The 144,179-nt window shown below is 42.7% G+C and overlaps 1 protein-coding gene and 1 long non-coding RNA gene across 2 annotated transcripts; both read right to left on the minus strand.

Annotated features, from left to right (window-relative positions):
- Positions 1–15,163: 15,163 nt before the first annotated feature.
- On the minus strand, positions 15,164–93,225 carry EFEMP1 (EGF containing fibulin extracellular matrix protein 1). Its single transcript, XM_054986771.1, has 12 exons — positions 93,042–93,225; positions 85,053–85,141; positions 84,007–84,097; positions 81,036–81,084; positions 80,416–80,667; positions 43,276–43,398; positions 40,346–40,465; positions 30,643–30,762; positions 29,603–29,722; positions 28,807–28,930; positions 28,498–28,693; positions 15,164–17,695 (listed from the first exon to the last, which is right to left on the minus strand). Exons 3-12 carry the CDS (start codon positions 84,091–84,093, stop codon positions 17,537–17,539), a joined length of 1,350 nt encoding a protein of 449 aa, XP_054842746.1. The 5' UTR covers positions 84,094–84,097; positions 85,053–85,141; positions 93,042–93,225; the 3' UTR covers positions 15,164–17,536.
- Positions 93,226–114,979: 21,754 nt separating this feature from the next.
- On the minus strand, positions 114,980–118,572 carry LOC129338360 (uncharacterized). The gene is made up of 3 exons (XR_008597941.1): positions 118,370–118,572; positions 116,632–117,113; positions 114,980–115,301 (listed from the first exon to the last, which is right to left on the minus strand). It is a non-coding gene; the product is annotated as an uncharacterized LOC129338360 (long non-coding RNA).
- Between the last annotated feature and the right edge of the window lie 25,607 nt (positions 118,573–144,179).

Consider the following 144,179-nt stretch of genomic DNA (forward strand, 5'->3'; position numbering starts at 1 on the left):
ACGTTTAACTATAACAAAATGATGTCAGTCTCAAATGAGGTCTTCAAGGGGCGTCCACTCCCTTTGTCTGACTAGGATCTGGGAAACCCAAGTTCAGATCCCTATTGTACCGCTGAAGCTTAACAGATGACCTTGGGCCAGTCACATGTTCTCAGCCTAACCAACTTCACAGGGTTGTTGTGGGGTAGAAGGGAGGTATGGAGAACAATTGAAGACCCTTTGGGTCCCCACTGGGGAGAAAGGGTAAATGAAGCAAATAAAGATCTATCCAAGATGGGCAATGATTATTCCAAATTCCTGGACCATATCCTGTTTCCATGGCGTTTGCCATTTAACCAAGCAAAAATGAGACAGCAGTTCAAAATGTACAGGGCTTGAGGCTTTGTGGGCGCTGCTCTTGCTTGTGAAGGTGAGTAGGTAGCTGAACCAGATTTTATGGCATTGTGGTGTCTGTTGAGCCATTCGCTAGACAATGTTGCCAGCCAGATGAGGACGCTTTCACTACGACCAGGGCTTCCAGGAACTGAGGAAGTGGCACGGATTCCTCTCACAACCACACAAAGGGAGAAAATTGCCCTTCCCTATAGTCTGTGATAAGCAAGGAGGCAGAAGGGAGAGACTTTGCTTTCCATGGTATACACAGACATTTCCTTTGTCCCACTACAGCCTCTGGTAAAACAAATTTTGCACATTTTTGAGACAGCAGAAAAAACTGCAAAACCTGTTTGCTAGTGATTAAAGTGGGGTGAATATATGCCCAATGCCAAGTAGCGTCTCTTTCAAACTTCCTTCCCCTCTGAAAAACAACTACCTGTCTTCAGCCCAAAGCATATGCATTGAGTTCAGTTCAATCCACATATCTAGACCAGATGGAGAATTACTTAATGTAATATTATTACTGTTATTAACATAATATAATAGAACTTTAATGTAATGTTAAAATCATTTCCTCTTCTGCAGCAGGGCAGGTTTCTGAATCCTTAACGGGATTTGAAATAAATTATTTTAATGAAGCAGGTTTGAAAAGGAAGATTGTGAATGTGTTTTTCAATAGTATTGTGCAAAATCTAAGATCAGAGTCCTCAACCTTTTTGAGGCTGTGAGCATCAAAAGATGTGTGAGCCAGTTTGGTGTAGTGGTTAAGAGCGTGGGACTCTAATCTGGAGAACTGGGTTTGATTCCCCACTCCTCCACTTGAAGCCAGCTGGGTGATCTTGGGTCAGTCACAGCTTCTAGGAACTCTTTCAGTCCCACCCACCTCACAGGGTGTTTGTTGTGGGGATAATAATAACATTGTAAACTGCTCTGAGTGAGCATTAAGTTGTCCTGAAGGGTGGCATATAAATCGAATGCTATTATCATCATCATCATCATCAATCATCATCATCTTTTGAGTTTTGAGAAGAGGTGGTGAGCACCACCTCAAAGCGGCTGCCATGGAAGGCGGAGCCAAACACAATACCCCTTCCCCTGCTCACTTTGGAAAAGCAAAGGGTTAAAGTAAGAGATTATGGATTCTTAGAGAGGCTTTTAGGTCTGTTACAGATTGGCATGCTCCTCCCTCCCTCTCTCTCTAAAGTGGGGAGAGGATTGGGATGTGGGGCCTGCAGCGACTCTTTGCAGTCCAGAAGGTGGCACACTCCCAAGCAGACAGCCAGTTGTGGAGGCTGCTGTTAGACCAGAGGTCCCCAACCTTTTGGAGCCTGTGGGCATTTTTGCAATTTTGAGAGGAGGTGTTTAGTGTCATCCCAAAATGGTTGTCCCAGAAGGTGGAGGAAACCCCAAACGGCTGCCTCAGGAGACAGAGCCAAACAAAATACCTCCCTCCTCACTTTGAAAAGGATCTCAGGAGGGAAATAAAAGAAACTAAGGAAAGCCCAGGGGAAGGCAGGAAGAAGGTGAAGGGGGAATAAAAAGAAGGAAAGTCTGAAGGAGAACTAGAACGACAAGCCTGAATGCCTACTAGTCCTCATGATCTGCCACTGCCTGCTGCTGCTAATGCACCCATGGAAACCCTTTCATTTGAATGAGGGCAGCCAATAACAGGCTCTGTATTTAAAAGGTCCCATCCACTTTTGAAAGAGTTCTGCAGGCACGGGTGGGGTGGGGGGCCTGCCCAAGATCTTGGATACAAGGCTTTGTCTATAGTGATGCTAAAGATGGCCTGCAGTATTTTTTAAAAAATGGAAGTCCCCCCCTGAAAAACTTTTATCTGTAATAAACTATGGTGACATTTAGTGCATCCTAAGCGTACATGCTCAGAAATAAGCCCTGTTGAGTTCAATAGGACTTACTCCCTGTAACTCTGCTCAGGGTTGCAGCCTTAATTTACTAATTTAGTAGTCCATGCAGCAACACCAGTTTTATATCAACAGAAAATACAACCTCCGAAGATGGAATTTTCACACAATATGATGACAGAGTCTAGCACGTAGTTTTCTATGTTCTTATATAGTGAGTGTATACCTTAGCTGAAACTGAAATGGCATTTATTGTTACGCTTTTTCAAGAGTTAGGAGGTGTGCTAAATGGGACTCCAGCCTGCAAAATGGAACCAGCTCAAAGATTCGAATGATGACATATATGAATTTTGGGGTATGTTGAGGCAGTAGTGAACTGTGATGTAAATCAATGCAAAACCCAGTTCGCAAATTGGCTGTTTGCTGTCTAAAATGATCTTGCCATTTAATTAATTCAGTTTGCCCTTGGCTAAATCAAATATCACTTTTAGATCAGATAACCTCCAGATTAAAGTCTTTTTGTGAGTGCCAAATTCCTGATACAGAAATTCTCTAAATTGTCATGTAGAAGTATTTTGTCCTCTTTTGTAATCAGAACAGTTACTAATAATTTAATCTCTTAAATAACAAACAGTTGCAAAATCTGCTCAGATGCTTTTTTTTTTTTAAACATTTCTTGTTTAACTCTGTCAACAGTTGAAACAGTTTCAAGACTGTGGGTAGAATCCAGCAAAATGTGAGTAATTTCCTGTTAATTTCAATGGAAGAGTTCAGCATGTGCTGAACATTTTTCCCATTGAAGTCATGGGGATTTAAATGTGCTTAGCTTTGGTGGGATTATATCCTGTATTATTAAATATCCACTTTGCCTTTCTTTCTTTTTTACTATTAAATTATCCTGTAAGATACCTATTCAGCATTTTATTTGTTTATAGATGATCCAGAACTGGGGGCGAACACTATAGTGGCCAAGTTTGCAGATGTTACTAAACTATTCATGATGGTAAAAAGCAAGACTGAAGGATCTCCACCAGGGGTCATTTCGTAGAAAAAGAGCTGGAGGAACTCATTAGCATAACTCATTAGCATATGCCATGCCTCTTGCCATCACCGGAAGTGTGTCATTGGTATAATTGATTTCCATATGCCACACCCCCTGACATCACCTATTCTGGCTGTTTTGGACCCAATTCTGGCCATGGCAAAAAGGGACTGAAAATGGCTGAAAAGGGGCCCAAAATGGTCAGGATCGGGCTGGTGACGAGCGTGAGAGTGATCCACCACCCGTCAGAGGCCCGATCCAGGCTGTTTCATCCCCAATCCAGGCCAAAACGGGCCCAAAATGGCCAAGAGTCAGGTGGGCAGGGCCACCTGCCACATGACCTCTTTGGGGAACTGTGGAACTGCGTTCCTGTACGTTCCTCCTCGAAATGAGCCCTTATCTCCACAAACTGGACGAGTAGGCAACAATGTGGCAAATGAAGTTCAATGTATGCAAGTATAGATAAGGTGATACCCATTGGAACAAAGGAGACCAAACTTGCTGAGACGGAGAGGGAAAGGGACCTTGGGGTTCTAGTGGATAGCTCACTGAAAGTATCTATTAAGTACTGGGGTAGGCCCCGCAAGTGATTCAGCCAGGCAGTGACTTCAGCTCATAGTATAGTTTATTGTACAAGAGAAGAACAACTGGCCCCGAGGGGGCCACAATATATACACTCCCAACTCCACCCCATATCCATAACAACCCAATAAGAACGTGGGCTTTAGGATCCTTCATTTGCATGCACTAAACAAAAGGCATCCTGTTTACTTGATTGCAATTGGCTCCTGTCCAAGGAATAATGATTGGTTGCTGACATCCCAATTCCTGATAGGATTGGTTACCTTAGGAGCCTAGTTCTCCCCGAAGCTAGCTCAATACATAACAGTATCAACCCAGTGTGTCACAGCCATGAGAAAGGCAAACTCTATGCTCGGGATTATTAGGAAAGGGTGTTGAGAATAAAATGACCAGTATTGTAATGCCCCTGTATAAAACTATTGTGCAGCTTCATTTGGAATGCTGTGTGCAGTTCTGGTCACCGTATCCCTAAAAGGACGTTACAGAGCTGGAAAAGGTACAGAAGAAGGCAACCAAGATGAATAGGGGTTTGAAACACTTTTGTTATCAGGAAAGGCTGAAGAGTCTGGGACTTTTCAGTTCAGAAAAGATACGACTAGGGGGGCGGCGTGATAAATGTTTATAAAATTATGCATGGCATAGAGAGTGGACAGAGATGATTTTTTCTCCCTCTTCCAAAATACTAGAACTTAAAGGCATCCAATGAAATTGATGGATGGTAGATTTAGGACAGAGAAAAGGTAATACTTCTTTACACAATTGATTAAGGTATGGAATTCACTGCCAGAGGATATAATCATGGCCACAGACATAGACAGCTTTAAAAGGGGGTTAGACAGAGTCATGGAGGATAGGTCTATCAGCGGCTACTAGCCATGGGAACTAAAGGGAACCTCCATATTAAGGGACCATACATCTCTGAATACCAGTGCCAGGAGGCAACTATGCTCTTTTGAGTGTGTGTCCTGTTGAATAGACTGGGGTTAGTGCTGAATAATCATGAAAAGGATCACTCCAGTTGCACAAGATGGAGCTAGGCAAGTCAAATATCACCTCTGCCATGAACTCTCGACCTTACCTATCCATCTCCAATACAGGGACAATGAATAACCTATTTCTCAGAATTCTTATAGGAATTGTTCTTTTAAGAATTGTTACAAACATATATATGTTATGTCTTTACACCTTCAACTGATGACAGTTTCCAGAATTTTTGGGGAGAAGTTGTGAGATATAAATGAGTATAAAACGGTAACAAGTTTGTAGTGCAGATACAGTCACATGGATATATATGCATGTTTCCCTGTTCTTTTTTTTTTGTCCCCAGAAGTAGCCCAAGAAGCCCATTCATCTGAGCACCACTTGCTACTGACTGCCCCTTTTAAAAAGTAACTTGACCTCCATACTTGCTTCTGTGCCTTGAAGCAGGATTTTAGCTATGGGTCTGGAGACTAATTTATATAAAATCAATATTAGTGAAATGCTGTGCCATATGCTAAGCCCACAAGTAATTAAAACTGCTTCCATTTAAACTTCCTCAAACTGTATATGCGTTGATGTGTTATTACAGATAGAAAATCTCTATTAAGTACAGTTGAGCCTGCAATCTTGTTTCCCCTCCTTTCCCCATACCATTTACAATGTCCTCCTTGACTATTTCCCAATGAAACAGTATGATTATATAAGAAACAAACTTCTGAACATGTACAGACAGCTTTCTCCTGAGCAACTCTTGAGCAATTACAGCCTTTCTCCACACAAGTAGAATTAAGCGACGGGCCTTCCTTTCCAGTGGTACCCTTAAATCCATGCACCTTCCTTGTAAAATGTCAACAACTCCATGGCCCCCATTCCTCTAATGTGTGGGTATTCCATGTTACTCTGTTTTGAAAGACCTGTATCCCACCCTCTTCATCAAGTTTGGTACCTGCTGCAGCTTACAGGTTTACAGCTTTTAAAACATTCAATGGAATGTGTCTCAGCTCAGCAGTAGATCAACTGTTTTGCAAGCAAAAGATCCCAAGTTCATTTGTGTGCCTCTTTGGGAAAGATTGCAGTAAAGCTTGGATGGCTGCCATGTGGGAGGGAAACTTTGGATTCTCCCAGTCCCACCTACAAAGCAGCCATTTCCCTTCCCCCTGTCCCCTTGGCACCATTTCCTCCCTCTGACACCATGTGGGGGCTTTAAAAATATAATGGTAGTTGAATATCATTATACCATTATGTGACAGACCCCTAAGATTCAATATGGCTGAAGAGTGACACCTAGAGCATCTGGGTCTCAGGCCGCTGGGGTTTACGTGAGAATAAGGTTTTATACTCCATTCCACTTTGGGGCTACTTGGTCAAGTTAATCCTTTTTTGACAAAGAGCAACAGGTTTGGATCATGTTCCTTTTTTGTCATGTCAGTGCAGAGCCATTAAAATGGTGGAACCATCCTGTAATAATACTCTGATTGGTTGAAATAGTCTCTGACATCAGAGATGGAACTTTGCTCGGGATTGGTTAGATCTGCTGATCAGTCTCACTAAAGAGGCTGGCTTAGGTCAGTCTTCATTGCCCATAAACACCTGGAAGCTCAGGATTTTTCTTTGTATATGCTCTGGGGAGCCTGCTACAACTTAGGTAAAGTGTGCTTAGCTGGGTTAGGGTATCATTATTGCTTTATTTGAGAAACAGCGCTAAGTGATAGTGTGCTTTTCCCTGCATTTTGCATTTTGTCCTCCTTCCTGTCCCTTTTGGATCCACTCACCATTCTCTTCCTTTTTTTTCTTCTATAATAATCCTTTATATAAAGGCATTTTTGGCTCCCTTAGTACAATACAGTTCTCTGGGATATTTCACTGAATCTCTTCCCTAGGGGACAGAACCCCTTTGGGCACTACCTAGTTTGCTATTAGGTAGTTTTTCAGAGTTTTCACCCTTTTGCTTTGTTATTTTGCTAGGTCTGTGCCGGAAGGGCAGCTTCCCAGCAGATCAGTCTAGATTTCTCAGGGCAGGAGGTGCCTGAGTGGTGGCGAGCGACTACCAGAGTGCTTTCCAGGGAAACCTTGGTCTAAAATCATTCCCAGCAAGGAAAGCCACTTCCCTCCTTTTCCTAATCGTAACACATTATAACAGTTTGTCTATCAGGTTCTCTGAATTCCCAACTTCCATTTTTTTCTTTTGTAAAAAAGCAGGCTTGTAGTCTGTTTTGTTGCGGAAATATAAGTGGAAAGGAAAGGGGCTACAGACTTACTTAAAAAAATGAAATCTGGAAATTCAGAGAACCTGATACATGGGTTGTTGTAATAATGCATAATAGTTGATTTAAAAAAAAAACCACACAGGTGTGGGGACACTATTCTGCTCATTCTGTCACCACTTGCTCCTGCTGCTGTCTGGGGCTGTGTTAGATTTTTGCACCCTCTCATGTAGATTCAGCCAAAATGACAACAAAATATATAATCCAAGAATGTTTTTAACGGGTGTAGAAGTAGTCAGCCAAATATCAGAGAAAACAAATATTGGTGAAAACTCAAGAAGCTAGGCACCAGATGAGTTGATATGAGAAGGCATTCCAGAATCAAGGTGCCACAACGAAGAAAGCCCTGTCTCTGGTTGCCCATGTTGGAGAATATGGAGGAGGACTTCCGAAAGTGACTTCTGACAGCAGGCAAGCTAATATGCTCAAAGATATTCTCTTCCTCATGAGGAGCTTTTGTGTCCTGGCTCAACACCAGCCCTTTCCAAAGTAGTACAGGGCTTAATTACAGGCAATGCAGATCTGATCCCGAAACAAACAACAAAAAGGTGCACCCCCACCTCCATTTAGCTTAATGGGAATTTTGCTATTGACCTTTAATTGGACCTGGACAGCACTGCTGTTGTTGGGGCTAAATTCTGGTTCCATTGCTAGCAACAAGTGAAGAAACAATGGTCAGAGATCCCATGCAGAGGCAGAGCTGTCCCAAATTTTTATTCTGCACACACCAAATCCCTCACCTAGAGCTGATTACAAGTTGAGCAGCATTACCATAGCACATGAAAGGATCCAGATATTCCTGGATGCTATTTTCTCATTTTCCTCTTTTAATGTCACTTCATTTCTTCCTCCTCTTTGCAACTGCGTTTGTGTTTTGGCCAGAGGGTGGCAAGCAGAACCCTTATCATTATCCATGTATAAAAGCTCCTCAAATATACCAGACCCTGGTGCAGAAATGAAATCAGTCTGGCAATCTTTAAAAAAACAACAACACCAGACCAATGGAGAGGAGGCTTGGAAGAGGAAAGATCAGAAGATTCTCACTCCATTAATCCCATCCCCTGGAATGAAGGGATTGCCGTTCAGCCAACAAGCTGCTTAAATGCCTCTGTGTGCCTCCTCCTCCTCTCAAAGTGCAGGGAGTGGCTCTCACAATGGCATTGGCATAGCTGAGCCTGGCTCCTGTGGAATTTTGGCAAACAAAACAGTTGCCAGGTTTGCCTCTACCGTCAAACTGCATTTAGGCTGTCAGAACAGTACAAACCTTGCTGTAGTTCAATTCAAAGGGAAACACAAGGACCTTTGTGGGTGGCATTATAAAATAACCGCAGTCCCAGCAGGGGCGGGGGTGCCTCCACCTCTGCGATACACTTTCCTGAATTGCATGAAATGTTAGTGTTTGATGAAAGAATTCAAAGGTATAATTTAGGGTTTACCCCTTTTTAAGACTACCAGGGCAAAGTCAGAAGTCTTCCTTTCTCATTAAGGTTTCAAGTTACTATTTTTTGATCCTCATGGCTTCGTTTTTCAGTATAAAACATCCTGCACCTCCCAGCGAGTACTTAGCATGTTGCTTCATGTTTTCCCGCTCACGTTGTCTCTTTGCCAGATTTTTAATATATTTTTAAAAAGGTCTCAGGAGACACAATAGCCTCATTAAACGTCAGGATTATAAAGATAAGGGTCCTGAGACACAAAACGTAGCTTTGGATTTGGAAGGAGGGAATTGCTTGGTTGTAGTTGTTTATAGAAACCATTTGGAAGTCATCTCAAAGGCAGAAAAAGTGGGTGCTGAATTTTGGTTGATTAAAAACCAAACAAAAACCATTTGCAATTACCTTGGGCCAGGGAAGCCAGGTCCAGGCAAGCCCGAACTCTGTGCAAATTGTTCCTGGCTTTATTGCAAATGAAATGATTGGGGGGGCTTCCTGAAAGGTTTAATTAGAGCATGTAGGCCTTGGCTGTTGATGTTTGCCCTTGGGATTTCCACAGGCTGCTGCTGCGAGCTTGCAGTGCAAGCCAGCATGCCTTTCTGTTGTCCAGCATGTACCACTAGGTGATAATCACATCTATAAAATAAATTAAATCTGTACCCAGATGCGACAGCTATCTTTTGGGGGAGAGCTTTGTTTATTTAGGTATTTGGTTATCTCACTTTTCTCCCCAATGGGGTCCTAAAGTGGTTTGTAAAACCACCTAAATTTAATTTAAATAATGTTCAGCTCTCTTGTGTAGATAGAAACAGGGGTACTGTCTGTTGTCTTCTTTCCTCATATCTATGAGGAAACCTAGACTTATACCGAACATACAAAGCTGCAATACTGAGTCTAGCTCAGTACTTTCAGTGGCACTAGGGTTGCCAGCTCCTTGGGAGATGAAACCTGGAGAGTGCAGGGTTTGAGGAGGCAAGGGACGTCAACACCATATACGTGGTGTTTGTCTTCCATATAAACCTCCCCAGCCTGGGACTGTTTTTAGCCTTTTGTTTCAAGTGCATTTGCAAAGTATAGTGGCTTATGGTTCATCTCTCTACTACCTAACGCATCCTCCACTTTTCAATGTGCTTATTATGAATCATGAATATGAGTCCATTTTCTTATGTAGTGTATTGTTGAAATACTGTCTTCCAATAAACTGTTTAATTTGTATTTGTAACTGCAGATGTGCACCTTAAAAATTGGTATTTTTTGGATTTCAAGAAGGGCCTAAATAACAGTGTTCTTGTCCCCCAATATTAGTTTGTATTCAGGCTGTCTTATTCCCTATGGAGACCTACTTTCAAGGGGTTGGAATGACTATTTTTTTAACGTCACCAGTGTGATAGAACCTGTAGTAAGGCAACTTACTTAATAAAAGCAACTTAATTAATAACATTAACTGCTTAAGGCAACTTAATTAACAAAAGTGAAAAGCAGTTGGGAAATGTGGAAGTCTCCTAAGGGAACCATCCCTAAACCTCCTGTGGCTTCCTCCAGCCTAGGGAACAAAGGACTACCTAAAATAGAATATGGTGGCAGTAAATATGGTTTCCAGGTCCCCATACCCTCATGCCAGGACCTGGCACTCAACAGCAAGAGGTTCTTTGTGTGCACACTTTGTGACCGTGCTCCCAGCACTGATGCAATGACATCACTTCCAGAAGTGATGTCATCATGATGGCCACAGAAACACTCCCACTGTCATGTGATGTTGTCACTTCTGGAAGTGATGTTGTTGTGCACTCTGGGATTACACATGCTGCAATTGTGCTCAGGGTGCCTGCCAGTAGCTGGCGATCGCTGGGCAGCCTGCAACCTCCCACTGGTTGCTGGTGACTGGTGGGCAAGAGGGCAAACCACTGGGAGGTTGCTCACCACTGGCAGGCACCTGGGATCCCTAGCGGTAAATCATAATTGCAATGTGATTGTATGGGATTTGTTTAAATGGATTTAAAAGGAAACTGGATAAATCCATGGGTAGGTCTAGCACTAGACCTATCTAATTTCCAAGGGAATGAGAAGTGTTTCCAGGTTGCAATCTGGGGAATTGTTTTAACCTCAGTTATACCACTGCAGGACCAGAGATGTAAAATTTATGGCAACAGAGAGATACTTTTTTTCAGAAAAACCAAGCTGCAACGAAAACCAAAGGCTTTCAGGTTGCCAACATGCCAGGAAAAAAAGTCCTGTCCATTTGCAGAAACCTGTAACTGAAGCTTCTCATGGTATGCATCTAAATAATATCACCTGATTATTAGTGCAGATCAAAAGGGGTAGCTAGAGAAACTAGTTTAAAAGTTGGCAATCCTACTTAGGTTCAGTTCCAAAGCCTGTGTGCAAGAGAGGATGTATGTATCCAGGGGTAAAAATGCAGCATTCCTTTCCTCTGCACCTACTGTAGTAAAAAATTATTTTTTTAAAAAAACTGAGTCAAAAGACCAACCACCTGGGTTGAATATGTTGACTTAAAATATGGGGACATTGTGAAAAAAGGAGATTAAGAGTAAGAATGAAATCAAGCTAATTTTTTTTAAAAAAACAGCTTTATTAATGGTTGTCGTTTTTCTCCAAGAAATAAAATGTGCTAATTGAAAGAGAACTGAAGATGAAATCCTAGATCCTATTGATGAGAACCCAGGAACTAGCTTATTCCTCCAATCTCAGATCTTTAAGGTAGAGTTCCTCATGGTGTGGTCCTTAGTTTTCAGTCTGTCTTTATGAATAATAAAAACAGGACATCAAAATATATATGGCCTACTGCATTCTCTTTAATTTGTATCCACTGGCAGCAGTCATTGGGTCGTATCATGCTAACCATGACTTTAACAGAGCAGCCACATAATACCATTTTAAGCTGGGGATAGTTCAAACTTTCATTTTATTACAAGGCTCTGTCTCTTGGTAATGTATACATAAAATACATACAAGATAAACAGCCCATTTAACATCTGTTTTTGGCTAAATATAAAAAACAGTTGACTTTTTACCCTCTCTTTCTCTTCAGTAATTTATTCTGCTGACCAGAAGAAATAAGATTGGTTCTCCCCCCTTCTCCCCAACCCCTGGACCAGATGTAGTGTGCTTTAGTTTTGTGTCATGCAGGTGTTCCCCCAGCTGGGAAGTATGGAAATTTGCCATCCAGCAGAGATGATGGTTTGTGATAGAAATGCGAGGGCGTTAAAAATAATTCAACTAAGAGTAGGTTTTTGTCCCTGGTGAGCCCCCCATATGCACAGCATATGATCAGAGGAGCAGCTGTTCTGCATTTTAGCTGAAGAGTTATAAAGTTAGAAACGTGGTTGGCCTTTTCAAAACATAAGCAACTGCTTGCTGTCAAGGAAACCAATTTCAACAGTAAACTCCTGTTTTTAAAGACTTCCAAACATAATAATCCCATTGGACTCATGTTCAGGTGGTCTTGAAGAAGTGAATGAACTTGGTTACTATGTTCACGAGAGTCTTGTTTACTCAAGAGTTCTATATTTACTGACAGTGTCCACGTTTCTGGGAAGATACTGCGTTCTACAGTTGGTTCTATTTTAAGCCTGCAAATTTGAAGATGGGACAATTGAATAAGGACAGTTTAAAGTACTCTGGACCTTGGGTTGACCAATATCTATTTTTTTAATGTACTAGGGCCCCAAAGGCAGTTCACAACCTAACATAAATTCAGTATTAAAATGAAACACCAACAATAAACACATAAATACCCTAAAAATAGGATACTTGCCTTCCAAACTGGTTTTAAAAATGCTCCCTCCTGCAGTATTTTATGTAAAGGGTCATCTGTATTGCTCACATATATATGCTGCCTTTTCTACATATTTCAATGTGCACAGGGTAGCTGGGGCAGCTTGGGAAAGAATACCCCTTAATTGTTTTGGTGGTGGGAAAACAGCCAGTGCTGGCTGATAAGAGGATTCTGCAAGCTGAAAATCTCTCTCCTCTCCCAGATTGTCCTCTCCTCCACCAAGTTCAAGATGCACATTTACAAGATGGTGAACAGCCTGGACAGGTTAGAAACAGTACAGGTTGCCTCTAGCTTACTTGGAGCAAATTTTTAAAAATGGTAGCTGTAGCTTTAAGTGGGCCTCTTAAAGGGTGTGGCTCTGGTGACTATCTAACTCTGCTAACTGTTGGTCATGTATCTCCAGCTCTCAGAGCCAAGCTACAAGTGACACCTGACACAGGTTGGACACTTGTCAGCTTCCCTCAGGTTTTGATGGGAAATGCAGGCATCCTGGTCTTGCAGCTGTAATAGAGAGCCAAGCTGTAAAACCAGGACGCCTACATTTCCCATCAAAACTTGAGGGAAGCTGACAAGTGACAAGTGTGTAAGGCGTCACTTGTAGCTTGGCTCTCAGATGCTAGGGATTAGCAACATTTGATGGCCACCAGTATCAAGTCCTGATAGCGATTTTTGTTATGGCCACTGACTAGCTGTTGGTGGTAGATTGAACATTGAACTAAAATGAGATATGCCACCCGCTGCCTACATGCTGAACAGTGGCACTCTAGACCATGTTGTTTGGCAGGTAGGGATGATTCTCCAGCAAAGCAACTGAGGTGAGCCTCTGGGCCATTGGCAACACCATTGAAGCTGGCAATGTACCAGAAGGTGGTGGACATGGCTTATACCTGTCATCTACCATTTTCTAATGAGCCCCTGTGGTGCTGGCAGCACCACTGGGAATTGGCCTCTTCTAGGGTGTCTGGCCATCATCTACCTGCTCCCTCTTTTTTATCAGCACACCAGCATCTTTGCCAGAATAAAAGCATGTGTGTGCATGGGGTGTTGACAAAATTGCCTGCTCCTGGATATGCCATTGGCCTAAACAAGAATGGTGTTTCTTAAGTTGAAGCCCACAAAAAATATCACACACACACCCGCCCCAGCTGGAGAATTCCTTCTTCCCTATCCTTTGCTGCCCCTTAGTTTACAAGCATGGCTACTGTTAGAGTCACTATGGGCAAAGTGTTGCCCTCCTAAACCCAGGGCTCATTTTGAGGGGGAAGGCGCAGGAACGCAGTTCTGGCAGTTCCCCAAAGAGGTCACATGTCAGGTGTCCCCACCCACCTGACTTTCGGCCATGTTGGGCCCGTTTCGGCCTAGATTGGGGCCGAAACTGCCAGGATCGGGTCTCTGACAGGTGGTGGATCACTCTCCTGCTCATCAGTGGCCCGATCCTGACCATTTTGGGCCCCTTTTCAGCCATTTTTAGCCCCTTTTTGCCATTTTGGGCCCAATTTCAGCCCTGAATGGCCAGGATTGGGTCCAAAACAGCCAGAATAGGTGATGTCAGGGGTGTGTGGCATATGCAAATCAGTTATACTAATGACACACTTCTGGTGATGGCAAGAGGCATGGCATATGCTAATGAGTTATGCTAATGAGTTCCTCCAGCTCTTTTTCTACGAAATGACCCCTGCCTAAACCCTCTAGTACATGCTCACTGAGATATTTATATTACTGTTCATGCCACACATGATGATTACTGGCTTCACAGTATCAATGCAGAGTTAAGAAAATGTAATTTTTAAAACAAAAAGGAATGCTCTGAAGAAAGACCTACATGCTACAAAGAAGTTGTCACTGAACATAGCACTCTTTGTGTCAAATTCCTTTCTTCCTTTGCTAATGTCTTATTTAACTTACCCAATATCCTGATGTCATTATGCTACATCTCTGTCAGTTGATTATGTGAAGCAGGGCTAGGGAAGAACATACTGTGATGTTATCAGACATCAACTACTAGATGTCATCAGAGTCAAGAGGGGAAACTTGAAACAGATTCTGGATTTCCCTCATTCTCAAGATGCTGAATTCTACATCCATGATAAAATTCTATGCTCATGAACGTTTATGGAATTGAGAAATATATCATAGCAGACTGATAATTCATTAATCTTGGGTATACTTAGGCTGACTGGTAGCAGTTTTTTTTCTAGCTATGCCTGTTTAATCCTTTTTCTGGATTACACATGGGCATAAACGGTGCAAACTGGTGTGGTCTTTTCTTCCGAAACTAACAGCCTATTAACATGCAGTGGCAGCCAATCAGACTTTTTTCAAGTACTCTTAAACATATATGAACCTGAGATTTGCTAGTGAGGCCCTGCTCAGAATTCCAGCGTAGGTTAATGCAAGATATTCAACAACAACAGGGGCTTCTCAGTAGTTGTACTTGAACTCTGGAAACCAGAAGCTCCTTCTTGTCTTCTTTCAGGGTTGGATCTTATGGGCCTTTCTTGCTAACACAAGAGGTTGCTCCACTGGTACGAGCCTTCTTAGACTGCAGAAAAACGGCAATTAGTGAGAAAAGTCAATAGCACTCACCAAATTGTTATTCTGCCATGGTAGCTCCCTGGCCTGCTTAGTTTGATTTTAAGCTGATATTGACTCTGGTGCTATTCAACAATTTTTATACTGGTGCTATAAATATATTTAAGTTTGTATTTTACAGATTTTATGGGATATTGTTTTCAACATTAAACTTTTTTGAGAGCTTTGCCTCAAAAGCAGTACAGAAATTCTGCAAACAAAAAGAAACACAACAACTTTTAATATTAAGCTAGTTCATTAAAAGATAGGTCTATTTATTTAAAAATTTGTACATCGAAGAGTTCTATATTATGTCTTACACAAGAAACGAGAAGGCTTTACATATTACAAAAGGATGTCATTAGGTCCAAGTTCTACTGTGAATTTTATGAACACTGTACATTAGAATGGCAAATCTGAGTTATAAAACATATATAGGATGAATAAGTAACTGCTGTGTTGTAGAAAGCTTAAAAAATGGAAGCCAGCACTTGGATTCCAAGTTCTGAAAATACTCAAACTCAAAGCCAAATTATGTTTTTAAAAAGAACAACTTACAAGCAGCTGTTTTTTAGATTGTGGCATCCTAGTATACAAACATATATTATTTTTCCTCTGCTCAGGAACGAGGAAGATTGTTCTCTTAAACAAGCAACAATACTCATACAGAAATATTTCTTAGAATGATGTTTTCTTTTCCACTGGGAGCTTCACTCATTGTTGGCAAAGCTTTCTCCTTATGTCCCATTTTTCTCGGAAAAGATAAAATGTTAATGAGTAGTATGTTTAAATAGAAAAGATCTGCCCAGTATCTAGAGCTCAGGAAACACCCAGTACAAACCATTTTCTCTTTATGGTGCTCATTAATCCTAAATCACCATTAAAAAAAAAAACCAATACAAGAGGAAATAGGTGTCTAAGGAACTGTTTTTTTTTTAACAGACTGCCATCCTTCCTTATAGTGCAGTTAAAAAAGAGAAATACACACACAAATGTATTACATACTGGCACAATGCTCCTCACCGAGACAAGAGAGAGGAGTGGGCAGATATGTAGGGAGGGCTTATATATTGCAGGGGTTTCTGGAGTGGTGCACTGCCATATAAGTTCTCCTTTCCTCTGCTGCCAGGAGTAGATTTTTGCCTTCTCCATGTCCTCATGTGCAGTGTTTTGGCTTCCCTCCACCCTCACTTACAAATGAATGGTCAGCGTTCTTGTCCATGTGAAAAAGTACAACTTACCTCACATAGGAACATATTAAGTTGCCGTACTGAATCAGACCACATCCACCTATCTCAAAATCTTGGAAGGGTTCTTCCCAATCCTGCTTCCTGAGATCCCCTTGAAACTGAACCTGGGATCTTGTGCTTATGAGGTATGCCTCTGAGCTATGGGGCTGTCTTGGAAAGAACACTGGGGTACAGGCAAACTTGCTTTGGGTGACTCCCAGGGACATCAGTCACTAAAAATCACCCTGAGTCCATATAGAGAAAGGGATGGAGGAAGGAAATCTTCAAATCTCATGCAGCTAGGGTTGCCAGTCTCCAGGTAGTGACTGGAGATCTCCTGGAATTACAACTGATCTCCAGGCCATAGAGATCTATTCCCCTGGAGAAAATGGCTGCATTGGAGGGAGGACTCTATGGAATTATCTTATGATGAGGTCCTTTCCTTCCCAAAGCCTGCCTTTTCCAGGCTTTATCCCTCAAATCTCCAGGAATTTCCCAACCTGGAGCTGGCAACCCTACACGCAGCCAGTAATAAAGCACATTGAAATCCCTTTGATTTCAGTTTCAGCAGGACTTACTCATGCCCCTCAATCCTGAAGCCATTTCAGTAGACATAGTACAGTCTTGTATGCATTGTATACATAGGTCACATGGTGCGGGGGAAGAATGGACACATGGACTGGGTTGCCAGCCTCCAGCTGGGGCTGGAGATCTCCCGGAATTACAACTGATCTCCAGACAACAGAGATCAGTTCCCCTGGAGAAAATGGCTGCTTTGGAAGGTGGACTCCATGGCACCATGCCTTGCTGAGGTTCCTCCCCTCAGCAAACTCCAGATTTCCCACACTGTACCACACAAATCTCTAGGAATTTCCTTCCCTGGAGTTAGCAACTCTATGCCACCCTTACAGGAAGGGGAACATGCTTGATAGCAGGCTCTTGTGTTCATTAGAAAGACAGTGCTATATTTAAAACCAACCTAAACACCATAAATCTTACAATGGAAAAGTAATAGATTTTAAGTTTTTTTAAAAATCATAGAAGCTCTTCTTTGACAGTAACATCCTATTAAAAGGATCACATATTATAAAATCATTTAAGCAAAGACATTTTGTTATAGGGAGGTGCCTGACAGGGGTATTGTTATACAGGGAGGGGGAATACAACCTTTATACAAAAAAGTGGCAATGCCCAGGTTATATTATGAAACATGAATACTACTTTGAACTATATGAGCAAAAAGCATGATTACAAGTACTGATTTCCTTAATAAAGCTTTTTTCCCTTAAAAAGAACCAAAAACAAATGTAAAATCTATAAATAAAGTTGTAAGTGCTTCATTTAAGAGGATATTTCTTTGGCTGCTTTGGGAGTTGACAAAGGACATAGTTGTAGTGCCTAAAATGAATATGGTCCTACAATTAGCATTAACCTCAGGACTGAACTCGACCGATAATTCATATTATTGACTGTCAGCATCTCCAGGTCAATTATATGTTCTCGAGGTCCTGATAATGGCTTGACCAATACAAGCATTGCACTCACTGGGCTTGTTTGCTGAAAGAGAAAAAAAAATAAAGTTTTCAGCTAGATATATGTAACATTTCTTTTCTAAGCAGTTTTCAAAGTTTAGTAGTATGCCTGAGTTCTGATGTAGTTGATTATTTATTACAAAGATGAATTCTGAAGATTTTTGTCAAATCTACTAGCATACTGGCTATTTCCATGAATCAGAAACTCCCCACCTGTGGAAAGGAGAACAGCTCTAACACGCCTTTCCTAACATACTCATTACCTAAACAGTAAAGAGTCCAGTAGCATCTTTAAGACTAACCAACTTATTGTAGCATAGTTGATTAGTCTTAAAAGGTGCTACTGGACTGGACTATTTTGCAACTACAGACTAACACGGCTAACTCCTCTGGACTGATTACCTAAATGCAGGGAGTTCTTAAAAGGGAAGAAGGATTCGTGATCTTCCTCCAGCATTCTAAAACAGTACAACCTCAGAAGGGATATAGTATGTTTTGAACTTGTAGATCAAGTCTAAAAAAAAGTGTGGAGATGTGAAAAGAACTACGATCAGAATGGAAGAGAATTATGTGATTAACAGTAAGGAGGATGACCTGGAATATTAGGTGCAGACAGCAGCCCATTCAATAGGGACGTGTAATCAGATAATAACCATCTGACTTGAATCACATCCATTCTTTAATATAGTTAATATAACTAGACTAATCCAACTGCAGTCATTTTTGACATTCAATAGTACTCAGAAATGTTTGGATCTAATAGGCATTCTGACACTTTGTTCTCTGGTTTCAGAACCTGGTTCAGCAGCAGAGGCAGTGAGAGAGTAACTCAGCAGGTATGTGCCGGACATGGATGTCATCCAATCAATATGCCACGAAATGGGTCTTTACAACTGGCTTTTACACACACAGTATTTTTATTTTCTGCCAGTCACGGCAATGTCAATGGAAAGGCTTTCTGATCTTATGCAAGCATGCCTCCTGCTTACATAGAAACTATTTCACTGTTTAGGGATGCACCTGCTAGGCAAGCCAAAGCTTTGCTTGTATCTGCTGGTAGACAGAGCTGAGCAGAGTGGGGTGGGGGGGATATAGACAGCAAAGGCCCAACCTTTGCTTTCTTCATCCCCAGCAATAAACAATGCACCTTCCCTGCAGAGAACAAACCAAAGACTTTACTTGCACTAGCCAGCAGTGCAGCAAAAGCTAGGGATAGGTGTAGAATGGACCACCTCTTCCTCTGATAGGCAGCTTGCCTACATTACAGGTTGGGAGGGGAATAAAGACATAACTCAGACTCAGAGGAGTTAGCCGTGTTAGTCTGTAGTAGCAAAATCAAAAAGAGTCCAGTAGCACCTTTAAGACTAACCAATTTTATTATAGCATAAGCTTTCGAGAATCAAGTTCTCTTCGTCAGATGCCTGATCAAAACTGGGCAGATACAGAAGAGGAGGGGGAAAGAGAGAGAAAAAAGGGAGGGGGCATAAATCACAAGAAGGCAGAATGCAATTAGCATGGAGGCTATCAAAACATTCCTTTGCTTGGAAATGTAAACATTTCCTTTTGGTGTGCAGTCAGTTTGTAGCAGTGAAGGTATCCAATTCCTATGTAGTATAAGCCTTCGATGACCACAGCTCTCCCTGCCAGCTGCATCTGACAAAGAGAACTGTGGTCCCCGAAAGCCCACACCAGGCGTCACTGGGCTCCCCCAGATCACGCCTCTGTAAAGAGAATCTGTTACCTGTGGTAATGTGATAACCATTCATAGTCTCTATTCAGTCCCCGCTTGACAGAGTCAAATTTGCATATGAATTCCAATTCAGCAGCCTCCCGTTGGATTTTGTTTTTGAAAGGTTTCTGTTGAACCACAGCGACCTTTAAGTCTTTGGTGGAATGTCCTGGTAGATTGAAGTGTTCTCCCACTGGTTTCTGGATGTTTCCATTTCTAATGTCAGATTTGTGTCCATTTATTCTTTTGCGTAGAGGTTGGCTGGTTTGTCCAATGTACAGAGCAGAGGGACATTGTTGGCACATGAGGGCATATATCAGGTTGGAGGATGAGCAGCTGTAAGAGCCAGAGACAGTGTAGTTGATGCCATTGGGTCCTGTAATTGTATTCCCTGGGTAGATATAGGGGCAGAGCTGGCATCTGGGTCTGTTGCAGGGCTTGGTACCTGTGCTGGTGACTCTGCTGGCCGATTCATGATTGTAAGTGAGAAGTCGTTTAAGATTGGGGGGCTGTCTGTAGGCAAGGAGAGGTCTTCCACCCAGGGCTTCTGAGAGAGAGGTATCATTTTCCAGGATGGGTTGTAGCTCACTGATGATACGTTGGATGGGTTTGAGCTGGGAGCTATAGGTGACAACCAGTGGTGTTCTGTTGTTAGTTCCTTTAGGTTTGTCCTGGAGCAGACTGTTCCTGGGTACTAGTCTGGCCCTGTTAATTTGTTTCTTCACTTCATTTGGTGGGTACTGTAGTCCCAAAAATGCTTGTTGTAAATCTCTTAAGTGTGAGTCTCGGTCGAGAGCATTGGAGCAGATACGGTTGTAACGTAAGGCTTGGCTGTAGACAATAGACCGAGTGGTATGTTTAGGGTGGAAGCTGGAGGCATGTAGATATGAGTATCGGTCTGTTGGTTTCCGGTATAAGGTGGTATTTATTCGTCCATTATGTAGTTGTACAGTGGTGTCCAGGAAGTGTACCTGTTGTGTAGAGTGGTCCAGGCTTAAGTTGATAGTAGGGTGAAAGTTATTGAAGTCCTGATGAAATCTCTCAAGGGCTTCCTTCCCATGGGTCCAAATGATGAAGATGTCATCCAGGAATCTTAAGTATAGTAGTGGTTCCAGTGGATGTGAGCTGAGGAAGCGTTGCTCTAAGTCCGCCATGAATATGTTAGCATATTGTGGTGCCATGCGTGTGCCCATGGCTGTGCCATTAACCTGTAGATATAAGTTGTCACCAAATTCGAAGTAATTGTGAGTGAGCACGAAGTGACAAAGTTCAGTGGCGAGGTTTGCTGTGGTTTTGTCCGGGATAATATTCCGTATGGCTTGCAATCCATCTGCATGTGGGATATTGGTGTACAAGGCCTCCACATCCATGGTTGCTAGGATGGTGTCATCTGGTAGGTTGTCAATGGATTGTATTTTCCTGAGGAAGTCAGTGGTGTCCCGTAAATAGCTGGGTGTGCTGGTGGCATAGGGCCTGAGGATAGAGTCCATGTATCCCGAGACTCCTACTGTGATGGTGCATTTTCCTGCAACAATTGGGCGTCCTGGGTTACCCGCTTTGTGGATTTTGGGTAGTAGGTAGAATCTTCCTGGTCGTGGTTCCTGGGGTGTGTCTGTATGGATGCATTCTTGTATGTCCATGGGGAGTGTTTTTAATATTTTATTGAGTTCCCTTTTGTATTGTTCAGTGGGGTCAGAAGGTAGTATTTTATAGAATGTTGTGTTGGAGAGTTGTCTTTCTGCTTCTTGTATATAATTTTGTTTATCCATGATGACAACTGCTCCGCCTTTGTCAGCTTCCTTGATTACGATGCCAGAATTATTTTGGAGGCTGTTTATGGCCTCTCTTTCTCCACGGCTGAGGTTCTGCTTTAGGTGTTGTTGTTTGTCAATTATCTCAGCCTGAGCCCGTCTACGGAAGCATTCAATGTAAAAGTCCAATGAGGAGTTACGGCCCTCAGGTGGTGTCCATGTGGAATTCTTTTTCCTGGAGTTTTGTAACGATGGTTGTGTATTGCTGGGTTGGGGGGGTGGGGGCTGCTGAGGCTGCTGTGATGGTGTCTGTTCAGTGCTTTGTTCGTCATTTTGTCCAGCAGAGTAGTTGAAGAATTCTTTCAGTCTTAGGCGTCTAAAATAGGCCTCCAGGTCTCCACAAAGTTGTATGGTTTGTGTGGGTCTGGCTGGGCAAAAGGATAGTCCACGTGAGAGGACTGATTCCTCTGCTGGGCTCAGCTTGTAACTGGAAAGATTGATGATGTTGCTTGGATCCCAAGTGTTTTTGCTCTCTGTTGCAGGCAGGAGTTTTGAGAATTTCTTCTCCTTCTTGTCCACAAAGCGGGTAACCCAGGACGCCCAATTGTTGCAGGAAAATGCACCATCACAGTAGGAGTCTCGGGATACATGGACTCTATCCTCAGGCCCTATGCCACCAGCACACCCAGCTATTTACGGGACACCACTGACTTCCTCAGGAAAATACAATCCATTGACAACCTACCAGATGACACCATCCTAGCAACCATGGATGTGGAGGCCTTGTACACCAATATCCCACATGCAGATGGATTGCAAGCCATACGGAATATTATCCCGGACAAAACCACAGCAAACCTCGCCACTGAACTTTGTCACTTCGTGCTCACTCACAATTACTTCGAATTTGGTGACAACTTATATCTACAGGTTAATGGCACAGCCATGGGCACACGCATGGCACCACAATATGCTAACATATTCATGGCGGACTTAGAGCAACGCTTCCTCAGCTCACATCCACTGGAACCACTACTATACTTAAGATTCCTGGATGACATCTTCATCATTTGGACCCATGGGAAGGAAGCCCTTGAGAGATTTCATCAGGACTTCAATAACTTTCACCCTACTATCAACTTAAGCCTGGACCACTCTACACAACAGGTACACTTCCTGGACACCACTGTACAACTACATAATGGACGAATAAATACCACCTTATACCGGAAACCAACAGACCGATACTCATATCTACATGCCTCCAGCTTCCACCCTAAACATACCACTCGGTCTATTGTCTACAGCCAAGCCTTACGTTACAACCGTATCTGCTCCAATGCTCTCGACCGAGACTCACACTTAAGAGATTTACAACAAGCATTTTTGGGACTACAGTACCCACCAAATGAAGTGAAGAAACAAATTAACAGGGCCAGACTAGTACCCAGGAACAGTCTGCTCCAGGACAAACCTAAAGGAACTAACAACAGAACACCACTGGTTGTCACCTATAGCTCCCAGCTCAAACCCATCCAACGTATCATCAGTGAGCTACAACCCATCCTGGAAAATGATACCTCTCTCTCAGAAGCCCTGGGTGGAAGACCTTTCCTTGCCTACAGACAGCCCCCCAATCTTAAACGACTTCTCACTTACAATCATGAATCGGCCAGCAGAGTCACCAGCACAGGTACCAAGCCCTGCAACAGACCCAGATGCCAGCTCTGCCCCTATATCTACCCAGGGAATACAATTACAGGACCCAATGGCATCAACTACACTGTCTCTGGCTCTTACAGCTGCTCATCCTCCAACCTGATATATGCCCTCATGTGCCAACAATGTCCCTCTGCTCTGTACATTGGACAAACCAGCCAACCTCTACGCAAAAGAATAAATGGACACAAATCTGACATTAGAAATGGAAACATCCAGAAACCAGTGGGAGAACACTTCAATCTACCAGGACATTCCACCAAAGACTTAAAGGTCGCTGTGGTTCAACAGAAACCTTTCAAAAACAAAATCCAACGGGAGGCTGCTGAATTGGAATTCATATGCAAATTTGACTCTGTCAAGCGGGGACTGAATAGAGACTATGAATGGTTATCACATTACCACAGGTAACAGATTCTCTTTACAGAGGCGTGATCTGGGGGAGCCCAGTGACGCCTGGTGTGGGCTTTCGGGGACCACAGTTCTCTTTGTCAGATGCAGCTGGCAGGGAGAGCTGTGGTCATCGAAGGCTTATACTACATAGGAATTGGATACCTTCACTGCTACAAACTGACTGCACACCAAAAGGAAATGTTTACATTTCCAAGCAAAGGAATGTTTTGATAGCCTCCATGCTAATTGCATTCTGCCTTCTTGTGATTTATGCCCCCTCCCTTTTTTCTCTCTCTTTCCCCCTCCTCTTCTGTATCTGCCCAGTTTTGATCAGGCATCTGACGAAGAGAACTTGATTCTCGAAAGCTTATGCTATAATAAAATTGGTTAGTCTTAAAGGTGCTACTGGACTCTTTTTGATTTTGCTACTACAGACTAACACGGCTAACTCCTCTGGATCTATGACCTTGGAAAGCACCGCATTCAGCCGAATGGAGAGGAAATCCATCAACCTCATGAAGAAACTGGCACAGATACAAACAGACATCATCTTTCTTTCTAAATGCAAAAGACTGGACATTCTACCCAAGGGACTTCGTGTGAGGAATCCATTGAAATCCACTTACCACACAGACTACAGTGAGAAACTATGCAACACCTTATCCAGGAAACTCTTAATTCACCTCATTGGACTGATGTACAGCAAGCAACAATGGATCAAGCAAGAGGTCTCTGAACTAGACTCTTCCATGAAGTGCACCCCCTCTGCACAGACCGGTAACTGGGAGATGTTTGCCACAACCAGAGAAACTATTTATTGTAATCTATTCACTGAATTACAGAACAAGAAGGAGAAGAAATTCTCAAAACTCCTGCCTGCAACAGAGAGCAAAAACACTTGGGATCCAAGCAACATCATCAATCTTTCCAGTTACAAGCTGAGCCCAGCAGAGGAATCAGTCCTCTCACGTGGACTATCCTTTTGCCCAGCCAGACCCACACAAACCATACAACTTTGTGGAGACCTGGAGGCCTATTTTAGACGCCTAAGACTGAAAGAATTCTTCAACTACTCTGCTGGACAAAATGACGAACAAAGCACTGAACAGACACCATCACAGCAGCCTCAGCAGCCCCCACCCCCCCAACCCAGCAATACACAACCATCGTTACAAAACTCCAGGAAAAAGAATTCCACATGGACACCACCTGAGGGCCGTAACTCCTCATTGGACTTTTACATTGAATGCTTCCGTAGACGGGCTCAGGCTGAGATAATTGACAAACAACAACACCTAAAGCAGAACCTCAGCCGTGGAGAAAGAGAGGCCATAAACAGCCTCCAAAATAATTCTGGCATCGTAATCAAGGAAGCTGACAAAGGCGGAGCAGTTGTCATCATGGATAAACAAAATTATATACAAGAAGCAGAAAGACAACTCTCCAACACAACATTCTATAAAATACTACCTTCTGACCCCACTGAACAATACAAAAGGGAACTCAATAAAATATTAAAAACACTCCCCATGGACATACAAGAATGCATCCATACAGACACACCCCAGGAACCACGACCAGGAAGATTCTACCTACTACCCAAAATCCACAAAGCGGGTAACCCAGGACGCCCAATTGTTGCAGGAAAATGCACCATCACAGTAGGAGTCTCGGGATACATGGACTCTATCCTCAGGCCCTATGCCACCAGCACACCCAGCTATTTACGGGACACCACTGACTTCCTCAGGAAAATACAATCCATTGACAACCTACCAGATGACACCATCCTAGCAACCATGGATGTGGAGGCCTTGTACACCAATATCCCACATGCAGATGGATTGCAAGCCATACGGAATATTATCCCGGACAAAACCACAGCAAACCTCGCCACTGAACTTTGTCACTTCGTGCTCACTCACAATTACTTCGAATTTGGTGACAACTTATATCTACAGGTTAATGGCACAGCCATGGGCACACGCATGGCACCACAATATGCTAACATATTCATGGCGGACTTAGAGCAACGCTTCCTCAGCTCACATCCACTGGAACCACTACTATACTTAAGATTCCTGGATGACATCTTCATCATTTGGACCCATGGGAAGGAAGCCCTTGAGAGATTTCATCAGGACTTCAATAACTTTCACCCTACTATCAACTTAAGCCTGGACCACTCTACACAACAGGTACACTTCCTGGACACCACTGTACAACTACATAATGGACGAATAAATACCACCTTATACCGGAAACCAACAGACCGATACTCATATCTACATGCCTCCAGCTTCCACCCTAAACATACCACTCGGTCTATTGTCTACAGCCAAGCCTTACGTTACAACCGTATCTGCTCCAATGCTCTCGACCGAGACTCACACTTAAGAGATTTACAACAAGCATTTTTGGGACTACAGTACCCACCAAATGAAGTGAAGAAACAAATTAACAGGGCCAGACTAGTACCCAGGAACAGTCTGCTCCAGGACAAACCTAAAGGAACTAACAACAGAACACCACTGGTTGTCACCTATAGCTCCCAGCTCAAACCCATCCAACGTATCATCAGTGAGCTACAACCCATCCTGGAAAATGATACCTCTCTCTCAGAAGCCCTGGGTGGAAGACCTTTCCTTGCCTACAGACAGCCCCCCAATCTTAAACGACTTCTCACTTACAATCATGAATCGGCCAGCAGAGTCACCAGCACAGGTACCAAGCCCTGCAACAGACCCAGATGCCAGCTCTGCCCCTATATCTACCCAGGGAATACAATTACAGGACCCAATGGCATCAACTACACTGTCTCTGGCTCTTACAGCTGCTCATCCTCCAACCTGATATATGCCCTCATGTGCCAACAACGTGTAATCAGATAATAACCATCTGACTTGAATCACATCCATTCTTTAATATAGTTAATATAACTAGACTAATCCAACTGCAGTCATTTTTGACATTCAATAGTACTCAGAAATGTTTGGATCTAATAGGCATTCTGACACTTTGTTCTCTGGTTTCAGAACCTGGTTCAGCAGCAGAGGCAGTGAGAGAGTAACTCAGCAGGTATGTGCCGGACATGGATGTCATCCAATCAATATGCCACGAAATGGGTCTTTACAACTGGCTTTTACACACACAGTATTTTTATTTTCTGCCAGTCACGGCAATGTCAATGGAAAGGCTTTCTGATCTTATGCAAGCATGCCTCCTGCTTACATAGAAACTATTTCACTGTTTAGGGATGCACCTGCTAGGCAAGCCAAAGCTTTGCTTGTATCTGCTGGTAGACAGAGCTGAGCAGAGTGGGGTGGGGGGGATATAGACAGCAAAGGCCCAACCTTTGCTTTCTTCATCCCCAGCAATAAACAATGCACCTTCCCTGCAGAGAACAAACCAAAGACTTTACTTGCACTAGCCAGCAGTGCAGCAAAAGCTAGGGATAGGTGTAGAATGGACCACCTCTTCCTCTGATAGGCAGCTTGCCTACATTACAGGTTGGGAGGGGAATAAAGACATAACTCAGACTGTGAGTCACAGAAGCTAAGCCTCCTCCTCTCACCCAATAAACATACACATGTCAAACCAGATGAAATGTCAGAGATCAGAAATGAAGGCTTTCTGAGGATCTGAGCATTTAAAATGGCCATGGCTTGAGAAAGTGGTGTGTGTGCGCATGCACGTGCGGATGGGCCAATCCATTCATGTGTGGTGGGTAGGGGTGGATCTGTTTTAAACAACTAAAGTGCATGAAAGAGGAAAGCTATATCCTGCCCCTTCCTCTGTGCCTTAGGGCCAAGCTAAACATGACAGTGTTCCTAGGTCCAACCCATGGAAGTGGCCACCATTTTAAAGCCTGATGAAGTGATTTTAAAAACTGCAGCTGGATAAGGCACTCTTGTGCCTCCCCCACGTCCCTTTTCAAGTGCCAAAATGACTGCCCTCCCCAGGTTTTTTCGCATTTGAAAACGCATGGGGTGGGGGATGGGATGACAAGAGTGCCTCATATAGTTGCACTGCAAGCTTGATCAGGATCCGGCCATTGTGGATTTTTAAAAATCACCTAATTGAGCTTTAAAATGGTATTGTTATCCATGGCTCAAACCCAGGTGTGCCATCACATCTAGTTTGGCTTGGTGCTTGAGGCATTTTTCTTTGGGCCTAGTTTCAATACTAGAAATCAGTCAGGAGAAAAAAATGTTTTATGCATCAGTGAATAGAGAAGTAAAGCATGGGAAGAAGCAGGGTCTGGTTCCCCTTGCTTTTGTACTTTATTAAAGTTTAATACTTTATTAAAGTTTAAAATAAATATATCCTCCCCACCGCCGCTGCTTGAAGAAAGGAGAAAAAACTCCCACACAAATTCCTGCTATATAAACAAGGATTTTAATTGTCCCTAAAATATGAATGTTTTCTGTTATGTGCCTGAAATTGGGATCATCCCTTGAATGAGGGATATCATGAAAAAAATTTCAGAAATATGTTTTCCAATGAAACCAATCTAAATGACTAAAGAACAGGGGAAGGTCCAAAAAATGTGTAATGGATGGAGTGTGTGACTAGGCCCTTGGAGATGGAGGTACAAATTCCTACAATGCCATGGATGAGCCTGGGCCAGTCACCCACTCTCAGCCTAACTTACCTCACACAGTTCTTATGAGGATAAAATGGAAAAGAAGAGAATATTGTAAGCCACTTTGGTTCCCCATTGGTAAGAAAAGTGTGGTATAAATGAATTAGTAATAAATAAATTTTAAAGAAAAATGATCTAAAAACAACACACTTAAAAATGTACAAATCTTTATCCTGAAAAGTAGGACTCAGAGAATGGCATATGATACAAATCTAGTGTTGAGGCTTAGTTGCTGTGGGCCTGTAAGCTGCCTAGACTAAAAACCACTTGGAAACCTAAAGTAAGAACTTGGGTGCCTCGCTATCTGCATCACTGGGGCAGACTGCCAGATGTGGGAACCAGTCTGATCTCCACTGTGCCACCATTGCTGATATCTAGAAGGTGGTATTGTCGTTGCCAGTTTAGCAGGAATCAGATGACACAAGGAGCCCCTAGAATTTTACCTAAACCCATGAAGCTGCTGACACTGGCCTAGCATTTCACTGTTAGCAACCTGTCATTCAGGAACAGCCTACGTGACTGCCCCCTTGCCTCCAGAGGCCCAAGCCTGAACTGAAAAGTAACTGTAGGAGCACACTCAAAATACTCACTCTCAGAAAGAAGTCTCCATTCTCATTTCCAGACTTGATCCGGAATGTGTTAATAGTATTGGGGAAAATGGTGGTTGCCTGGATTTGGAAAATATCAGATGGCACAGATCTATCTGAGCGGATACTCATATATTTGTGTACAATGGAATATGGCAGGTCTCGACAAAGGGGATTGGACACTGGACAGACACAGCGACTGTAAAAGAAACCACAATGACTGAAAAACGAACTCCATCCATGTGCGAACTGTTCAGTTTTTAACTTTGAAATCAATGTTTGTTAAGGACTTATTAGACTAGTTTCCCTTACTTTTCTGACGCCAGGATGTAAGGCTCTTGACAAGGATTCCTGGGATAACAGCGATACCCACCATGGTAATTCCAACACATTTCATCCTCCCGGCATTCATTACCCACCTCACATTCATTTATATCTAAATTAGGGGGGAAAGGAAACAAAGGTAAGTTTCCAAACACAGTAAGTGAAGATGAGATGATAAGATGTTTGATATAATAATTTAATGGTCCATTAAATGAACCATTAAAGTGCACACTAAGGACTACTTTGCATGTGCATATTCCCCTCTGAGGGACTGGTATGTTTGAATGGACCATCTCAACTCTAACTCTGCAGACAGGTCCACATGTCACCTGTAATCACAGTAATATTCAATGTAGTCAGTTTACATATTCAGGGAAGAACAAGACTTCCTCACCCTGGTTTGCCCAATAACCCTAACAGAGGGGTTGGATACTTGCAGAAACAATTGGCAGGCAGGAATAGAGTGCTTAATCCTTTCCCCAGCTGCTAATTATCACTTGCAACCTTTATCCAGCCTTTTCAGTCCAGCTGTCTCTGAGACTGGTAATAAGTCAAGCTAGCTGGGGTTGGAGAGCTGGTGAGCAGGAGAAAGGTTAAATCAGCCCCTTCCCACCTGCCAATTCTCCCCGAATTAAACCCACTGAATTCTTTTTACATCAATAAGATTTGAACCATATGGAGATGCCCTTGTGACAATTAAGCACTTTCATTATTTATGTTTTTAGTGGTTTAAATATTGCTGTTAATCCAGCAGGCATAAAAACCTTAAGACAAGTATGCCCACCTTGACAATTTATCCCTCTGACCAACTGATATCCATCTGGACACACACAGGAGAACCTCCCCGGCTCATTGATGCACTGATATTGACACCTGAAGCTGGAAGTTCTGCATTCATCAACATCTGCAAAAGAGTTACAGTTTGAACCAATGGCAAAACCAAAACAAAACAGCAGTTCAAAGCTATAACAAATTACATGCAGACTCAGGGCCTACAGCAAATGTCTTTCCTAACCTTGACACTAGAACTTCTTTCAAGTGGAGGTACTGTGGATCGAAATATGTGTAAAACATACTCTGTTACTTTACTATGCATCCCATAGTGACCTCAATTAACTGCAAAGTGAAGGATTTTTAGATCCAATTGGTTTTAAATGGGAGTAATGTTAGTTATTTATCTATTCAAGCATTTTTACTCCGTACTCTCAGCTAAAAACTAATGGGGCAGCTTAGAAAAATTAAAATGATAGTATAAAACAGCCCTAAAATAGGAAAAACAAACAAACAAAAAACTCACAAAAGCACCATAAATCAGGAAATAAAAAGCAACATAAAACTGGTAATAGAAGCCAAGAATAAACTCACAGCATGTAGCAAACAATACAGAAACCAACATCATATCACCACTATAAAAACAAATATAAGTCAACATCAGAGTGGCAACACAAATAATAAAACCCAGCCAATTATAACCACCACACTGCTATCAACTCTTTTCAAATCAGTCTGAATAACTGTGAGAGGTTGGTGCCAAACTGACAGCTGAGAAGAGGGGAGCATGTGCTTAATTCTTCCAATAAAATCAATAGGACTTCAAAGTGTTTCACTTTGGCTGGATCAGAAGGCAGTGAATATAGCTGCTAGGGAACTTGCTAATAAAGGCTCCTTTTAAAACCTTGGCTTTGGATGAAAGATCAAGGACAACTTAGAATGTCTTTGGCCTCACATCACCAACACTGTGCAAGCTCAACCGAAAAGACTCCCTGCTCCCCTACCCAGCCCCATATCCTTTGAGAATTACCGATTTAGAAAACAGAAGCTCACCATCACAGTTGATTCTGTCAGGGCTTAGCTCAAAGCCCTGATTGCACTGGCAAAGGAAGGAGCCGACAATATTGTAGCACAGTTGTGCACATGGGTTGCTGGTGTCGCATTCATTTATGTCTAAAAAGGAAATGTAACAAAAATCTTTACACACAGCTGGATCTTCTCTTGTGTGGTACTTAGGCTCATTCGCCAGATGGTTCTATACATTTGAAAAACTGCCTTATACTCCATCAGGGCAATTTCTGTAACTGAAGACTAGAATCCAGCCCTTGGTCGTTTCCCCAGCCCTGCTTCCATGGATCCTTAAAACTGAAAATTGTTTTTGATAGTATATGCATCTAAATTGTGAGCTTTATGAATGTATTTAAAACATTTATATGTCACCTCTTCAGAGACTCACTTGAGGTGGCTCATAAAATAAAACAAGATAAAAAACATAAATATTAAAATTAACAACTATTAAAAGTCAGTCAATAAAACCACTTAAAAATCAAGAAGCATAAAACACATAAAATCCCAGAACATTTACAACTTTACAATTAGTAGAGATATGTGAGAAACTAACAGGAGTCTGAATCCAGAAATGCAGAGGTGTATGTAGATTTTTAGCAGGATTTGCCCACCATGCCTGATTTTTCATGAAGCTGTGATTTTGGGGGAGGGGCAGATTTGGAGTGCTGAGCTCACTTAGGCTTTGTAAAGAGGCTGCTAGAGCCTGATTTATACCAGTGAAAATATCAGTGTCCACTAGGGCCTAAAGGCCTCTGTGAATACTGCAGCTGGGAGCAGACCTTCCCAGACAAGGGCAATACAATGGGCAAATCTGATCCCATGCAAGAAGATCACAGCTCATCCAGTAGCCCTCTCTACTTCTGATTATACGAGGTGTGGTAACTACAATTCCCATGGTGCAGTGAGGATGCTGGTGCATAGTGTGGATGAACTGGCAGATATGCTCAGCAGGCCCTCCTTCAAGGGCCTGCTGATCCCTTGGCACAACTAATCACTGACAAAATTATATATTATGGAGTACACAAGAGTTCCTCCTCATGCTGCCAAGCCTGGCAACCAGCAGGAGGGTTGGGGAGGGGAAATATGGTGGGGGGGGGGGGGGGAGAGAAGCACTGGCTACGTCACAACGTCACCTCCAGGGAAAGCCCAAAAGGTAGCTCTAGGAATCACCTACCCTATGGCATTTCTCAGTTTCCCCCAGAAGTGATGTTGCAATGCAGCTGACGTTGTCATTAATTTTTTTCTCTCACTGCCACTTTGAGCAGCAGCAGGCAAATAAAGCTGCTGGCAGAAGTTTCCTACCATGGCTGCCATAGTGAGAGGCCCAGCAGCCCACCCTGTGTCTGTGTAACAATCACATATGAATTGTACATTCCCCTCAGTTCTTGAGTGTAGTGTCCAATTTGGATTATAACAGCAGCAAACATGGAGAAGGGGCTTCACTCCCCCTCTATTTGGCCTGTTTGGGAACCTGTGAGTATATAAAGGGCAAACATGTAAGAAACTTGAGGCAGCCTAGGAATGGTCTTGTCAGGGGGTGGTTGTTTTGTACCTTGGAAGGTTAAGCAAGCCTACTGTATACAGCTGTTAAGCAGGGCTCTCTTTTGTTACGCTCAGCCTCCTATGGGAGAGGAGTATAACCATCAGGTGTTACTGATCCTTGGGCCTGGCAAATCATTAGGTCTGGTAAACTCAGCAGGCTAAGTCAGTATAAAAGGTGGGTGGTAGAAAGCTTAAGAGCTTCATAGAAGATCAGGATAGAGATTTGTTCTGGAACAAGGTCATGGGCTGTGTGGGTTGCTGTGTAAGGAGCTTCCAGTAACAGAAAGTCCAGTCTGTGTAATTGTATTATCTTTGGTTGCTTTTATTATATTTGACAGCTCTTATAGTTGACAATATCTTCCCTTCCAAGTGCCTAAAACAACCCCCTACCTCTTGCAGAAAGTGTGTATTTGTTGAATGTCTTTGATGTCCTTAATTTAGACTGAAATGTACCAGACAATTATATACAACATGGATTACATTAAGAACTATTCAAGTATATATATGGAAAAAACTAGATATTTTATGTATATGCACTGCATATCTGCATTGTCTGTTCTGCATAGCCTGCACTGAATCTTGAGGAGAAAGGCAGGCTATAAATGAGGTAAACAAATTCTTGCAAATATCAGTGTAGTAGGTATAGAAGAGGCATTTGTGAAGACCAGAAGGGGGCATGTTATCAAACAAGGTACTCAAGATGGTTTCTTGAACACTACACTGTTTGCAGATCCTACATTTCTTGAATATGCCTCTGCAATCGTGTTAGCAACTTGCTTTTTAAATAATTGGAATCCACAATGTTCTGCACCTATCCTTTCTAACATACATGAAGTCCAAGTCCAAACCTGAAGATTTAGAAGCTATACAAAGCATTTTACTTAGTTTTTCAGTGATCTTTTATAAGAAACAGAGGTAAATTATGTTGCTCAGTCAATTTTTGTTCAAAATATTATTTTTTAATTTTTGTATATTATAATACTGATGACCAATTTGTAGAAACTGTTGGTTTACATGTGATGGTTTTAGGTTTATAGCAGTAGAAAACAGTAAGAGTCCAGTAGCATCTTTAAGACTAACAAAATTTGTGATAGAGTATGAGATTTGTGAGTCACAGCTCACTTCTTCAGATACAGAGAGGCTAACATGGCTACCCATCTTAGTTTTATAGTTACAAGCTGTGTTGCCTTCAACATTTTCTTAATTAACTCAGAAGAAATTTAATAAAAAATAAACACGTATTGGCAGATTGGTCTGACAAATTCTGTACGGTCATAAGCATGGCTAAACAAAGGGCCTCACACTAGAACAGGTATAATCCAACCAGTGAGAAAGACTAATGGGACAATTTCCTTGGGCTATAAAATAAGCAGGGCTTTTTTCTGGGAAAAGAGGTGGTGGAACTCACCGGGTACCATACGTGCGTGCAATGATTTCACTTCCTAGAAGTGAATCATCACGCAGGCTGTGGCCATCCTGGGAGCGCTTCTGGGCTCCACAAGGGGTCCATATAGGGCCCAAATTTGCCTGGAAAGCACCGCTGCTGTGCAGGGGAACCCTCCCCTCTGTGGCAGTGGCCCGATCCTGGTCATTTGGGGCCCAAATTGGGTCAAAATGGCTGAAATTAGCCCCAAACGGCTTGGATCGGGCCTGGAACAGGCTGCTGCAACACAGGAGAAGCCTTCCACATCAGACAGTGGTCCAATCTGGGCCGTTTTGGGCCCAAAAGGGCCCCAAATGACTGAAACAGGCTCAAAATGGCCTGGATTGAGCCCAAATTGGTCTGAAACAGGCCACTGCCATGTGTGGGAACCTCCCCCCACCCAGCAGCGGTCCGATCCTAGCCAAAATGGGCCCAGAATGGCCGAAACAGGCCTGAAATGGCCTGGATCAGGCCCAAATTGGCCTGGAACAGGCCTAAAACGGCTCGAATCATGCCTGGAACAGGCTGCTACCACACAGGGGAATCCTCCCTCATCCGGCAGTGGCCCAATCCAGGCTGTTTTGGGCCCAAATTGGGCCCAAAATGGCTCAGATCGGGCCTGGAATGGGGCGTTGCCGCACAAGGGAACCCTCCCATGCCTGGCAGCAGCACAATCCTGGCCGTTTGGGGTCTGAATTGGGCTGAAATGGGCCCAAAATGGCCCAAACAGGCCTGAAACGGCCCGGATGTGGCCCAAATCAGCCTGGAATGGGTTGCTGCCGCGCAGGGGAATCCTCTCCCACCAGGCAGTGGCCCGATCCTGGCTGTTTTGGGCCTGAATTGGGCCAAAACAAGCCTAAAATGGCCAAAATGGGCCCGAAACGGCCCAGGTCGGTCCTGAATCGGCCTGGAACGGGCCGCTGATGGGTGGAGAACCCTCTCCCGCCCGGCAGCAGCCTGATCCTGGCTGTTTCAAGCCCAAATACCCACCAGTCACATATTTTTAAGAAGTGCCAGAATGCACTTGAGCATTCTAGACCAAGGGTACCAGTTAGCAGACTGGTAGCAGCTGAGCAAGGTGCAACCCTTTGGATCCTGTCTTGATCCAGTTAACAACTGGTCTGTATATTTCAGGATTAAGTGGGTCACTTGGGATGGGTAGCAATTGTCTCTAGATGTTTAAGCAGGAAAGCTGTTCAAAAAGGTAGCTTTTCCTTTAGGTTAATACAGGTATAGCTGGTTAGCAAAGTTATTTCTAGAGCCTACTTTTTGTGGCCATGCACAAGGTTGATCCATTAGCCGGAAGAGAACTGAATACTGTTTCAGAGTCTTCAGTGCCATTTTATTTAAGATAGCATCTAATCAGCCCTGTATGGCAGGCTGTGCATACACTTGATGTCAGTACTGAGCTGCAGGAAGCCACTGAACAAGAGTCCACAGTCAGCTGCCACAAGCCCAATCAATCTCTCATCCTAACCTGGAATCATCTACAGTCCTTTGAGATGGTTGGAGCCTGTAGTTGTCCTGAGTGGGTGAGGAAACACCAGAGCCCTGGGACCTTTCTCAGATGCAAGGGGACTGCATCCTTCAGCACCCAGTGGCTCACCAAACAGGCCAGCAGCACACAGAGCCATGGCCACAGGGTATTTGTGACCGAAACTCCAGTGTATAATTTAGCCTCAAAACACAGCCATGGGAACCCGATATGAATGAGGGTCACGGCTCCGGGGAAAAGGTATGTGTGTCTCTCCCATGTGCTTTCTCTTTGATTGAAACTGACCTCCCAGCTGTTCTTAATACAGGCACAATTCAGGTATCTTTTGGCCATCTTTCACTGTATTATTTTCTGTCCAAGAATGTCAGAAATGCCCCTTTGGCTGAGCCATGGAAAAGAGGAACAAGGCAGCATGAGGGCCAAGCTGACTAGTAGATGACTTTCCTCCTGCCCATTAAATTTGGATGGAAGAATATGCATCTCCCCCACCCCCTTTCCACTACCTACACTTTTTATGCCCATGAGGTCTGTTCATTTCTTCTAGCAAAAGACACCCCCCCCCCGGCAAAAAAAAAGGCGTTTCAGGGGGGAAAGTGTCTATTCCAATATATAACAAACTTTTCCAAACATGCTCCTTGTGGCTAGTAAATGCTACATTCCAGCATCTCCCCCTATCCCCTGGTGTGGTTTTTTTTGACAGGGTTTATAAATAATTGCTGCAAGAAACACATACTGATAAGGCTTCTCAGCACACCACTGTTGAAGATTTATCTGAAGCTATTTATTACCCTGGAGGTCTATTCTTTTAACATTCCACTACATTTACGATGCAAGTTTTTGAGACCAGCAGATCAGTCTGCAAAGCTCAAGAGCATTGGCACATTGTGAAATGGTCAGATTTATTTTTCCTAAATGTAGTCATCCCTCCACCCACTGCCCCATTTTATACCCATCTTAAGAGCATAAATGATGGCAAGCAGGAATTCAGAAGTAAACTTCAGGTATGTGGTCCTGCACTGAATCCCATTTTGCATGTTTAACTTTTATTTTCTACCTTCTACTGAAGTGCTGATGGCAAATCTAGATTTAGTCCTCAACTTCTCTCTTGAATCACATGCTCACCAACATTTAGATGGCACATGTGGTTTGGTCTATGAAAACAAAGGGTTTGCTACTATGAGTAACGGTAACATTAAAATGCCCACCAACTGGTGGGGAAATTTATAGAAACATGCTCACTGACGATCTGCAACTGAGCAAGTCACTTGTTTATCTCGTTCTATCTCACACTACCAGCAGATTCCAGGGAGGCTGTGAAAAGTGTGATTAGGTGCCTGGGGGCAGTTTTCAGACAGATGGGGGCTAACAAGCTGTAACTTAATCCCAACAAGATAGAGGTGCTACCGATGGAGGGAATTTCTGACCCATGAAATGGGTTATCTCTCCTGTTCTATATGGGGTTGTGCTACCCCTGAAGGAGCAGGTTTGACCCGGGCCTCTTGTTGGATAAGCAGGTAGCAGTGGTCACCAAGGGTGCTTTTTATCAACTTTGACTGTTGAGCCAGCTGCGGCTCTTCCTGGGTAACATTTATATTAGACTACTGCAATGCCCACTACATAGGCTGCCCCTGGAGACTGTCTGGAAACTTCAGTTGATACAGAATGCTCTGGCTAGAATGCTGGCAGAAGTGGGTTGTAGGGACTGTATCACTCTAATATTGTTCCATCTGCACTGGCTCCTAATTTGCTTCTGGGTCTAATTCAAGGTGCTGGTATTGACCTTTAGAGCTCTGTACGGCTTGGAACCAGCATATCTTAAGGCTGCCTTCTCCCATATGAACCTCCCTGTTCAATTTGGTAAACTTTGGAGGTCCTACTTCAGATGCCCCCGCTCTATGAGGCTAGACAGGTAGGCCTTCTCAGTCACGGTATCAAACTCTGGAATTCTCTCTCCAGGGATATTTTCTGTCCCCCTTGAGTGCTGTCTTCAGTCAGCAGATGAAGACATTTTTGTTTTGTCTAGCTTTGTCTAGACCCTCCACCTTGTTTTTTGTGTTGTGTGTGTTTATTGAAGAGAACCAGTTTGGTGTAGTGGTTAAGAGTGGCAGGACTCTAATCTGGAGAGCCAGGTTTGATTCCCCACTCCTACGCTTGAAGCCAGGTGGGTGACCTTGGGTCAGTCACAGCTCTCTCAGAGCTCTCTCAGACTTATAGGGTGATTGTTGTGAAGATAACAACACACTTTGTAAACCGCTCTGAGTGGGCGTTAAGTTGTCCTGAAGGGTGGTGTATAAACCAAATATTATTATTATTATTATTATTAAAATACTATTTTAAATGTTTTAAATTTAAATTGTTTTAAAATGTTGTTCTAAATTGTTTATTAGCGTTTTAATGTTCACCGTTTTGGGGACCCTATTTGGGCTAAAAAGAAGGCATACAAATGTTTTAAATGAATAAACAGTCTGATTCACTTATGTAGTGAAACTAAAAGGGGCCTCCAATTGGATATGCTGGTGGTGGTGGTGGTGGTATCCAGGAGTGCCTTTCGCTAGCTCTGGCCTTTCCTGGACAAAAAATATCCTACTACTATGCCTGGAAGCTACAGCTGGTACAGAATGTTGCATCCAGAATGCTAACTGGAGTGGGTTGCAGGGACCTTATCATGCCAGTCTTGTTCCACCTGCATTGGCTCCCAATTTGCTTCTGATCTCAAATTGTGGGCAAGTGTGCTGGAACTGACCTTTAAAGCTCTGTATGGCTTGTGGCCAGCATACCTCAAGGACTGCCTAGTCCTACATGAACCTATCCAACCTCTGAGGTCATCTTTGTAGGCCCTGCTGCAGGTGCTCCTGCCATCGGAGGCAAGATGGAGGACCACCAGAGAAAGGGCTTTCTCAGTAGTGGCACCAAAATTATAAAACCCTGGGAGACTCATCTGCCCCACCTATTGTTGTCTTCCACCAGCAATTGAAGACCCTCCTATTTATCTGGTTTTGTTTAACTGTTGTTTTAATTGTTTCTTTTAAAACTAATTTTGTATTTTTTGATTGTTCACCTCCTTGGTGACCTTAAACCGAGTGGAAAGGCAGACGTAACAATGTTTAAAATGATAATAAAATAACAAAAAGGATGTATTCAAGCAGCTCAGAGCCAAACCTGCTCTCAGTTACCCCTATTACTTGTAGGAAGGATTTTTCGTCCCTGCTCAACAGACTTGCAATAACAGTTCACTTTTATCCTATAGATCTTTATGTGTGTCATTGTGAATCAAGCCCCTCCTACCTGAAGCATCCCCATTCATTTGCAAAAGCCCATCTTGTGTTCCATTTCTTGAGCCGCAACGTTGTGTGACAGAAACTGATCTCCCGTATTCATAATATAAGAACCCCTATAGTGGTATTCCTTTCTATGCCACTAGGATCATAAGAAAACATTGGAACATGCTTGTGGTGTGGCTCTTTCCCATGCCTTGTTAAACCTTGGGAAACTGGGTTAATACTGGTGTGGGCTCCTTCCACATAGCCCCAGGCTTCTTACATTAGAGTGGTATGGGTTCAGGAGAAGTAACATGAATAGTGAACTCTGACTAAGCTTTATTCAAGTCAGTTCTTGTGGAGGGACTTGAAGGAGAAGAGGGTGGCAGCCTGATACAGACTGTGTGCCGTGTGTGTGTGTGTGTGTGTAGGGGGGGCTTATGGGGTAGTAGGTCAAAAAGAACAGAGATGGAAACAGGAGGAGACCAAGGAAGCTGATTGGAGATGCATTTGCACAGAATGCAGGCAACTTTGAAAGTGATAGGAAGCCTTTATTATTGTCAGTTTTTGTATTGAGCAGGTATTAATGTTGACACCATGTTGTACAATTTTTATTAATAAATTTTTTTGGGGGGAAAAAGCGCCTGACAAGAAGCCTAAGGAGGGATGGAAGGGAGATGGTTTACTTGACACACAGCCTGCTCTGTGGACAGAAACAGGCCTGTGCCTGCAGGACAGCTCTGTGTGTGCCAAATACCTCATGCCAGCGAACACTAGCTCAGACATCTGGCAACATATGTGTGGTCTTTGGGACTGTCCTGACTGTTTCTTGTACTGTTTTCAGTACAAATATTCTCTATTCCAGAGTTTTGCTCTTCTTAGGTCCAGCTGGGCAATATCTTTCAGAAGCCGGTTTTCCCACATGCAGCCTTCCCATAGGCTTATATTACAGGTTGTCTAATGAGATTCTTGCTAACCTGAGGCATTCCGGTGTTCTCCATCTTTTCCCCCAGGCTTGATTCACGGTGATATTTTACACTTATAATGCAACTGCAGTGCCAGTCTATCTGGCAAGGACTATGCACCACTGTTCCCTTTAATCTTCCTGCTTTCCTTTTTATAGCTACTTCTGTTTCTCAGCTTACTCAATAACTTCTTGTTTACTAGCACCAGAATCCCTACATAATCTCAATCAGTTCTTATTCAAGGAAGGATGGTGGTGGTTGCTTTTTCTCTTTTCAGCCAAATTAACTGCTAATTAATTGTTTTAATTTTCACGATTGTAATTTCATACTCAGACAATTATGGACATAAACAAAAACAATAATGAGAAATAATTTTGGCTGCAAAGAGAACAAGAACTGATTAAGAATAATTCAAGGATGCCTCAGTAACTGCCAGTTAATAAGAAGTAATTAAGCACAGAAACAAGCACCTATGAAGAGGAAAATAATTCTAAGGGGCAGTTTCAGAGAAACATAACAACTTTGATGAATGGAACTTACATCCAAATAAACATAGAGTAGCATTGTGCCTGTAGGCATGGCTTTTTCAAAATTTTATGAGGAATATAGGGCTCTATTAAGTGCTTAATATAGTCACTGAAGTCAATTGGCTTTGAAAGTTTTAATTTTGCTTAGGATGGCACTGCTAGTGTGGAAGTTACCTTAGTTGGTTTTCATTGTCTGGTTATTAATTTTTAAAGATTTTAATAGCTAGAATTTAAAATGGGATCTTATTATCTGTTTTCCTGTATTTTGAATTGGTCATTTTTAGAAGGAAGGAAGGAAATAGCTGTTTCTGAGTGCAGGCAGGTTTTAAAAGCTCCCTCTAAATACATAAAAGTCAGGTGGTTTGTTCCTTATAGAGCCTTTTGCTGATGAAAGCACTTGAAAGGCAGTGAAAATGTCTTCAAATACATCTTTAATTCCAGAGGTGCTGATTTCTTTAGACTGTTACAAAAATGCTTACCTGCACAAGTGTGGTTGTCAGGTGTTAACTGAAAACCAGAATTACACTGGCAGTAATAGGAGCCAGGAACATTTACACACCGATGGTGGCAAAATGGAGGGAGTACACATTCATCTATGTCTGGGTTACCATGAAAAGGACAAAATTAAAATAAATTATCAATACACAAATCCAGTCAATAAATTACTACTGAAAGGTGATAAAGTAAATGAACCCCCCACCCCCGCAACATTTCTTTGTAGTCACCAGGGCTTTTTTTCAGCTGGAATGCAGTGGAATGGAGTTCCGGAACCTCTTGAAAATGGTCAAATGGCTGGTGGCCCCGCCCCCTGATCTCCAGACAGAGGGGAGTTTAGATTGCCCGCTGTCTGGAGATCAGGGGGTGGGGCCACCAGCCATGTGGCCATTTTTGCAGAGGACAATTTAAACTTTAAAAAACTCCCCCCCTCCCATTCCAGCTGACCCAAAGTGACATCATTGTGCAGTCCTGAGTTCCACCACCTCTTTTCCCAGAAAAAAAGCCCTGGTAGTCACTATGAAATTAATGAGGAAACCACTAAATAATAAGTAACTCAGGGATGAACCTAAAGATTTTACAGCTTCTCTACCTGTAATCATGCGGGTTGCTAGCCTCCAGGTGGCAGCTGGAGATCTCCTGGAATTATGACTTATTTCCAGTAGATATAAATCAATTCCCCTGGAGAAAATGATTGCTTTGGAGGGTGGACTCTATAGCATTATATCCAGCTGAGGCCCTTCCCCTCCCCAAACCCCACCCTCTCCAGGCTCCACCCCCAAAATCTCCAGGAATCTCCCAACCCAGAGCTGGCAAACCTAATCAGAAAGTAAGGGCCAAACTATACACAATGTGGGATGTGTGTGCGTGTGTCAGCAATTAGTATCTTCCATTTCTCTTTTTATTACATTAGCCACTCCCCATGGGTACTCTGAAGATAAGGCACTGACTGTGTGGTGCAATGGTCAGAGAACTAGAGTAGTTGGCCCGGGGAGACCCAAACTCAAAGCCCAGTTTGCCATGAATCTCACTAGGTGACCTTGAAGCTACTAATTTTCCTAGTTAAACCTACTAAACAGAGTAGTTGTCAGGATAAATTAAAGGAGCTCCTCTGAAAAAGGGCAGCCTAAAATGTAATTATACATTTAAATTGCACCTCCACCCAGGCAAAAGTGCAAGCCCATGGGAATGGGGGGAATGATAGGGTTAGGGTTGCCTAAAGGCTGACTCCTACTTGATGTAGGCCATAAAGGGTGTCAGTATGCTTATATTCCCTTAACATATGAAGCTGCCTTATACTGAATCAGATCACTGGTTCATCAAAGGCCATTTCCATACACATTGAATAATGCACTTTCAATGCACTTTAGCAATCTTTTGGAAGTGGATTTTTTGTTCCACACATGGAAAAGCAGTTCCAAATGTTCACTAAAGAGTATTGAAAGTGGATTATCCAACGTGTGTGGAAGCAGCCAAAGTCCGTATGTTTCTATCCCTCAATGGGGACCCAAGATGGCTTATATAACTCTCTACTCAATTTTCCACAACAATCCTGCGAGGTACGTTAGGCTGAGTGTATGTGACTGGCCCAAAATCACCCAGCAAGCTTCCATGGCAGACTGGGGATTCAAACCTGGGTCTCCCAGATCCCAGCCTAACACCCTAAGGCAGAAGTCCCAATTTTTTAAACTGGGATGCTGGGGATTGAATCTGGGACCTTCTACATGCTAAGCAGACGCTCTGCCGGTAAGCCAGGGCTCCTCCCTTCCCATTTCTGCCACTGCTGTGCTTTCCAACATAGCACTAGCTTGTCTTGTCATAATTGCCAATCTTTCTTTCCTAGAGCTAAGAAAAAGATTAGACTTACAGCTAGAGTTCCCAGCACAAGGCTGGCAACCAGTGAGAAACTTACCCTGCAAGGGGCACCTGCATCAGAGATGTAGAGAGCCAGTTTGGTGTAGTGGTTAAGAGCGTGGGACTCTAATCTGGAGAACCAGGTTTGATTCCTCACTCCTCCACTTGAAGCCAACTGGGTGACCTTGGGTCAGTCACAGCTTCTAGCTCTCTCAGTCCCACCTACCTCACAGGGTTGTGCCACTGAGGACTCTCTTGCATTTAAGTAACAGAGTTTTTCCAAAATGCTAGGCCATCACTAGCAATGTGCTGACATCACTACTGGGCACACGGTGAGTGATGCTAGCACATCAGGATGCTGCCTGCTCTCCCTTTCTTGTCTTTTTCCTCCTGCTATCCAGATAAGCAGTGGCAGTAAATGCCTGCTGGCAGCAGGGAATTCCCTGCCACTAACAGGAAGATGGCAAGCCTGCTTTCAGCCCAATCTTGTGGAACCAAAATGCCCAAGACAAATTGTGAACGTGAATAGCAGTGCTGATGTACCTTTAGGTTTCTGTGGTACAAGGCCTGTGACAATCTCCTTCACTTTCATACCAAAACTGTTCCTGCAATGGAACAGGGGTACCATATGATAACTAGAATTCCTGATGGATCATTTTAAGGAGGCAGTGATAGGACCCCCCTCTCCTTTCTCAATAAGTCTAGTCTATGCTCACACAAAGGGCACAAAGCACATGGAGAGCACAAAGTCAGGACTTCCACTTACTGATCCTAAAGCATTAGAGAAGCTCCCCCCCACCCTGAGAGAGAGAGAGAGAGAGAGAGAGAGAGAGAGAGAGAGAGAGAGAGAGAGAGAGAGATTCTATCAGGAGACTTGAATTTGTTATTTTTTCCTAAAGACTCAGTTATGGAAACACACATCCAGCATTGAGCCCTTACGGCAGAAAAAACTGAAATGTAAGGAAATAAACAAACATTAAAGGATATGATCTGATGCCAAAAGTTTTGCAAATTAAACTTGTCAGCCATGGTATATCTTGTTTTGCCATATAATACTTACCGATACACTGGTCCCCTCGTTTCTGATACCCAGAGGGACACTGGCAGGCAAATGATCCTCTTAAGTTGAGGCATAACTGATCAGACCGGCAGTTATGAGTGCCTGTTGTGCACTCATCAATATCTTTTTAAAAACAAGCAAACAAAAAGACAGTGTAGTTACGGACACTGGAAAGAGAGCTCCAACCTTCCTACTCTTTGCGTCATGTACAAAGAATGCAGCAAACTCAGAGATTCTAGATTTGGTTCATATTTTAATTGAGTGGATAAGAGCTATGACTTTCCTGTGAATGGATGCCATGGTGGTTTGGATGAACATTGCCCTCCTTAGGTTAGAGTTGCTGATGTGGTTAATTCCAATGTGATGCAGCCAATTTTTCTTATTTTGATGCAGCGTGGAGTCCAGCCATATGAAAATAGTAGCTCTCCAGTAAAGCAAGCCTCAGTCAACTCCTGTTTTTTGACACCCCACTCCCATGAGGAATGATAGTTATGATCCGTAGGAGTTCAGTGTTCCCTTGCAGAAGCAAACTAGAACTGGGAAATGGTCCATGTGCACATTCCTGATGGTATGTGCATAGGTTCACCCAATATTCAAGTGAGCAGGATATCTTCCCTCTTGTGTGTAAAGCTCCATATGTTCAGTAGAATTCCTACACTGTTGTTGGAGTGATTGCATTTTATTTGATTTACAGAATATTTAGGACAATTTCTACATTGTCAAACAACCAATGGATGAGGCAATTAATACTTAACTTTTTAATACAGGAGAACAAAAACATAGTAGGCAGTGATGGAATCTTACATACCAAGTGCCCCCCTGCAGATACTTAAATCTGCAGATCAAAGCCACTGTGCTAGAAACTGCATGCTTCTGTAACCTTGGGGGAAACTCCACCCCCCCCCCCGTTACAGAATAATCTGGAACATTTAAAAAAGGGGATTTAACCTCCCCCCCATTCTTATCCAACTGTTGCTCACACTGAAGCTCTGCCACACCCACCCAACACTGGGCCTCAGGAAGCGCCAGCGTGCCCACTCAGCACTATAGCATGGCGAGGTCCTGCAGGCCCAGGGAGGGCCAGCTCTGAGCCCAGCTACCTCCAGTAAGTAGGAAAGTGAAAAGGATGGATGTTTGGGGGAGCAAAGTGGGGAAAGGTGAAGGGTGTTGGATGGGGAAGGGGGAAATGGTAAGGGTAAATTGCCCCTTCCCCACCAAATTTTATCATTTTTACAACATTTATGACTTTCATGTAAAATACAAACAAATCGTGAAAGGATTCTGCATGTAAAATGGAATTAGCTCATCCCCCCCCCCAATGGAGGGTCTCAACAGCATCCGTCTACCAATGGAAAGACAGGTACTGCTCCAGATACCAGACAGGACCTGATTCAGAGTTTCATTCACAGATGTGGGTCAATACTTTTGCTCTATAAGGACCAAGATTCCTTGGTGAAAGTGAGTAGGCGCCTTCCAATCTCTTAAGACACCACAGGAAACTTGGAAGTGTATTTTCAGTTTGCATCTTGAGCAACTGTCGTATTTAAAATTGTGTTGCTGTTTGGAGGGCAGCTGGTGTTCCATTGTTGGGAGGCATCAGGGAATAGGACTGCAGAGAGCTTGATGCTGCAGCATCATGTGGTAAGCCACTAAACTTTCAGGTCAGTGCAGGGCTGCCAAGAGCCACCATGAGCCCCCAGACAAAAATGCCATCTAACCCCTGCCATATGACCCTCATCTAAAACAACTATCATAACAAATCACTCGGCTTTCTGTGACTCTGAACAGAATAAGTGCAATAGGGTATAGTGACATATTTAAGCTAGAATACTATTTGCTTTGATATAAACTGGAACTAAGGCATTCACCATTCCACACTTTAGCTACTTTGATAGATTCTTGACAAATACTAACTTGACACACACAAACCCTTTCTGTTCATAACATGAACAGAGTTTTTCTGTTATACAATTAAGTATGTTTTAACTCCCCAGCTAGGGAAGGGATGAGAAGGCACGAGGCTGGAATGGATGGGTGGGGCATTCACAGAAGAATTAGATGGTGGGGGTAGGGATTCTATTCCCCTGGTGACAGCAGGTGATCTCCCGCTCCCAGCTTCCATCCCCCATGACAAGGTGTGACAAGGAAGTGCTCCACAGCACGTGAGCGCAAGGTAAGTATTCCTGATGCGCACACCCTGTCAACACCCCCAGCCCCCCAGTTCGGGCTCTAGGAGACCTGGCAACCCTAGGTGGAGGGAGACGGGAGAAATGGAAGGCATACCAGGTTGGCTCATGGGCTCAGCTACATCTCATGATAGGCAAGTATTTGTTTCAGCCACATAGTTTTAAAAGTTTGTAGCCATGGAATGGTTTCTTTAAAAATCATTGCTGAAAAAGGACAGCAAACAGCACCAAGCAGGAAATCAGAGCATTTGTTTGTTTGCTTTGCTCTGCCTTGCCAGTTTGGTGTAGTGGTTAAGAGCGCAAGACTCTAACCTGGAGAACTAGGTTTGATTCCTCACTCCTCTGCTTGAAGCCAGCTGGGTGACCTTGGGTCAGTCACAGCTCTCTCAGAGCTCTCTCAGCCCCACCCACGTCACAGGGTGTTTTGTTGTGGGGATAATAATGGCATACTTTGTAAACTGCTCTGAGTGGGTTAAGTCATCCTGAAGGGTGGTGTATAAATGGAATATTATTATTATTATATTACTTGCAAGCACCCCTAGTGGCTGTAGTGCAAAATTGTGCTAAAATGAAATGCATTTGCTGAATGCAGGATGATTCCAGCTTCATGGGCCCTCAGTCTGATTTGAGTCCCCAGACTTCTGTCCCTTCCAGCCCCCCCCCCTCCTGTCAGCCCTGGATCAGTGGGTTTCCTTGGCTGTGATGTTCCGGGCACTCTGCCCACCCAGCCACCAAATGGCTCCCAATGACCTACAAAGCCTATAACAGGCTTCCCAGTCAGGTTAGGATTTTGCCTGGCTTAGCACTGAAAACCTTGAACTGCTCTGCACAATGCTGCTACCTATTTGTCCTGCCTGGCTGTGCTGGCTTTGCTCACCTGCCTTGGGAAGCCAGTCCAAATGATCCAGCATTGGTAGCTGGAAGCTTTGTGCACTGGCAAAGGACAAGAGCTGGCTGCAGCATCCCATGCACCTGGACCTCAGAGATCAGACGATGCACTACAACAGCACATCCACTATGTTCCCACCCAGTTATCTCAATTCTCTGAGTGTCTCCTTGCTCTAAACTCATGCCATGGCATAACCCTGCGTAAACATTATTTATTGCAAGGCTTGTAAACAGATGCTCCATGGATTACCTACGATGACTCGTCTCCTCCAGGCAATCAAGCAAACAAGTAAGCTTTTGCAAAATAAAAATCAGTTCTTTTGTTTTCAGGTCACCAAATGTGACACAAGTCACCCACAGGTCTGTTTGTATTCAAGATTCTTGTGGGCTGGTAGTTTGTCCGGGATTATTTGCAAGGCTAATTTATGTACTTATTTGGACTTGTACCAAACATCTAGCCCCTCTACAGGGGATAGGCAAACAATAAGAACTACCGGCCAATCTTAAAAAATCTATTCAGAACGATCTTGAAAGACAATCAGATGTCAAGGAGAGATCTGCAGCCAAAACAATCTATACAAGTTACAGTATCAAGAACAATTACAACATGTGTGTATGTGGGGGGTGGGTGGGTGGGATTATGGCCGCTGGTCCCATCCTTGACCTTGGCCCAGTCAAACCTTCTGTACAAAGACTACATGCATTTACATCCAGCCTGTCATACAGAAGGTCAGATGAAGGCCTTGCCCCCCCTCTCCCCCTGTGTTCATTTTTCTTCAGAGAGCCATGGGAGATGAACAGCAACAAACCATCCCCCCCAAATCACAGTGATTTGAATTTCTGATGCATTAAATATTTTAGAGATTTATCAATTATCCTTTGGGAAATGTCATTATTCTGGATTGTGACTTTTCCCCCTTTCCCATTAAAAGATTTAACACAATACAAAATTGTACTGTTTTAAATCTTTTGTGCTGTGTTTGTATGCAATTCCCCAGTTTTATTCCTGTTATATTCTAAATCAGTGCAGTGACAAGATTTTCTTTTGGCATTTGACACCAACTGAAAGCCTCTAAGCTGAATAAACAAATTCCTTAAAACTAGTTTACAAATCCTGGTTGAACTCTCCATATGTGTTCAGTAACTGTGGGGACCAGTGGCAGATTCCGGGTGGGGCCTTGAGGGAAAAAAGGGAAAAAGGATAGATTCTTTCTCATGCAAAATGAAAACACAGTTGACCACAAGTCACAAATAGAACTGTCAACCAGTTGACTTTATTCTTGACGATTTTCCTCTGCTCCCTCCGCCCCCTTCCCCAAATATCTAAATATTTTCCAACTAGCTTCCTTCCTATCTCAGAGCTCAAAAGAAACTTTCCTTCATTCTGCCTTTGAACAGATGACTGTTACCAATTCTTTAACGGTGACTCACTATGAGAAAAGTATGCAGAAAACTGGAAGGTAGAATGTGTGTGCAGGAGGGCTGTATATTAAATATTGTACGAACCTGAGGGCACATGTGTGTGCAACTCACTGCAGGATCCTAGCTGGGCCATCCAAGGAGGGCTCGTTTTGCTCTCACTGCAATGTTGTTGCATCCACTGCAATGCTTTATCTTTCCCCATTGGAGTATATTGTCTGCTTTCAGTGATCCCATCCATTAAGATCTGAACGTCTTTCTATATACATATATAGCCCCATTCTAGGTTTGGTTCTTTGGTCAAACCAGTGTGTGACAGAATGCTGGTTAAGTGGAATTTATATACAGAATGGCTAATCATTTTAAATAAATAATTCCCCTACTAGCATAATAAGGCCGAATCTTTCTCCTCTGTGGTGAAAATGTCTTCCTAACACCTCTTTCAGTCAGTGAAGCATGCATGTGTATCTGTGTGAAAGAAATACTAGCAAGAGAAAGACAGGAAAGGGAGAATGAGAAGAGGACTTCCTCATTTTGTCATCTTCACTCTCTCCCACAACATTTCTCTTTCTCCACCTCATCATTCTGAATCATCTGTTTTTGCAAATGGGAGGAGAGAACAGTTTGATATGCATTTGTTCGTAAGCAAAAGCTGCACATGCCCTCTGCTTCCTCATCAAAAGCAGAAGAGACAAGAAAAGAAAGGGGGGGAGCACAGCCCACCTCCTACTGACTGCTGTGTCTTGTGAACCCCAAAATTCTCTGGTTTAGGAAAGTCAGATACTTGAATGAGCCCATCTTTTTGATATGAATTAAAAGAGTGTCTTGTTTAAAGCATGTATCCCCTCAGGTGCTTTCAAGAGGAAGTAGCATAGTTGTCATGAGAACTGCAGGGCATATAAATCAAGGTTCTTTTGTGTGATCCTGCAAAACTCTTCATACCTTTGTAATGAGTAGCCACCCATGCTTGCAGGACAATTAGCTACCTTGCCAAAATCTTCCTTACAATGCAGAACTTGCCGGAAAATCAACCCATCTTCTTGACCACTGTCAACAGGTAGAAGTCATATCTGCCACCCAGTTAATCATTTTCAACTAGACACATCTCTCCTTCCCATTACATCCATCACCCAGGCGCATCCCTCATTAGCATCCCTTGCAAAAGAAAGTTTAAACTGTCCTTCAGCAGCTTTGATTCTGACCTCTGGATCCTCAACTTTGACACAATGGCAATGAGGATCCTAATTCCGCGTCAGTTTTGTCCGACAGCACTGCTTCCCCTATTGGAGCCTACATAAATCCCAGTGCATAAGAAGGGCCTGCTAACTCCTCTGTTTTGATAGTTCTGCACCCAGGCTTTTCCCCATCACTAATGACATGAAATCATGAAGACCAGCAGACTACAATTCTCCCCTCTACTGTTTAGCTTCCCTTCAAAAAGCTTACCCAACACATCCTTCTGTTCATTCTTAGCTTCACCGCCCTCTCTTAGCTTCACCACCCCTTACTCTTGGCCAGTCAGCATTACAGCCAACTGGACATCTACCTTAATATTCCCACATGATTAGAGACTCCTTCCCTTCCTATCCCTAAACCCTTCCCCACTCATCTCTTTGCATCTTCTAGTCCCTTTTTGGGTACTCTGAAACCTATCTCGGCTTCCTTGGTTTGTTTTTCTCTGGACTAGCCACTGAGGGGACCACAAAATAACTTTAATTCAGTTTAATTCGAAAGTACAACTGAACACTAGAATTGTACAAAAGTGAATTAACTGGATTGTAAGAAAATTGCTACTTTTTGCCATTTAACAGTTCAGTCTTGCTCTCTTGCACTGCTATCATTCTGCGTTTTTTGCCATTCTTTATCTCAGGTAAATAAAATTAGATTGCTGCTTAAGCACCTGTCCCCTTTTCTTTCCTGAAAGACTCACTTTGGCTAAAACCCAAAACTGTGTATACAACAGATTCAAAAGATCCCTTGAGACCTGTGTCTAGGTCTACATGTGTGCAGGATGCTCACACATGCATACCCCAACACAGGGGCCTATTTGAGTAACAGTCAGAAAGAGAGGAGGAAGGGTTTACCAGCAATTAATGGGGTGACCTTGACTCTCTTCTCCTACTGCTACTTTGAAATGGCATGGCAGGCCTGTTTCCATTTTCCTTAAATCACATTCACCCTCAGTACACTCTGTGTCTGGTGATTTATCTATTGATAAAATGTTTACCCCATCACTCAGCCACAACTTGCTCCTGGAAGCTAACACACAATAAGTTCAAAACATATTGCTATTACTTGTAATGAGTGGATTAAAAGGCTAAAGCCCCATCTTCATGTCTGCCATGATCCTGATCCTAATCAGGCACTGCATGCAAGGGACCTGAGAAAAACCCACAACTCACCTGTGATTGTGTTACATTGGACACAGGGTGGGAACCCTAACTCAACCTGCGTTCCTTGTAGTGTATGGAGAAGCTATCAGCCTAGCCTAACTCTCAGGGCTCTTGTACAGGATGTGTGTGATCCTGTACACTTCACAGGGTGGGTGGGTTATGAATCAATAGACAGCTGGTCCTGCCTGTTTCTGTGGGACTATTCCAATACATCTCTTGATCCTTAGCCAGCTGATGACTTGCAGCTCAAAAGGCATTAAGTTTGAGACGAGTGTTTGACCTGTGGAGTGTCACTGCTATTAATAATAGCAATTACCTCTTTTTTATTTAAAATATTTTAGCCAGCCTTTCAGAGACTACAAGCCCCCAAGGAAACTTAAAAGAAAAAGGTTTAAGACAGCAATGATTAAGACCAACAGTACCACAGTAACTAATGAAACAAATAGCAGACAGTAATTATCCTTAAAAAAAACCCCTGAGAAATGGTCCAAGCTGAAAAAATGTTCAGGAGATCTCCACCCCATCCCTGCCCCAGTTTGCAATGGCTGAGATGGTTTTAGAAAACAGTCAGTGAGCCTGCAATGTGAAGGAAGGGACCAGCGTGGAAAGAAATGTATTTTTCAGCCCTTGGACCAATTTCCTGTCATCCTCCCCAAGCTGCTTTTATCTCCCACTGAGGTCCCTGCAAGTAAAATGACTAACTGTCCCCCTGCCCCACTGCCCAAGAATCAGAGCACTAGGGAGTGTTGCATATAGGCTGGGCCTTAGGCAAGGTTCTTACATGCACGGACATCTTTTCTGCCATGTTTTTCTGCAAACTTGATTTGCAACTGAATGAATGTGAACTCTGTTGAGAAACATGTCAAATGAAGGAGTCTGATATCTGTGATTTCACATTCACACACTTAATTTTATGCTGTAGTCATCAAATGGGGCATGGGATGGGCTATCAGGGCCACGGTTCAGTGGCAGACCTCCTGCTTCGCACCCAGAAGGCCCCAAGTTCAATCTCTAGCTTTTCCAGTAAAATGGATCAGGTAATAGGTAGGTGATGAGAAAGACCTGTGCCTGAGACCCTGGAGAGCTGCTGCCAGTCAGAGCAGACAATACTGACCTTGATGGACTGATGGTCAGACTTAGAATAAGATAGCTACTGAGTGAGTGATGAACATGGATGTCTAAAGCCATCCTTACGGTTAACAGACAGTGAAGCCAATCTTTGAGGGACATTTTCTCCCCCACAGATGGTTACAATATTCCACAACTGTATTATGGTGCATATTCCCATCTACTCTCTAAATATTTATTTATTTATTTATTTATTTATTTATTTCAATTTATATACCGCCCATCCCCAGGGGCTCTGGGCGGTGAACAGTTAAAATCAATAAAAACAAAAACTAAAATCAATATACAAATAATAAAACAAATTAACAAGGTGCAGTGGTGGGGAGAACCTTCCCCACCCCAAAGGTGGGAGGCCGACATGGCACCGCCCCCTTCAATCACCAAACGCCTGGCGGAACAGCTCTGTCTTACAGGCCCGGCAGAACGATAATATGTCCCGCTGGGCCCGGGTTTCCATTGACAGAGTGTTCCACCTGGCTGGGGCCAGGACTGAAAAGGCCCTGGCCCTGGTTGAAGCGAGGCGGGCTTCCTTAGGGCCGGGGACCACAAGTAAATATTTATTCGCTGATCGAAGCGATCTCCGGGGAACATATAGGGAGAGGCGGTCCCGAAGATATGCCGGTCCCAACCCACTCAGGGCTTTAAAGGTAAGAACCAACACGTTGAACCTGATTCAGAATTCACCCGGAAGCCAGTGCAGCTGGCGCAGGACAGGTGTGATGTGTGACTGGTAAGGTATACCAGTCAGGACCCGTGCCGCCGCATTCTGGACCAGTTGTAGTTTCCGGATCAGGCCCAGGGGTAGCCCAGCGTAGAGTGAGTTACAGTAATCTAGCCTGGAGGTGACCGTTGCATGGATCACTGTAGCCAGGTCCTGGGGCGTCAGGTAGGGGGCAAGTTGCCTGATCTGACGAAGATGGAAAAATGCAGACTTGGCAACCGCCGTGACCTGGGCCTCCATCGATAGGGAGGCATCCAGGAGCACACCCAGACTCTTTACCACTGGCAAAGTTGCCAGTGGTGTCCCATCCAGGGCAGGGAGCTGGATCCCAACAGCTCCCTGCCCTGGATAGACTAGACTAGAGGAAGGCAGCCAAAGACTGTTACTTCAAAGCGATATGTTAACTTCATCCTTCCTGAGCATGTATTTGTAGGCATCCCTACTGTCTCCCAGTTTTGCTTCCCCTCCCTTCTACCTCTTTCAGCTTCCTTTCATGCCTCTGAACTACAACCTCTTCGAACCCTCCTTCCTTAGGTCCTGCTTTCTCTTGGCATGTGCTTGCTCAGACCATTGCCTCTTTGTTTCCTGAGGCCTCTGCTTGGCCTGCCCTTCTTTAAGATGTGAGCAGCTCAGTCAATAGCAGTCACAGAACCTGTGGTTGGTCCTGCCCCCACTATAACATTAGGGATGCTCAGCCAGTCACTGGCATGAGATTGCATCCCCTTCCCCATGACATTCCTTAGTACAGTACAACACAGACAGTGTGATGGTTGTCCAGCCTCTGCTTCAAAACTAACAGTGCAAACCTAAGCAGAGTCACACCCTTCGAAGTCTACTGAGGGTGTAACTGCCTAGAATTGACTTGCAAACACACACAACCCCAAACTTTAAATAGTTCTGAAAAGTTGACTACAAAACTGCTCTCCAATTTTGCCTTGCTGCCCTTTCATATTTAGGGAAGAATGCAAAAATAGTGTGAGAACTTTTACAGGAGGGAAGCAACTCCCCACCTCACCCCTTGTGTTACTGCCGAATACAGATTAGCATGGATTTCACAGTACTCATTCCATTATCTTCACTAATAGCTACACACCAGTGATTTCCCCTCATTTGCCAAAAATGTACCCAAGTGCTCCCTCGTGAGGTGATTTATACTGTTTTGTCCCTTCTGTTGCTGATTTTGGCAGGCAGTAGTCTCTCTGTCCTGAGCTGAAATTCTGGGTTGAGCTGCTGGGAGCTATCGCAAGACCCTTGTCTGAAGCAAGCTGTTCTTTTAAGTCTTGCTGGTTGGCCATTATCCTTGTTGGAACCTCCACTCTAACAACACATTTACTTGAAATAAGATTTTGCTGGAATTTGCTTCCAAAGAAGTGTGCTTAGGATCTGTGCCTCAGTCCCTTGGTTCTACACTTTACATGCCTGGCTTAGTTCCTTCTGGCTGTGACTCATTCTTCCCCAAACCCCTGACTCACGCTGCTTGCTCCCTTATGTAACATTTTAATCTCTGCAGTTTGCTTCCTACAACCAGATAATCACAACAGTGCTTGGTATTTCACTGTGGTTCCCACCAGCCGTTTACACTTCAGTGCAATTATTCCTTCAACACAGCTCTCTTTATGTAACAAGCCACAGGTTGCCTGGTTGCCCTTTTAAACCTGTGTCAATCTAGAGTCCATGGTTACACAGCAATACGTTAACCAATCCAAGCATGTGCCGCATCTCATTACTCTTGATCACTGCCTGCAGGGCTGGAAAAATCCAAGTCCTTGTTGCCCAAGCACCTAACAATCTGATGATGCTGATGCTAAAAGTATGTGCAACTGCAACGAGGCCACACAGCTGGTGCTGAAGGACAACTGGAAGGCTGCCCCATGCAAGCAGAGAACTGAAATGCCTCAGAAATCCAGAAGCTGGCCACGTTCAATATGTGATGCATCCCGGAGAAAGCACAACCCATGCCTCTCAGGGAGGTCATCTCTCAGCCTTGGGACCATAACACTCAAAACGGGGTTCCATCTACCTGCAGATCATGCAGTTTGCTATAGATTAATATTAAGGGTGGATTTGCGAAGTACCATGTGTAAAAATCAGACATGAGTTGTGGGTTTTCCTCTGTTCCTGTGCACACAGTGTCCAATTCAGCTTTGAGACCCTTGTGCATAGAGACAAGCGGCCTTTCCCCAACCGGGGGGCGAGAAATGACCACACATGTGGGAAGTGAGGAGAACCTGCAAGTCATGTGGTAGGGACTTCAGACCCAACCTGTGTTCTTCATAATGTATGAACTGGCTCATACTGCTGATTTACACACATTTCCATTTACTGGTTTATTTTTAGAATTTATATCCTGCCCCTTTTTCAGAAAGAACTCCCACATGTAGGTATAATACTGGAAAACAAACTATGGGGAAATAGTTATTCTATGGAAGAAGAAATGTAGTGTTTTAGTCACAGTACTGAAAAGGGCCTCATAGTTTGACCCCTTGCTCAGTGCAGGAAATCCAAACCAAGGGATTCCCAAATGGTTGTCCAGCCTCTGCTTCAAAACTTCCACTCTGCACCTCAAACATGCTCTGAGAGCTCTTGGAAATTTAATTTTGGACAGATGAAGCTGCCTAAGCCAACTCAGATCAAGGCACCCATCCACTGTGTGCTCCCTGAGGTCCTTTAAATGGAGATGCCAGGGATTGAGCCTACGACCTTCTACAAGCAAAGTAGGTGCTCGACTACTGAAGTATGGTGGTTCCCATATATTTACAGGAGGCAGAATTTCCTTTTTGTATCTCACTTAAACAAGTATACAGCTCAAAGGGACTTACCAAGCCAAACTTGGCTGAAATTGGTTGTTTACCTGAAACAACAGTCTGATGGAGAACCTGCAGCACATGTTTGTAACTTTACACATGAGACTACTCTATATATGTAACTAGTCTATATCTCTAAAAGTGAAGTGCAAAACAGAATGGCCTTAGAATGGTGAAACTCCACTTAACATTGCAGTGTAAATATCCTAGTAAATGTTGTCCCTCTGATGTGCACAGCCTTTCTTTGAAGGATTACACTCTGAAGAGTTCTGACAAATTATACTGTTTTTTACACTGTTGGAAAAGAGATTTGTGAAGCACCAAAACAATTAATTAACCATACTTTACTGCTTGTATCTTTTTTATTTTAGGTGATACCATGATATCTCTTTTACTTATCCTTCCCCATTAAATTTCTTATGGTAGAAGCCAAGCTCAAATCCTGAACGCCTACCGGATTCTCCCTTGATCTTTCCTTACACTTTGGAGCAACATTAGTAACCTTGCAAATCCTTTGGTTTCCTCCTCTGCATTAACAGGCTATCTGCAATCTCTGTCAAAGGCTTTTTAAAAAAATCCCCTTGCTACTTCCTTCAGTGTTTGGAATGTTGTGCATGTGGGCCCAGTGCCCAGACAACTTTTAACTCCTTGCTTTTGAGAGCCTGAAAATTTCAATCAGAAAAAAAATGCTATCTGTTTTCAAATCAGGGAGCATGACAGGCATATCTGCTCTCCCTGTGCCAATGTTTGTACAGGCTTCTATCATACTGCTCCCTATCCTTCGGACTGTTTCTCTGCCTTTATTCAGTATTCTTCCTCATTTGCATTCTTGCCATAAAATCTCAATTCTTTAGCAAACCTTTTCTGAAACCTTGTGAACATTGCACTGTACTGCCTGGCAGGTGATCTGAATCTGGAACCTCACAGTGCAAAGCTGGGTTCTAGCCTAGTAAGCAACACAGACTCTAGAGCCTCTTTCAAGACAGAAGGGACTAGGGGTGTGCTACACTGGTCTCTATGATTGGCTTGCAATTTGAGGCCCTCTCAAAAGGCCAGGTGAAACACCAATACTGGCAGCCTGGTTAATGAGCCTTAATAAGCCATCCATGCAGTGGCATCTGCTTGTTTACTCCCAGCCTAGTTTAAGACCCTAGTCCCAACCTGCAAGGATCTTGCACTAGAAAATACCCACTCTGGATCTGCCTCCAGCTGCCACATCCAATCTAGCCCTGTCACTGCTATATCATTTTGTCTGCATCCTCACTCTTCTACCATTTCAATATCCATTATTTTTTTGCCAGCCTCAGATTCTTCTTGTCTTGTGTGTGCATTAATGGTCACTGATTCCCAACCACCAAGTTGAAGCCCTCTTTTTGACAGCTTCCTACTAGTCACCCAGAAAATAAAATGTAATATCATCTTATGTTGAATAAATCAGACTTAAGGACTTTCCAGATTATTCTTGCGGCTGAAACAATCAGAACCCCTTATGGATATTCAGGCGTGATAATACACCTTACTTTACCTAGCTGTAAGAACTGTACACATATGGAGTGCATAAGCTTAGAAATTAGGAGGTCACCATAGGAGGGCATCAAGAAGAATAAATGTGCGTTCTGAAAGATCCCCTTAAAAGGCAGACTGTCAGTAAAATACACATGTAAATTAATTACTCCTTCATATAACAAATGATAAAACAATATGCATATTTTAATGAAATATTGATTCAAATATGATAGAGCTACTGGAAACAGGAGACATCTTAGAAAACATTGCCTGGCTCAAGCATCACTAGTTGGCCATCCTTCATTATTTATTTATTTAGAAAATGTATATGCTGCCTCTCTAGAGATGTGCTTGAGGCACTCCAGAAAGTAAAACCCATACAATAAAACCATAAGAACTTCAACATAAGAATGATCAATAATAATTATCAATAATAAACAACCTTTTAAAAAAACAAGCCACTAAAAGCTAGAAACATAAAGCAACATTCAGCAGACAGGGTCACCTGCAGTTTGGAATAGTGTCCAGAATGTTTTCACATCAGTATCACCAGTATGTACATATGAGCTGTCAAGTTGCAACCAACTTATGGCGACCCCAGCAAGGGAGTTTCAAGGCTAGTGAGCAGCAGAGGCGGTTTGTCATCACTTTCCTCCGCTGAGTCTTCCTTGGTGGTTGCCCATCCAAGTACCAACCCTGCTTAGCTCCCAAGTTCTGATGAGATCAGGCTATACCATGCCACCTTCCTTCTCCAGTATCACCAGTGCCTACTAGCTAGTGCCTGTGACATCCCTGATGGCATGCATCACTGCTCTACATGGTTGTGGCACGTTGTAACCTGACACAGGTGTTCAATCTCTTTCACAAGTGTGTCATAAGTAAAAATCAAAATAGGAGACAAGATCTGGCCTAGTCTATTATTTGTAGTTATTACTTGTATGGCCTTGCCTCTAGACTATCAGAGAGAGCAGATGGCAGCAGTACACTGACACGGGCAGGAATGCCATCCAAATACTGCACTATAGCCAGGACACTGGTCCTCCTGCTCCTGCCCAGGAATGCCACAACTTTTTATGGGTACCAGTTGTGGCATTTGCATTGCAGATTGGCTGCTCATGTCCAAACAATACTGCTCAGTTTGTGGTTAAGGTAAAAACTCTGGAGCTAAAACTGACTAGTTTCATGGACAAACAGATTCTTCACATTTTTCAGGTTCATCCTTGGAAATAAGTCTCCAAACTTGACCTAAAGGCAAAGCTGGAGGCAAGAGAGGTATGTTACAGGAATTGAGGCTATGGTAACAAGAATTGGTAGTAGCAGCCTATTGGGGTGGGGCAGGGGTGGGAGGTGGAGCCCTGGCCTATTAATCTTGAAGTGGCTCTCTTGTATATCTACTTGCTAACCAGGGCTTTATCCTGTTGTGCTGACCACCACAGTTCTCATTCCTTTCAATGGAGCACATGTTGAAGAACTTTGTCTTGGTTCTCTGAAACTGATTTACAAAAGGTAATTGTCCCCTCCCCTGTTCCTCTGATTTCCTCCTGGCTCTTATTCTAAAATAGTATTCATTTGTATTTTTAAAAGTGAAAGGTTATGTTGAAGAATATGGCCATTACAACCAAAGTTCAGCTCTTTTATCTCACTTGATTTCAATGGGAGAATTAAGCACCAACTTAAATATTGCTCATTGAAACCAACAGGTCCTACTTAATTAGCTATTGCTGTTTATTTTTGTCACAAGAAATAACTCTGTAAGAAATTACACTCTATAAAATGTAATCTGAATTGATTTTAATGGAAATATTTTAGCTTTGTTATTGCAAAACAAGCTCGAAAATATGGCTATATTTTTTAAAAGGAACAATTTAATCACCAAGATTCAGAAAGATGCTCTGGCCAGTATGTTGATCCCAGCTGTCAAGACAGTAAATAGACAGATACAAACTGTATAGATTCTTCTGCAGTTGCTTCTTTAAATCTTTTCTTCTCAAAGATTTAGCAAGCATAAAATCAACACAGTATGAGTACAGCTCTCACCCACCCACGATGACCAATAAACATTGGAGTCTATTCAAAAAAATGATTGTAGATAAAAGAGATTTCCCCCCTGTCATCTTCAAAACTAATATGGAACATTTCCATGTATTCTGTTCAGAATCATTTTCTGCGGTGTTTCAAAAAACACATTCTTGAACATGAAGAGAAAGCATGACAGTTAAATTAAATTAACGTAACCAAATTAACCTTCTAGTTCATCAGTACAACTTAAAAAAAAGAAAACCCTGAATCAAGTCATTGTGCACGCTCTCTTTGTTCATTTAAGTTAATGGAAAAATTATTCCGTGTTTAGATATGAACCTGACATTCTCCCTTGGAAGTAAGCCAAAAGCTTGATTATTATGATTAATGGTGTCCAGAATTATTTGAATTTTTTAAAATGATGTTGAATTTTTAGTTTCCATTTTGCGATTCATTTTTATTTTGTTTATTTCCTTCCCTGGAAACCAAGTAAGCCAGGCCTGGAATGACCCACTAGGCTGAATATAGCCCACTAAGCACAGTTTATGGCTCCCAGGTTCCTCACAACACTCCTGTTTTTGTGGGTCAAGGTAGACAGTAGAAACAGCAGGCTTTTTGGACTTATAGTGGGCCGTATTACATCGCTATTAGGCTACATTTGCTATCAGCTGTAAAGGCGTCTAGGATTCACTTCAACTGCTTATGTCCCTTTTCATATATACCATAACTAGTGGTCTTCAAACTGCAACAAACCATGGAATCTCATTTTAATTTAATTTTTTTTTACAAGCCTTCCATTTAGGCTTACCAGGTACCTGCTGGCAGACTTCCAGTGATTCCTGCCTCGGCCTGCTGATTGGTGGGAGGAAGCAGGCCCAGGAGAAATGCCTGTGTAGGAGGAGGCAGGCAGCAAAATGGGTGCACTTGCGCTCACAGTCCCTACCAACGATATCATTTCTGGCACGGCCCTGCAAGCGATGGCGTCATACTAAAGCCAATTCTTTAAAAACAAGCCAAAAGCTTGTTTTTATGCTTTGGCTAATTTTTAAAGAATCAGCCCTGATGTGATGCCATTGCTTCTGGGGTTGCACTGGAAATGACATCATCAGTAGGGGCTGTGGCACCCCCACCATACCAGTTGCCAGGAGGGGGAACTGCCAACCCAACCTCCCTTCCTCTCTCATCAATGCCTGCCACATGCAGGATGGCCACCTCCTTCAAAGTGTGTGGAAAGCTGTGCATGTTCCATGGAGACCTCAGTCCACTCGTGTCTTCAAAACAATAGACAATAAAAATGTAACATACTTTTAACATATAGCTGTATTGCCGTGAAGGTACTTGCTGGTCAAGTGTTTTGTTTTTATTGTAAAGAAATATTGTAATTTCTATTCTTGATTATTATAACCTGGGCCGTTTCCACACAGCTTACCTTGGTCCTGGAAAACAGTGAAATCTCGCGTAGAATCGTACGAGAAGATGCAATAACAGCGTCTTCTCATGCAATTTTTTGTGAGATTTCGCTGTTTTCCGGAACAAGGTAAGCCACGTGGAAACAGCCCTGTTCTGACAGTCAATTTGTAGACGGAGTGGTGGGATACAAGTTCAATAAAGAAACAATTGCATTTAACCATCTCATTCTTCTTTGGACAAGGCTGATATCAGGAGTGTTGGTAATCTTGCACCTAGTTGGCCTGGAGGCTGCCAAAATTACCCTTGTGCCTTAATCATCCTTTCTGTGTAAACATTAAGGTAGTTAACTAAGAGCTGCATAAATCTGAATTCAGAGTAGGTGCTCTAAAGATCACAGTGGAATGAGGCCTTTCTTTAGGACATTCATGCAGTTTATTTATTTACTTGATGTATGGTCCACCTTTCTCCTTGAGACTCAAGACAGATACAGTAAACACAAGTCTGGCAGCCACAAACTGTTTGGCTGATTCCTTCTAGCAGCCTGCTGCTACCTTCTGGTGAAAGGGAAGGAGGCAGCACTTCTGTTCTTCCAAGAGCTAGTATTTTAGGCATGTTTATACATACAGCAGAATGAGGTACTAGAGCGGATTATACCACTTTTGACTTAAGGTGAGGCATACTGCTCCTGTACCAAAAAATATCTCTGCACATAAAAAATAAACAACCAAAAAATCTAGCTCATCATGGAAAAACTTATGTCCCAGCCTGCCGTCTATTATACTGGCTTTAAACTCACAAGGTGTTGTTTATAAGGTGATCCATCACTTGCAGTCAAATCTGTACAATCCATTCCACCATTTCTGAACTCTGCCATTTCATCTGGCTGCATGTGTAGGCCAGGCCTCATTCCTGGGAAATGGAAGTGGCAGAATCCACAGAGGTGTTCTGCTTGGGCAAGATGAACAATTCTCTCTCTTTTACCCTGACTTATAACAACACAGGATTTGCCACTCTATTAGGGATATTAACCCTACACTAATAGCAATCTGACACACGGAAATGGTGAAGCTTTCCCTAGCATGGATATATAGTGATGGGGAAAGCTCTACCTGCTCATTCTTTTATTTTAGAGGTACTGGAGTCAGTCTAACACCAGTCGTATCTAACACTACCATCATATATCAGTTTTATGCTACTTTATCATGGCCCTGCCTCCTCTAAATCCTTAGAATTGGATGGTGAGAGTGAGAGGGCAGAAAACTCTTCAATAGAAATCCCATTTATTTATTTAGGTATTTTATAGTGCAACCTTAAGCAGATTTACACCTTTATAAATGCACTGAAGTCAATGGACTTAGAAGGATGTATCTCTTCTTAAAACTGCATGCTTGGAACCCTGCTTTTCTACATTATAGTGGCCCAAAGCAGCTCACAAAAACACCCAATTTAAGTAAACAACAATACAAACAAGCAAAATACATTTAATAAAGACCTCTCCCCAGCCTTGATGAGGTTTTCCTAGTGTCCCCCCTTAAAATTCCCAGCGTTCTCTGAGCAGAAGGACTAATCTAAACCAATTTAAGTTTACAGTGTGAATCTGTCTAAAACGTTGGCGCTCCAAGGGCAATGCTCCAGATGAGCCTTAGTGACTGCGGATAACACCAGTTATTTGCTACTGACTGAATAATCTGGTATAAAAAACTGTGATCTTGTTAATGCCCTTTAGTAAAACCAAATGACACAGAGCAAAAGAAGTGACTGAGTTCTCTCTCCCCGAGAACATCTGTAGAGCTCTTTCAGGGCTTGGAGTTTGCCAGGCCACGAGTGCAATTTTAAGTTCAAGCTGAGTTCAGTGACAGCTATCAAAAGCAGAAGCCTTATCTCAATGAGGATATTGTTTTCCAGCTGTAGTCATGCTATCTCTTGGCAGCAGCTACTTTTTGAAATCTCTACAACTCCCTGAGTAAATAAGTAGATTCCTGATGCTATTCCAGCTTCCAAATATGCCTTTGAAGGGCTTAGCCAGCAAGATGCAACAATTTTCCCCCACCAAAATATTTGTACAATTCTCTATCACAGCCCTCAGAATAGACAGGTACTTTGCACATTATGAAATGGGACTGAGACATATTCACTGTTGAAGCAGACTAAGGCTTCTTCCAGGTAGGACATTTTCCTTATGTGGACAGATGGACGCTTCCACATTTTGGGGAGCTTTCACACAATGTGCTAGTTTCGAGCACAAGTCTTGGGGCTCCAAGGGCTTTCTCCTTTGACCCGGATCAAAGGAGAAAGTGTGAAGTGGCTGCAGGCAGAGTATCCATGTGGAGGCTCCAGCACATCCAATCTGGGAAGGAGGCATCTGGGGAGGGGTTGGAGCTAAGCTCCACATTGCCCCCCTTCAGCCCTTTAATGGGCTTTTTTGTTTTCACAATTGAGCTTCAGTGCTCCTTTAACTGCAACTTAGCTGTAAAGGGGGAAAGGGAAGAGTGCCTCTCTCCCAGAGGGGCCTGGTGCAATCGTCATGTCAGCACTACTTTACCACAGCCACAGAAGGCTGGGAGGAGAAAAGCAGCGAGTGGCGTGGAAACGAGGTTCAGACATCATCCCTGCCCCCTTCCACTCTGCTTGGTACAACATCCTCAGTAGGGGCACCTTTCCCCTCCATCCTGTGGAAGTAGTCCCATACAGCTTTGCAAAGATATGGAGCCATTTCAGAACATTTGTCAACAATTAAGCATCAACTGTGGGAGAGCACCTGCTCAAGGAAGTATACACAGAAGAAGAATGCACCTTCTGTGTAGGACAATATAGTCCGTATTTATTGTATTTGATAACATTGTTCATTGTCCTTTGAAGGCTTTATAAATACGGACTATATTGTCCTACACAGAAGATGCATTCTTCTTCTGTGTATACTTCCTTGAGCAGGTGCTCTCCCACAGTTGGTGTTATTTAAGGAAGTTTCCCTCTTTTGTGTTTGGAACAATTAAGCATCAACCAGGTAGTGTTAAATATTGACTAATTTCTTAAATGATCCCATTACATTGTTCTCAGATGGTTCCCTATCTTTGCTAAACTCTACCCAGTTCACAATATGAATTAATGCAAGTCAGTTTAAAATAACTGGGGTCAGCCTGAGCTTACTGCCCCAGTGTTTTATAGCCTGCTCCCCTGATCAGCATAGGTATTTCAAATATAACAATACTTGGAACTTCAAGGCATGCATTGATCCTTACTACAGGCCTGTAAAATATTTTATTTATTTATTTATTTATTTATTTATTTATTTATTTATTTATTTATTTATGTCACACCTTGCCCCTCTTCCCAAAGGGGACCCAAAGTGGCTTACATCATTCTCCTCTCCTTTATTTTATCCTCTCAACAATCCTGTGAGGTAGGTTAGGCTGAGAGACTGAGAGACAAGGTCACCCAGAGAGCTTCCAAGGTAGAGCGGGGATCTGGGTCTGCCAGATCCTAGTCTGATACTCTAACTACTAATATAATAATTTGGTATTACTACTTCCATAATGCAGAAAGATAAAGGCGTGTCTACAACACAAATAATGCTATGGTCTGTCCCACACATTGGAGGTTTCAAAATTTACTTATGATCTTGAAATTTCCGAGTTCATAAAAACATGACCCACTTTGCGGGGGGGGGGGGGGGACACCAATTCAGAAAGTCAGGGGGTGTAGTGGGACTTCAAAGTTTATATTCATTATTAATGTAATTATCAATTGCCTCTTAATACTTTGCATTAAAATTGCTGTACCTATGTGATCTCAGTAATCCATCTAATTATCCTGTGAGGCAACATCATATTAATATCTCCATAACACACCTGAAAAATGTACAGCAAAAATCATCTAAAAAGCAATAAGAACGGCTATGGAGTTGTTAGGTTTTTTAAAATGACTATTTAGGCTGGACATGATAAACATTCATATAATTGCACAGTGTGTGAAGACTGAGAGTAGAGCAGTTTCTTTCTTATAAAAATCAAGATAACCTACTGAAATTACCTAGCAATTGTTACTGAACGCCCCCCCCCCCCAAATCTTAACTGTGGAATTCATCATCAAAAGATATGGTGGTAGTTGCTACTAGCTTCAATGTATTACACAGAAGGAAAAGATTACAACCCAATCCTAAACACATTGACTAAGAAGTAAGTTCCACTTTGTTTAATGAGTCTTACTCTTAAGCAAATCTGGACAGGATTCCAAATTCTAACAGATTAATGGAAAATAGATACATCAGTGCATGTTAACCCATGATATAAATGGAATCTTTATGTTCAGAGGCAGTAGATCACTGATCACCAGATGCTAAGGATGAACAACAAGGAAAGCTTCCCAGCTCCCAGAGGCTGGCTGGCTGGCCACTGTTGTAAACAGAATTGCTAGGCTAGACAGGTTTAGTCTGATCTAGCAAGCAATAACTATTATTCTGAATTTGTAAATTATCCTTCAGTTTGGAAAGGTCCAGCATCTTTTCTTGCATCCTGCAGTAGTCAGGGCTGCCCATACTGAAGAACTTATCCAAAAAACAGAGAAAGATTTCTGCTTGGTATCACTTTGGCCAAGTGAAACCAACAGACTTTGCCCTAAACAATGCACACACACTGATTTTGGCACATAGTAGAATACACTGGGTGCCAACAAAAACAAATGGAAGTATATGCTACTGCAAACAGATTCCAAAGACCTGTAACAGGCAGGTAAGATCAGCGGGAAAGAACACTGGAAAGAGACTTAGGCTGTTTTCACATGTCTTACCGGCTCCGGTAAGTTGCACAAAGGTTTTCCTGGCATGATTATGCACGAGAACCAGGAAATCGCGCCAGGAAGACGCTGTCCTTGCAGGAGCTTTGCGCATGTGGAAACTGGTCATGGCTGCCATGCTTCTACCAAACTCAGTTCAAGTGAAGCAAAAGTGAAGCTGCAAAACTCAGCAGTGTGCTAAGTGAACACAGTATATTCACCATGCTCCAGAATTCCCTTCAAACTGTAGGGGTTCTCTTGCAGATGTGCAAGTGTTCTATGACAGATGAGTTGATATGGAAATAGTTTCCCTAAAGGCAGGAATTTGAAAACCCCTATGCTGTATCAATCTCTATAATAACTTCCAAAAAACCCTCCAAAACATGTAACTTATTTGTTTCATTTGGAATTCATTTGGCCTGTCCAGTGTTTTAATTGTTGTTTTAATGTTCTTGTACATTGTTTAGCTCTGGTTTTAATTGTCTTAATGAAGTATTTCTTATTGATTTTAATGTTTTTTAAGATGTGATTTTATTATGTATATTTTAATTTGTTAGCTGACTTGGTGGCCATTATGAGGGCAGAAAGGCAGGGTTCTGCCTAGCCTTCCTAAATCTAGGATACCTATGAATTTCAGAGGTTAGGAAAACATCTTGGGTAATGTGTGGTGGAGACTGCCATAGAGTCATAGCTGATTTATAGTGACACCTGGTGGGGTTTTCATGGCAAGAGATGAACAGAAGTGGTTTGCCATTGTCTGCCTCTGCAACCCTGGTCTTTGTTGGAGGTCTCCCATCCAATTACTAACCAAGCCCGAGCCTGCTTAGCTTCTGAGAGCTGATGAGATTGCGCTCAACTGGGCTATCCAGGTCAGGGCATCTTGGGTAATACTCCTTAATTAAATGATATACTCCTTAATTCTCTGTAGCAAAAGTTTCAGCACCATACTGTTAACTTCCAACAAATGAATTGGAAATAAATTTCTCACTAAATCTGTTCTCATCCATTTATAAGTGGCCCATTGTACTGAAATACAGAAGCTCTATTCTTAACTTTTTTCAGATTTCTGTCCTTGACATCAGGACCCACCAGGATCAGGAAAATTCCTTCTCGAACACATATGATCTTGGTTTCCCCCTCCATTCCTCTGGGGCAGGCCTGTACAACTTGTAGCCCATCAAATCAAACACCTGCCAGGTACTTGACAACTCACTGGTTTTGAAAGTCCAAGAAGAGAGCAAAAACTGAGCCCCACTAGGCCACCATAGATAGAAGGCTGCTTTAGGTTTGGAAGGTCGCAAGTTGCACTACCTGTTCCAGGATGTTGGTATAAGCTACCTTTACAAAAAGTGTAGGAAGTTAGTTAGCAAAGACTGACTCTTGAAAATTTCCTATACCAAGGTTTGCTACAAGGGCATGTTCAGGTGTGCATATTCATCTTTTAATGATGACGTTATCTGTGATGACTGCTATGTGTGAAATAGCTATCAGATCACACAACACAGTGTGATCACACAGTGTGAGAGCTTCCACATCTCCTCACACTGCAGAGAGATTTATGCTCCTGCATGGTTCCATGAATAGCATAACGTGCAGTTGCCAGCTTTGTGATGGGGGCTGGTTACTATCACTCTAAATAGCCATACCTGACTAAAGCCCTTTAGCCATTCAGTGGCTCTCTTAAACTAAATTATTGCCACAGGCATCATTCTTTGGTAGAAGCATCACCAATTAGTGCCAATTCATATTTAACATGAAAATAGTGTTTTGCCCTACACATGCACTGGAATTCTAAGTGGCAACCATTACATGAACAGTGAAACTGAATTTTTTTTAATGTAATGAACATAGGCTGGGGACTTGTAGCCAGTTAAGACTCCCCTGTATGTTCTACTGCATATCCCTGCATCTTTATAAACAAGGATTTCCATTCCAAACTACTTAACAGCATTTCTCCACGATTACATAAAGCTACCTTAAACTGAGTCAGACCGCTGGCCCATCAAGGTTAGTTGTCTATTCTAAATGGCAACAGCTCTCAGGTACAAGTCTTTTAAATCACTTACCACCAAATCCTTTGAACTGGAGATGCTGGGAATTGAACTTGGTAAACAAGATGCTCTACCACTGAGCCGTGGCTTCCTTCCTATTTGAATTGTGAACTGGCTCTCGATATTTGATTCTAATTTTCTTCTCAAAATGGCAAAATTTGGGGGCAAAGTGGTAAAGCATGGAACATGATTCTTTGCTCCTATACTTGTGCAATGTAATAGAAGCCACTGTACATGTTTTGGACTGATGTTTTTTTAAAGACAGAGTACTGAATTTGGAAAATTAGGTGGCAATTTATGGCAAGCATGAAAATTGTGCAACAGTTGTTTAAAAACTGGAACATTCTTGTCCCGATGCAGAGCATATGCTGAATTCCAAGTGTTCACAAATGGAATGAACTTCTTATAGGCACCTATAAATAAATATAGCCAAGCAGAGGCTACATTGTCAGCAGTTTTGCAAACTGAACACAGATCTAAGGGCTCAACTTCCTGATTTTCTTAGCAGTCAATCCACAAGTATTGGAATCAGTTTGGGTATGATTCTTTCATGTCTGCCCTCCCTCTGCATTTTTACAGTTATGCAGTTGGTTTATTTTCTTCCTAACCTGCCTTAAATAATCAGGATTTTCAAGCAAGGGCGCTGTCGCCATTGGAGGCACAATTGATTGCATCACAGCACCTTCCTTTTTATTTTTTTGTGCATGCTTATGTCAATATAAGGGCTGAATTTTTTAAAAAAGATCAAAAATGAGCACACTGCCTGTATTTGCATGGGGAAACCTAGAAGGGGAAGCACCTTTATCATCCATCCCTAATCCCCACTCCTCCCACAGTCCAAACTGGTGCACCCCTCCTGAGCTGGCCAGCATTATCAGGATAAGCTGGCTTCTGTGGGGACAGAGCCCAGAGTAGCAATGGCTATGTTCCTTTCAAACTACACCACCAGGACTTTTACAATTTTTTAAAAAATATTATGTTTCATATTGTTATATCAATATGACATTGTAATAGTAGATGCAGCAGGTTCTCTGAATTTCTAGTTTCCATTAAAAAAAATAAGTCTCTAGCTCCTTGCATAGTGAAGACACACCTTTTTCCTTATATCTTCACAAGGGAAGGGGCTAGAGACTTACTTTTGTTTAAAAAATGTAAGCGGGAATTGAGAGAAAATGATTTTTTTTAAAAAAAAGACTGAAAATGAAAGGAGGGTAAGGAAGGCGGAGAAGGGGAGGAATGGTTTGACAATAATGAACTTCCAATCATCAAAAAAGTGTGTTGGAGTGGTAGGACAAACAAATCAGAAGGAATCATTACACCTGAGGAACAAAGACCTGGCTTTGCTCAAGAAAAAATTGGGGTAAAAGTGGTCTCAAAGGAACTGGATAAAAGTCAAGTTTTGGAGGGGGGGGGGAGTGAAAATTAAATGCAAAGCATGTGTGCAAAAATCAGAGGATAAACCAAAGCAGTAAGGGGCCAGAACTGACCAAAAAAAACCCATTGTGGAAAAAAACCCTTTTTGGGAAACTGTGTGCAATCCTAAGGCCAGTTTGAAATTGCTTAAAATAGCAATTAAACCTGTGGTGGTGTAAATCAGAGGTATGTTGGCTTATCTTGGAGCTTACAACATAACAAGCAGCAGCGCAACCAGTGTCTTGTCATCTTCGTTGTAAACTGGTATAGTTCTTGAACGACTCATGTTTGAATTGTCTCTGCATGACCAAGACTAGACTGGAATGAAGGGAAAATTTTAATGTGTGTGTATGTTATGTGCCATCAAGTTGTCTCTGACCTGTGGTGACCCTATGAATGAAAGACCTCCAAAATGTCCTATCATTAACAGACTTGCTCAGATCCTGCAAACTGGAGGACATGGCTTCTTTTATTGAGTCAAGCCATCTCGTTTTAGATCTTCCTCTTTTCCTATTGCCTTCCACTTTTCCTAGCATTATTGATTTTTCCAGAGACTCATGATGTGACCAAAATATGATAGCATTAGTTTTGTCATTTTAGCTTCTAGTGAGAATTCAGGCTTGATTTGACTTAGTACCCACTTATTTGTCTTTTTGGCTGTCCATGGTATCCACAAAACTCTCCTCCAGCACCACATTTCAAATGAATCAATTTTCTTCCTGTCAGCTTTCTTCACTGTCCAACTTTCATATCCATACATAGCAATGGGGAATACCATAGTTTGGATTATCTTGATCTTGGTTCCCAGAGAGAGGTCTTTATTTTTAAGTGGCTTATCTAGCTCCCTCACAGCTGCTCTTCCAAGTCTCAATCTTCTGATTTCATCATTGCAGTCTCCCTTTTCGTTGATGATTGAGCCAAGGAATAGAAAATCTTGAACAATTTCAATTTCCTTAAAGTCAACTTTAAAATTGTGTAATTCCTCAGTAGTCATCATTACTTTTCTTCCTGATGTTCAGCTGTAATCCTGCTTTGGCACTTTCTCCTTTAACCTTCATCAGTAGTTGTTTCAAGTCTTCACTACTTCCTGCTAGTAACATGGTGTCACCTGCATATCTCAAATTGCTAATGTTCCTTCCACCAATTTTCACTCCACCTTCTTCTAGATCTAATCCAGCTTTCCTTGTGATATTCTCTGCATAGAGGTTGAACAGGTAGGGAGATAATACGCATCCTTGTCTGACACACTCTTGCCAATTGGAAACCATTCTGTTTCCTCATATTCTGTCCTGACAGAAGCCTCTTGTCCAGAGTACAGGTTGCACATCAGAACGATCAGAGGATGTGGCACTCCCATTTCTTTTAAGACTCTCCATAGCTTTTCAAAATTTTTAAAATAGGAATAAGGAATTTAGTTTACAACCAGCTTCGAGCCTCTGAAACAGGCAGCTTACAAGCTGAGTAAATAAATGTTGTTTTTTAAACTGCTGGATTGGGTCCAAAATGATGTTTATTGCTAGCCCAAGTTTTTTTTTAATGACCTCAACTGAACAACTTACCCTGTAGCTGTAGGTACTCACATTAAGTAAACCAATGAACTATAAATTTCATCAAAGCTGAGTAATTTCTTTTGATAGATAAGGAATGCCAAGAATTCAGTCTTTTTTTTGTGTGTGAGAAAAATATTTTCCTACCCAATTATGTGCAAATATATGGAGGAACAGATTCACCTACTAACAACATTTGAAAAGAAGTCCAAAGTCTAGGTCACACAATATAGATGCACCTGTAGGACTGTTTTATTAGGGGCAACTTAAACCAGATATAGGAGACACCAGACCAATCTACTGACATCTGTTTTCTTTTTTAGAATGGTAGTACAGCCATGGTGGGGTGTACCTGTGAATCTGCATATATTATACGTGCAGCAGTAGAATAACAGGGGGTGTTTCTCCCAGATCAAAGCTGCACCATCTATCTGCAAAGCCAGGAGAGCAATCATACATCTTGGCCAGCCCTTCATAGTACTTTAAAAGCACGTACATTATCTCAAAAATAAACAGGAGTCTTGAAGCATCTTAAAGACTAACTATAAGGTGCTGCAAGATTCCTGTTAATTTTTTTGCTACAGCAGATGATTATGACTACTTGTCCAGAATTAATACATTATCACAGTAATCCTTACAACAGCTTTAAAAGTTAGACAAACACTATCAACTGTATATGGCACATTGTAGTAGCTGAGGCTGATGGAATACCAATATTATTTAGTAATTGCATAAAACCACTCTACAAAATCCGTGACCCTCCAAGTTAAATGCTGTGCAACAACCGTGTATGACAGCCCATCAGAGGCTTGCTAATTCTCCTGCTTTTGCAAGAGATTGAAGGAAAGATGGAAGAAAAATCACTGCTGTTGTTAGAGCCAGCTTGCATAAACAAGTGCCATCTAATTAATTTGAAATCAAAATGATGTTTTAATGGGGTTTTCTGTCGCATAGCTCAGACCTCTGTTCAATGCTCAATGAGAAATGGGGTAGCCTGTGATACACTGAATCAGTAGCTACTCATGCAGTGGTTTGCTGGCAGACTACAGCTTCTACTGCTAAACACCACTGGAATGGAGGACAGCCAGCCAGTGCTCTTGCTGGAGAGCACCAGGAGGAGGTTATAAAGGCTTGTATCTGGCAAAAGTGTAGTGATGATATTCCACACTGCTCAGTGCTGTCCACTTAGCAATCACATACCTACAGAGTACTGAAGTAGCATTTCAGATACCCATTTCTGATGGGCCCTACCAATCTCTATATCCTTGTCCTCTATTCAGAGGTGATGAGCAATTGAAGGTGATAATGTACCAGTGAATCACTGCAAATGTTACTGCTGTACTTGATATACTACTGTAAGTTCTAAAGCAAAATCTTGCATTTTCCTGCTTTGGAGATATGACTTTCATGTACTCCTGAGGATTAGAAGGGAAACATGTACATTTCCTCCTTGCACAAAAGTAGATGCATAAGACCTTCACTCAAGTGGTACCCCAAAGAAATGCATTTGAAGGATTAGGGGATGATTCAGATTAGGAAACCTTAAACAAATGTACCTTTTAAAGAACCATGGACTTGATCTAATCGCAAGATAGTAGTTGATGGTGAAGGTGGACAGAAGCTTCTCTTGTGAAAACATCCTCAAAACATACGCGTTCAGCTTGATCTTGACTCTGTAGATTTATATGACAAACTTGTAGCTGTTTAAATGCCAATGTCATGGCTTTCTATCTCATCTCAGAGGAGTTAGCTGTGTTAGTCTGTAGTAGCAAAATAGTAAAGAGTCCAGTAGCACCTTTAAGACTAACCAACTTTATTGTAGCATAAGCTTTCGAGAGCCACAGCTCTCTTCATCAGATGCATCTCATAGAAATACTCTTCCAAAGTTTCTCTAGGCAGATGAAATGATGGTTAAACTACTTTAATTAATTAGTGTAAGTATGCCGACTTGTCAGTATAGTCCTTCTAGTACTAAAAAACTTCATTTCCTTAAGAGAACTCTGGATTGTATTATGGGTTGAAAGACCTTGCAAGCCCTTAGGAATATATTATCCCGTTAGTGCTATATAATTTACAAAAATAGGTGTCTAACACATGTTGTTTTCCCTAGTGTCTTTTTTGAGTTTCAAAGCTAAGCACTTTCCTGTCTAATTATACATAACAAAAATCGGATATTTCCCCACTATACTTACAACAAGTGAACCCACTTTTGAGGGTTTGAGATCAACAACATGGTAGCAAATAAAACACAAAAATGTTAATTAGTATAGAAGCTATTTTATAATCACCACATGGAGGCCAAACTACCCAATCACTCTATAATTTGCAAACCCCATTTGTATTTTTAGTTCAGTCAAAACAGACACTGAATAAGGTAGAGTGGAACTCTTATGTGCTTAACATACCTATTCTAAGTATCTGTAGTGTAGCTTTCAAATAAGGGCGAGGGCTCAGTGGTAGAGCATACAGTTTGTATACAGGTCATTTCTTAGTATTTCCAGTTAAGAGAATCTGCTATGCTGGGAAAGACATTTCTCTGCCCAAGACCCTAAAGAGCCACTGCTACTAACAGCACAAAACACTGAGGGTCTAACAGCATAATACAGCTTCATATTATTATATAAGCCCCCCCCTTCTCTGCAAGTAATTTCCTGCTTATTCATTCAAATGGCTAAAACAGTTTTCAGATACAAGTCTTCTTTAAAGAACAGGACTGTAATGATTAGAGATGGGCACGAACTGAAATATGAACCAAAGTTCATCATGAACTGGTTCACGAACCTGCAGTTCGTCAGAGCCCATTTCTGACTAACCTGGATGAACTTTAGGCTGGTTCATTTGGTTCATTTTCTGTTCGTCATTGCAGACACCCTGCCACCGATAAATCAGTTTCCTAGGCAACTGGAGATGGGCTTCGATCAGCTGCTTGTTGGGGAGATCCCCAACAAGCAGCTGATTCGGGGTTTAAATGTCTCTTTCCCTGCTGCTGCATGCCAGCTGCTCTGCTTCCAATGTTTGCAGGAGTTTGCTTATTCCCTGCTGGCTTTAAAAGCCAGGAAAGGGCTAAATGGCTGGTTTTCCATTCCTCCTTTGGGGTATGCACACACTCTCTTTTCCCCACAAAGGCAATTAAGTGTTGCAATGTTGTAACATTGCAACACTGTAACATTACTGCACTTTCCTCCTGGCTTTAAAAGCCAGGAAAGGATTAAATAGCTGCTTTTACCTCCCTCCCAGGCATGTCCCAGGCATTGCCAAAGGGAATAAAAACCAAGCATTTTGCACAGCTCTTTGGAAACAAAATGGCAGGGAAGCTAGCAGCAGTTAGGAGATCCCCGACAAGCAGCTGATTCAAGCTGGTGGGGTGAAATGCCCATTTCCGTGCTGCTTCACAGCAGTACAGAAAGGGGCATTTAAACCTCACGAACCAGTTCATGAAAGTTAGTGGTTCATTGTTCGTGAAACGGGACGAACCATGAACTGCATGGTTCGTTTTTTTCCTGGTTCATGCCCACCTCTAGTAATGATCTCAATGCACAATTTTATATATACACAATAGTCTGATAAATGTATGCACCATATTATCTGTGAATTTTCTTAGCCACTGGTTGAGCTGCCATGCTGTCGTGGAATGTTACAAGTGCTCATGGGGAATGTATCAGGGAATGTTGACAAACATGCAGCCATGAGGACCAAAAAGGTCACTCAGTTTGGCTAGGAAAAAATATACACAAGACCCAAAGACAGAAAAGTGAAAGGTGACAGCAAAGTTATGGAAATTATTCTTTCTCTGTCCCATCTCTTTCTACTAAACACAAGTTATTACTAGTCCCATCTTTTAAGGGATATGAGCCAAAACCAGCAGCTGATCTGGCCTAGAGGATAACAGAAAGCCTGTTCAGATGCTGAACCAGCCTCCCCCCCCCAGTAATATATTCCTGACCCTTTCTGGGAGGGAGGCAGGCTGTTGTGTTTTGTATCAGGTGGGGCTTCTGAACAATCATCAAGGGATGTTCAACAAAGAGCATACTGTAGTAGTTTAGTCTTGCCCAGTTTATTAATAGAACTTAACAAGGGATAATATAAGAGATATTTTATCTCAAAAGACAACTGGTTTAACAAGGACAGTCACCTTAACCTCATACATGTCTATTGTACACAGTAAGCTCTTGCATTTATTGCCTCCTCCTCCATTCACTTCTATGAAAAGAGCCATCCAGATACAAGCATTGTAGTTGCAATTGAGGGAAATCCAGGCAGCCACTGGAGTGCCTGCAATCATAAGCAATCTCTGCATGAGACTGAGTCTTACTGTTTCTGTTTTGTCCTGCCTATCTCTATATTTCAACCTGCAGAATGCCTGTGTCAAAAGACCAAAGTTACAATGACACTCTCTCACCAGAAAACTTGTTTCATTTCAGTTCTTACTGTGCAGCAGCAGCAAGCAGGCAGGCACTGGTCTAGCAGCATCTTGTTTTCTTTAATGGAATTCTACCAATATGAGCCCAGATTGCTGAAATTTTTTGTAAAATTTGTTATGCAATTGTATTTTATGACTGTTGTACCCCGTCCTGAGCCCACTTGTGGGGAGGGCGGGTTAAACACCTAATAAACTAAACTAATAAAGGGGAAAGAGCCCTCATGTTATACCACCTAATTAACTCAATTGAAGGGAAGGGGGAACATGAGCACAAGTGCATCTTTTTTTTTTTGCAGCATTCCCCAGGCACTGGTCTGTCTCCCCCACCCCAATTAGAAAGTTGGTCTTTGTGAGGTAAAGTGCTGCTGGGCAGGGAGCAAGTGGTCTGTTCAATCAAACTTGGTAAAAGTAGTCATGGAAAACTTCAATCATAGGGGGCAATCCTAAAGATACTTCCCTGGAAGTAAGGACTATTGAATAACATGGGACATACATCTGAGTAGACCTGTTTAGGATTGACTCCATAATGTTTCAGGGTTCTGAATCAAATGGCTAAGGTGTACCCCAATGAAACGTCAGCTTCTTTACAGTTCTCACCTATGCATCAACCAATCAAGTTTTCTCTTCAGGCTTCTCATCCTACTGCAACGCCCTCACCCTTCATCAAGCACCCACCAAAAATTTAGTTAAAAAAAACAAATTCTCAACATCAGGCTTAAGATAAGCCCCCAGCAAGCCACTGGTCTACTTTGTCCTTTCAAAAACAATCCTGCCTGCTCTCACAGTAAAAAGAAAACTTATGGAAAAAACACGGGTCTGTCTGAGGGAGGATTCAGACAATAATTCTGCCTGCCTGCCTGAACTTGAGCAATGGAGAAGACGGGCAGATTAATGCGAGAACATCTCATTTTGCAGTGGAAGGCTGAGCATCAAGAGGACGGATTTCAATTCACCCCTCATCATGGGAACAGACTGCAAAACACAAGAAAACATGGCAGCAACATGCAACAGCAGGCTGCAAAGGTAATAATTTATTAGCACTATATAAAAAGAAAAAGTGAACATGAAGCAGGATTTGTTTAATGTCACTGCACTGTGCTGGTTGGAGTGCTGTCTTGCTTGGTTGCCACTCTGCTGTTGGTGCGCCCGGCTACTGTTTGGCCAGCCAGTTTCCCACCACAGTCCATTGTTGTATGTGTATGTAGGGTTATGAGGAAAAACTTGGCGGCTCGATGGTTTATAGGAAGGGGAGGCAAATGGTTGATGCAGGTTTTGCTTAAGGGCAAAAATAACTGCCTCAGAGCCTCATTCCCCGCCCCCCAAAAGAACAGCATTTGTGTGTGTGTGTGTGTGTGTGTGTGTGTGCGCGCGCATACACACACATGCAGCCAACACCCTCCTTGACACTCTCTCTAATCATTCTTTGGAGTCCATAAACTCCAAACTTCATTGTTATGTGTGTTCTCAAACTTCATGGGATGATGGTTTAGAGGGAGGACTGTGTTCTGTGCAATTCTGGTGCTGCTAACCGCAAAAACAGCTGCCTCAAAGAGCAAAGAAAGGGGTCTTATTGCAAAGAAAAGGGTCAAAACTCATGACAATGAAAAAACCAAACAGATTTGAATAGAACCAGCAACGTCCAACTGGAAAACACTAATAATGGTAAATAATTCATTCAAAAACCCCTGAATTCAAAACTGAAACAAAAGTTTTCTCAGTGCATACCCCTACTCAATATTATTATCAAAACTGCAAGTTTTTTGTAACTCAACACGATCTTTCTCAGAGGTATTCTGAGTATTCAAAAATTTTAAAGGGAAAATATTCTAAGCCCTCATCCTTAATACTGTTAAAGAAGGAAAACAGGATATAGCTTTTGCCGGATTTAGAATGAAAGTATTATACATCTGTAGGCAATCAGAAGAAGCTGGATGACACGTTCAATTAAAAGAATAAGAAAATACACTCACATGTGATTCCATGTATATTCTGGATATTCCCTGGACACCCTGTTGCCGTTTATCCCGTAAACTACGTTCTTTTAACAGCAATTAAGTCAATACACAATGGAGTAGTAAAATATGACTATTGTTTAATAGAACCTACTTCACCACTGCAATACATTCAGTGCAGCAGTTATGTACTTCTTGTATCAGGTAGAAATGGTAGACTTGGGAGTGATCTTTTTCAGTATGAATCTATTCAATTAGACATCACATTGGCATCAACTGGAAAGACAATTTTTAAAAAGCTGTCGTATTCTGTCTATGGATTTCTTCAAACAGGTTAGGAAGGCACCTATACCAGGCTTTTTGAAACACCAGAAAACTGTTTTCCAAGGATTTCATTGACTGATTTTTGCTACTGTCTTTTTAATTAAGCTCTGCTCTAGTGTCTGAATTTTATTCTGCTGCTTTATTTTGTTGTTGTTGCTACTTTATTTTTATGGATTACATATTTTATATTTTTACTATAAACAACTTTGGAGATATTACATGGAAAAGATATATATTTTTAAATAAACAAAACCTTCTTGACATGCCACTTTTTTTCTCATATAAAGACTCTTAGCTGTATTTCTATACAGAGTTCCATAGCATACATCACTATTAACACACCTGAAGGACCATTTCTCCTCATCCATCCCCACTTGCCATTTTAGGTCAGAACAGCGGGGCCTACTGATGGTTCCATTGACCTGTCAGGCAGGAAGCATGGCAACCAACAAAGCCTTTCTCTCTCAGCAAGCTCCAGTTTTAATTTAATTTAATTTAATTTATTACATTTATATTCCGCCCTCCCTGCTTTCGCAGGCTCAGGGCGGATAACAGAAATACAAATATCAAATGCCATTAATTTTTTTTAAAAAAAATTACATCTAACACACTACATCTAATCAATTACAATTACAACTATGAAGAGGTGAAGAAGATTACTTCAGTTTTACCATTTGGAGAGAAACTGGGGAGAAACTGCACATCTTTTTAATTTTGACAAGTGAGTTAGTTTGACTGCTTTGACACATTTATGAGGCAGTGTTTTAAACTGTCTTTTTTATTGTGCTCTTATGTACTGTATTTATTAGAAAGGAAAACAACCCCCTCAAAGTTTATACAAAAGGGTTTTTTTAGTATTGGACATAACTATAACTTGTATGTGAATTTAAGACACCCCTCCTCCCTTTTGATGGCATACCTGGAAAAAACCTAGATTTGCATTTGAGTAAATATTGTACCAAAATGCTTCGAAGGCTGGAGAAGCAGCACATATGTTTTAAAACACATAAATAATACTTCAAGTATGAAAGGGAGCCACAGATCATATAACAACCACCTTATTATTTTAATAGTCTGTTTTATATGGTATTACAAGCACATGGACAAATTCAAGTAAAATAATTCAACATCCCCTGTTTCTACCTGGCTTTGAAATTAATGTAACGTGTTTTAAAAGCATTTCGTTTTACTTACCCTGCACTTTTCTACCAAGGTGGGAACACAAGGTGGCTTTGCTTTTTTATTGCATCATTTTTGTTGCTGGTTTTCCCTAATGGTTTGCTCCTTTTATGGCATTTATCTATCTAGTACATTTTTACCCCACCATTCTTCCAAGGAGCTCAAGGCAGCATACATTGTTCTTCCTGACCCATTTTATTCTTACAAGAACCCTGTGAGATAGGTTAAACTGAGAGATAGAAAGTGACCAGCTCAGGGTTGCCAGGTCCACTGGAGAGCAAACCAAGGGAACAGGGGGGTGGCGGGTACTTCCCTCAGGTGTGGGCTTTGTGTGCACGCACTCTCATGCTGCTGGAAAATGATGTCATTTCCGGCATGACATGTGACCTAGTTTGTGGGGCAGATTTTTAAGAATTGGCCCCCGGAGCAACTTGTTGCTATCACATTGTGAATGACATCACTTTCTGGCAATGCAGGAGTGTACATGCCCACTTCAGTCATGTGTCTCCCAGGTGGAGTGCTTGTGGTTGGCTGGTTCCCTGTGCTTTTCCCCACCACTGGCCAAGAGAGTGGTGGCAGGGGGATCCACTGCCCCAGCAGGAGACTGTCAACCCTAGACCAGCTTAAGGTCATCTGTCAAACTTCCATAGTAACATGGGGATTTGAACCTATGTCTCCTAGACCGTAGCCTAGGAGTTCAAACACTACACCATTGGCTATTGTTAGCATGGTCAAGGGAAAAAACACAATTACAATTTTCCTGCTGAGCAGGAATAATCTATGTCAGAAACTTGGAAACACAAGACACACAGACTTTTGAAAGAAAATGTTTCTCTCATTTGTTTTGCTTGGGTTCAGCAAGTTCTTCTCTGACCCTCCTCACACAAAATCAATATAACCTCTAAAACCACCTTGTATCATCAGACCATTCACCCATCTAGCCTAGAATGGTCTATGCTAATAGCTTGAACACACAAGGGCCTTAGGGTTGAGGTCTTTTCCAGGCTTGCTACCCAAGATCCTTTTGACTGGAGCTTTCAAGGACTGTATCTTTGATTATGTTCATATTATGTTCTCTCACGGAGTGGTGAGACTTTCCTTGGTTCTTTGGATTTGATCCTTCAGATCCAGTTTGATGTTTTTTCAAAGAAAGCTAGTTAAAGAACAACTCTCAACTGAGTGTATATGCAGTACTCCCCAGGCCAAAATTCCCAGGATATTAGCAATGTTATTTAAAAACAATTTTTTTTGCACAATCAGGAATAGGGCTTGCAACATTGCTGTAAACTCTTGAGGCTGTTTCCGATTTTATTGTTTGTATAAATAGTTTACTTTAACATCTGTTCCTTTAGTGTGTTTCATTTTTGTGAAAGAAAAGACTTTAAGCCAAATTCTTCTTTTGATTCATAAACACTTGTCCAAGACAAGCCAATGGGGGATCCAAACACACGTCAGCAAACCAATCTTCCAAAACTTGGGCTATTCATTATTTTCATTCTCTGGCTTCAACCAAACCACCCTCCCCATCTAATTATATTAAATAGTGGTTAAGTGGTTATAATTAAGACAAGCTGTATTAAACGGCTGTAGTTCCTTTCCCAGTATTCATTGAGGCACTGCCATTCTCTCAAATTAAGTTACCATCAATGGATGCACCTGTGACTTTATTTCATGAATCAGAATTTATTGCATGAAACCCTTTCCCTAGAAAACAGCTGCCAAAACACCCACTGATTTCTATGAATCTCAACATTTTGCCTTAAAGACTTGATTCGTTAGGCCAGAACTGAGTGCATGTCACATCGTGCATTTGATAATAAATAAATGATGATAATGATATAGGGTAGGCATCAAGACAAACATAGTCAACTAAGCAGCAAACTATAGTTAGTGATTACACATTGCCTCTAACTGCTGCCAGGAATGGAAGCACCTCCTGCAAAGAAGTGGACTGAAATAGAAGTGTCTCATCCTAGGCATCTCGTTCCCCCACAGAATAAGGAAAAAGGGGCAGATGTGATGAAGCACCAGCCAGTGCCTGTACCTTGTCAGCATGGGCTTTACAACTGTTGCAGTCACACAAGTGTTAAAAAGAGAGTCCAATGCACGTTTTCATAGAACAATGGGACTCTTTTTTTAATATAATCTTTGGTACGCAACCTAAATCTCTGCTCATGAAATGTAAGCTAACATGTTACACTGAAGTTAAACATGCATGGCAATGCTCTTGCCCAGGTCAGCTCATTTCAGCACAAAGCCGAATGCTGGTCATTCTAGAGAAATGATGTTCAACCTCTGTGGACTCAGGCTGCTCCTTCCTGGAACATGGGAGTTTTCTGTAATAAAAGAACCTGGCTTCCCCCAGTGGCCAACCAGATGCCTTCAAGAAGCCCCCAATGAAGGCATGAAGCCAACAGCTCTTATCTGCTGTTTCCCTCCCTAAAATTGTGCTGAGAGACATTTTGCTGCTGAACATGGAGTTTCCATTTAGCTATCATGGCTAATAACCACTGATATGAATTTGAATAATCTCTTTTTGAAGCCATCTCAGCCAGTAGCCTTTACAACACCTTGTGGCAGCAGATTCCATAAATCAGCTGTACATTGAGTAATTAAATATTTCTTTTGGTCTGTCTTCAGACTACCACCAAACGACTTCATTGTGTGGCCAAGTTAGAATTCTCATATCTTTATCCCACTTATTCTTTTTAATTCTTGTAAAAAAGAAAGGGTGGTAGTGCCAACTCATCATATTCCACACTAGTTGTAATGGAATGCACTGGTTCAAGGTTGCCTTTCTAGAATTAATTTCACAAAGTCTTAGAATATCCACAAATGAGAAGTGTTGGGTACACTGCCGTGTAATCTGCCCATCTCTATTTACACCTATCACGATAATTTTGTTATATGTTGCTTACCCTCCTTTCCCCCCGCCCCCAAAACGGCTAAAGCTATATTTGCTGTAGTTTTATAAAGAGATTTAAAATTCAGCATAATATTACTTCCTTACCTTGGCAAACATGATCACTTATTTCATACCCAGAAGCACACTGTATACCAGCACCTGGCAAAACATCAGGAGGGGTCCGTCGAATGATGGGATTACCATTTCGGCTGCTGGCAGATTCATCTGCAGCTTCTTGTTGACCATTATTTACAATGATCTGAGCTGTTCTGGGCAGGCAGAGGTACCCTCCATAGTGGTTAACACACTTCATCCCACCTTTACATGCATCAGGCACAATTTCACATTCATCAATATCTGTGGTTAGCAACAACATAAAGATGGGCATCAGAAATAGATCAGTCCAGAAATGCTGTGAGTAACTGTGATTTTGCTTCTGATGTGAAAATTGCATTTTGCTGTGGCAAGGATTTTGAACAGGTTTGAGAATATTACTGTCAGAACCATTTTAAAAAGGAGTGGCTGGTATATATGGCAGATCAGATACATATGTTCTGAAACTACCCATCAATTATTCTTTCTTGGGAAAAGATAATAGATATTACAGGACATATATTACTGTGTTCAGTTCTAAATTGTTATTATTGCTAGTGCAAGCTTGGGATTTTCAATACTTCTATCTAACCTGTATAACTCTATGAGCAACTTGCAATTGTTGACTGTACCTTTGCATCTCTGCATGACGGGATCCCATTCATAACCATCTGTACATTGCTGCATGTAAAACAGAGACAAACAAGTAAAACAATCAAAAAACATAGTGGTCAAAATGATACATGAATAATTCAATCTTCCTTTCCACACAATGGCATCCAATGCAATTTAAGTAATCCATAACATTTCTTCTGCCTCCCACTCTCCCCAACTAAGATTACTTATGATGGCAACTACTGAGACTAAATGAGTTTAAACCAGTTCTAGGCATAAGGAACTGTGATTGTTGTGAAATCTTTGGAGTTGTAGTCCTGTGAAACCTCTTCATATTTTATGGTGGGCAGCTGCTCAATACAGATACAAATTTTATATTGACACCTCAGGTGGAAAATCCAAGTAGCACCTCCCTGCCCCTAAAGCATAATGTTTAGTGAAATAATGATAATTTGCTGCCCATTTATGGTGCCCCACAATCTGAAGCGACCTTGTGGTAAGACCAGCGCTGCACAAGGCATGCCAATCCTGCACTATTCAAATTCTGGCAGGTCTGCAATTTTTTCCCCCTAGTGTGGACCTCAGTGATAAGCTAGATGTTTACTTTGCCAGGGAATAGCATTTGGTACCCATTTAAAACTCCAGTGGATTGAACTGACCCTACGACACAGGCATGCGTGAGTCTGCTGTGCTAAATGCAACGTTCTCACAGCACTATGGGGGGAAAAAAGCTCAAGTTAATAAATCAGCTTGTCATCATGAGTCAAATTCACCCCTGCTGTAACCTGGTAGGCATCTGCAGAACTTGCACCAGCTATGGATCTGTCCCAGCCTGCTGACAGCTGTGTTGCTCAATCTGCTGGGGCTGCAGTTGTTTTTGAACAGCTTTTTTACTCATGAAGCTTAAACCAGCAGTAGAAACTAAAAACTTTTTCTGTTTATTCACAGGTGATGCTTGCCATCTGCCAAATCCAGAAACAAGCTGAAGGCAAACAGGCCTCAAGTGTAACAAGGGGGCAAGAGGACAGCTAATTACATTATAATTCCAGCTCTCTGAAGGAATGACAGCATTCTGAGTTGACACAACTGGAGTTACTGTAGCTATGAAGAGAAACCCCCCCAAGCCCAGAGGAAAACAGTAAACTTACTGAATCTCCCCAATGCCTGCTTAATGCACAACAGAAGTAACGCCCAATTACTGACATACGGGGGGAGGTCTCAGTTCACAGATGACTTATGCTGAAGAAAACCCATTAATTTCAATGTGACTGCACTGTTGTGGCTGACCAGCAAAATGCCTGTCAATGAACCAGATCTTTCTTTCATTACAAGACCCCTGAGAAGGGAAAAACAGTATCTGCTGCAGATTTAAACATAATAGGAATTTGGCCCCAAAGGATATTTATTTATTTATTCAGTTATTTCCATCGCAGGAATATACAAGAAGAAAGGTCCCTGACCCAGGGCGCCTACAACCCAAGTAGTAATAATGAGAGAAAGAAACCAGAAGAGGAGAAAGGGGTATGGGGGATAAGGCAAGGATGACAGGCAAAAAAAAGGTGAGGAAGGCGCTTGTACTTAGGCTTCATTTAAGAAGGGGATGAAGATTAAGGGGTTGTGCTGAAGGAATCACAGAAGGGGGTGGTGGTCTGGGAAGTGATTTGAAGGAAGGGAAAGGTGGCACCACAAAGGAGTTCCCAGTGCGTGCTCTAGGTAATTGGGGGGAAACATCTGGATAGTTGAAGAACTCATTTAAAGCATATACCTTGCTTTTCTTCCCCACAAAGGCACCCACAATATTTTTCTAAAAAAATGTTAAAACATACAGACATGAATCAAGCCCCCCCCCCTCCCCAAACCTGATAGGGCAGCGAGAGACAAAAAAAAAAAGTCAACCCAAAGAAACAGAAGCCTTTTAAAGCAGAATGAGGTACAGAAGTTCTAAGCTGTACCACTTCAGATAGCAGGTGTGGAAAGCTACACTGCCTGCACATTAAAACCTGGTACACCAATGTTAAAGGGTCCAGAGAGTAGCTTCTCACCAGGTGTGCTAGTTTTCCATTTACAAGGAATCCATGGTGTCTAGGAACTGTGAAAAACAGAATTCCTCCCTTGTAGTCTGAAGTAGTACAGTCCACTCTATCACCTCAGCATTCTCTCATCTCGTTCGGCTGCACATCTAGACTAGGCCTGTGAGAGGCTGAACCTGGCAGGCTCTTTTTGTGAGAGAGTTTCAGAGTTATGGTACTACCCCTTCAAGCCTTCGTTAAAGTTAGGATTGCCAGCTCCAGGTTAGGAAATTCCTGGAGATTTTAAGGATGGTGCCTGGAGAGGGTGAGGTTTAGGGAGGGGAGGGACCTAGAGGTTGCCAGGTACCCAGGTTGGGGAGAAAGAGGGGGATGGTGGGATTACAGTCCTGCAAGGGGAGACTTACCTCCAGAGCACCTCTGCATCATACTGTGAATGACATCATCCCTGCTGTGATGTGAAGTAATGGGTTCTGCCAGGGGCTGACTGAGTAAAAATTAGCCCCCAACACTAAATTGGGGGCTGATTTTTCCTTTATCACAACCATTACTTCCATGTCCACCCATGAATGATGTTATTAATGGTGCGATATGGGGCACTCCAGAGCGTTCTTTGATCCTACCACTGCATTCCCTCGCCTTCCCCTCCCCCGCCAGCCAAGTGAGAGGTTGCGGGAGGTGAAGACTGGGGGCAGAGGATTCCCCACCCTCACCCGGGGACTGGCAAACCTTAGAGGTACCTCAGAATGGTAAAGTTACAGAGTCCATCCTCCAAAGCAGCTATTTTTTTTCCCGGGGAACTGATCTCTGTGGAGTTCCAGCTTCTACCTGGAGGTTAGCAACTCTAGCTAAGATCCATCAAAGGAGGCACTAACCATGTTTGGCTAGCTATAGGATTGCTGTTTTTAAAAGAAATGCTCTCACATACATGACTGAACCCTCTTTTCCCATGGAACTTTACCGTATATGTGATTGTTTCTTCTGGTTCCTGTGAGTGTACTGCAGTGAGCATCAAAGCGGAAAGAAGGAATGTGAATGTCACCATCATGAATCTTGAAAGGAAGAAAAACACATTCTTTTAAAAAAAAGTTTTACATGTGTTCAAAGATAAACAACAGGTATCCCACAAAGACATGTTCCACTCTTTCATCTGTCAGATTTCTGAGCTGGATGCATTAATGCTGAGGAATGGCATTTTATTCCTCATGTTTCAGACCTCCTATAATTCTGACAAAGGCAGGATTTAAACATGACAGCATGCCAGAAGAGCTTATTCAGGCTTTATATATTTATTTAGGAAACATATATACCGATCTTCTAGAGAACCTGCTCAAGACCCAGTTTAAGTAAGATGCTGTGCACACACAATGTTACATGGGGAAATTGTTCTTGTGCACTAAGATCTCATTTAAATTGGGTCTAACAGAGGCCTAGTTCTTACAGAGGTGACAAAAAGCTGAGTCGGAGCTGTACCACTGCAGGTACAGGCTCACATGACTACATGTTCTATCCAAAAAAATTCCCTCCTTGTAGAAAGCTCCCTGTCAGTTCAAGTCTTCTCTCTTGCGTGTTGGACTTCTGTGTGCTGTGATTTTTTTTTGTTTGGTTGGTTTTTTTTTTAATACAGAGGAGCAATTAGTCTTAAGAGGTACAACCAAAAAGGCTTACCAGCTCAGAGAATTTGGCTTCATTAGTCATGCACGAGTGACGATTATTAGCTACAGCCTATGTAGTAGATATGTCTGCCACAGGCATAAATCCCTTGGTTTTTTAAAAAAAGCCAAGTTGTGTTTAGTTGACATTGATAATCTTACTATGTTACAGTGAGTATAAAAAAGCAATCACAAAACAAATGCACTTGAAATGTACTTGTTTTTGTTTTGTTGCACATTAATCCTGAATATAGTCAACACCAGGCAGATTAAACAGAAGTGAAAATAATGACACACCCACACATACACACCCAGGAATCTGCAATGGCACCAGCAAACACGCTGGAAAACTTACCTGAAGAGAAAGGTCAACTCTGGGATTGCCTGCAAGGATGGTTCTGTGGTTTAGCAAGGCAGTAAGTCTATATTCGTATCTTTCCACAGCTGAAAAAACAGATGTTATAATAATATTACCATTAAAATTACTGGCATACAAGCTCCTGTTCTCTAAAGCCACAAAATCTAAGTGCCATTCATATTTGCTACATGTTAGCAATTTAAATGATTTGTCAAAAGTTTTTTTTTTTAAAAAATCCGTTCATAGTCATGCATGTTTTTAAGTCAATGTAGCTGCATGCTGTAGCGGTTAGAATGCTGGACTAGGGTCTGGAATACTCAGGTTCAAATCTTGACTATGCCATGATTGAGCTTTTTTTTTTAAAAAAAAATGAAGTTTCTCAGTATTTACTCTGACATTTTTATTTCTAATCAATTATATTTTTATCCCAGTTTTCTTCCAAGGAACTCATGGCAGCATGACATGGTTCTTTTCTCCTCCATATTATCCCCACAAAAACAATAAGCTAAGACAGAGTGACAAGCCTAAGGTCACCTAGTGACCTTCATAACTGAGTGGGGGTTTGAACCTGGTCTCCCCAGCCTTACCCCATCACTCTAACCACTATTTGCCACTGTAGCTATACTACTCCTAGGGTTGCCAACTTCCAGGTGCGGCCTAGAGATCTTCCAGTATTACAGCCAATCAGAGTAGAGATCAGTTTCCCTGGGGAAAATGGCTGCTTTGGACTGTATGGCATTATATCCCACTGAGGTCACTTACCTCCCCAAATCCTAGGTTCCATTCCCAAATCTCCAGGAATTTCTCAACCTGGAGTTGGCAACCCTAACTACTCCCCCAAGCGATCACTGAAGTTGAAAGAACAATTCTGCATTACATATATATTTTAAAATCAGGTTACTTCTGTTCCCAGTGGTGGTGGGCAAACACCCAGAGGGTTGCCCCTCTGCCTGCCGATTGCTGGTTATCAGCAGAAGGAGACAAGCCGCCTGGTGATCGCCCACCACTGGCAGGCAGCTGAGGCAAACGGGCATGTGTGCACGTCTGTGGACTGCTGTGATGACGTCATTTCTGGAAGAGATGTCGTTGTGTGTGGGGACGGCGAACGTATAGGAGTGCATGTGCCTGTTTGTTCTCCCCACACACAATGACATCACTTCTGGAAGGAGGGGATTAAATAGGCGAGCACTGCACCCTTGCAGCCCCACATTCTCCTGCCAGTTGCCAGGGAAATCTGGCAACCCTATTTATGGTCTTGGTCTAAAATCACTACCAAGCCAGCACTTGGTATTCAAAGCAGATGTTGGCAGAACTTTCCATTCCCTGTCTATGCAGCTGAAGAAGATTGAGTGGATCACACCTGCCTCCAGGATGGAGTTTGGATCTTCCTTTTTCTTGTCTATCCAGGAGAAAGTTAAGGGCAGTCCTTGTGGCTTCTTTTGCATAGTGAAATCAGGTCTGTGGCTTGCTTGCATGCAATCAGTTTTGTTTCAGTTGACAACTTTTCCTGATCATCCTTAGGAAAGTACAGGGTTGATCTGCAGTTGCCAGCTTTGCTGAGCTGTTCTGTCAAAGAATTCAAAGTCCTGATGAGCCCTCTCTTGTACCTGTGGGTGTTTCCACATAGATGATTTGTCCCGAGTTCGATACTATTGGGAGTGGGCAGTTTTCCTGCTTCCCCACAGCACTGTGATGCATTTGTGCACTACCCAAGGGTTTCCCTGTTTATTTTCTTTCTCAAACCAGCTTTACTCCAAAATTTTGGGGAAAACTGCCACAAAAGCTAAGTGGCTGTTATCTGGGTGGAGAAGTTTGGATTTCCTGATCAAGTTAAACAGTTTTTGAAACTCTTCAAAACTTTTTTTTCCAGAGATGATGGTGGTATGAGTATGCACATAACCTGTTACATATCACCTTCACCTCTCTGAGACAGGAGATGGACAACTGTTTCTAAAAGAGCCAAAGGTGGTATGAAAGAAAGTGTCATTTTGCCTGATGTGCACCTTTATTTCCTTTGTGTTACTAGCGCCTCTGTGGCTTAGAGGCAGAGCGCATGCTTTGGGGAGGTGACTGTGGCAGCACATCTGCTTGGAATGCAGAAGATCCCAGGCTGAATCGCTGGCATCTCCAGTGAAAAGGATCAGATCAAGTAGTATTTGATGTGAGAAACCTCCACCTGAGACCCTGGAAAGCTGATGCAGTCTGAATAACCAGTGCTGACCCTGATGGACCAATAGTTTGATTCAACATAAGGCAGCTTCATGTGTCCCCATGTTCAATCTCTAGCACTGCTAGTTAAAGGATCTCAGTCAGAGTACTGGACTTGATGGTCGGAGGCACTACAAGGCAAATTCACACATTCCTTACTAAACCAGTGAAGAGGTTTTTATTTTATGTTATTGAACAAAGACAGTGGGAATGTGGATGACTGAACACACGATGAACAGTTGGGTCTCTTTTTCCTAAAAAACAAAACTATTGCCTGCCTCTGTGAGTGTCAAACTAATTTGTTCTCTGGAAAAACGGGGGAAAGTATTTTACAAGAAACACATACAAACAGACTTGCGGAGGATACTTTGCATACGTATGGGGGCTTCAGTATGTTTGACTCCATCTGAATTAAAGCTTGAGCTTTGGAATTGCTATGGAATTGGAGGGGAAAACAAATGATCTCATCCAATCTCTGTACCAACCCATTGAATGCAAAATAGAAATTGGAACTAACATTAAGGACTTCCAAACAAGAAAGATGGATTTTTTAAAAAATGGGCTCCACCCTCAGGCTTCCCTTCCATCTATGTATCATCACTGATCATCCAGGCATCTTGGAACAGCCATAAAGCACAATGCTGTCTCCAAATAACTTAAAAACTGAGCTTTCTATGTACAGATGTCTTGGTCATACTATGGTGATAGGCATTTAGGCATGGGGAAGGGCATTCATTGGCCTCCGGTGCAGTGCCTTATCCTAAAGGCCTCTGTTGTGTACCTCAGCTTTCCCCCCTCTCATACAGGGACACAGACAAAGAGCTCTTTTAATCTCCTCCCTTGTAAGTATGAATGAAAACAGAGCCTTTGGCAGAATTCTCCCTTTTGGCATCTCACCTGTTGACTCCCATGTGCAAAACCAAAGGGAATGGGAAAGCTGAGATGCTCAGTTCAGCAGAGAATTCTACCAAAGTTTTTGTTGTTCAGATTGGCAAGGAGGGGATTGAAGAGCCCTTTGTCTTGGGTCTTGCAGGAGTTAGTGGATGGAGTCAATGGGTGGAGCCAATGTAGTTGGCTCTTCAGCCCAAAGTACAGCCCCAGTTAGAAATTAATTGCTGGCAGAGAGTCTACAGAGGTGCCATGGAAAAGTTTCACAGAAAAACGTCGTCTGTAAATCCTAAAAGGCATTTGAAAATCCCAGAAAAGTTCAGCAATGATGTGCATCTCTTTAAAAGCTCTGGGGTTCCCATGCCATTACTCCATCATTCCCTTCTCCCACCCTCTGTTCCAATTTGGGTAGGGAAAACCTAGATTCCTACCTGCTAAATCTGATGGGAGAAGAATATGCCAATTCCACATCACTGGAAAACACATCGCTGAATGAAGCAACCACACAGATTCAGGCACCTGCATATGCCTTTCTGACTAGATCACTGACCATCCATCTGACCGATCATTTTTATTTTATTTATTTAAAACATTTATATGCCACCTTTCCACCCAAATAGAGTTCCCCAAGTCAGCTTATAACAGACATTAGAATGTTCCAAACATTAAAACAGTATTCAAAATGCATACAAATATTTAACAATAAAATAAAAAATACAGACACCATCAGGGAGGAGAGCCAATAAGAGTTTATTGGGGGTATGTGAAATGAAACAAAAAAGTCTTCACCCACTGGCAGAAGACAATGACAGAGGGAGGGAGGTCAATCTCCCTGGACAGGGAGTTCCAAACTTTCAGTGCCATGACCAAGAAGGCCCTTCCTGGGTTGCTGCTCATCTAGCCTCAGATGATGGGGCACCCAAACAGGGCTGTTGAAGATGACCAAGTGGACATAGGCAGGTTCATATGGAAGAAGGCAGTCCTTAAGATCTGCTGGTCCCAAGCTATATATGGCTTTAAAGGTCAAAATCAGTACCTTGAATTGGGTCAGGAAGTAAAGTGGGAGTTAGTGTAAATGGAAAAAGACTGAAGTGATATGGGCCCTGTGAGTATGACCCACTCTAGACAACATTCTGTCTGCAGTCTTCTGTACCAACTGTAGCTTCTCGAAGGTCTTCAAGAGCAGCTCCACATAGAATGCATGGCAGTGATCTATCCTAAATGTTACCACACTGGCAAGATCTTTCCTGCCCAGGAAGGGCTGCAGATGACTCACCAGCAACAGCTATGAAAAGCACCCCTGGCTACTGCTGCCACCTGTTTATCCAACACCAGGCCTGGGTCCAGTAGTGCCCTCCAAACTACAAACCTGTTCCTTTAAGGGGAGTACAACCCCATCTAGAACAGGAGCTATCCCCATTCCTGGGTTGGATTCTCACCCACCTGTAGCACCTCCATTTTGTCAGGATTAAGTTTCAGTTTGTTAGCCCTCATCCATCTCAAAAATGCCTCTAGATATCTATTTCACTGCTTCCGCAGCCTGGAGGACAAAGACCCCCTTACTACTTGCCCCATTCATGCTACTGCTTCCTTCCTATAATTTTTGGGGAGTGTGTGATTGCTTACCAAGGAACATGGATGAAATTAAGGGAACCCATGTCACTATGTGGTCTCCATGTTATGGAACAGCTTCTCAAGGACAACCATCCTTGAGAACATTTGGATGCATTTTGTTGAATGGTGAATACCTTTTTACACTTAAAGGTCGAGAGAGGAAATCTGTGTCAGCCTTTGATAATCATTATGTTACTACTGCCTTGTTGGCTTTGCTGGTTTTAGCTGAGATTTTATGCTATTTTGATGGATGATCCTATTTTAGACATTTTTTTTTGCAAATTGCCTTTAGCATTTTATGAAAAATAAAATCATTATCATCTTCAGGATAAATGGCTTGGGCATCAAAACCCTCCTTGAGAGGGCATCAAATCCTCCCACCCCCCACCCCTAGCCCCAACAGACTGGTAACATGTTGGCTCAAGATCTTTAACCACAGTTCTGAGAGGCTGGAAGTGAAGGAGGAGGAGGGGAAATGACTTTTGCATTCTCTGCCCAGGGCTGCAAACCACAGATGAAAAATATAGGACATGCAAGAAAACACCCTATAATCATATCAAAATTGTCCTCCGAGACCACATAGGATTTCCCATCAACTAAGAAAGGACAGGGAGGAAAACTGATTTTTGCAATGCAGGCACCTGCCGTAGGATCTGGAATGGATTCCAGTTCCTTTCCACACAATACATTTTTTTAAAGAACCTGCATAGTTAAGATCTGTTTTGTACATGGAACAATATCAAGTTGGAATACAGCAAAAAAAGTACATCATATTAGTGCTCTCATCAGTTATGACTTACATGCTTCGTATTGAGTGTATGTTAGATGGCAAATTGCGGTTTGTCTCAGTATAATGTGTGAAACGGTCCCAACAATGACTACAAAAATCTGAGACCCTAGTTAAACTCCCCACTAGTTCACTAGGACTCCCCACTAGTTCAAATACCCACTTCTTGAAGATACTTATAAACTTCATTGCAAACATGTCCACGTCCCCAATAACCTTTGAATTGAATTGGACCATCTACCTTCAGCTGCAATAGTTCCCCATGAGTTGATTCATACAACCAGGTATGCGTCATACTGTATCTCACTATATGAGGATGTGTCATGGAATGTGTGATGTGGCCTACAATGGGAAAGACATTACATTGGTGACGGTGACACAAAAGTTGGCTGTCATATTTGATGTGTCATGCTTCTTTCACACATGCACATAATCATTTAGTCCTGCAATGAATATACGTATGTGGACCCAAAGCAGCTTTCAACATGATTCTTCACTGCTCACTTTATCATCAAACCAACAACCCTATGAGGCGGGTTAGGCTGACAGTGACAGTGACTGGCTCAAGGGCACCCAGCAAAATTCATGGCAGAGTGGCAATTCAAACTAGCAAAACAATTCAAATTACTTTGTTAGAGCAGATCAAGGCTTGTCTAAAGCATAATGGCTGTTTCATTCTTCAGACTCTTCCAATTTCATGTATGTAGTAGAAAGTGCCATCAAGCCGGATCTGACTTATGGCGACCCCTGCTAGGGTTTTCAAGACAAGAGAGCAAGAGAGTTGGTTTGCCATTGCCTGTCTCTGCATACCAACCCTAGTCTTCCTTTGAAGTCTCCCATTCAATTACTAACCAAGGCCGACCCTGCTTAGCTTCCAAGATCTGATGGGCTATCCAGGTCAGGTTCTAACTCCATACCATCCTATAAAATAGCTGCATTATCAAACATCTTAAGGTAGATGCCTCCTTGTTCCAGTCTAGCAATATGCAGGAAAGACTGTGGCTCCCACAGTACTGTCTCTTTGTGCTCATTCCCATTTGGCCATGGACAGCCTTGAAAATAAATCCACAGAAGTGGTTAGCCCACAGGAATTCCAAGTAGCCAATCTGGCCACACGTACTAATGTAAGCAATTTGTGGCATGCGGGCAGCTTGAAAGCATCCAATTTATAGAAACTTCTCAGCTTGGTCACCTGGTGGATATTCTTACTCGCCATCGGTGGACAGGTGCATGATTGTGTACAAATTTTATGCTAATTTTGGGTGCACAAGTGTGCTGGGCATGGGCTTGAAACTGTCTTTCATTATGCACCACAACACAGATTTCAGAGATCCTGGCTTATCAACTGGTCCCCAGTATTAGAGAAAGTAATATCTTTTATTGACCTAACTCAGATTGCCACAGATACTATTTAGCAATTTGGTTTAGAAGAGGACTGCACTGAGGACAAATGCAAAGTGCCAGTGTGCTGCAAGCAACCCCACAACTACAGCAAGCATTTCTTTCTTGCAACCTGTTTCTGAGTTGGCCATCGATGTGGTGCTGGAGAAGTGAAATTGGTAATAATCAGATCGCCTGATCTGGCCTGGACCTTCCAGTTCCTGATCTTGAGTGGATATTTCAATTATTCAATGATTTGCCTGATGAAGAGTTCTGTGACATCTGAAAGCTTGCCTCCTAGTTCAGAAGTAGAATGCCTGCAGAAGTCGATCCAGTTCATTCCCTGGGATCTTCAGTTACAGGCAGCAGTGCTAGGAAGGCCTTTTTAAATCTGAGACCTTGGAGAGCTGCTGGCAACCCTGGGTTAGACGGACCAGCAGTCTGACTCAATTTTGCAATCCCCCACACCTCCACCAACCCAAAGTATCGTTTTACCTACTTTGTTGAGAGTACGAGGAAATGTGTGGGCACTAAAACGGGCTGGATCATGCTCTGAATTGCCCGACAGCCTCCTTATTTTAAAACGAATATCCTTTATTACAGAATGCTGCCATCAAAACGGTCCCTTTTTGGATATTTTGTTAGGACAACTCCTACACCTCATCATTCTCATTTAACGCGCTCAAGGCATACGCACAAAAAGAAAGAGGAAAGCTATCGCTTTATTCGAATTTCCGGTTGTATTCGAAGGTCTCTCCCCGATTCAGGAAACGCTCTGTGCAGAACTTGTTTCCCCCTCCGCAATTAACTTTTTTTTTTTTTTTACAAAACCCCCAAACCCCTTACAAAACCCTACCCATTCAAATACTTCCAAGTACACGCCTAGCTCTTCCTCCTGAATTAACTTCAACGCCGAGCGCTGCCGAGCGCTTCATCCAACGGCACCCACCTTCGTGCACGGAGGAGGACAAGCTCTTGTGCCCGCTCGCATCGAAAGGCGGAGGCGCGCAAACCATCGTCTGGCAAGAAAGTGCAACGCGCAGCCTGCACAGCGCGCGCCCTCTTGCCTTGCCAAGGGCCGAGTGCAGAAATCCAGAGGTATGCCTTACCTGCGGGGCTGCGAAGCTCCGATGCCCCTCCGGAGGAGCGCGGCGAGAAGGGGAGGACTCCCTTTCCATGCAAAGCAGGCGCAGAAGAGGAAGCGAATGGAAGTTCTCCCTCCTCCGCCAGTGCGTCTCAGCCGCAGGTTAACCTGGCGCCTTCGCCTCGCTCCGCTTCCAGAGAAATGATGCCGCCCCCCCTCCTCCGCCCTAACCCTTCGCCTGCTCTTGGCCAAACTTTAGAGCCCAGCTACTGTTTGCATCAATCGAACGCCCCCTACCGATCTCCCGCTTCCTTAACCCTTTCTGCCCCAAATACCACGTGGGTAAGAAGTCAGCGCAGCGCCGGCGCCAAAGACTCCTGGGAACGATCTTGCTTGTGCGTGTGTTTAAGGGCATCGGAATTCGACGCTTTCAGGACAAAATTGCCGAAGCGACAGATGTGTATTTGATTACAATTATAAAAAGATAAATTAAATCAAGCCTGAATTCTCCCTTGAAGCCATAACGACGAAACTGAGGGTATCATACTTTTTCACATCACGAGAAGACGAGACTCGCTGGAAAAGACCATGATGCTAGGAAAAACTGAAGGCACTAGTAAAAGAATACAACATCACATGAGATGAGTTGACTCAATGAAGGAAGCCGCAGTCATCAGTTTGCAAGACCTGAGCAGGACTATTAGTGTAAGGACGTTCTGAAGGTCATTAATTCATAGGGTTGCCCATTCTGCATTCCATTTGCTATCCAACAGTTAATGGGCTCAATTCAAGGTTTTGGCAGTCACATCCAAAGCCCTTTATGGCCTTGTTGGCCCCTCATATCTATCGGTTTGCTTCTCTTCCTATGCTCCATGGCAGCTTTGTTCATCTGGACAGGGCCGGATCTAGGGTTGCTGGCACCTGCTTCTGTGATGTCATCACGCAGTGTGGAGCACGCCACCCCACTCAGCAAGCTGGCTGCCCCAGTGCACTGTGGAGCTGGCGGCGGCAGCGCGGGTGCCTGGGAGGCCGCCCATGCCATTCTCCTGCCCTGCTGAGGGGGCGGCCAGCTTGCCATGGGTCCCCTGTCCTGTGGGGCAGTTGAATGGTGCGGGCGGCCTCCCAGCCACCTGCACTGCTGCCTCCAGCTCTGCGGTGCACCAGGGTAGCTGGCTTGCTGTGCGGGGCGGCACACTGACGGGGCAGCAGGCTTGCCACGCGCCCCCAGCTCTCAGGGCAGGCGAATGGTGCGGGTGGGCTCCCGCTGCCCTCTGCTCAGCTGCCTGTGTGCTCCTGGGGGCTGGCAGCTGCGCCCGGCACCCCCTCTTTGACGGCACCAGGGGCAGACTACCCCCTGCCCCTCCCCCCGTCGATCCAGCCCTGCTTCTGGAGATACCAACCTGCAAATGGGCAAAATCAGCAGCTGCCTGTACATGCACATTCTCTGTGGTGGCCCCTGCCTTATGAAAGGCCTACCTAAAGAGGTCAGGCAAGCTCCCACTCTCCTGGCTTCCCACAAAACTGCAAAACTGAATCGTTCAGGATGACTTTTTACTCAGGCACTAGGCCTGTGCTGTAAGAAATGGATCAGAGAGGTGCCTTGGTAAAGGGAGAGGGACTGTAGACCCTACTACTGGAATTGTCGGTGTGTATATATGCTCCTACTGGGAGTTTCCACATTGTTTAATATATCATGACAGATTACTTGCGTTTTGTTTCTGCAGTGTTTCATATCTGTGGTCAGATCCATGCTTGTTTTGAAATTGCTGCAATCGATACCCTGTGTATTGTTTATTGAATGTCCCAGCCATTGATCGTATTGACTTACACTCTGTAAGTTGTCTTCAATCTCAGTGAGAAAGAAGGACTAAAAATAATATGAAATAGAAATAAAATGTCAGGTTTAATTGCTTATGCTCTGTTTCAGCATTGTTTCAGCTGTGTATCAGATGTTTGCTTGTTTTCTAACCTCTGCAAATTTGCACTAGCATACCCCATTGCATTGGTTATTGAATATCCCAGCTGTTGATTGTACTGACTTGCACTGTGTAATCAGCCATGAGTCTCAGTGACAAAAAATTAAAGGAGTATCACGGTAAATTAGCAATGCAAAGAGAAACCTCTCCACAGTAAAACTGGATGTCTAATAAGAATGTTACATACTTTACATTAACTCACATTTCCACCCCCTCTCCTCTCCTATATGGGTGCAGGGAAGGGTGAAAGGAATCCCGTCCCGGAATCTGGGAATTATGTTGTGGAACTATGTTTTATGCAGCTGAACTTGGATTGGATCTTGCGATTCTGTGATTTTACTGTTTTATCTATTGTATTTATTTGTATGCTGCAATCTGCCCTGAGCCCACCCGCGGGGAGGGCGGACTATACATTTAATAAATAATAATAATAATATCAAGATATAAGTGCTCAATGAAAGTGCTTAGTGCAAAATTCACAATGTAAAGTCACAGCACTAATGACTATTTCCATTTTGGTGTAGTGGTTAAGAGCGTGGGACTCTAATCTGGAAAACCGGGTTTGATTCCCCACTCCTCCACTTGAAGCCAGCTGGGTGACCTGGGGTCATTCACAGTCTCTAGGAGCTCTCAGCCCCACCCACCTCACAGGGTGTTTGTTGTTGTGGGGATAATGATAACATACTTTGTAAACTGCTCTGAGTGGGTGTCAAGTCCTCTTGAAGGGAGGTATATAAATCGAATGTTGTTATTATTTTAAATATAACAGTATCAAAATACAAAGCATATCATTGTATCCTTTTTGAATGTAACAATACTATATTTCCTGGTTAAATGTATTCCGGTTCAGCAGCCTAAACCAAGTAAATCCTTAAGAGTCCAAAAAGAATTTTAATACGTTGTAGTTTCTTTTCTCTTTTCAGATAGTCTTGATAGGCTGTTAGAACAACACTTTCATTGAGCACTTATATCATGTAACATTCTTATTAAACATCCAGCTTTATTGCCCTGGAGTTTCTCTTTGATTTTTTATGAGTCTCAGTGAGGCTAAATACCCCATATATATATATTTAAATTCCAATTTTTTAATGACAACAAAGGGTTGGGTCAATATTCAAACTAACAAACAATTAGGTAAAAGTTCAGGCAGGGGAGAGTGTTTTATGTATTATGTACTTCTATATCTATTATATTAAAAGAGTTTTTCCCCCCTAGCACTGTTGGAGGTACACCTCATTGTTTTTTGGTGTAGTGGTTAAGAGTGGCAGGATTCTAATCTGGAGAACTGGGTTTGATTCCCCACTCCTCCACTTGAAGCCAGCTGGGTGACCGTGGGTCAGTCACAGCTCTTCCAGAGCTCTCTCAGCTCCACCACCTCACAGAGTGATTGTTGTGGGGATAATAATAACATACTTTGTAAACCACTCTGAGTGGAAGTTAAGTTATCCTGAAGGGCAATATAAAAATCGAATGTTGTTGTTATTATTATTATTAAACCCTAACTGGACTCAAGGTAAGAAAAAAACTGAAATATAATAAATTTGCATGTACAGTAGCCTAGGCAGTCATTTTGCTGTCTGAAATGTGTGTGTGTATTTCTGAGGTAAAATGCACAGACTTCAGTTCTTATGCTCTTCACAAATACTTTAAAGCTTATGTTTTGAGGCTTTGGTTCCCTTGTTTTCTCCAAGCCCTCTAGTATACTTTCTTTTAGTATTCTCTTTCTCTTCTGGAGTTAGGAATGCTGGTACCCACTTTCTAGTACCCCAATCCCCTTCTCTTCACACACCAGTGCTCTCCTTCAGCCATTAACTGAATCTGAAGGTCTCCACAGGTAGTTTTCAACCACACCCGACCAGGGATCTCTTCTCTCTCCAGAGCTACCTCCCTGTTTGACTGGGTAGGGAAAAATCTCCTCTCCTTAGAAGATCTATCCCCTTTCTTTGGCCGATTTGGGAGTCTGCACCTACTTCCCAAACCTTCCTGCCGACTTTCCCCAGTTCTCCTACCAGTGTTAAAACTGCTCTCCATTAGGACTCCCTCCGAACTCTTCACAGTCAATTCCTCTCAGCCGGGGCTGAAAACAAACCCTCTTCCCAGCTCATACAACCCAATCAGATGCCTTGGAGAAGCTTGTCACTCAAAGCTCATTGTGTCTATGAGGGTAAAAAAAGGTCCTTGTGCAAGGACCGAGTCATTACTGACCCATGGGGGGATGTTGCATCATGACATTTTCTTGGCAGACTTTTTGTTATGGAGTGGTTTGCCATTGCCTTCCCCAGTCATCTACACTTTACTCCCAGGAAACTGGGTACTCATTTTACCAACCTCAGAAGAATGGAAGGCTGAGTCAACCTTAAGCCGGCTACCTGAACCTGGTTTCCTCCAGGATCGAACTCATGTTCTGAGCAGAGTTTGGGCTGCAGTACTGCAGCTTACCACTCTGCACCACGAGGCGCTTGTCTATGAGGGATTAACCCTAATAGTCTTGCAGCTGTGTGTACAGCACTCCCAGGCCTTTAAAACGTGCAGTCTGTCACAGGCATTTTCTGTCTCGGAACCTGAAGTGGGTTAGTGGATCTGCTGCACTGTCAGAATGTTTCTTTACCTTCACTTGTGCTCTACCAATTCAGGTCAATGGCCCAACAAAGTCCGTAATATCTACTTTGACTGGCAGCAGCTTTTCAGGGACTCAGGCTGAGAAAGACCTTTCCCAGCATCTGTTACCTGATCATCTTCAACTGGAGGTGCAAAGGTCAGATTACAGGCCCGGTGGTGCGCAGCCCTTTCCCATTAGTATGGCTCTTTCAGAGTGTTCAATAAGCCACACAGACAGTCTCTCATCGCAAAGTAGACCTCCTGCTACATCTGCCGAAATTCCTTCTTCTACAGAACTGTTAAAGGGCCAGGAGCCCTATCATTTTTTCCATCTGGTTGCTTTAAAATTACTTGCTTTGTTTGTGTAATTGCTGCTTTTACTGGGCCATTTCCACATGGCTTACCTTGTTCAGGAAAACAGCAAAATCTCGTGTGAAATCTCGCAAGAAGATGCTGTTATTGCATTTTCTCACTTGATTTTGTGCGACAAAAGCGTTTTCTTGTGCGATTTCGTGCAAGATTTTGCTGTTTTCCAGAACAAGGTAAGCCATGCGGAAACGGCCCAGGTCTTCAGTAGAGGTTTTGTAAGGGGAAGTCTGGGCTGTCATCGAGAGAAATGGAGGGAAAATCATCACCTACCTAATTTCTCCATGCTACTCTGCAGTTAAAGGTACCAAACCAAGGTACACAAGTATATACACACACACACAGAGGCAACCCAACTTTATTCAAGCCTGCATTGTATATAAATATCTTTTCCTCTTCAGTGTTCTGCCTGCCACTTCTCCAGCTGCATCTGTTTTTATCTTGAACCAGTGAGAATTATTCTGGCAGGAATTTCCAGAGGTAGAAGCAATTCTCCCAGACATTGTGAATTTGGGATCTTGGCCTTCTGAATGTCTATCAATCTTAGCCTTAAGTTATATCTGCAGAGCGGGTGGGCAGTCACTGGCCTCACTTTATAAATCCACCTTCTGTGAAGGAATGCTGGAAGAACAACTTCTATTGAAACTGGCTTAAGATATAAAGCTATAATCCAGTTCCGAATGTTGCCAGCTAGTTGCATCTCCATTATTAATGATCTGAGAGGAAATTCTGATGTTCTGAGGAAGGAATTTAATGCACAGATCCCTAAAAGGGCATTACTCAAGCTCTGCACGGGAGTTAACTAAGTTATAAGCAGTCGCAAAGGACCAATTCATCTTATGCGCAGTGAAATTAAACATATTGAAGCAAGTTGAAAAATGACAGTGAAACACAGCAGATCCAGAAGGATCCGTACAATACTGAATGAGCTGAGCTGGAAGAACATCAGGTTTTGAATTTGAAGGTTGATGTCAGTTGAGTTCCTACCTGAAGAATTGTTCTATGTAGCCCAAGTCTTACTGACCCAATTAGTCCAAGAATAAAGGTGCTGTGTGACTCTTTTCAGACTTTTTATTTCTGACTACTGAACTCTGGCAATTCAGTCTGTCACATTTTTTAGCCCTTCAAGGATCTCAGGGCAGTGTATGTTCTTCTCTCCTTCATTTTACCCTCACAATGTCTATGTGAAGCTGCTTGGGCTAATTTAAGGTAACTAGCCCAATGTGTCCCGGCAGTGTGCTTCTTGGCAGAGCAGGAATTAGAACCCACTTTCCTAGATCTTAGTCCAGAATCTTATCCGCTATATCACACTAGCACCAGTATTTGTTATGAACATAAAATGGGAGACAATCATATCCATGCTTTGTTGACTTCTTCTCTAGAAAGTGGTAACCTCTTCATTGCTGAAGTGCTCTGCTGTAGCATAGCCCTCCCTCCATATGAATCACAATATTTCTACTAATGTTATATTTCCCTCCCAGTTGTGATACCTGAATTAAAATTAGAACCATACCTTGTTCTTACACCTGAAAAGATTTTTGTAAAGAGTGTAAGGTTAAGAAATACCTAGCACAGAGAAGCTGTGTTCTGCTTGCCATGGTAGCCTGCTGCATCCCCTGGTGTGGTGAATATATGATAGTTACACCTAAGAATGGCTAGAAACAGGAAATGCCAGGGAGACTATGGCTTAGTGGTAGAGCATCTACCCTGTGTTCTGTAGACCCTATTTATTTTATTTATTTGTTTACTTAATTTGTACCCTGCCATTCTCCCCACTGGTGACCCAAAATGGCTTGCATCATTCTCTTCTTCATTTTATCCTCTCAACAACCCTGTGAGATAGGTTAGGCTGAGTGTGTGACTGGGCCAACGTCACCAATCAATCTTCCATGGCACCGTGGGGACTTGAACCTAGGAGCAAAGCTACAAGTGACTTTCTTCACATGGAGAACACTAGATTTTTCTTGCAAGGTTACCTGGGAAGTGAAGTCCGAGTGGTCCTTCCCCTCTCTGTTAGAATTGCTGCCTGAAGAACCACAAGAGGGCTTCGTTTAGGGGCGGGAAGCTGCTACTTTCTCCCAGGGTGTCCTGCAGGCTGCCTGCTCCCAGGGAGCTGTTCTGGAAGCGGCAGCGTCAGTGAAGCTTCAACCGCAGCGACAGTGGAAGAATCTGCAGAAGATCCTTCCACTATCACTGTGGCTGAAGCTTCACCGACGCGGCCGCTTTCTCCAGAGCAGCTCCCCGGGAGCAGGCAGCCTGCAGGACACCCTGAGAGAAAGTAGCAGCTGCCCGCCCCCAAACGAAGCCCTCTTGTGGCTCTTCAGGCAGCGATTCTAACAGAGAGGGGAAGGACCACTCGGACTTCACAGGTAACCTTGCGAGAAAAATCTAGTGTTCTCCATGTAAAGAAAGTCATTTGTAGTCACACTCTAGGTCTCCTTTACTTTCTAGCATCTCCAGGTAAAGAAGTTCAGGTAGTAAGTGGGGACAGCTTTTCTCTGCCTGAGGACCTGGACAATATTGAACTAGATAGATCAATAGTCTGGTCTTTTCAGTTTCAAGTAAACAAGAAACCTTAAAAAAAAGGATATATTTTATATAGTGATCAATAAATTATTCTAAATTCTGTGAAATTAATGAAAGAAATAGTGGTGTTGGTTTCATGGCCAACTCTGTGGTCATCACCGGTGCCTTGACCTGATTGCTTAAACTGCTGTTTTTCTTAAATCTGTCATGAATCAGTATTTATCAAGTTTTGCAATACCCAGTGATTCTGTTGGGAATAGCTATGGGATTTGTTTATTGTGGGTTTGTAATGTTCTTGAAAGGGCCTTTGAATATGAAAACTCTCCATTGTGTTGTATGCCTTTTCTTTGCCAGAGAAACTGTAGAAGAACAAAGTGGAGAAACCAACCCATCCCCAAATGTGAGGAAAAGTCAGTTGAATATAATTTGGAAGCGAGCATAATGATTTTTCTAAAAAAATAGTAGACTTACACATCGATGGAGTTTTAAAAAAGTTTTTCCTGTCCAGGTCAAGGAATTAACATTCTTTCCTTGCAGGGGAGCCTTTGTGAAACGTTGAATCTGTGGAATTAGCAACCAGCTAAGATTTCTAAAAGGGTGCTTATTAAAAAGTTCTTCCTCCTATATCTTGCTAAGGATTCATAAGAAGTTTTTAGAACGTTAAGGAAAAGGAAAAGCTAAGAACATAAGAGGTCTGTTGGATCAAACCAGTGGTCCGTGTAGTCCAGTATCCCTAGAGGGCCAACAGACACAGCACAGAGACCTTCCCCTGATGTTACCTTGTAGCACTGCTGTTTGGAAGCTTACTGCCTCAGAAAGTGGAGGTTCCCTTAGTTACCATGATTAACAGCCACAGATGGCCCCATCCTTGTGAATCTTAGAGGCCATCCATGCTTGTGGAGATCACTACGTCCATTAGTAGTGAATTCTACATTTTAATTGCAGAAGTATTTCCTTTTGTCCATCCTGAACTGCTTGCCCATCAACTTCATTGGGTAACCCCGAGTTCTATTACTATGGGGAATCAAGAAAAAAACTCTTGTCTATACATTTTCACCCAATGCATAGCTTTATAGGTCTCCATCATGCCCCCCATTGCTCTTTTTCTAACCTGAAAAGTTCCAGACTCTTCCTCAAAGGAAAAATGCCCCCAATCTGCTCTGGCTGTTTTGCCACAGTCAGTTGAAAAGCCTCTGCCACTGAAAAAGAACGTATATGGATAACGTAAGTGTCCCAGGATCCTTTCCATGGTTTTCTGTGTTCTTTGGTGAAAGACCATTCTTTCGTAACAACACTAACAGTGCAAACCTAAACACAGTTGCTCCAGTCTAAATCCATTGATTTAAATGGTCTTAGACTGGAGTAACTCTGTTCAGGATTGTACTGTGAGTTTGAGAAACCAAACTCATAGGAAATTCACCCATGTGGTATCATAGATTATCATTTGTTTGGCCCACAAAGCAATCCCATTCTATTAATGTAGCCTGCAAAATCTTGATAGAATTTACTTAACCTTATGACATAGAAGGATCATTTTAATTTACATCCACAAAGTTTCTGTGGCTGTGACCCAAAGCAATGTTGTAATGAAATTTCAAAACACCATGCCCAGCCTGCTGTCCCTCCCCACTCAATGCTTTTATTCTAGAAAGAACATGGATGATGTCATTGGACATGAACTCCACAAGTGTGTGTGTGTGTGTCTCTGTGCGTGAACTCTTTCAAGTTGACTGACACCCATCATATCATTATCTCAGCTGGAGAATGACTTGAAGAAGAAAGTAAACAAACAAACAATGTTTATTGAGTCCAAGACTGCAGAAATAATTGTTCAAAGCTGCAGGGGTCTCAGATATTACAGTGGAATAGCAAAATCCGTGCAGGGACTTGTAAGCAGGAAGTTCATTTCTGGTGGATATTGGCTAAAATAGATCTGTGGTTTGCAAAGGGAAGTACATTGGAATGTTGACCTTTAAAAATCCAAAATGGGGGTTGTTTTTTTGGAAAATTTGTCATAGGAGGGTGGAAGGAGTTTCTCTCATCCAGCCCTCAAAGAACTCCAGCAGGATTCATGAGATCTAAGCTATCCCCCCGACAGATGTTTATCATCAGTGCAGTTGTGGAGCTCTGGCCTCAATGAAGAGTATAGTGCAGGAATGTGGGAACAGCCACAATGGATCAAACCCATTGTAACGTCTTTCCATCTGGAGCTTTTTCTCTGGATGTGCACAACTGTATGAACGTCAGAGAAAGGTGCACCCCCCCCCCCATGCATTAGATGTTGGGTATTCTGCTTCTACAGATCTCTCTTAAAAAGAAATCATGCATTCATACAGTTAATGATTTTTTCTGGATTATACCCCTTCTAGCTGCAGGAGATTGTATGTTTGATAGATCCCAGCTAAAAAAGCTCAGATTGCAGAAAATTAATATATAAGGGAGAGAGGCTCAGCCTAGGCTTCTTCTTAACAAACTGTTTTCTATGTGCAAAAAGCACAGGCATCCACTTCCTCCTTAAGGGCCACATTAATAATAAACCAGGCCTCCGCAATTTGTTCAGGTTTGCTGGATGACCAGAATGCTTTGGTACCTTTAACACCAGCTTTTTACAACAAAGCTCTCCATTGTCACCCACTAATGTCTGAACAACTGGTTACTGTTCAAAGCTACAGTGGTTAGTTGAACAGTTGTCAACCCAGCTTGCGACCCAGCAACCTGAACATAATGGACTGCCTATCTATTGTGGCCTACCATGAGATGGATAATATCCTCCCCAAGAAAAAAGTGGTAATTGAACTAGTGGCAAGCCAGTGTGGTGTAGCTAGAGTGAGAGACTAGGATCTGGGCAACCTGGGTTTGATTCCCCACTCTGCCGTGGAAGCTTGCTGAGTGACCTTGGGCCAGTCAACCTCCTCACAAGGTTGTTGTGAGGAAAATTCTATATCTCGCTATCTAGGTCCCCACAGGATGCAGTAGAACTCTTAGATCGTTGCCTGACAGCTGTGGTGAAATGGTTGAAAAACAACAAATTGAAATTGAACCCAGACAAGACTGAAGTGATGCTTGTTCGGAAAGCAGAGATCTTGAAGGATATTGTACTCCCCACTAGACATGGGGACAAACCGCATTACGAACCAAAAAAACTCATGAACCGCCTGATTGTCTGTTCGTGAACCGGCGGTTCGTGAGGGTCCATGGCCAATGAACCAGCATTCGTTGGAAGCCCAGTTCATTGCGTTCACCTGTGGTTCGGGAAGCCAGACAGTCAGGCACCATCAATCAATTCCCTTGGAAATGTAGCTGGGGGAATGCCTGAACTCTGTCTGCACTCCTTCTGTCACCCTGGAAACCCGGATCAAAGCCCAGCTTACCTTGATTGGTAGGTGTTCTTTCCAACCATGAAGCTGCAAATTGGTTACAATTAGTTACATGGGAGAAGACACCCGGGTGGGAGGGAGGAGAAAGGGGGGTGTTCTGTAGCCATGGGCACTCCAATCTCATCCCTGCAAACCCTGATAGGCAGTTCTGATGGCCAACCCCTTGTACACTGGGCCAATGTCAACTGGTGGCTCTAATTGTATCGAATGGGAGTTTCCTGGGGGCCTCGGATTGGAGAGGGTATAATTCCAAGATCCCTATTACAATCTTGACCAAACTTGGTTGCTGGCTGGAGGAGAGCCTGCTAAACACTCCCTGGGAATATGGGCTCTCTAAGTCCAACGGGGGCCATTCTGACATCCATGAACTACGAACCTCGAACCAGTTCGGCAACGGGAAAAGTTTGCTGCGGTTCGCTGGTTCGGGTTTGTCATCGGCACTGAACCACGAACTGCTGGTTCGTTAAATTTTTTTGGTTTGTGCCCATGTCTACTCCCCACTTTCGATGGAGTTTGTCTGGCCCTCGCTGGCTCAGATAAGAGCCTAGGAGTTATACTGGATCCAGCGCTACTACTAGAAAAACAAGTTAAGGCAGCAGCAAAAAATGCTTTCTACAACCTCACTGTAGCCTGGAAGATGGCTTCTTATCTCAACATGGCTGACCTGGCCACCTGGATCCATGCTATGGTAACATCAAGGCTTACTATTGTAATGCATTATACATAGGTTTCCCATCTAAGCAAGGAGGTTCCAATTAGTGCAAAATGCTGCAGCTCGACTGTTATCAGGAGTGAGCAGGAGCATGAGCATCACTTCCATCCTACAGTCACTCCATTGACTACGCATCAGTTACCGTGCTTAGTTCAAGGTATTGGTTATTACATACAAAGCTCTTCATGACTTTGGTCCGGCAAACCTATGGGACTGCCTCCCTCCCTATGTTCCTCCACGGCAGCTTCACTCATCTGAACAGGGTCTCCTGCAGGTGCCAGGCTGCATATGGCCGAAATCAACAGCAGCCCATACACGGGCTTTCTCTGTGGTGGCTCCTACCCTGTGGAATGACCTGCCTGAGGAGGTCAGGAGAGCCCCCGTACTCCTGGCTTTCCACAAACAATGCAACTTACTCAAAAAGGCCTTTTTCTCAGCTAAGAGGGCGGTATTGTAGGAAAGGGGTCCAATATGTTTTGCTAATGAGTTAGGAACCATAGACTTCACCACTATGTTTTCATACATATTATCTGTTGCTTTAAATAGGTACTCCTATGGATTACTTGTGCTTTATGTTGTCTAATATTAATCCTAGAAATTATGATGTTCTGTTTCAGTATTTTCTTCTGCTTTGTATTGAATTCTTGCTAACGCTATGTCTTTTAAACTTGTATTTATTTACCCTATGGCATTGTTTATGGAAATGTCCTTGATACTGTATGGAAATGTACTTGATGCGGATTGTGCTAATTTCATACTGTGTAATCCACCTTGAGTCTCAGTGAGAAAGGCGGACTATAAATAACATAAACATTAAATACAAGTGGAGGAGCTGAGAAGGATGTAAGCCACTTTGGGTCCTCTGGGGAGAAAGGCGGGGTATAAATGAAGTAACATTTTAAAAACATGAATAATAAATTACAATATGATTATGAAGAAAACTAGCATGTATTGGAAAAGGGAGCAGCATGGACTTCTTTGCTGTTCTTCAGTCTGCAGGGAGTTTTTTTGTCTTCTGCACAGGAAAGCATTTGAACATACAAGACACCTCCCAGACATGGGGAGGAATATAAATATTATGCTACACCACTGATGTATTCCAAGCTGGCTCTGGCAACCCCTGGGAGAATGAGGGCGGGGCGAGAGAGCTGCGATTACCTGAGTTGCAGCGTTGGCATGATGCTGATCCCCCTTTCCATTATTTTACTCCCACTGCTCCACTGGGTAGGAGCAGTGGGATCTGGGGTTGGAAGCCTCCTGTCCAATCGACACAGTAAATCACTTCCAGCTGGTAAATCACTTCCGGCCGGGTTTGTGTTGGAAGTAATGTTGCAACATTGGTGTAATGCTGATTCCACCCCCACCCCCATGCCACCATTTTGTTCCCACTGCTCCACTGTGTAGCAGTGGGGGTGAAGGGGGCCAGGGGGGAGGTCTCCTGCTAGAGTGAGAAACCTGGCAGGCATGAGCCAAACACACCCCACCAGCGATGTACTGTGGTCTGCTGTGTGCTTCGACACGTCTTTCTTTACCCAGTAACCCTGTTTTCAACAGCAAGCAGGTAGCCAAATCAGAAAAATCTTTGGAGCCCTTGGCAGGTTACAATATATGGCTGTATTTGGCTTGGTGGGGCACAAATTGTGCAAGCCCTTAAGAAATACATTTATTTTTCTTTATTTATACCCTGCTTTTCTCCCCAATGGGGGCTCAAAGATGCTTATATCATCCTCCCCTCTTCCATTTTATCCTTACCACAACAGCCCTATGAGGTATGTTTGGGTGTGAGAAAGTAACTGGTGCAATGTCCCCTAGTCAGCTTCCATGGTAGATGGGGATTCAGACCTGGGTCTCCCAGATCCTAATCAGACACTGCCTCTCAAAAGAGAATGCCTCAGTTGCCATAGTTTCTGCTTTTTCTTGCTTCATCCTCAGGAGGAAAAGGAGGTACAACAAAGCATAAAGCCAGGTCTAGTAAAAGCACTGTTGGTCACCTGCTGTCAAGCACAGTCCTTCTACGCAGCTTTAAGCAACAGCTTTACTTCTAGCTACACCTGAGACTAGGACCAACTCAAAAGCAGTAGGGACATGATAACTCTGGTATTTATTGCAATTTTGTATTCTAAACCTCATATTTCTGAGGCATTAAGACTGCACAAAGCACCTCATGATAAAAACAAGATACAACAATAGCCAAAAACACTGATAAGAACACATGGGAAAACAATATAATTGCATTTAAAACCCCAAACAAGAAAAAAGCAGGTACAACCAATGTCAAAAGTCTTTAGGAAGAGATAGGTTATATTTATTTTTGTATATATTCTCCACAATGGGGGCGCAAAGCGATTTACAAGATCTTTCTCTCTTCAGTCATTTTATCCCCACAACTACGTTAGCTACATTAGGCTGAGAGAGGGAGAGTCACTGGCCTAAGATCACCCAGCAGACTTCCATAGCAGTGTGGGTATTATATATTGAGATTAACAGCCCTTTATTATAGTAAACATCTTTATTGGAAGCTGGAAACAGACAGACAACACTCAGGCTCAACAGTAACTAATTTATACTTGCAGAAACCACACCCACTTCTAACAACAACCAATACAAGGTAAGCAGCTAGAATCCTTCATTTGCATGAACTATATACAGAGTAACTATATGAACTATATACAGAGTAACTACTTGCAGCACAGTGATTGGACTATAAGACAACAGTTATGATTGGCTGTTACCGGCACAACAGACCAATAGTCTTGTAGGCCTCAGGAGCCTTCATTCCTACTCAAGCAATACATAACAGTGGGGATTTGAACTTGGGTCTCCCAGATGCTGGTTTGAGAAGGCCGTGAAGAAGGAAGTAAAATGACCCTTCTCTCTCTCTGTCTCTCTCTCTCTCTCTGTGTAAGGGGAAATTATACAATCTGGGGGCAATCACTGAGAAGGCCTGCCTATAAGCCCCCACCAACCCAACCTCTTAATGGATTTCCACAATAGGCTTGTTGTCCCCTAGGATGGCAGGATTCAGTCTGGTTTGGATGGGTAGAGATGGCTCTACTTTTGACCCCAAGCTCTTGAGGGCTTGAAAGGTCAAGACCAGCACTTTGTATTGGGCTGGGAAACACACTGGGAGCCATTGCAGTCGATACAACAGTGTACTGCCATGTGCTCTTTGCAGTGGGTCTCTGTTAATGCCGGTAGCGGCTTCATTTTCTTTCATTTTAATTTTCTGGACTGTTTTCAAAGCAGCTGTACAGAGAATGTATTACAGTAGTTTAAAACTGCTGTTTTAGCAATTATGCGTGGTGACAGTTCATGTTTCAATGCTGTTCTATCCTGTTCTGTTGTGAAGCTTACAAGGTACTGAAAGGCCAGAACCATACATTAGGATAGGGTTGCCAGCTCCAAGTTGGGAAATTCCTGGAGATCAGGGGGGGGGGGTGAAACTTGGAGAAACCTGGAGAAAGAGGGATTTGGGGAGGGAAAGGACCTTGGCATGGCATAATTCCATATAGTCCACTCCCCAAAGTAGCCATTTTCTCCAGGTGAACTGATCTCTGTGGCCTGGAGACCAGTTGTAATTCCGGGAGATCTCCAGCCACTACCTGGAGGCTGGTAACCCTACATTAGGGCTCCTTGTGGACATTCAGCAGTGTATGTGTGTGGGGGGGGGGGTTGGTGAATGGTGTGTAGGCTCTGGTATATCTTAGGAATTATCTTGTGTCTGATTAAGGAGTGAATGAAGACAATTTTTTCAGGAACTACAACTTTGATAGAAAGCAGAGAAATAGAATAGATACTAACTACCTTACTAAACTGGGAGAGGGGGACTTCCGGGAAAAAGCAAGGAAGTAGCCTAGGAATACCAATCTGGAGACATGCAAGAAGGACAGAAGACGGGGAAAGAAGGATCTTATTTTGCTATCTAACTGTCAGATTTGCTGCCCCCCTGCAGGTATTCTGTGTCTTTTGCCTTCTTCGTACACAAGACATTGTATTTCCAACATGGTGAATAATGGAATTATTCAGATAATAGGGCTCAGATAATAGGTCTGTGCTGTAAGAAATGGCTCAGAGAAATCCTTTGGTAAAGGGACTGGGAGTGTAGGCTATTCTACTGGGTACTCTCTGTTGATGTAGATATGCTCCTAGTGGTTAGTTTCCACATTGTTAAATATGCCATGTTTAATTGCTTATGCTTTGTTTCAGCAATGTTTTGGCTCTGTGTTCAGATTCATGCTGTTTTTCAAATTTCTAAAACCCATTGTATTTGTTCAATGAATGTCCTTACTGTTCATCTTTTTGACCGGCACTGTATAATCCAACTTGGGTCTCAGTGAGAAAGGTGGACTAATAATAAATAAAACAAACATATAAATACATAAAGATGTTAAAAGTTCCCTCTTGTGGAGAAACAGAGGTATTATCTCCAACCCTGCCACTGCTTTTCAAGCCTACTATTTAGGATGCCTTTCAAATGATTTTAAAAACTCTTAAGATGTTCAGTGCTATAGTATCTGAGAGGTGATGAGCATAATGGCTGCTAGAGTGAGTAGTGAGTAGACATGGGCACGAATCAGAAAAAAAAACAAACCATGGGGTTCGTAGTTCATAGGGTTTCCACGAACCAGCATGGAACTGGCCCAGTTATGAACCAGTTCGTGGTTCGTGGGGTTTAAATGCCCCTTTCCCGCAGCGTTCATGGTTTGTGGGGTTTAAATGCCCCTTTCTGGCCATGGCTGCCATTTGAGGGGCAGAAAGGCCGTTTTTGGCCTCCTCCGCTGCCCTGTGGAGGATACACACCTCCCTCCAGCCAAACCTGCCCATCATAATGTCAGAGAATCAAGCTGCAAATATTTTGGGAATCCTAGCTCAATAGCATAATGTTATTGGTGGATATATGCAGCTGCTTTATAGTGAATCAGACCTTTGGTCTACTGGGAATAGTACTGTCAACTCTGGCAGAGATTTGTGAGTTTTGAAGCTGGGTCCTCTGAGCTCACTACTAGAGATGGGTACAAACCTAAATAGAAACCAAAAAACCCACGAACCAGCCCGGTTTGGGATTCCTGAACCAGGGTTTGCAGAAGCTCGTTTCCATGAACTTCCACGAACTGGACTACTGGTTCGTTTGGTTTGTATTAAAGGGCCAGTTTAAATGGCCATTTCCCTGGGGGAAATGGCCATTTAAACTTTTCCCGCCTGCCAGCTGATAGTTTAAAGGAAAAGTTTAGGTTCTAGTAGTGAGCTGGGAGGACCCAGCTTTAAAACTCACAAATCTCTGCCAGAGTTGACAGTACTATCCCCAGTAGACCAAAAGTCTGATTCAATATAAAGCAGCTGCATATATCTACCAAGAACATTATGCTATTGAGCTGGGATTCCCAAAATATTTGCAGCTTTATTCTCTGACATTATGATGGGCAGGTTTGTCTGGAGAGGTGTGTATCTTCCAGATGCTCTTGGTGGTTCAGGGAAGCAAATGCAACTTGTTTTTTCTACAGAGATCCTTCTTGTCCCCTCCCTGCTTGATCATTGGAAAGTGAACCATAAGATCATGAGTGGATTTTGCCCACATAACAGTGTCACTTTGCAACAATAATGGGAGAAAATAAATGGGTGTCCTTAAGGACATTGCTATCCTGGCCCCTTGCCTTGTAACCCTGGTGATTCCAATGTATGGGTGGAGGATCAGTTTTTGTCTTCTTTCTGCTGTATCACAAATTGCAATCCATTTATATCACTTCATATTATTCCATGGGAACCAGCCACATCCACAGGCAGCCTTCATCTGGATAGACCCACCCCTTCATTGGGTATGTCAGGAAAGTTCCCATTCCCCTGGTTTTCTGTAAACCATACAAAACCAAATTATTCAAGAGGGTTTTTCTACACAGGTTATAGTACTATGTTGTAAGGAAATGGTTCTGAGAGATGCTTTGGTAAAGAGATAGGAATCTGACATCCTTTCCTATAATGTTAGTAATGTCTGTGCATGCACAGATGTCACCGCCCCACCTTCACTGGAATTCGAGCAGCATTTGGGGTTGCCATAGCAACCCAAAATGGTACACAAATGCAGCCGGTGGTGAGTGGAAGGAGATGGGGAGGGGGGAGGCAGAAAGGAAGGCAAGCGGGAACTGAAACTGGCAGTACTACTGTGTACTGTCTATTGCTGCAAGTATGCTCCTATGGGGTAGCTTCTGCATTGTTTAATATGTTGCGTTAAATTGCTTATGTTTTGTTTCATCACTGTTTCAGCTTTGCATTGGATTTCTGCTTGTTTTCAAATTTCTGCAATCTGTATCCTGTTGCGTTGTTTATTGAATGTTCCGGCTGTTGATCATATTAGCTAACACTTTGTAATTCACCTTGAGTTTCAATGAGAAAGGTGGGCTATAAATAACATAAACAACCAAACATTCTTGCCCTCAATTTTTTTTCTTGGTGCAATACCAGAAACTTGGGAAATAGTTTCCATGTATATAGATTTTTAAAGTGTCATTTCATTGGTTTTATTTGAGTTATTGTAAAGTGTTGCACACCCACCCACAGCCCTTGAGAGGGGAGACCAGACTAGAAATTGAAAGAAATAAAAAGTTTGAGAACCTCTTGTAAACTGGATAACATTTACATTTTGTAATGTTTTAACACAAGAACTAGATTGTGTGTCAATCTGGTGTGTCAACCTGATGCTTTCCAAAGCTGTTCTAAGACATGTTTATTTTGACTGAGATGTAAATTTTTTTCATTGCTGAATTTGCTTAAGCAGGAAGTTTGTTTTGATAAGTGACTCGAGAAAAAAAAAAGAATCTGGATTCTCCCCAACTTGGCAAGGTTTGAGTTCAGCAATTTGACTTAAATTTCAGGTTCTGGGAATAACAAAATATTTCAGGACCATTCAGAGCAGAGTGAGAGGGAACTTGGGAGTGGTAGTGTTGCTTCCTGCACTTTGCAATGACTTGGGAGCTGATATTGATGGGGATCAGCACATAGAATCTTTCAGAGATGGGAATACCACTTGTGTTGCCTACATATACACATAAAGAAGGCCAGCCATGAGTACCAAAAAGATAAATTAGTAATGCAAAAAGTGAGAACATTAGATCCAGCTGAAACAGCAGATAAAGTACAGCCAGTTTTTAAATCTATGGCTTGTTTGAAGATTAAATATATGTCAGAGACTGTGATCAAAACACGAACCTGGAATTAAGTTCCACTGAAATCAATAGGAAAGCATCTCAAAAGCTAAGTGATCTATCCTTTTCTGCATTTGGAGAGCACAGATTAGAGGGGCATCACATGGAACTTACTGAAACCTTTCCACGGCATGTCAGCCCTCTGTTGGGTGCATCGTTACTGTTCTGGATACATATCAACACACTTGACTGCCAGAGACTTCATAGAGCAGACAAAGGACTCATCTAGTTGCGCAACTCATTTAAGAGTGACTCCTCAGCCATTTCTCAGAAGCTCACCTAGCATTCGTGCCTTGTCCATTGATATCCAGAGATAATCTGCCTCTGAACATGAAAATTCCATTTTAGCAACCAAGGCTAGTAGCTTGATAGACTTCTCCATGAATTTACATAGGCCGAATCCACACTCCCTTTTTGTTTCCACGTCTTTTTCGCAAGCGGTGCACTGTTCATGCAGATACTCACACGCTCATCCATTCAGCGTGTTCCCCGCCATCACCGTGCCACAATTGCGCTGTCCGTCAAAACCACGAGATAGTGGCAGAAATCCGTTTTCTCCCCGCCCTTTTTTTTAAACAGTGCATAACGGTCGGTATACTGGTAAACCAGCCGCAGTGAGCAGCGGTTTGCGCAGGAAAAGGAAATGGTCACTGGAGCATGCGTATGTCACACGGGGACCGGCCATTCTAACGAGTGCGAGGAGCCAAGCTGAGCAATCCAAATGCATAAAACCACACTGAGCATCAGAATTTCCTAATAATGGCTTAAATGTGAAAATCTAGTTTCAAATTTGCCCGCCATACCAACCAGCCAATGGTTAGAAAGCGTTCTGTGACGAGCAAAAAATGAGCCAATCAAAGACGAGGGGAATGGTACATTGCCATTTCTAGAAATTCAAAATATCGGTATTCCGGATAATTGAGCTTTTTTTTTTTTTTAAAAAAAGGGAAGTGACGTGTGCCATCAATTCTGACGGCAGAGGATGGAACCGCCCACGGTATCGCTTTACTCGGTGGCGTGTGGAGAACTGATTGCGCCATGAAGACGCACCGGAAGGGTGGATGTGAGGATGCACAGCCTGGTAGCGGAATGAAGCCGATTGCCACGACAGCGCAAGATAAGCGGAAGATGAGTGAGTGTGGATTTGCCCATAATCACCCCCCCACCCACAAATAATCTAAACTGGTGGCCATAAGCACAGCTTGTGGCCATTCCAGATAAGCTAAGACCACCCTGAGCCTCTCTTACCTGTGGCCAGCTACTTCCCAGGCTTCTGTGTGTGACATCACTCCTGCTAGAAACAGCAATTTGGGGTCTGGTGAACCATGAGACATTGGATACATATAAGTGAAGCATGGGAGTGAAGCATGGTACTCTAATGTGGGGTAGGCAGAGCTCCTCTGCTGTAGCACAGATGACAAGAGTGATGCCCAATTAAATATATTGGAGCAATCCACAAAAGTCTAGTTTGCATGTGCTTACTTGTTAAGGTAATTTATTATACTCATAATGGTGGAAAGCATGGCCACTGTGGTGTAGTGGTTAGAATGTCACAGTGGGAATGGAGATGTTTGAATCCCCACTAACTCTAACCTACTTCACCAAGTTGTGAGTATAAAATGGAGGAGGATGGGAGAACAATGGGTTCCCACAGAGGAGAAAAATAGGGTATGAATAACTAAATAAATTACACAAATGGAGGAGAAGAGAATAACTAAATAAAGAGTAGTAAAGTCTAATAAGGAGCAAAGCTGAGTATGAATCACTGGAAATGTCACTTTAGCACCCCCAGCTCTGGACCTCTACAAAACATGTGCTGGGCAATTTATTATCTTTATTTATTTAAAACATGTATATGTCACCTTTCCACACAAAGGTCCTTTTCACACTGGGACTTTAAAGCGTTTCAGTATCTGTTGTGCTTCCATATTTGCAGGAGTTTCACACTTGCAAGGTAGTCATGGGACACAGTACCAATGTTTGTCCGTGGTACCTCTGATTCCCGCCCCCCCCTTGTAGACATACGTTGATTTTATTTTGAAACTGCTGCCGAGTCACATCTGGCCCAATTAATGTCAGTGCGAACCATATACTCCCCTTCGGCTTCTCTTCTCCCCCGTCCTTTTCCCTTGAGAGCTGATTGGTCTGTGTGAATTAACCCCTCCCACCCTCCTCAGCTCTTTGAACTCCTTTTCTGCCATTTTTATCAGTAAAGTGGTAAGGGTCAAAAGGCTGCTTTTCCGTTGGCTTCCTTCCTCCCACGTACGCAAGTACTTTCGTATTTTTTTTCAAAGCCAGGAACAATTCCTAACATTGCTGCTTATTGCCTGCTGGCTTTAAAAGCCAGGAAAAAATAAATGGCTGCTTTTCCCTTCCAGGCATGTTTCGGGCTTCACCAAAGAGGGAAAAAAGCAAGTGTTTTGCACAGTCCTTTGGAAACAAAGCAGCAGGGAAGCTGCCAGGAGGGGATGAAGCAGCAGCATTTTAACTGTTTCTTGGCTTGGCTTTAAAAAAAAAATAAATGAGAGTGGAACTTGCACAAAAAGTACATGTTTCCCCCCAGAACTCCTCCACCAATTGCCTCTCCAGTGGGCAAGGGACAGCCCAATCAGCAAATACGGGGAGGGGAGGGGAGATGGGTTCCAATATTGCAACGTTACTATGCATGCTCAAAGTAAAAAAAAAAAAAGTGTGCTGTGAATTGCAAAGCCCCAAAAGCCCGAAACTGCACCGAGGCTTCAAAGCCCATCTAAAATGAAAAATAAGACGCCAAATCGAAACTGCCTCGGACAGTGTAGAATATGGGGGTGCCATGCTGAAGCCATTGCAATCATGGCGAATGCTCATAAATGGCGGTTTAAACTGTAAGTCCCCAAGCCAGCAAATGTATTGTATAGCTCCCACCAACAATAATAAAACTCAGTATGGGGGAATACCATTGAAGCAGGGGGATAGATAGGCAGTACCCCACATGTTCTGAGATGTACTTTTAGGCTCTTCTGGTGTTGAGAAATTGTTCATATATGTTTCTAGTTTCTAGCTAGTCATAAGGGCTAGAAACGTGTATTTTTACAAGAAAGCTTAGAATCTTACAATGCTGAACTCTATACCAAGTCACACATTCCATGCTTGGACAGAATTCATGTAGCCTTGCTCTTAATCTTTGTAATGAGAAAGGTTGCAGAATGTAGCAAAGCATCTTTTTTGCAAACGTTGAGTTTTATTTATCACCAATCACTTTCATATTTTTAAATTAGATTAAGCAAGTTGAATGTCAAATTTCTAAACGTGTCTTCTGGAATAAAGCTCCTTTGTGCATATGGGCAATGTTCTCCTCTTGGGTGGCTCTCCTTGCTCATATTTTTCCCATTAACTTAGTAGTAAAGTCAATTGGCAATGATGAATCTTCTTCATTAATTTCTTTGTTGGCAAACTTTCTTTTTCTTTCATAATTAGTGACTGGGCGGAATTTGCTGGAAGGAGCAGGATGGTTGGTCTCCCGTGGCTTGAAAACTGGAACTGATGTGAATGACGCTAAAAGTTAATTTTGACATCGTTAGTGATGAATAAGATTTTCCTAATGTTTTTATTTCTTAAATAAACATTGAAAGTTAACTCCTACTTGCTTGTTTTGTGTATTAATATTTGGGAGAAGGCTATATATTTTAACTAGCAAATGAATCATCTAAGCCTCACTGAACTGATGGGGTCTCTGCCCCACGGAATTGGCAACAGTAGATTCTACTTTAGTTATCTTTCTATGAAATACTCTCTTATCAAAACCCCAGTGCAGCCAACACATATTTCAAAAACCAGCAGAAAGATACATTTTAGAATAATTTTAGAAATTTAACAGTCCAAAACTGAGAGACCACAAGAATCTCAAGTTTTAGAAAACAAGAAAAGAGTAAAATTCCAGAATGAGAATCTTGGCAGACATCACATGCTGAAGGCTCTCTGTTGTTATTGAAGGCTATTTGTAAAGTAGATGCCTCTTTGGGGAAGCCGTTCCATAGTCTTGGTGCCACCACTAAAAAGGCCCTGTCTTGTATTGGTGATAGTCAGTGGTGGGTACATGGTGTGCAGCCTTTAAGAAAAATCTTGAACTGTTGGCTAGGTTCAAGATGTGAATCTTGAAGTGTTGGCTAGGTTCAAGAAGTGTTGGCTAGGTTCAACTCAGAGGAAGTTTCCTGCCTCCCCTCCCCACTGCAGCCCACTGATTTCCATGAAGTGGGGCTTGTGAGGGGAATGACCACAGGAAGGAAGGAAGAAACAGCAAAACTTGCCAATTTAGTCTGGACCCAACCTTTGGAGTTGGCCTGCATAGCCAGGGATTCAAATCCTGCCCTGCTCCCCCGTTCCGACCATATAAGGCAGCTTCATGCGTGTTCCTGAGCTCTGCATTGCACCAAGTCTCCATTTGCAAACACTGAAAATAACATTTAGCTAGCCAACTGTTTTTGAGATTTAAGCAAATACATTTTGCTCATACATTTTGAATCATATGCTGGCAAAGATATGGTCTAGAGACTCTTTTTTCTTTAAGAAAAAAAAGCACGATTCTGTAGGGGTTAAATTCTATGCCCAGAGCGATGTTCTGTGCTCCTGCAATCCTACAGAATCACAGCATGCTCACAACCCTGCCTTTAACTGTACATAAGTCTATAAGAACTCTGGTAGATGAGACCGACTCCATTCAGTACAGCTTCCCATATCCAAATCCAACCAGATACCTTTGGGAAGCCAATGCTCAGAGCAAAGCAGCTAAAGAAGTGTACCTATGAATACCCAATTCTCTGTGAGCAAGCTGTTCAGGTTTCATTTTGCTATCTTTGAGATTTATTAATTTGGAAAAAATACTCACTGATTTGCAGGATAGAGGATGAGGATTTTGTCTTGATGGCCATATGAGAAACATTACGTGGTGCAAAGCCCTTGAGTGACAGCACACTCGGAGCACTCTCTGTGAGTCATCATTGAGCTATGCATTTTGAGTAGATCAACTCTGGTTTAGGCAATAAGTTGTTGGCCCCAGGGGAATGGATGGAAGAATGCTGTGTATCTGTGCAACTTTGAGACACCCTAGACCAAATGGAACAGAGGTTCTCGCAGAACCAGGGAGGTCTCCATTACTCATCCACAACCCATTCTGATGGGGCATCCCACGGGCAAATGTCTTGGGTGTAACTTTATTTCATACTCTTACTGGAATATGTAGTATGCATGCAAACTTGATCGTCAAATGGGCAGCTGGGAGGGAGGCTGACTGTGAGGTAATAGGGCATCTTCCAGCTTGTCCTCAAATCTGGGTCTGATAAACCACAAGAACACATTCTGGGAAGCACCCTTGAAAAAGGAACACAAAATGGTTAAGAAGCAAACATTGTCCCACCCAGAACTCCTCCCCCTTTCCACACAGCTGTAAAGACTGAGGTAAGCAGAAAGCAGAGGGTGGAAACAGAAAACACACAGATCTAAAGAATGGATGGCTCAACTATGGCAAAAGGGTCTTAAGCAGGAGACTACTCCTAGAAAGGCAAAGGAGAGGGTTGCCGACCTTTAAAAGTGGCCACTCTCATTGTTCCTTTAATGTTCGATCAGCAAGCAATTATCAAGAGTTGTTGTTTAGCTCCTTGCCATGAAAAGCTTGGGCTACCCATTTCTGCGTATTAAACCTAGCCAGTTGGGAACCTTCATGAGCAAACATGGAAACTTGGTTATTGCATAGGGAGGAAAGCCTTCAGTGCCTCTTCCTATGGTGCCAGTGCTCTGCTGCTCACTCCTTCATTCACAGGCAGCCCTGCTTATGCATACCAATCACCCCCACCCAAGAGCCAGGCTTTTTCCTGGGTATTTAAGAGAAGTTTTGTGTGCAGCAGCCATCAGCTGAAGCTTTCATGGCCCACAGCTAAACAGCCTAACCCACTAATTGCAGCTGATCAAATTACTCTTAAAGGAATAGCTACCAAGGCTGGTTCAAAAGTTAGCATCCCTAAGTATGCACTACTACTGTGTAGCAAATGCCCTGATGCCATATTTTTTTTTAAAAAAAATCAAAACAGCTTTGGGAGGAGGACCACCCTATGTTAGATGTAACATGCGAGCTGTGAGTTCTCATTTACTGCACATGCTGAGTCTGCTAAGGAACAGGACTGCAGTGCACATGGAGAAGGGGATTCAGTCTCCCCTGCACCATTTTCCTAGCCTGAAACAGTCCAGGGTGGTACTATTGGGCATGATGGCAAAATCCATGTGCATCCCAGGGTATGAGGGTGGCTGGGTTTCCCACAATAGCTTGGAGGTGGGACAGGGTGGCATCAAAGCACATGTTGCCATGACATCAGTTCCTGGTACAGAACCATTGGCCAACAGCAAAGATGTATTTCCCCTTTAAGTTGATTGGAGAACAGAAAAAGGAGGAGTGCTTAACCATCCCTACTGGCTGCTTCCCCCTCGGCATATACCAGTGGCTTTTAATCCTGCAGGATATTTGTGAGAATACACTTCTGGAAACTTGGGGGGAGAACAGCAGGTGGGGAGGCCATTTGGAGTGGAAAAGTTGTCAGAGGGGGAAGGGTTAAGCACCGCATCCCTTCACCTACCATTTCTTTGTTTGAAGTTTCCTCCCCCTGGGCTGCAACCACACAGTGATGCTTCTCCTTGTTGCTTTCAGTGGAGCACGCAGGCAATCTCCTTGAGCAGAGAGTTCTCACCCTGATTCAGCTGTCTTGCAGCTTCCCCTCCCCGTTCTTTTCTAGGTAATCTGGATAGAAACTGCCTGCACCTTTCCCCCTTATATCTTGACAATAAAAAAGAGTTAGATTACTTTTATTTAACAAAAATGAAAATGGGAATTTGGCAAAACAAGATCATGCCAACACATTATTACAACATTTTTGTGCTATAGTGCAACAGCAATCATTGCTGGAAAGCAAAAAGCCCCCAGAAGGCATGACGGGCTTTTGTGTCTTTAAAAAGCCATCGGGGCACTTTTACCTGCACCAGCATGGAATAGGCACTATAATAAAGCAATTTTTGTAACTTGATCTAGCAAGGCAAACATGTAACATGCTGGACAACCAGCACCCTGCTTTTGCAGATCTAGACAGGCAGTACAAGGAAGATGTTTATCAAGTCCCTGCTAAGCCACTGTGCCTTGGCTGGTGAACTGTGATGGGTCAGTTTGTAAGTCTTGTGTAGGCCTAGGCTAACTTTTTGCCGTGTCTTGCAATTTTTAAAAAATGTAATGTTGGGTTGCCAGCAGACAAAATGGAGCAGTACCCCAAGGACTCACCTTGGACCTGATGGGAGGCTGCACAGATCTGGAAGGCAATGATGGCCATAAGCTATGCCCACTGCCTTCTTCCATGTCACTAGCACTGCTAACACCAGGGCTCATCTCAGTTGCTTGGGCGGAAGATCAGTCCTGCGTGTTGAGCAAAATGGTTTGGCATGCACACATGCTGGGATTTCCCTACCCGTGTACTAGAGAGTGGATGTTGTCTCGCACCTTTGACATGACTTATGGTCCCCCCTAACCCCAATGCTTGGCAATTCATGGGCTACATGCTACAGACAGTAAATTTCTCAATGGCTTCCACTGAGGCCCAGATATAGTGGCTAAGTCTTTTGGGGATGTCTGAGTAACTGGAACATTATGAAGTAAGACAGTAAGCCAATGGGACTTCCATACCATGATAACATTACTATTTCTTAAACTGGGATATTTTTGTCATTTGAAGATTCTGATTTACACCGAGACCTTTTGCATACAAACATTTGTAGGTTACGTTTGCCTACTCCCTTAGTTTCAGAATGACTCCCCCCGTTGTTTTTGTTTGTGCAGGTCTCTGCTGCCATAATTGACATACTTTCCTCCCTTAAGCTCTAAATGTAGGTGTACATATTTGAGATATAAAGTAAGGCTCATCATTAAACTAAAAAAGGACAATCACAAGGGCCAGACTACATAACACACTGTTCCTGGGTCCATCTCCTGGTTTACCTCATGTCCCTTCAGGCAGATATGTGCTGGGAGATCCTGGCTGATGTTCAGTTTCTCAGGCTCGTGGGGACCAATTTGGATGGAAGTCAGGGACAGATTCAGATGGACCCATGGCACTTGCAGGGGGGGGGGCTCTATCCATGCCATTTCCCCAACTTTAAATGGCTTTAAGGAGTTGTTCCTTTGGGAAAACTTACTGTACTAATAGGATGCATGAGCACATTAGGGAGACTTACATATAGCCCCTCAGTACACATCAGTTTCCCTAGTGAGGCAAATAGTGGCTCCCTGGGGCCCTTTCAACCAGCATAGGAGGGTGCTTAAGCCCCTTCTCATCATTTGCTGCAGTCCCAATAGGAATTGGCGCCCCCCCCCCTGTCGAGAATCTAAATTTTAATCAGGAATACATTTTTTCAGGACAGTTCCATGGGTGGATCCGAGAACACTGTGTCATGTAACTACACTCTATTATTACAGGACAAAATAGGGTATGGGATGAAGGAAATGCATGAGCCCACATATGATCCCCAAACAAAATTAGGGTGCACCAAAATACAAATCTGACTGGAAGGCAAAATTAACAGCTGCTGATTACAACACAGCTTTACAGAATAAACACACCGCATGCAACCCCAGCCCCTGTGACTGGCAGGCACTAAGAAGCCTCTGGGGTTGCCATGCCTGATACAAGTATTGGGCACCTTCTGCTGCTGGCTGGTCAACAGCGCAGTATCTTCTAGCTTCCAGCCCATAATTCAGGTTCCAGTAGAGATCACAGATCGACACACTCCAAGACCTTTCTTTACCCAAGATCCTGCAGGCTATTGTCTGTCCAGGGAGACAATACTGGACTAGATGGACCAACGGTCTCATCTGATATAAAGCAGCATGTTTGGGTCTGGAGTGGTGTACAGTCAACCAGTGGCTTCCATGTTCATTTGGCCTGCATGAGCATTCTTTTGTATGTATAAACTGGCTCTCTCAACTGAAACAAACTTGGAATCTTGTGCACTTGCTGGGCATGGAGCACAACAAAGCTGCTTTAAAATGACTCCAATCATTGGGCCATCTACTCAGTATTTTCTACCCTGAGTGACAGCAACTCTCCAAGCCAGAGAACAGTCTTCCCGATACCGACTGAGATTCCAAACCTGGAGATGTCAGCAACTGAACCTGAGACTGTTCTACGTACAGTGCAACATGCTGAGCCACGGCACATTCCAAGACAGAAGTGACTTTCAAGGCTGCAGTCACAATCTGATTTATGGTTCCGCAGGCTGAGAGAATCTCACAATTGTGTTAATAACTAAACAAACTGCAAAGGCATATTGAAATGTCAGAATATTATAGTAAAGGAGCCATTAATAACACCAAACAGTGAGTCCACAAGAAATGTATCTGAAATCTGAACCCTATGAAATGAAAAAAATTAAGTATGAATTCTATCATGTTACATGATATGTCACAATCACCAAGACAGAAACTGATGCAATACATTCTAAAAAGCATGACTCACATCTAGCATATTTAACACTGGGGTACTGGAGCTGAGAATTTCTTTTTTTTAACTCAAGAATGCCAGGACAGTAATAATGGTCTGCAAACTTTTAAAATGTAGGACCTACCTTTAACCCCGAGGTGGCACTAAGTTGTAAACATGTGGTGGAAAGTAACATGACTCAACAGTCTCATGACATTGGAGTCACATGATAGTATGAGGCAGAGCCCTGCCCTTGCTAAGAGGGAATCCTCTCTAACAAGGGACCTTGCTTCACCATACTCTTGTTCTTTCAGTGTGCATACAAAGACTACTAGGAAGTGTGGCATCTTTGCTGTCTATGCATGACTTAGTTGGACATGGGGACTTCTATAGTGGGAGACTTCCTGGCCTCCAACTGGCCATGGCTGCAGGGAGCAACAGGGAGAGAAAATTGGGGGGGGAATGCTGTCACTGTGTCTTGCCATAGAGATTTGGGGGAGTGCTAGAGTGACATTGGAACTGATGTTGTGAGGTGTGCTGCCTATCCTGGCCCCCAAAGCCCAAAAAGCTCAATTGCTAGCAGCAAATTCTTCCAAAAAGCCATTAAAATTGGTTCTATAGGGACTCATGACTATAGGGGCTCTACAACCTACCTGAGGAGCCTAACCTTGAAGACCACGTGTCTAAAATGGCCTTAAGGCACATGGGCGCTGTACTTTACAGGGCTGGCCTTGTAAGCTGCCTGGGTAGATCACCACCTGAGACTCATACATAAGCTCATCAGAGGGGCAAATAATTAATATGCACTAATGCTGTCAATATCTTTGGTAAATTTTTTGGCACCTTGGAAGATGTGCCTACAAATACATTGTGGAGAAAAGGTTTTCAAACAGAACACATTTTATATCACAAAGTTTCCCCCTCTATACCCGTTTCCCCCTTGTGAAGATAACAAAGCATAAAAAGCAGGTCTCCCAATGGTGTAGTCGCCCACAGTAAAGTGATACTATGTGTGGAGATTGTCCTGTTTCTGATTCTTTTTTTAAAAAAGTATCAACTACAGATTAAAACCTACTGTAGCTGGACCTGTTAATGTAAGAATTTTGCTGATGCTTGCTTAGATGCTGAAGGCAATGCATTAGGAACTGATGGTGCCTGATTATTATCCAATCAGTTCCTGATGCAGTATCTGCGACATCAAAAACTCTGCGGGCCACACCTTTATGCATATATGTGTTTTAATAACGGACTGCACTGTTTACTGTTTTCAGACCTTTGTGCATTGATAAGAACGGGATTTGCTTACCATTTTGGAAAGTTCAGTAGTGTCTAAACTGTGGGATGCTTCAATTGCAACCACTCTTTGCCTTCATTAAGACTTACAGAAGCAATAATCTTTTAAATTCCTTCCATTTATTCCATCCAGTTTTGTGTGACTCCTGTTGACCAATTTCTCTCTGGAAAACTTTGCACCACTTTCTTAACACACTTAACTGTGCAGAGTATACAGTATTTCACTAGCTCCAGAAGGGTCCAGGAATTCTGTATTACAAATCCAAAATTCTGTGATCAAAATGCATTATGTTAATTAACATATTTGTGTAAGATTGTTTAGCTCCCACAACTTATTCTGGTTGTATAATATCAGGTTATTTCCTCTCCCCTTTTCAGCATTTAGAATATTTTCATTGCAGGGCTTGAGGCTCAGGGGTCACTGGAGGCAACCTCAATGGAGAGATCTTAGAATCAGGGACCTGGAAGTGACCTCAAAGACCATCTAGTCCAACCTCCTATACAATGCAGGAAATTCACCACTCCACCACTCCCCCAGTGAGCCCTGTTCAATGCCCAGAGAAAGGGGAAAAAACCCCTCCAGGATCCCTGGTCAATCTGGCCTGGAGGAAAATTCCTTGCTGACCCCAAGTGCTCATTGGCATTACTCTAGGCACATAAGAAAGGACCACAAGAGCTGAGCATTAGCGCATCCCTTTCTGTTCTCCCTCTTTTTATCTGCCTAAGTTCATACTGAGTCATAGAATTAGCATTGCGGACAGATGGCCATTCAGCCTCTGCTTAAAAACCTCCAAAGGAGAGCCTACCATCTTGGTGTCAAGCAAGAAGTTACTGATAAGGCCCAAACCACATGAGACATTTCTCCATGAGTCAGTTTGAGGTTCTCAGTGTATGTCCAGCCCCACAATAATGCCTCTTGGGGCCATTTTGGGTCAGGAAAATGGTATGGAAGGGGGTGAGGCCCCTTCTTCCTTCATGCCACAGTCCTGATCCAAATTTCTCCCTGTGACACTTAGGCAAATAACAACAACCACAAGAACAGTGTGATTATATACCACATTTCTGGACAGATTAGTGCTACACTCTGAGCAGTGAACAAAGGCAATGTTATTATAATCTCCACAATACAGTTGGGGAGCCAGGGCTGAGAGAAGTGGCCTACCCAAGGCCACTGGTAGAGTTCGTAGTGGGAGTTGAGCTAAAAGACTGCTGATTTGCAGCCCAGCTACTTAACCACTATGCTACAGAGGCTGTGTGGGTGTCAGTGAGAGGGTCAGGTCTTGTGTAGTCCAAGATTCAGCCAGGCAAAGGCTTTACAGCGCCAGGTGAAATCCCATTTGCCTCTTAGATTATTTGACAACAATTACCTGGTATCAGCAGTACTGTCTTCTGATCTGTAGCACTGGGTGGCACACAAAAGCAATTCCATCTTCTGGCAAGCCTCCATGGTGGTGCAGCAAATAAGGAGCCTGAGCTTCAATCTGATTGCCAGAGCAGAGCATTCAATCTGATTGGTATGAGCATCTGAGGCCTTATAACTCATCTCAAGAATGCATAAATAAGAGCCAGAGGGGGAAATCCTGCTGAAGGCTTTGGTGCTGTCCTACAGTTGTCAAAGTGTGGGAGTGGGTGAGCAACTGTCCTGCTGGAGATCTGATACAACCTATTTGTATATTTTCTAGCTTGGCCTAGGAACATTTTAAGACTTGCTGGCCAGTATCAATATTTACCAAGTTTCTCATCTTTGCTTTAACATGTATTCTCATCATCACCATTGTCTAAGTTCACTTTATGTTTTAGTGTTATCTATGAAAGCCAATGTTACAAAATATAAAACAATGCAATATCACATTTTCTTTTTTGCAATAATATTTCTTATCAGGAGGGTCAGAAAGCACTTTGTAAGCTCTTACAGAATATGTGTGTGTATGTGGGCAGAATAACTGAACTGGGACATGTTAGTCAGCAAATGTCCAGCTTTTTAAAATGCTGTTACCGTAAGGCAGGAAATGATGTATGATATCTGCAGGGTGTGTTTGCAAATTCAAGGAATGCCTGAAATGCAACACTCCAGAAAAAAGAGAAAGTTTTATAGATCTGAGAAGAATGCCAGTATTCATTTTGATTTAAGATTCAGGGCTGGCTTATGTGCGGGGCATTTATTTGTATTCACAAATAAAATACCTATTTGGGTATAGCAATTTTGCTTGGAGACAGTTGATAGGACATTTCTAGGAGAAGCTGTGGCTCATGCTTTGCACACAGAAAATCCCAGGTTCAAGGATCTCAAGAAGCAGGTGTTGCAAAGGACTTTTCACTGCTTGTAACCCTGGAGAGCAACTGTCCCCTCAGAACAGAAAAAAACTGAGCCACATGAACCAAAGAACTTGGCTGCTTCATGTGCTCTTAAGAGTTGAAGATTTGTTAGAGCACCAGGGCCCAAGTAGGCTCATTGCTGTCACTGATCAAACAGATTTTGATAAACATGTCAACAGAGGCAGAAGTGGGATGAATGTGTGCATCCTAGGCACACAGGCATTGTTACCGCATTCAGCTCCCTGAAATAATTATTCCTCAGCTACAACCACTGCTATAAGCAGATATACTCTACAAACTGAAATGACTTTAAAAGCAGATCAACAGCCATGTTTTCCTTTTTTAAAAGTGGCAAGGGTGCTAAATATTATTTAGATATCCCATTCCCTAGCCCTTCGGAAGAATTCCAAAGGATCTATTGATTTGGTGCCATGTTAGTTATATAATTAGAAATAGGTTTAAAATTGTGACGAAGATATATCATATGAGCTAGCATGGTGTGGTGGGGTAAGCTGCGAGACCCAGGTTCAAATCTCCACTCTACTTGCTGGGTGATCTTGATCCAGTCTCTCTCACACTCAACCAAATCTACCAAACAGGGTTGTTGTGAGGATAAAATGAAGAAGAAAACTATGTAAGCTGGGGAGAAAGGCAGGGTATAAACAAAGCAAGTAAGCAAGCAAGCAAATAAATAAATTAAAAAAATGTGTTTATATAAGTGTATGAGATTTTAGTTATCCCCCCCCCCTTTGTCTGTCAGTCTTGTGAATGGCATTCAGATCATAGCTCAACACTCTTTGTTTGAAGATCTTCCTGGACTTGTTGAGCCAGGATTTCCTACGCTCTACAGCATGGGTAGGCCATGTGTTGGGGGGAAAAGGCACCTGTGAAGATGGGGGTTGGGGAGATGTGGGTTGAACTTGATCAGACATGCCTGGAGCAAGCTAAGCCAGCATGCTGCTAACAGAGATTCACCTTGGAGCTGGTTGGTAGCTGTATGAGACGGGGGAGCAATGACTGGCTTACACTATGCCTGTTGTCTTTTCCTGGGTCTAGTAGTGCTGTCAGTGCTTCAGTTGTTTGGGTGGAGATCTGGTCCTGGGTGTCAAGCAAAATGGTCTGATGTGCTGATGTTGATACTTGTGCTCGGGGTTGCTGGCCCCTGGCCTATAGAACCTGTGTCTGACTTCTTTATAGAAGCATTGTAAATCTTCTGTGTTTAGCTGACTTTTAAAGGCCAACATGAAGTAGAAGTCGGATCAATTTAATAATAATAACGTTCAATTTATATACCATCCTTTAGGACAACTTAATGCCACACTGAGGGCCAAGCTACAAGTGACAAATGACACTTGAATGGCAAGTGTATTTCTCCCTGTTCACTTGCCCTCCACTCAATCCACTTGCCAGGCAAGTGTCTTTCGTCATGTGTAGCTTGGCCCTCAGAGCAGTTTACAAAGTGTGTTATTATTATCCCCACAACTATTACCCTGTGAGGTGGGTGGGGCTGAGAGAGCAATGAGAGAGTTATGACTGACCCAAGGTCACCCAGCTGCCTTCAAGCGGAGGAGTGAAGAATCAAACCCGGTTCTCCAGATTAGAGTCCTGCCACTCTTAACCACTAATTTCTAAAGAAAACATATTTGGTTGGGCATTTTAATGGATTCTTTTTTATATAGTTTTCTTCCTGAAAGCCCTATTGATAAGGTGAGAAGGAAATAGGACCCATTCTATAAATGTTACAGAAACAAGACCAACTTTGAATGTATAACCCCAGCGAATGAGTCAACTAGTGTTACACTATAGGTTATATCAGTCAACACGTGGGCAAGACAGAGCTGCGGGTGATGGCTGAAACGGATAAAGCACCATGCTTGCTCCTAGTTTTTAAATAGCAAATAAATAAATATATCACAAAGTATTCTGCAGACTTGAAAGTCCCCCCTGTCTATAGTCCCATTCCAAAGTACCTCTGCCAGTGTCCCTACCTTGATGTCAATGTCCCTTTCTCAAGTCCTAGAGGTTCTTTCTATACCTTAATATCTGAGGTCTTTGAACTGGTGAGTTGGAAGTTGGGACTTTATATACCTGGAGATTTGGTGGGTGGAGCCTGGAGAGGATGGGGTTTGGGGATGGAGAGAGAGATTATCTGCAGTAGCTTTGATTGAAATTAGCAATATCCGAATCCAAATACAAAGTTTTTTGCAGGTTTAAGGCCTAATCACTTCTATAAAAGAACCAGGGTGCAGAATGTGGAGGTCACTGAGACAGAATATGTTGCTGCAAGTTTATGAAACTCCTCTAGAATTGTATTTCTTCTGCTGGATTCTATCTTTGTTTTGCTGCTATACTTGCATATGATCATATTTGAATGTGTTCACTTTTTGAATCATTATACTAGGTCAGCTGGATAATGAAGTCCATAAAAATGAACAGGCTTTAAAAAAAAAAAAACCTCCTGCCCATAAAAAGATTATTCAATTGTGGTTCAATGAAAACTTGGGAAAAAAGAGAGAAAAGAACAAACTGTCTTCCATTTTACAAAATCTTCTGTTGTTGCTCAGTTGGAAGAAAGTCTTGCCAGCTACAAGACATCAGCTAAATGTCTGTTTACAATCCCATACTAATTTACAGGTATTCCTGTCTAGAATAGCAGAATAAATAGTATGATTCTGTTTATCTAGCTATTGCAGATTATGATACCCATGATGCTGTGCAACTGTAAGAAAAAATGGGCATGAGCAAAACATGAAGGGTCAGTAAGGATGGGTGTTCATATGGGATCAGATGGAATATGAAGAAAAAAAATTTACTTGAGGTTTTTGTCCATCCCTAGTTTTCTTTGTTTCCCAATTTAAAGGTTTTGCAAGCAAAATTCTCGTAAGCATCTACTGAATTGAGCGGCATAGTGGATCAAATGACCAACTGGTTAAATAAACAGTATCAAACAGATATGGAAATTACACACACTATTCTTTCATAGTGAATTAGGAGATAAATCAAAATATATCAAAGTGGATTCAAACAGCTTGTATTAGTCTCTAGGTTGTGGGAATTATAACATTTGGTTTTTACTTGCTTTATTTCTTACAACTTGACTTTTGAGACTCTGTGAAAAATTTACTCTGTCTCCAAAATCTGGTATAGCTGATTTGCTATGAAGCCAGAGAAAAATTATATCTGCCTTATAGGTTGCATGTTGGCCATCCTGCTGTATGGCATTTGAATACAAATCCTCAGGGTCCTTAAAGTCTTTGAAGACTGGAATATTATTCACAAACACAAAAATTACAGGTTTGATCAATTTCCACATTAATGACAAACAGCGATCTAACCATACATCATGTTCTCAGAGGGATGGAAAAATGCATTGTACAACAGGAACTGCATATGTGTCAAAAGAGTTGACTAATGCAATTCCAGGATGCTGCTAGAACGAAGCAGAAAATGAAGTGAATTATTATCTGTGGCAGCCACTGAGTTCAGACTGGAGGCTTCATGATGTGTATGAGTCAATAAGGTCAACTGCTAATCTTATACTTCTGTGAGCGGTGGCTTTTATGCAAGGAATCCTCTTGGCGCTGTAACTTTGGTAGCCATACAGGTGCATCGATCCACGAGAGCAAAAGAAATTGCTGTGTTTAGCATAATCCCAGATACCACTGTGAGAGGATTTATTAGCTGCTCACAGTTGCCAGCTGAGATTAAACCAATTCACAGCCAGGCATGGGAGACCTGGCAGTGGAGCTGCAGAATCTGAACCTCGCTGTTGCATGCCTTGCACCAGGATCCAGAAGTCTTCCACTTAAAATGGCACTCTGAATGCACTCTGGATGGGATAAGACCCAGTCAGATGGGCAGAGGTGAGGTACTGTCAGGCACAGACTCAGTGTTGGCATGGCAACAGCAGCATGGGTGCTTGAGATGCATTTCTCTTCTGTCTAATGTAAGGACATTCTTATACCACCCTCTCTCCCAGGCTTGTCTGAGGCCTGGTCTATACATGCAGCATTAGGAGGTAAGAAAGATGTGGCAGAAGATAAGTCACTGTACTACTTCAGACTAAAGGCGGGTTGCTTTTTAAATATTTATTGCATAAAAATATCTATTTCATAGAAAACATACTCAGGAAGAAGGAGGATTTTCTCCCTAAAATGCTAGGGTTTTTGTTTTCAATTTGTAAGGAGCTTTTAAAAAAAGAAAAAGTAGAGTAGTATTCAAAAATTTTATCTCCCACCTGCAGTGACACAAATGACCATCTTAGGATTCTACTATCTCGTATTACAACATACATTTTACAAATATCACCATAAAATATTGGTTTGTAACTAGATTAACTGGAATATTTGAACCAAAGCACTATGGTCTCTATACTGGAGTGCCACCTACTGGAGTTAATTCTTTCCATAAGAATTAACAAGCTCATCCATCATATATGTATGTATGGGCAAATGCTACACCTCGAGTGAGGCAGTAGGGGTGAAAGTTTTAAATTATTTATTTATTATATTTTTATCCCACCAGCTATCTCAGGGTGGTTACATGGCTTCCTCTCCTTCTTATTCTGACAATGACCCTGTGAAGTGTGTTAAGTTGAGAGATAATAATATGCAGGGTTTTTTTTTCTGGGAAAAGAGGTGGTGGAACTCAGTGGGTTGCCCTCGGAGAAAATGGTCACATGGCCGGTGTCCCCGCCCCCTGATCTCCAGACAGAGATCTGGAGATCAGGGGGTGGGGACAACGGCCATGTGACCATTTTCTTTTTTTTTTTTTTGAAAATTTTTTATTGGGTTAGAATCCATTATTTCCACATTTACATTCAATTTTCCCCAATTTTTTCATCTCTAACCCCCTCCCTTTCCCCCCCCTTTTTGTTGACTTCCAACAGCTTTCCAACCCTTTGTCCCCTTTCCCTTACTTTTATTAGCTTCCTCTATCTAAAACAAATATATATTCTCCATTATTCTAAGCAGTACATCCTTAACTATTTTTAACATTATATGCCCAAACTGTAAGCCTTTGTTTCCATCTTAGATAAACAATTTATCCCAATTTTTCAATTTCAGGTATTTCTATATATCATAAACCATATAGATCATACATTCGTTTATATCAAACAATTTGACTTATTCTCTATATATATTACTCATTCTATCTTTTTATAATAGTTCTATATATCTCTCCTCACGTAGTCAAGGCCATGTGACCATTTTCAAGAGGTTCTGGAACTCCGTTCCACTGCGTTCCTGTTGAAAAAAAGCCCTGATAACATGTAAGAAATCTTAAGCACTGTGCAATGGATACTGTATGCTATAAATTGAGGACGGTGCCCAGGGGAAAATGTGGGGAAGATGTGTCATTGTGACACTCTAGGAATTTCCTGTAATCTTTACTAGATACTGCTGCTGTCATCATAAAGGTAAAGAAGATAATAAGGGTGTGCTGATGCAAGCATGGTTGACCCGCATACTAACTGCTCTACTCTGGGTCATTAGCCATTGGATTGTAAGGTGGTTTTATTATTAGATATTTTAAATGATTATTATGTATTTTAATATTTTCTATGAAAATGTGTAGATAGTTCTTGATTTCATTTTGATGGATGCATGATTTTATCTTGTACTGTTGCTATGGCTTATTTGCTAATGTGATAAAGATAAGCTGACTGACTATAGATACATGGGGAAATTTCTAGAGCATCACTATGGAGGCTGTTTTCCAGATATTTTTCTTCTGCTCCTCCATTTCTCAAGAGTGGGTTGGGACTGAGGGCAGAGGTTTACTTGCCACGGTCAGGCAATTGACAAGCCTAGAAGTTACTCACCACTAGAAAATTAGGGTGGCTGCTTCCACTATGTGTAAATTGGTTATCAAGGATTCTACATGGCGCTGAAGTACAAAAATTTACCAGTTTTTTAGAGACTCCCGTAGAACAGTGATGTGCTACTACTCCTTTAAGAAGGCCTGATTGCCATTAAAAACAGAAAGGACTCTTTTGGCACCTTAAAGACTAAGATAGTGGCATAAGCTCGATGGGACAAGAAACCATTTACAGGACTCTTGTAACAAATTAACACAACAGCTATTTTACTGGAATGTATTATGGTTGCTAGGGCTGCCACCTCAGGGTTGGGGAAATTCCTGGAGATTTGGGGGTGGAGCTTGGGGAGAGCATGGTTTGGGGAGGAGAGGGTATAATGCCATGGAGTCCACTTTCCAAAGCAGTCGTTTTCTCCAGGGAAACTGATCTCTGTTGTCTAAAGATAAATTGTAATTCCAAGAGATCTACAGCCCCCAACTGGAGGCTGGTAACCCTAATGGTTGCCTGAATAATTCTCTGGAAAATATATTTTAGAAGCATAGAGCTGGAAGGGGTCCAAGGGTCATCTAGTACAACCCCCTGAACAATGCAGGAAATTCACAGCTACCTCCTTTCCACTCCCCCAGTGACTACTACTCCATGCCCAGAACAGGCAAAAAAATGTCCAGGATCCCTGGCCAATCTGGCCTGGAGGAAAACTCCTTCTTGACTCCAGAGTGGTGATTGGCATTACCCTGGGCATATAAGAAAGGGCCATGAGAACCTAGCACTGGCTTATCCCCTCCTGCTCTCCCTCTCATGATCTATCTAAATTCATACGGAGTTATAGAATCAGAAGGTCATCTAGCCTCTTCTTACAAACCTCCAAGAAAGAAAGCCCGCCATCTCCTAAGGAAGCCTGTTCCACTGAGGATGCTCTTCCTAATGTTTAGCCGAAAGCTCTTTCAATTTTAACTTGTTGGTTGTGGTGTGACCCTGTGGGGCAACAGAAAATAACTCTGCTCCATCAGCCCTTGTTTAAATGTACACACAGACACATTAAACACACACACACACTCCAACTACATAAAAAGAAGCACTGATAGAGTGATCTCTGACCACTCTTGGTGCTAGAATAGTAGGCTCCAGCTTTGAGACTAGGCCTCTCTGCACTTTTCTTGAGGAGAGCTGAGAGGACCAGCAGAAGCTTAGTCCTGATCTAATGGTGCTACTGTTTCTGCAAGTTTTATAGGCACCCGATACATACAATGATAATATAAACTGCATAAGCACAATCTACTACGTTTTAGTTTCAGTATCTCTCTGCAGTAGTGGTTTTTCATACAAAAGCCCTCCAGGTTTACCTGAGTAAATTTCACCTCTTTGTTTGAATCCTGCCAAGGCTCTCCTTTCAAACTCACACCTCATGAAGACAACCAAGTCATTATAACAGCAGCTGCAGCAAAGGGCAGGCCTCTGTAAGTTTCATACCATACTTCCCAGGATTCCTGGTGCTTTGTTTCTGTTGGTCAGTATTAGTTTTGTCCTTCCCCTATCCTGGAGAACTCACATTTGAAGAAGCCTCCTATCACACGGCTAAATCTCTGGAAGGTTCAGGTTAGCAAAGGATCTTTGTGGGGCAACAACATCTCAAACTTCCAGAATGAGGCTTTATAGCTTGAACTAGGTATTCCTCCATACGAACTGAAGGACAGTTATTATACTCAATATAATTAAGTTTATGACCTAGACCTTATTTGAAACACAAGTTCCTTCTTACAAGCAACATCAATGTGGTTTTTGATAAGGCATTTTATGAAGATCCTCCAGTAATCACTGTTTTTCTGTAACAGTAACTATAAACCAAATCTTGAGTATAGTTCACAGGAAAATCCTAATCACCACAATTATAAATTAAAGATTTGGGAAAGGACATAATATCCCCAAGTAATTTGTAGTGAAATGTCTCCTTACTACCCCCATTCTTTTCAAGCCACATCCTTCCACCTGGTTGCTTGTCTGCTATTCCCTTATTTGTTTTAATTTTTCCTTCTCTTTCCTAATCCCTTTCTATTACAAAGAGTTTGGAAGTGGGTGCTATGCCTGCAGCTTGTGCACTAGGGGGAAAAGGCATAGAATAAACCCTGTTTCCATTTAGTTTTACAAGTTATGATACCCTTTTAAAGTTGAATTATTATGGGCATCCATTTATTTATCTTTAGAATAGGCTTGCCAGTCCCCTGGTGGGGGATCTCCTGTCTCCAGGTGCGGGAATGTGGCAATGGGGGTGAAGTGTGCTCTAGAGCACGCCTGTGTCATTCCTGGCGCAACACGGAAGTGACAGTTCATGCCCATGACTGAGTAAAAGTCAGCCCCCAATTTAGAGTGTCTAGGGTCGATTTTTACTCAATCAGGCCCTGGCATGACCAACTAGTTATTTCTGTGTCAAACTGGGAATTATGTCATTCTTGGCTCGACATGGGGCGCTCCAGAGTGCAAGCAGTGCACCTGAGTGCAAGATAAGTATCCGTCCCCCCAGCCAACCTCTCTATCCCCCACTTTCACCCCCAGGGGACCTGGCAACCCTATAGAGAGCAACCCAGCTATATGCTGAGACTGGGAGGAGGAAAAGGTGGCTGTTTTGTCCAATAACCTGGATGTACTGAGGTGGTTGGGTACATAGATTATAAGGCCAGAGGAGGTTTTCTGTGATCCAGTGCTCACAAAATAGCTATTTAGGGTCAATGAAGCAATTGAAGGGGAAAGATAAGAAATAAGATTGTGGGTGCTCCCCTGAGACCACAGCATATAGCTTGGGGTTAAATAATTAAGCAGTAATTTAAATTGCATTAGGGGAACCACCTCCTCATTCACTTTTTTTTTTTGAGGTATAGGCATGGATAGCTGTTATTTCAAAAAGCAGAAGACAGCTACTGAGTCACAGTCACATACTGAAGATAGTATTTCATCAAAGATGGTATCAGCAGCACCCAACGTATATGGCTAGGTCAATAGGCAACATTAAAAGATTTTGCCCCCCTTCCCCAAATTATTTCGGCAGGAGCCCATGCATCAAGAATCTCCCCTTGCAGTGTTAACAACATCTACAGCCAGTGGTATTTTGCTTATGCTGTTAAAAAGAATAATTTGTTCTCTCTAGTGCCTTGTTGAGTTCATCTTGGGCTATCAGGAATTCAGGGAAATGCAGCACTGAGGGAAATGTTGAACTGGTGATCTTGGAAGAGGTTTACAGAAAGGACAAGAAACAACAGCTGTAGTTAGTTCCTGCTATATTTTACGGTACACTGACAAAATATTACTTTTATTTTGCTCACAGAAGTGGCCTGGGAGGCAAGGAGGAAAGGCAGAGATGGGGGGTGGGGAGCCTGAAGGCAAAACTGCCCCAAGATCTATAGGATGCAGAAAATAGAACTAGAATGTAGTACACAGCTGAGAGAGAGAAATGAGCTCTTCATCTTAATCTGAACAGGCAGAGAAAAGGCAAGGGAAGTCCCCAATCAGATAGTGTACTCAAATAACTTTCTCCTATACCTGTGAATGGCTGCAATTCATTCCTAGAAAGAAAAATCAACACATCAAAGAAAAACTTCACTCTGGCTGTAAAATCCGCCCACCACTCATAATTTAGAAGGCCTGGCTTCTATTTTCCAGGGACTGCCTGTAAGATAAAGGTCCTCCCTCCAAATGCATAGCTACATCCATCACTGTATATTACACCATTGTTTGCTGTAGATTGTCCTGTCTGCACAGAATAATCCAATTGAGAAGAATTCCTATAGCACAATGAAAAGAATTCCTGTAGCAATATCCAACAATGAGTGCATGCATTTTGCTAGTCCGCAAACCCAATCAAATCTTTGGCCACACGTCTTTTGAGAATTATGCCTTGGTATGCAAACAGTTGTCTCACAAATTCAGATTTCAGAATGGATAGAGAAGGCTGTGGCATTTTCACAAACACTGTGATGGGTGTAGAAATGCTACTGACTTCCACAAGTTCAAATACTTTGGATTCAGAGCACAGACATCATCACCATTTTGGTTATTTATAATCTTTCTTTCTCACTGAAGCTCAAGGTGGATCATACAGTGTAAGGCAATATGATCAACAGCTGGGACATTCAATAAACAATAGTGTATGGATTGCGCAAATTTGAAAAAACTAGCAGAAATCTGATACTGAGCTGAAACTATGCTGAAACAAAACATAAGCAGTTTAACAATGCAGAAACTACCTAGTAGGAGCACACTTTCAGCAACAGACAGTACCCAGTAATATACAGTTCACATCCTTTTATGAAAGAATCTCTCTGAACCATTTCCTTATAGCACAGATGTATTACTTGTGTAAAAAAGCCCTCTTGAATAGTTTAGTTTTGCATACTTTGTGGAAAGCCTGCATGTAAAAAAATCTTATGTTCAGTCTCTACTTTAAAATACTGTAAGAAGTACAGTAAGATGAGCTTGAGCCCTCTGCTGCCACCACTGTGGTGTAGTGGTTAAATTGTCTGACTAGAACCTGTAAGAATATGGCTGCTTTCACACCAAGGATTTCCTACATTTCAACTATGCAACTGGTGCTTTTTTTCATGTTTCCACATGACACCGTCCTCTGTTTGTGCACCGACTGTTAACAGCCCATTCTTTCCACACACACAAAAACCACAACTCTATTTTAAACCTGTTACAAAACTGTATTTCCTTGGTAGGATGCTATCGTTATTGGCAGGAGCAGTTTCTTGTGTTTGAAGGAAAACGGTGTAATTGCAGGAGTTCATTGAAGTGTCAGTTACTCGTTTCATTTGTTGATGACAGCCAGGGGCCAGTTCCTGACAACAATTAGCATAATGGAAGAGAATCACTTGTCTTTTAAACAGAGGGGAGGGTACCCTCAGGTGTCTACAAATAGATGAATTTTTTAAAAGTTTTTTTTTTAAAAAGGTATGTTATTTCTATGCAGTGCTGCATTACCCACACACCCGGAAAACAACAACAACCAGGTGGCCAGAGAATCCTGACTATCACATGAGAACACAGAGTGTGTGTGGCTTTGATACACATTAGATCAGAAAGGGAAACCATTGCTAAAAATGGAGAGAAAATGGACTACTCTGCGCTATCTGGAATCTCTGCTGCAAGCATGATTTCACACATAATCACATTGGCAACTAGACTACCAGGGAAAATCACCCTGCTGTGAAAGGAGCCCTGGATTTAAATCCCCAGCCCTAAAGCTCATGGGGTGATCTTCTTAGCCCAATCATTCTCTCTCATTCTAACCTACCTCACAGGGTTGTTGGAAAGATAAAGTAGGAAGGGGGAAATTATGTGTGCTGCTTGCTGCTCCTTGGAGGAAGAGTGAAATAAAAATGTACAGAGAAGATAAACAATACATGTCTTTGATGGGCTACTTGTCTGATTTACTAGAAAGTAATTGGATAGGGGCATATGTTAGAATAAGGTCTTGCACGGCTTTCAAAATGTCTTCTTGGTGTCTAACATTTGCAAACTTCAGCTTAAATTATGTGTTATTGGAAGGGTACAAAATTTGGGGGGAAGAACTTTAAATACTATATAAGCCCAGCTGTACTCCAGCTTCAGTGCTGGCAGGAAACAATCTCTCCAGCTGTTACCCTGAACTTCAACTAGGGGGGCAAGTAACATAAAAATAGGATTACTTTTTGGTTCCATGTCCGTAGTTTTACTACATCAACATACTTTATTGCCAATTTTTTTTATTATGCCTTTTCAGCAACCCTGAGTAAAATAACGGGAATTTATGGCATTGATCTATTTTTTTAAGAAAGTAAAGCTCATGTTTTCCCGTTTATTTGGGCATTCAGAGTGCAAAATACTCACACCTTCAGATTCCACTCTGTGTGAAGCCAAACTAATCATTTGGGTTACTTTTATGACAAGAGAGGCCTCAAATTTAAGGTGCAGAATCTTACAGTATACTGATGTGCTGCTCATATGCTGCAGGCAGACTTTCCCAGTGGGCTGAATAATGGCTCGCAGGGGTGGTTTCAAGTGTGGGGGGGAGAGACTTAAGTATCCTCTCCCCACACGTTGTGATCTCAATCTGAATTAACCCCTTCCTGTGTCAGAATTGAGTTCCAAGCACAGAACTCCCAGGGCTCATCTGTCAACCAGACATGTCAGACAGCATGTGCTGGGAGATCCCACAAGTGTTGGGGGAAAAACAGTTTTAATAGCTGCAAGCATATTTTATATTAAGTTTACAGGGCCCAACTTTGACATTAACCATAGCCTTTAAACAACCCATTAGGTTGATCATTGGGGTTTGGATCCTATACCGTCTTTCTACTTCTTCTCATTGTTCATTGTTGAGGTAGTGCTCTGCTGTGGACCATGCATTCCTCTAGTGTCATGTGCTTACTGGCTTTGGTCTTATGTAAATCTAGTGCCAGAGCAGCATATGCTCTACAGTGGAGAATTGCCTCTGTAAGGAATGAAGATGAATGCAAGTAGAAAGCAAAGGATTCAAGCCTGGGTCCTTTCCAAGTGTACACTCAGTAAGAGTGTATGTCAGTTTCATCGCTGTTTCTGTTATGTGATAACATTCAGACACTCCCAACTAACATATAGGGCCCACACCGGCAAATCTACATTTCCAGTATCCTTCACCCTGAACTTTATTAACTTTATAAATCCTATGAAATATTTATCATTTTTGGAAACTACAGCTGTATTGCTTTATACTGCTCTGCTCTTAGATTTCGATAAAGCCAAGATATCCGTTGTGCAATCATATATGTTTTGGGCTTTTTTTAAACACTAGAAATGTTTGCATATCGGGTGACAATATTTCCTAATTTTTATCATGATTGTCACTACCACCTTGTATGGCTTCATGTAACAGGACAACCTTGGCTTAATTTATTACATGACACATAGAATATCCTCAGATGGCATATTCTTTAAAGAAGAGCACAGTAGAAGACTGGAATCTTCTCTCTTGCCTGTTTATATCCTTTGTACTATATACAATCCTCCTGGAGGGAATAGGTATGCAATGTACTTCTGTATACATCATGCAACTATGGCTGTTACCTTTTTGTGGACAAGCAAACATCAGAATGAATAAGGTGTACAGCACTAGGTGTATACAGGATGGCAGGGCTGGCTCCAGCGTCGCTGGCACCTGAGGCTGCGTGTGATGTCATCATGCAGGGCTGGTGTGCACGTGGGGGGCCTTCCAGCCCTCCCGTTCAGTTGCTCTGTGGGCCAGGTGCAGCTGGCCGCCCTGGGCGCTGGCTGCGCCTGGCCCACAGAGCAACAATGGGAGGCTGGCCACTTAGCTGCCCCATGCTGCCACCACCAGCACACGCTCCTGGCCGCTGGTGGCGGTGGCAGCTCCGTGGCGCGTGCCCCTGCCCCTGGGCCGGCGCCCCTCCGGCGCCTTAGCGCCCTGAGGCAGCTGCCGGGCTGGCCTCAATGGGCGGACCGGCTCTGCAGGATGGATCACTTGAGTAAGTGAGTCAAGTCACATACAGCAATGGAGTTTCACAGCACAATTCTGTGCAGAGCTACTCCAGGCTAAGTCCATTGATTTCAATGAGTTTAGACTTTGCATACTTATTGCACTGTTAGTGGAGAACAAATGGAAAACAAATTAAGAGATGCTGTGGCCTACTGTTTTCTGATAGAAGCATCATGTTGATGTGTATACTAAAAAGAATGAGATCAAATGGCCACTGCAATCCATTCGCTCCCCGCAAATAGCTATAACACATTTCAAACCTAGCATTTAAGGGTGGAAATACATGTTATAAAGTACCAGGGATGTTCACGTCAACCCCATTCCACGTGTCCCCCCTTCCAACTTCCCATACACTTGCTCTGCCAGTCACACTTCCATTTACTCTGTGTGAGTACACTCACACTCACTGATAAAGAAATTCTCTATTTACAACTGCCAAATTCCCAGTTTCCCCCACATCCAACATCCATTCATTGAAATGCAGATCTTGATACTTTTTCACACCATAAAGAAATGCAAACTGGCAAGTCAGAGGAGCCATCCATCCCTGAGAATTCTTGGTGTGAAAACAGAACTGGCATTCATACTCGCTTGCAAATGCAATCACACAAAAGGAGCTCCCATGAAAGTGGCATGCATGTGTGCTGAGCAAGATACAGCCTGCACGTGAACAGAGGACTACATATAAAATCCTGCACTTCAGCGTCCCCAAGTACTTTGCAATGTGTATTTTCTCTCTAAGCTGGGTCTCTTTCTGCTGGCAAAAGATCAACTATGCCAGTGTGAGGAGGGTGGGGACCCCCATGACCCCAACTGGGAGTAGTTACACGAGGAGGGAAGAATCACTAACTTTTCAGCAACAAGGGCGAGCAGACTGCTGCTTAGCTGTGCAGTGACAATGGGAGAGAATCTGGCTGGCAGGGAAGCAGCTGCCACCGCCTAAGGAATCAACTTCATCTCTTGGGGGAGGGACTTCCTGCTGGGAGGCAGGAAGCTGGAACAGGGCATGTGCAGCTTGCAGAACTGCCTTCATAAAAGGCTGGGGGCCAGCTGATGGGAAAGCACAGGTTACCAGGCTTACAGGAGGAGGGTTGGAGAGAATGACCAAGGTATCTTACCTACCCCTTTCCCTCTCACTTTGAGTTTACTGGGCTTCAGGTCACAGAACCAGGGTCATTAGACAAGTACAGGAGGCCTCTGCTGCTCAAAACGACCATGTAGGAGCAAGGTGATACAAGGGACTTTTGTACCAAGAAGTCCATGCCAGAATTTTATGAGCACATTATAACAGACACATTTACATGGTGTTCTTGCAACTCAGCATTACCCCAAAATCTTCATCTTTGAAACATACCCATTATTATTATGTCTACCTGCTACTTTGGTTGTATTATTTCTTGGGCCCAGTTTGCTGTATCCCTTAGCTTCCAGTGATGCTTGCTAATGCGAACCTTTCCAGGTATGCCAAACTTGGTACATAATTAACATGGCAAAATGATATTAATTCTGATTGACACAGCATCAGGTCAGCGTGAGGGATGCAGTCTGCATGTGTGGTAACTGCGCAACCAGCCCTGTACTCCAGATTGCAGAACCTCTACTGGTAACTGTGAGATTGCTGTAGAGACATCACATTTGCCTGCAGAGATTTCCCAGTCTGTGACTTGAATCCAGGCAGAGGTCATGACATTTGTTTTTCTCTTTACCCACATTCCCTTGTGTCGATTTTATCGTCTCTTAAAACAGCCTAGTTGGCTGCCCCAGAAACAACTCCCAAGAAAAATGCAAAGAAGAAAGCCAGAGAACTCTATAGATAACCATTTCATTGCATATACATTTTCTAAATAATTTAATTTTAAATATAGACAATGGTGTTATTCCCGTGTATAGGGAAGGCACGTGACATAGAATCCCTTAGTTACTTTTTCAGAGATGCACATAGGATCAATCAGTACAAAACTTTCGACTCTTTCTTACATTTTATCTACCTAAGGAACACCAAATATGTATATATGCCCCCCCCCATTTTATCCTTACATCAACCCTATGAAGTGGGCTAAGGCTGAGAGACAGTGTGTGATTTGCCCAGGGACACCCAATGGGCTTCATGAGATAATGAGAATTTGAACCTAGGTCTTCTCAGGCCTTCTCCAGCTCTAACCCATACTGTCCTACACAAAACAGGAAAAAACACCACAGACTAATCTGAATCCTAAAATCAGTTTTCAGAATAAAAACAAAATGGAAACCCTAGTTTAGTCAAGCGGTCTACTCAGACTGGCAGCAACTCCCCAGGGTCTCCCGTGGAGGTATTTCACATCACCTACAACCTGATTCTTATTGGAGATGCTGGGAACAGAACCTGTGACCTTCTGTATTCAAAGCCATGCCCCCCTTCCTACTTACTCAGCCATGAGCCATGGCTCATCCCTTTCTATTTACTCAGGACCAGGATGTGTGAGTTGTAGCTGGAGAAAAATAATGAACAATGAAAGCTTGGAAGAAGCGGATCACCTTGTTGCTATGACAACAGAGTTGTGGCTCTACCCGTTGCATCGGATGACATCTGAAGAATGCTGACCTCATGGTCAAGATGTGCATTCCTAGTATCACTCTATGAGAGATCAGTGGAAGAACCATCAGCTTGGGGGCATCATTTGGAGGCTAGAGGCAGCCAAATCAAGGACTCTCCCAGAGCTCTGCTGTATGCTTAGGAGATGAACCAAGGCAGAACGAGAAGAAAAGCCAGGTCCTTTTCTCAATCCAAAATCTGGACAGGAACTCCAGCTACCCAACAACGCTGCATTCTTGTGACCTCCCATAGGGTTTGATTAAAGTATAAAGTATAGCAGCTGGCATGCAGGTGCTTTTGTGTGCACATAGCAGATTTTCAAAGGCTCACAAGCTATATCACTGCTCCAAAACGTCAGCATGGAGATTTAAAAATCCGAATAAAAGAGAACGAAGGCCACTTCTGAAATTGCAGTAGTGCGTAAGCCACAGCTGCATGTGATCCAGCCATACTGATAATTTTAGGAGAGTCAGGTCATCTTAGGAGGATCCCAAGAGGTTATCCTGGTTTGGGGAGGAGCCACAGTGCAGCTCCTCCAGTGTGGCCTGGCTCTTTCAATACTGCCAGAGTGGCATGGGAAGATCTGCCACTGCCACATTTATATGATAAGCAAGTGTTAGAAGGGCCCCTCAGATACGAATGGAAGACTGGTTAATTTCAAGCAGTTAATTCTATTAAATGGATGTCTGTGCTTGCAACACGGCAGCAACAAAAAGGGTTGTTTTCATGATGTTTGCTTGGGAAGGGCTCTTGTGCTATGGAAAAAAAATTGCAAAAGCCAACAGGGACTGGCTTGTGCGTTGACCATTATTTCACAATGATCTACAACAATGGCTATTCAGCAACAGCTGGCACATGTCTCCTTTAGACAAAGCCGCTGTGGGGCTGAAGACCTCCTATGGCTGAGCCATAACTGTTGCCCCGGTAACCGTTAACCAGCACGTGTTTTATTGTTCCCAACTGTTTTCCTGGGGTATTTGCAGGTGGTGGGAGATGCTAGTCTTAAAGAGGGGTCACAACCTCATGAACTTTCAGATGTTGCAACAAATTGGGGAACAAAAACCATTTTTCCTCTTTCAAACAGCTTAAGTAAATCTTATTATATATTATATAGGAGACAGATGCAATCCACAGTTTGATCCTGAGAAGGGGGGAGGGGGAATGGGAACCATCTATTGGGAGATTCTCCTGCACCAACTCCCCTGAAATCAACTGAGTTGCACAAGATTACATAGTTCATTTCAAAAGAGCTGGCTTAGAACTTCTGGTCTTCTTCCATCCACAGACACTGAGGCCATTTTCAAGTGGGTTATCTGCCCTGGGTTCAATGCTGTTGGAAAGCCAGTTTTTTCACCTGCTTCTCTTCAGCACCATGTATTTGTGTATCTCCCCGGGTTTCCCCAGCATTTCTCTGATCTTTCTCAAATCTGCTTTGGTGCAAAGTTTTGGGAAAGATCACAGTAAACTCTGGATGGCTGCAGTGGAGGTAGAGAATTGTACTTTCTCACTCATATGAAAGTCATTTTCCATTCCCCTGTCCCCACAGTAGTAATTTCTTCCCTCAAATAATGGTGGGGGTTTTTGTTTATAAAAAGCAGCAATTGAATATCATATCAATATAATATTATAACCGTATGTTTAGTAGGTTCTCTGATTTCTCGGCTTTCATTTTTTAAAAAGTCTGTAGTCCCCTTACATTGCAAAAATATAGGGGAAGGGCATTTCTCTGCAATGGATGAGGCTACAGACTTTAAAAAAAATTAAAGCTGAGAATTCAGAGAACCTTATATGTATTTATACTGTTATTAGAGATGGGCATGAACCACACAAAAAAACAAACCATGAGGTTCGTGGTTCATGGGTTTTCATGAACCAGGAACCAGGAACTGGCATGAATTGGGGCAAGTTTATGAACCAGTTCGTGGTTCGTGGGGTTTAAATGCCCCTTTCCAGCAGCTTAGCAGCGGCAGGGAAAGAGGCATTTGACAGTTTAAAGGGCCCTTTCCTGCCTTGCAAGGGGCAGGTCCCTTTAAACTATCAGCTGGCAGTCAGGGGGGAATCTGCAAGTGGCAGGGCCCTTTAAATGGCCCAAACTCCAGCCCCAGCCTGCCAGCTGATAGTTTAAAGGGACCTGCTGCTTGCAAGCGGCTGGAAACGTTTATATGGCCATTCCCCTGGGGAAAGGGCTATTTAAACTGCCCCTTTAATATGATCCAAACGAACCAGTAAACCAGTTTGTGGAAGTTCATGGAAATGAGCTTCCACAAACCACTGGTTCCCGAACCACAAACTGGCCTGGTTCGTGGTTTTTTTGGGGTCGTAATTCGATTCGTGCCCATCTCTAACTGTTATATTGCTATAACAACATTCAACTGTGATAGATCAAGATGGTTAGCTGTGTTATTCTGTCTGTAGCAGTACAAAAGAGCAAGAGTCCAGTAGCACCTATAAGACTAAAAAAATTGTGGTAGGGTATGAGTTTTCATGAAAAAACTTGAAAAAGTCCCAGTGGCCTGGGAGCTGGAATCTGACTACTGCTGAGAGACTGGAGCAGGGAATCTACAGTGGAAACAGCCATGTGGAAGCTCCATTGCTGCTCTGCTGTATCAGCACATGCATCAGCAGTGGAAAAGCCACAGAAGCCTGATACAGTCATCAGGTGGTATCCAGCAATTTGTCAGCAGAAGCCAATGATGATCATGATGAACTGTAATATTTAATGCTTTTAAATGTTTTTAAATGTATTATTTAATGTTTTTAAATGTTTTTAATGGTGTTAGTATTTGTTATCTGCCCTGAGCCTGCGAAAGCGGGGAGGGCGGAATATAAATATAATAAATTAAATTAAAATTAAATTAAATGGATCTTCTTCACCATTTTCTCCTCCTGCTATCAGTCCTTTCTGGACTCTGGGGAAAATTGCTGCTGGGAGAATAGCCACAATCTTTGCAATTGATCACACTTTGTGGGTATCCCACCTTGTTATCATGGGCTAAGATTATGTAGTCTTCTCAAAGGTTACAGTGGGAATTTCCTGTTTTTCAGACTTCTCAAAGGTGGCATGGATTCAAATTAACTGAGATAGATGACCAAGTGCATTTTGATGTTTTCTTTTGTATAGTTTTCCAGATATTATTGCTGCATTTCCCTGTTACTCTTTAAGGAGATCTTGCAGCTGCAATCCTGTATGGTCTTCAAGCATACAGTGCAAGTATGCAACCATCCTCCGATGTCAACAGAGTTTTCCATGCACAGACATATGCTATTATGACCTGGCTGGATTTTGTGGCTGCTATTAATTTTTATACTTTTTACATTATTTTTTGTTGTTTTTTTTCAATAAAAAAATCTGGGGCAAAAGTTCAGATGGGGCCCCAGAATTACTGCTGCCCCATTGCCAGGGCCAAGCAAGGGGTGGCCC

This window comes from Eublepharis macularius, chromosome 1 (genome assembly GCF_028583425.1).
Source record: "Eublepharis macularius isolate TG4126 chromosome 1, MPM_Emac_v1.0, whole genome shotgun sequence".
Classification (NCBI taxonomy): Eukaryota; Metazoa; Chordata; class Lepidosauria; order Squamata; family Eublepharidae; genus Eublepharis; species Eublepharis macularius.

What these genes read in the sequence shown, in the direction of transcription:
- EFEMP1 (XM_054986771.1), bottom strand. Translation starts at nt 84,093, where the DNA reads ATGATGGTGACATTCACATTCCTTCTTTCCGCTTTGATGCTCACTGCA. An exon ending in ACGAGGGGACCAGTGTATCG is followed by an intron (nt 40,466 to 43,275) that starts GTAAGTATTATA and finishes ATGGTAACCCAG; the next exon opens with ACATAGATGAATGTGTACTC. An exon ending in CAGAGGGATAAATTGTCAAG is followed by an intron (nt 28,931 to 29,602) that starts GTGGGCATACTT and finishes CCCCTAATTTAG; the next exon opens with ATATAAATGAATGTGAGGTG.